The sequence below is a fragment of the Athalia rosae genome, chromosome 1 (genome assembly GCF_917208135.1).
Source record: "Athalia rosae chromosome 1, iyAthRosa1.1, whole genome shotgun sequence".
Classification (NCBI taxonomy): domain Eukaryota; kingdom Metazoa; phylum Arthropoda; class Insecta; order Hymenoptera; family Athaliidae; genus Athalia; species Athalia rosae.
This window is the reverse complement of record NC_064026.1, coordinates 28,973,814-29,085,643: the sequence shown is the minus strand read 5'-3', so window position 1 is coordinate 29,085,643 and position 111,830 is coordinate 28,973,814. Positions and strand designations below refer to the sequence as shown.

Below are 111,830 nucleotides of genomic sequence, written 5' to 3'. Positions count from 1 at the left end.
CGGTTCGATCCTAGAAATGTCACGGAGCGTTTTCTCTGATAGCGATGAGTAATAATCTCGTCGTATCCAGGTGTATATCCAATAGAGACGAATAGATATATATCAACATAGATTATCTCCGCACCGATGTACGTAGCGTGTAATATACGCACAAAAGTAGAAATAAAATTTATACGCACACATAACACAGCACGAACGATGTGACAAAACGATACCATGTAAGGTAGCTCGATCGGCACATATATGTATATATATGTGTATCGCTATGATATTCATACACATATGTATCCACACCATACGCATAACATTATATATACATCGAGATGTGGAAGTTGCAACAAGACTTTCGTGACTCACTGTATATAGGTTCTCGTTCACTTCTCGCTTTACGTTTTTCTTATTTTGCTTCCTTTTTTTTTTTTCTTCTCCATTCGTCCTTTCTTTTTTCTTACGCGAGGCGGGTATACCTACATTTACATACAGATACGCAGATACACCATACTTTGTACGCATTCCCGTTTCTCATGTATGAACGCGCGTATCAGAAATCCACATTACGCCAAAGATATAGCAAAAAGGCGTAAATCGTACGGTGCCTGGCGAAGTTGGATCCCAGCACCGTCAGCCCCCCCCTTCCCTCCCCTCCGGGTGTCCGAGTCCTTTTTATGGACACGTCCTGCGGCCAACGGTGGCGCGGAAAATTCTCGGACGCCGCCGGGAATGCGATGTTTTCATTACGCGAGAGGAGAAGATGAGAGAAAAATCACGGGGAATCCCGCTTTTTGACTTTATTAGGAGATTGATCAGCCGAGAATTTTCTTGATTAGCTGACTACGTCGCATCAATGATGACGCGCCCGACCACCTTTTCAGCGATATTTTATCCCGGCGATAAATTAGTCATTGGGAATTCGTGGGTCGAGCGTCGGTTCTTCGATTCTTGAAATTCTGCGGCGGAAGGTAACGCGAGCCCCTTTTCAGCGATAGGACGATCGAGAAGGAATGAAAATCGAGAGAAGGATAAGCGAGAAAAAGCTGAGGCGACGGGAGATGGAACGATTGTGCGTACGTCATCTATACCACCGCGCCGGACGGTCATCAAACTCTCGGCGATCCCTATGGTCATTACGTGTACGCAGATATATAACGGAAGTTATATTTTAACCATCTTCGCAGCCGGTGTAATGGCATGTGCGTGCGGCGCCGTAGTTTAACATCGAAAGATAAGATTTCATTTAACATGATCCAGACGTCGTTCGGACAACTCTCGCTCGGGTTCCCTTATTCTCCCTACTATATCTATTATTTCTTTCGTCGCGTATTAGAAAACGTGTACGCGAGCCGTGTACCGAAGAAGGTATTCAGATTTCGATCGACTAATTGCGGTACACACCTAGCTAGGTGTGTGTCCGTTCGTACCGAGAGATATAATACCTACATTTCGTAGAAAATACGGCCGATACGAAAGCTGATTATGGCAACGTTGAAAAGCGATGCTTCGAGTAAATTTGAATAAATCGCCTGTACTCGCATCCGCGTGTTGCAACACTCGTATATATACACATAGTATATATACGATATTCCTTCGGTACGTATATTGTACCCGCGGTTAACGGAACTTAACGATGTTGAAAAAAGTGCGCATAATGTACAGCACGTAACGCGATTCTTATTATTCTTCTTTCGGCACATCGAGAGCTATGTCCATTATGTCGTATTTTTTTTTTTTTTCAAACCGTAACCGATCGCGAGCTAAACCAGTGCTAAACGTCTTCTTAATGTGTATTATATATACCTCGCTCGAGAGAGGTGTACATTATTATTGATATTCCGCGTTATGTACATTTCCTAGTCAAGTATTTCCCACGGGATGAGGTATACGTATATACCAAGAGCTGTATGTGTAACAACTTTGTACAAGTACGTACGTTCATAAAATCGTAATCTCTATGTACGTAGGTACGTCCCGCGTGCATCGATCGATCTCGACTCGCAGCCGCGGAGTCTGCATGCGCCATTTTATTATTTTATTATTTTATTTTTTTCTTTTTATTTCGGCATCTCGTAGAATATTACGCGCGGTATACGGTCATTATAACGAACTGTGTATATATTACGGGGGAACTCGGTTTGTGGGCAGCGATCGCGTATACCTCGAGGACAATGAATGGGGCTATTAAATAAATAGGACATAGTCCGCGATCGTTCGTATATAAATTTAGTAATTTATTGCATCGTCGATACGATTTCAAACGATGTATTATAGACGGTGGTACAGAGGCGGTAATTTAGCGATGAATCGATTCAAGGACGCGAACGATACATTATCAACGACGATCCGTACGGTGATTGTGGAATATTTATTTTACCGGTCTCTCCGGATATGGGAGTAAAAATTTCTGGTTTCGATTAATCGTCGTCGTTGAAACGAAGTTAGTTTATTTTAGCGCTTATCAGCGTTTACGGGGATTATTTGCAGTTCTGCGGTAATTAGCAGGTACCTCTATACACACTCGGCGATGATGTGCCGAACCGTTAAAATTGATTGATTCGCATTAAGCGTCCAGATCGAGAGGATGTCGGAGCGGATTAGCCGTGTGTTTTTTTTTCAATCAATTCAGTCGATTTTCGCGTTTTTCGAGCCTTTGAACAGAGCTACGTTAGACGCTTCGCGTTCTGTGCTTTTTGCGCGAGAGTCGGAGCTGATTATGCGGACGACGAGAGTACGTTGTACGTGTATACTTATATATATATATTTTCTCGCGGTCATGGACCCCTGAATCTTCACCTCTCCACTCAATCTCATCCGTTGAACTCGCCCGGTTAACTAAACCGTTCCAATTCCATTCCTCGGGCTATTTATCGTCCTCCTCTTAATCTTGGCAATTCGGCATAATTGTTCGTAATACTCGAGCAGACGAAACTCTCTCTTTCTTCGCGTTGGTATATGTATAGGAGGTGGGTACGTACGTACGTACGTACTTATACGTACACGTGATGTGCACTTCTCGTTCCTCCGTATCTCTTTGGATTCATTCATTCGACTAACAAACTATTTCGAGTAGGTGGCCTCTTATTAGCGGGATACCCAGACGCCGACAAATTCCCGGTACAATAGGACTCTCGTCTTTATCGCGGTCATCGCGACGTCGTCGTCGTCATCGTCATTATCTCCACCGCGTTATTTGTCGAGCTACTATTTATTTCAACAACCTTCTAACCCCGACTCGGCGAACCTTCTGCTCCTGTTCCTTATTTCTCTATTATTTTCCATCGCCGTAATTACTTCGTCTTCGCATGTAATTATTGTCGTCGCAAATGTCGAAGTTGTCGATCGTTCACTTATCCGAACGAATTGTTGTTTACTACGAGAACTAGAATAACAAAAACATGTTTTCCTTAGTTTACGCATCTCGTTAATGTATATATATTATCGAGAATTCTCGGGAAACGCCCTCGTTTTCCTTCGATCGAACGCGGGAACAACGCGTATCGAACGATCGGCGATTTTCGTTTTATTCCGGCGTTTTAAATTTCGCGTGACGTTTGGGTTTTATTCGACGACGACGACGAGAGGAAAAAAAAAAAACAATTTTCCCTCTTTCCTTTTTATCGCTTGCAATAATTTACTCCCGATAACGAGATCTTTCCACGCGTCCGACGTGTGCGTTTCAATCTCACGTGTACTGTACCTTTCTCTCCCGACTACATATACACCGCGCAAATCGAACATGGCGGTAGATTTTCGTTCACGAAAACCTGTTTCGTTCCAACGAACGTATGTGTATAATATTATCCCCGAGGCTCGCCAGATTCCGGCACACCCAAAATCGCGATTATTATTAAAACCGATACGGAGAATAATTAATTATCGCCTCAACGAACGCCGATGCGAGAAAATGGAAGAAAAAAAAACGCGACAAAAAAAAAACCCGGATATATTCCCAGGCTTTTAATTGTTCTCCGATATCTCGGCTCGTGTATACGTGCGCGATCCGTTTCTTTCCTAGTCTCTTTCACAGTCGGATCCGCAGATTCTAGCAAAAGTGTAACGCGGAGTCTGTGCGGCATGGCTCAACACAACGTGCGCGTTATCCCAATCGCGCGGGTCGATCTTATCGGATCTTATCCGTATCCCGATAGCGTGTACAGGTTCCGCGGTTTCTTTTTCCTACGATCAAAGATCAATGTGCGACTCTTGTTCGCGTCTCGAGCGGTGTGCTGCTTTTATTATTTTCTTTTTTATTTTCCATTTTTCTACTTTCATCCCAACGGACATGTCCGTGTCCCTCGAGTTTTATTCCGTGATGCAGTTTACCCAGTCGAACGCGTCGGGCGTCTAATCGCCCTAGCGATAATAAAAGCGAAGTTCGGTATTATTGTATATTTGTTTGTAGAAAATACGACCAGCGGGTCAGTTTTATCTTTCCGTGAGCGCGGTTCTCCGAATGATCTCGTATTTGCCGGGCGGTACACGCGGTTGGCTCGTGTCGTAAAAGCGTGACTAACAATAAGACGGTGTGCGTCACGTAATGACACCGCGATCGTAACGATTCCCCCCCGAGTCTCTTTGTCGGAAAATAGGGGGCGACCGTTCGCTCGCTACACCAACCGACCGACCAACCAACGCGTCGTATAATTCGAATCTTGTGCGCGGGAGCGTGACGATCGCATCGGTACGGGCGAAATTAACCTGCGATAAATCGTCGTAGCGGTATAGGACGCGCGGCGAATCACCGCACCGTATGCAGCCGCGACACCTTTTTTATATATTCTCTCCGCGCGCGCGTTTCTATTTCATCCGATATTCGTTCGAGGTGTCCGGTTACGGTGGGAAACTGCATCGCTCCTATACTCCGTACGTTCGACCTCTCTTTTTCACCGATTTTGCTCATACGGTTTTTTTTTTCTCGTCGCTCCTTCTTATTTTCAACATGCGGAACGCGCATCCTCGGCTCGTATTCCTACGCACTTTTCTATATCCACCCATTCACATTACGCGCCTATAATTCGACCGGTTCGCGTGTTATTATCATCTCGTCAACCTGAAAAATTTGCGGATTTTAAAAGGTACGTAAATGAGGAGGAAAAAAAAAAGGAAGAAAAAAATTCACCGAGCCGACTGGCGATGCCTTTTATACGATCTGCTCGATGAATTTATTGCCTCTCCTCAACTGAACTTCCAACTCTTACAATTTACTCAACATTTGCACGGAGATGCATGTGTGTGCTCGCAGTATTTATACATATAATTCACGAAGTCATGCAGGCGTACCGTGCACAAGAAGACCCTCCGTCCAGGCGTGACCTCTTGTCCCGATGCACAGGTTCCTCGTAATTAGCGAGCTCTTGCTGCAGCATCAGCTGCTTCCAGCGCGTCGTATATATATATGTATGTATATATACTACTTTATAACGTACTCGCCGCGAGGAAATGAGACCTTGGTCCAAATACCGCAGCATCCGAGTGGAGAACTCCGCAGCTTTCTTCTCCCTCGTTGTGATCTTTTCTCTTATCGTCGAGTGATAATACCTCACGTACAGCGTATACCGATACTCGTGTACCGATACTCGCAAAGATTCGCAGGCTGCGGGTGAAACCGTTTTCGCGCCGTACTTATACCGATGAAATTTCGTACGTTTCGATAGGAACGCGGGGAAAGTTGGCGGCCGCGAACTGTACTCGGGCAGCGAAGATTTACGGCGGCGGATTCCGAAGGTGTGAAACGAATGAATCGTCGGAGCTAGAGAAGATATCGAATGAGAAGAAACGGTCGAAGCGGAAGTCGGAACGTTGCTCGTAGACGGGATAGAACAATTACACCGCATGCTGCATCGGCGAGATTTATTCGTCCAATCAATGCTACATGACTTTCGTCACGGACACGACGGATATACGTATAAAGGAGTCGGCGGCGTGTGCAGAGCCCCGTGTCCCCGCTCCTTCGATATTCGTGCGCCCCTTGGAATATCCTCGACTGAATCCCGATCGCAATTTGCACAGCACCGTCGGTGATTCTTAAATCCCCCGCGCGGCACGATCGAACCTCTCGCTGTAACGTACCTCCGTATTTTATTGTTAGACGAGAATTATAATAGTCTACAACATGATTCGATGCCGTTCGTAAATTTACTCTATGTATACATACTTCCTATTATATATATATAGACACATAAAAGCTGGCTAAGGTAATTAAGACGGGTATATAACGGTAACGGAAACGTGCAGACGTTGAGATTAGAAATATCCGTTAACTGATATAGTTCAGGATATTAGAGAAAAGAAAAAAAACAAAAAAAAAAAAAAAACGACTCCGGAATATTTATGGAAACGAATCAAAACGTGTCGTGTAATTGAAATCTTTTCTTCCTTTTAAAATATAGCGATTCGGTTACGGGCGTTTCAAAGAAATTTATACGCTCGCCTTGTCGAGGAACATCGAAAAAATGCAGCGGCTCTGAGCGTTTTTGTGTTACACCCTTTTCGACGGTGAGGTAAGTCGGTGGTCGCATATTATTGCGGAAACGGAGATAGACCGGAATCATGGTTCGGCGTGCATAGGTGATTGTGTGACGTCAGACGTGTCGCCACTCCCACCTTGGCTCGATTCTTTTACTTGGCGTGTATGGTAACTTGCGCTCTGCGAGAATCAACCGATACAATAACGTTGTAACAGTAGGTCGATCGCTGCACCGCGTACCGCTGCTACCCTGACGCCCCCCCCTCCCCCTTTTTTTTTTATTCTACTCTTCGCAGAGTCAAAGTTCGGACTACGAATACGTGATGAAAATTTCTCGCGGATAACTTATTCGGGAATTTCAGAAACTTACGGACGTTTTAATATCGTTCCATTTTTACCTTATCGCGACGAACGCGAAATTAAGAAAACCATATGAACCCGAATATTAACGTCGGTATTCGGTGGACCGCCCGATTAACGAATTCCGGTTAATTAAAATCATAATTGGAGGGAGAAAATTTAATTGAGTCAACAAAAAATTATTTTCGCGGTCGCTTAAGCTCCGTTATTCGTTTAGAATTATATCGTTGCACAAGTTATACATTAGGGTGGGTTGAAAAAAAATTTAGCCAGCAACGTAGCGCTTTGTTGTGAGTCGTCACCTTCGGGGCTGAGCAGAGGTGACGCCCCACAACAAACCGCGCGCCCGTGGCTACCTGACTCCAGCAGAGCTCGGGCTCCCTCGTAGACCGAGAAATTCTAATATTTCGACCCATGCGTGGATTGGGACGAATCAAAGTGGGTCTGCGACTAAACCAATCGATGTGTCTTGTAATTTTTCTGCTCCCAACAGCGAATAATTGATGATTACTCGATCGATTCTTGAGCAAAAAATAAATCATTGTTTTAATTGGGTTTAATATGCTTTTCTTACGTATTTTGATCTCAGGAATCCGAATCTGGAAGAAAAAATGATCTATCTTTGAAATTGACCGAGTTATCGCCAATTTTCAGCTTTTTGGGGTCAAAAATAAAAAATTTATTTTACAGTCTATATTAATGTAATTTGAGCTCAGGAATCCGAATCCGAAAGAAAAATTGATCTATCTGCGAAAATGACCGAGTTATTCCCATTTTTTTGCGATTTTTGGCATAAATTTGAGGATATCTCGAAGGGAAAAAATCGTAGCTCAATTTGGACAACGGATTCGTGTTTCTGAGGTCAAAATACATAAGAAAAGTGCCATACGATTGATTTTAAAAAATAAAAATTTTTGGTCAAATTTTGAGATTTTTCCAAGGGGTACCCCTTACGATTTTTTCAAATTTTGGCCAAAAATTTTTATTTTTTAAAATCGATCGTATGGCACTTTTCTTATGTATTTTGACCTCAGAAACACGAATCCGTTGTCCAAATTGAGCTACGATTTTTTCCCTTCGAGATATCCCCATTTTTATGGTAAAAAATGCGAAAAAATGGGGATAACTCGGTCATTTTTGCAGATAGATCAATTTTTCTTTCGGATTCGGATTCCTGAGCTCAAATTACATTAATATAGACTGTAAAATAAATTTTTTATTTTTGACCCCAAAAAGCTGAAAATTGGCGATAACTCGGTCAATTTCAAAGATAGATCATTTTTTCTTCCAGATTCGGATTCCTGAGATCAAAATACATAAGAAAATCATATTAAACCCAATTAAAAACATGATTTATTTTTTGCTCAAAAATCGAATTTTTTTTTGGTTCTTCAAGAGTAATCTCACGTATAATCAGCTCAGGAATCTAAATCTGAAAGCCCAAATCATCTACTCATGCAATCTATCGAGTAATCGTTAGGTGGAAGAAATTTTTTGGCTGACAAGTACCCCACTTAATTAATTATTTATTCACAAAACGAGTGGGCTACCTCAAAATATGAGTAATAAATTTTCTCCAGATTTGAAAATTTTCTTTTCTTATAAGGTACAAATTCTGCCCCTATGCTAAGAGAGTAATAAAAAAATTTTCTTTTAACCCACCCTATTATACATGTATACCGCAATAACATTTCTGTTTACTAACGAGCCGTAAGTCAGCCAACGTTATTTCATGCACACGTTGTTATACACGCGTATATTGAGTGGTCAGTCACGCTATACTTGTTAAAAGAAGTAAGAAAAAAAAAAAACGAAGAAAAAATTAAGTAAAAATTAAATAAAATAATCTCCGACAAGTTACACACCTCGCGAAGGAGTTTTGCATTCATGAATTGATGTAGCCTTTGCCGTTGTACCGTTTTTTTTTAAATATAACTACCGCTAACAATTAATGCAATGTAATTACCATTATTTTATTATATCTACAAAGCGTATGCGCGACCGCAGGTGTAATTAAAATCTCTGGCCGACTCCGGCTGTTAATGAATGGCCTGTCGTGTCTATGGGACGGAAGACCGATTTCAAATTTCCGCCAATTCGAAACGGAAGATTTTTTTTTCTTTCGTTTGTCGTTTTTTATGCCCGTCGAGTTTGGAAATCCATTATGATCTCATACACACACGTGCGGAATTCTTACCGTATTCGGCACAATCACTGTTGCGGGAAATAGTTTTTTTTAATTTTCTTAACGTTCTTCCGGTCTTTTGATAAACTGGGTCACGATATGCGGAAACGACGATTCGAGTATACGTTGCTGCATTGTCTTTTTTACTTAATTTTTTTTTTTTTTTTTTCCCGTGTTTTGTGAATAATCTAATCATTTTACGCCGAGTCAATCGATTGCTCACGTATATATAAATCCGACCGACGATTATATTGTTTCATTCCGACGATGACTCGAATTTCATGCATTTCATAGACGAAATTCCGTGGGAATTGAATTGTTCATTAGTAGAAAGTGACCGTTATGACAGTCGATCGAATTTTCAATGGATACAAATTTTGTATACGTATAATATACCTACTTCCCTCCCAGAAATATACGTTTTTTTTCCCCCCGCAGATTCGGATCGGCACCATTTTATTATAAAAATCGAAACCTCGTCGGCGGTGAGATCGTGCGATATTTTGAATCGAGGTTAACAATTTCTTGATCGTTTTTCTTTTTTCTCCCCCCCCCCTTCTGCGGTTCTTTCTTCGTTCGTTTTTTACCGGTAATTATAAAAGTCGGAATCGAAGTTCAGCCAACGATATACCAGCTGCCTCCGTTTAGGAGAACAATGATCCGATCGTTAGCGTACATATAAACTCTATATAGGAGAACAATAAGCGCTCGTATACGCCATACCCGTGCAACGCACCAACGTCTACTTTGCGACTAAACTTCGGCTACATATGTATTTATTTATTATAACGAGACTCGAGAAATATTGCGAAAGAGCGAAGCTGCTCCATGCTCCTAATTAGGCTCTGTAACGCATCAGGGCTCTGAGATGGATATACGGATGTTCATTGCGCTCCGCTGCACCCCGGAAGACCACCGGAAACTTCTGCCGACCGAGAGACCAGCGGCGCCTCGGTCGGTAAGAGATTTTCCATTACCGAGCCGCTGAAATTCCAAACAGGCGTTGTTCGTTGGAAAAGAGAAACAACAACAACATGCGCGATGATGAAAATTGTTGCGCTATTAACGTGTAACGTTATAACCCTGTTGGGGAATCGTTTAGCGCCGTTATATTCGTTAGTCGAAAAAGTAAACGCGTTGCACTCCGATGCGCACAGCTATCTATACGGGAGACGCCCGTGGTACACGGATTCATCGATAATTCGGTTCTTCCCCGAATGCCACTTCGCCACTGTCACTGTCGGATGATCGAGAATCTCCAGAGGTGAAATAAAAACAGGTGCGCCGGATATAGCGGGAACCGGGCTATACCGTATTGTCTTAATTTTTACATCGCGGTTACCAGCGGCGCGCGGTACTGTACACGTTATTGGTTCAACGATCGATTTGGAAAGCATGAGCGAAAAAAAAAAAAGGGCACCAAAAATAGACGAAACGCGCGGGCGACGCTCGATCGACGTGCGAACAAAGAAGTTCTGCAACGATGAATCGATCGCGGAATCGCCTCTTTGTTCTCCGGTCGGAATTGCACGAGATCGCCAAAAAATTTCACCCCATTCGCTCAACTCGTTGTCATCACCACCCGCGGGCGCGCAGCGGATAGGAGAGAGAGAGAGAAGAAGATCGGTCGTAAAATTTCATAACCGCCTTGTTCGGTTTTGTTATTCAATGTCATCGCGTCATTGGGTGTGGCGACGACGGTCCCCGAGGGACCCCTCCGCTTCCATCTTGATTCGTGAACTGCGTCGAGGAATATCGGACGTTGTCTCGACGATCGAATTCGGAGAAGATTTGACGCTGACGACACCGGAAGTAACTTAAAAATCGTACTCGACGGATCGAGACGTATAATTACCGGAAGTCTGTAACCGATCGCCAGCGAGTATTCCGCAACTCGGTTCAACCGCACCGATCGCCGGATTCGTCCGGCTCTACGTACAGCATCATGCGTCACTGAATTCCCCAGCGAAGTAAGAAGGCACTTCTCGTCCGTTGGATGGTCTGCGAGCATCGGCAAATGGACCGTAATGGGACGATTTCGAGTGATTCGATCGGCGAAACCGTTTTAACGGCTATAGCAGGCGGTCGTCGTAACGATGTTCCGATGAACCCTGACTCGGCATTACTAGCGCGATTTTAATATCTCAGCCGGAAACTTTTAATAACTACGCGATGATCGGTAATACGTGCGGCCGATCTTCGCGTCTCCACGTATACCCCCGCTACCGTCATCCGATGTGACACGGATGAATTACCTCGATATTGTTGTAGTTTTCTTCGTCATTTTTCTCATTTCGCGCCCGATGATTCCTCCGATCGCGTTTCGCAACGGTGCAATTCACATCCGAACGAACACCACAGAAGTTCTTTTGCCTAGGCGCGGACGAGGTGAACCGAGATGAAGAAGCGAATCGCGTCGGTCGTCTTCGATCGGCGATTGAAGGAACGTTAATTAATAACGATGGCCGAGAATCGAGGCGACCGCCGATCCGTGTATAGGTATTATTACAAGCTGAAATATTCTCTTCGATCCGAATCTCGACGCGGAGTCAAAACTCATTGTCAAAGATCAGAAGTTGCGCGACGCGTCGCTCGACCCCGTACGATCCGAAGATGATCATTCAGCTGTCACGCTCTCGGCGGCGCGACGATTTCGCCGCATGACCGCGTGTCACGAGGAACAGGGGAAAACTCTACGTCCGCTACGTGTAGTTTTTGTTCCGAGTTGAAGGGACGCGCGTGTCCGTCGCTCGCCGTTTGTAGATTTAATCATTTACCCGTTCCAGGAAGACACCGCGAGCGTGTAGCGTAGTTCGTGTATTTTCGGTTTTCGATGCAGCCGGACGAAATCGTGAAAGATAATTCGAAAGCACACGCGCCGCACCGATCCCGATCGTTATTCGCTTGGTTAATTTTGTTTGTTCGTACTGCTGATCCCGAGCGCGCAACGACCCCGATCGCCGATCTTCCGATCCGTCGATCCGAACGCTCGCTCTCTACCGCCGACTATTGTTCTACCCGGTCTCAATAACGCGTCCCAACTAATGTAAGAACCTTTGATGATCGTTATTGCGTTTTACGATCACCGTAACACCGAACGGTCTAGCTTTCAATTTTCAGCTCACGGTGTGCAGCCCGTTTGCAAAGAACGGAAAAAGATCGAACTCTCCACCTCGTCGAACCGGAGATATCGGTACCGAATTTCTCCGTCGCAAACGTCATCGTCTTCATCTTCGATCGAAAACGATCGAACGATCCGTCCATTTTTGACTGCCAGCGAAAAACACAGCGATAAGAGCGATCGATTTCCTCTTCCGATCCCACGAGGGGAGAAAATCAAATAAATACCTAAATCATTGCGGTGTATATCGGTCTCTCTACCGTTGTGCGCGGCGGTAGGGAAGATTCTTCCTCCGCAGACGTCCGCCTCTAAGCGAAGATTAATGATATCATTGTCGTTATATCGCACGCGGATGTAGAGGAAGCTTCTCGTCCCGATGTATCGTAGTCTAAGGTGCACGGGTGGTAGGTAGGTACGTACGTACAACCGTGTGCAGGTGAGTTGCCCGCAGCTCAAAACTTCCGAACGTGTAGGAAAAAGGAACACGGTCGGTGTGCGGAGGTAGGTATAGGTGGGCTATCGTTTCATCGCAGGTGTCGCGGTGGCGCAGGTACTCGAGCCGGTATAGATTCCTTAAAGCGTATTACATAGGTGAATTTATATTTGAATAGCTCGGTAGCCGTACTCCATTCTTACCTAGAGTTCCAACAGACGTGTATAATGGGGTACGGGAGAGAGATTCTTTGGTGTTCAGTGACCGAAACTCTCGCATGTTGCAGCAGCAGCAGCAGCAGCAACAGCAGCGGTATAATAGTATAACAAGGAACATCCAACGGCGGCAACAAAACTTAGTTTGGTTTAGAAATCAACGCGTTATAACGGCCGACGCCGAGTTGAAGTACGTTACATACATATAGTATACGTACGTACGTATACCTATGAGAAAAACGGCAACTGCAGCAATTACCTACTCCTCCCGTTAAGTCGTATCTTTTCCTTTTTTTTTTTTTCGCATTATAATTCTATACGTGATTTCAGACCGGACCGTTCCAGCTCTCCTCTATCACGAACGTGGATGGATACCTTTATTTGTCCATACTTTGTTTTTTTTTTCTCCCTTTTTTTTTTTTTTTTCTTTATCCCCGCAGCGCATTTTTTCCTCCGCCTTTTATATCCTCTCCCTTTTCGTGTACGCGTTCGAAAAGTTCGCCGGTGCCACAGCGGCGGAATCTTCGTCGTAATTTTCTGTGCTGTGAGGATAGAAAAACGGACAGGTTAACACGGAACCTGCGGAACGTTCTATTCGGAAGGAGAGAAAATAAAGGAGGAGGGAGTAGTAGTCTGTATCGGCTCCGGAGATGTGCGGATGAAAAATATTTTTCTTTCAATAAGGTCCGCGTGTATAACGCGCAAGAAAGTGATAGACGACCACTCCCCGCGACGCGCAAACAACTCGACTTTCTATCTTCAAAACCCGACACTGAACACCGCCGATTAACGTATTTTTTTTTTTTTTTTTTATCTTTTTACTTTTATCTTTTCCGATATGGGACCGTAAAAGATGCGAGGAATGAAAAAAAAAAGAGAGAAAGAAAAAACATGAAAATTATCGCCCGTCTTCGCGGTCGGTCTACGTGACCCGTGACGTTAGACATCGAGGTAGATGTATAGGAAATTGCATTTGAATGGTTCTTTGCACTCATTCACCTTGTTTTTTTATTTTTATTTTTTTCTTTTTTCTTTCTACTATGTTTTCCGTATTATAATGTTGTTGGTATTAGCCGGTGCAGATAACAGTTAATAAAAAGCATCGATGCACGTCTTATTTTGTTATTAACATTTCCGACCGTCAGTCATGCGTGCCTTCTTGTGTTTTTGTAACTCCCGTATCCCTGCGTTATTATATTATATACTAGATACACGCTAATTGCGAGTTCAGAATTCCTACCGATCACCAACTTTTTTCTTTTTTTTTTTTTTTTTTTTTTTTTTTTCTTGCACCTATTTAAAAGCACCGCAGTCGAAGGTGGCCTGGCGTATCACAAACGTTTACCTGAAACTGGTGCATGTACGTACCCGAGTTCGGAGATGGGGAACATAACGAAATTTTGTAGATTTCGTTGGGAATCTAGTCTTTACAGTTTCGGTCTAGTTTTTAATTTTAATTGTTGCCACGTGTGTGAACCGGCGTATACGCGTTTGTTACTCTGTAACTAATTCAGCGGCATTAAAATTCACGACTATACAATTCCCGTGTACGTATCACGTTTCTTTCGAAGCGCTAAAATAATACAAACTAAACATACTTTTAATGTCTCTTTTAGCAACGAGAGCACGAAACCAGTCATCGAGGTCGTCGTATAACCACCGCTGTACTTTCTTCGTTCAAACGGATTAAACTTCGGGATAACGATACGCCTGTATGTTAACTAATTTTCACAAACCGACGTGATTTCACTCGCTTTTCTCGCCGGAAACGATCGATCGATCGCTCGAGTAAAATTGGAGCACTCTGTACTCCAGTTTTCGTTCAAATTTCTGTAATTTCAATAATTCAAAAAACTTTTTTTGCGAAAGCCGAGTCTTTTGGCGTTTAATTTTTTCTATTCCTTTTGTTATTTTCTCCTTTTTTTTATTTTTTTTTTCTATCACGTTAGAGCTCGTTACGGTTCTCGATTTTCCGTAAACGTATGTACACGTATTATAAGATGGAAGTATAAAATCGGTAGGCGTGTAATTAAGCCACACGCTATCGTTCCCAAATTACAGTAATACGTATACTGTAATGTGTATGTATACACGATGCTATAATATACCTATATGCTTCGAATGTAAACCACTTCTGACATCTGAATATAATACATATATACCATACGCTGTGTAATGAGTTTTCGTGTTTTCTAAAATTATTTTCATCGCCTTGTACACGGGGAGTGGGTATCAAAAAAATAAACGTGCGCTTAAACTCTTCATTTTTAATTCATATAATTCGCGGACGATATGGCTACGTTTCTTTTTTTCTCCCTTTTTACTTTTATCTGTACACACGTGCATAATACAGCAGGTACGTATACGTCTATTATCTCGGTACAAGATTTGATTAATACGGGATCGGTGGCGTATGGGGTCGTTTAATATTCATCAGGTTGAATTCTTTCATTAAAATTCCGCTTATCTAGATGATTTAATTTTATTCTTTTATACGTACCATAGAATAATTCCGCAATATATATTAACATTGTTTTCTCCCACTTGATGGATGTTGGTCGGTATTAAAAAATAAAAGAAATAAAAAAAAAGAAAACTCGAGCGAAAATTATATCGAAATGATAATTTCCTCCCTTCCCTAGCGTTTCAACGTTGGCCTTGATCGGGTGGTGAACGATCAGTCGTCTCCGTTAAGCGTATATAACTGTATACAGGAGCTGAATATACCGTACTGCGGGTCCAGAATGAGGCATTGATATCGACCGTAGCACCCCCGAGAGCCGCCGCGCATGCTGCGGAATCTTTATCTAGGGCACGTCATTATTCTCGTCGAGATATATCCCTGTAGTTTCTGACCTTCGAAACTCCGTTACGTGTACAATACCTTTTTAAGTACTCTCGACCCCGTGCCGTCCATGTAACCTGGATTGTTCTCGTGTATCGGAGCGAAAGCTCGCCGGGAATTAAGGGTGGACCCGAACAATCGCGTTCGGTGTAAGAGAAAATTCGTCCGCACGCGGTACGAAGCGGAGGAGGATTTTTGATGATTTTCGACAATTTTTCGGCGTACATCGAGCTCGATTATTCGCCTTTTGATCAGCTTACAAGCCGCAGCGACGCGTTCTCCCGACACACCGTTCGATTATTGCGACGTTATAGGTCACTCGCATCCTTATTGCCCTACCGGCCGGACGTTGTTGCATCAACAACTCCCATTGTTTTACATTTCACCCCAGTGTTTACTTCAAGGCTATCGTTCATCCGTTTCTTCCTGCTGCCGCGGTTTAAACGAGCGACAAATTGTCGTCTACGCGCTTCCAAACCTATACCTCGTGCACATAATACATACAATCCCGTCGTCTGCCGAGCTAACACGTATTTAAACGCGCGCCCACACCTCCTCAGCTTTACCGACGATAAATTGGCGATAATTGTTTCTCATTTTTCTTCTTTTTTTTTTTCGGTTTTTTATTTTACAAACATTTTTCCATCCGCTTCGACTCAAAAGCCATATACGGGTAAGAAGCTAAGCGAATCGGATTCGGCACAGTACGGTAGGGAAAACGGGATGAAGAAAAAAATTGAATTGTATCCGACGTAAATCGATGCTTCTGTAGCTATATCTTCCGAAGAGAGAAGAGTAACGAAAGGGAGGTCGTGCAAGGGATGCATTCTTCCCTGGTACCGTATCGAACGGCGAACTGGTGTATACGTGCCTTTTGTAACCGGAGAACGTTAACTTCCATCTAATCAGACGTTCTAACGGTATGCTATCACGGAACAAATGGTTCGGCATATTTATGTAACGATTACACAGACTATACGACATCCGTTAATCGTTGTATCTGTAACAATAAAACGAACGATTTTTCAAATATCTACACAATTCTTTTATCCTACATACTCTATCCGCAATTTCGCGAATTTTCACCGTCTGGAGTTATAATGCTTTGTAAATTTCGTTCTTATATATACCTCTGTACCAGACGATGTGAAATTTGAGAAAAAGTAGGGTAAATAAATAAGAACGAAAGAATGGCAGGAAGTCACGATTTAGCGTATTTATAACGTGCATAAAAAATTTCTTACCAATTTCTTTTTTTTTTCTTATTTTCTTTCATATGGTTCAGATATACGCGGTATAACGGAAGTCCGGATCGCCGAATAATTGTGCGAGGAAAAAGGATTTGCCTCGAGTTTTTTTTTGTTTTTTTTTTTTCTTCTTCTATACAACGCGAGGGTTACGACTATCGTGATTCGAAGGTGAAAATTTTGTTGTACAAATATAACAATCGCCGACGAATGATTCGATTGGCCTTAAGAAACAACGTAAGGTATATAGGTGGTATGCGGAGTTGTTGTATTACACGCGTATCGCAAAATCGCCGGATCGGCGGCTAACGATTCCAGAAGGTGTAAATGAAAATATAACGTCGTAAATCAGTAGCGTAGAAGTAATTTGGGTGACGACGTTGTGGAGCGAGAGTTGTACGTACAACGAGTAAAGTGCGCGCGCGAACGAATAACGAGGGTGATGCGGTTTTGCCGAGACGTGAGTTAAACGCAGTTCGGGACCGAGGAAAGAGGAAGTTTTATAGGTTTGTTGCGTTTAACTTACGCCCGGAATCAGCTGGAACTCGGCAACCGATGTCCTGCGCGCGTGCGACCGACCTCCGCTTCTCTGCTCTCCGGGCGTTTAAACGCTCCTGCAATCGCTCTCCTACGTGTCGCGGCAAACTATTCGTAGCACTTTGTTCCGCTGTCGGGAAATGAAAGGGGGGTAGGCAAAAAAGAAAGAAAAAAAAAATTAGAAAATTTACAGCCGCTGCACCGGTACGAAGTCCAGACTTCGTTTGTAAATAATTGTAATGGGAAGCTGCGCGGACTCGCGCTCCAAAAGTTCAGCCGCACTGCACCCTCTGAGGACGTATGCCAAAAACCTCGTCTCTTCCTGCCGAAATGAAGGAGAAATCCTTTGGAAAAAAAAATTGTCTCGTCAGATGTTACTCGTCCTAAAGAAAATCGAGTTTCTGAATTTTTGAAGGAAAGTCGGAAGGTCTGAAATAAAAAAGAACAAAAAATTACATGAAATTTTCGAAATCACGTAACACGCGTGCATGTACTACATACTTGGCACAGCATATGGCGGTCTGGACGTCTGTTTTGGTTCATAGGAAGGTATATATAGATATATATATGTATATATGGGGAGATACATAACAGAGCGGGAGCACGTGCCCCTGATGATGGGATGCTATGGTAAAAGTAAAGTTGGGCTTAACTGTCGTAGCTGCATTACCTAGAGGCAATAGCGCAGCGGTTGCTCGACGGTCGTGACTCATACCGAGCTTATGTTCACCATAAAGTGATAACAATTGGGGTTTTCGGTTGGCCATATTGGCAAAAACTATTGTCTCGCGTGTGAATGAGAAAAAAAAATTCGCGAAACTGACCCGAGCCCCGAATAATCGCCGCGCGTGGCGCGTGAACTTTCGAATGAAACGGAATTTTTGTTTTTTTCTTTTTTGTCTTTCTCATTTTCGTTCTTTCGAACCGGCGCGGACAATAAATCTCTTTTGTCATATTTAAAGCCGATTGTTTAACGCGGATCGAATCGTTAGCAAGTAAATTTCTGAGAGCGACTGTACCGGAAGGCTATGAGCAGAATTAGTCCGAGTCAGTCGCTCTTTCCTTTTATTCTTACAAAAATTTTTTTTCGCTTTTTTCCTTCGTCTTTCGGTAACAGGACGGTTCACGGTACCGTCCTAACAGCGCACTCCGCTATTCGTGTCCGCGCTTCTGTTTCCGCTGCAAAACGCTCGATTTTATATCAGGAAGAGCTGAAGTATTACGAGTTGTTCGCCAAGTCGATAATATGTCGAAGGTACAGATCAGATCGCCGGTGCCAACCGAACTTGATGGATTTGAAAAAAATATTTTCTTCCTTTTCAAATATCAACCGACAATTATTCATCGTCAAACAAATTATCAGGAAGTCGGTACGATGACGCGCCAAACTTTAACGTCAGGGGTAGGTTATACGTGTTATGACGGATCAAAAAAATATACGTGGTCAGTTTTATGTATTACATACTCGTGTATAATCTGTTATAAATGCGTGCGCGCGTGCAGCCGTCGACCGCAAAAGTCACGTCAGTCGAGAATAAAGAGAGAAAAAGAAAAAGAAAAAAAACACGTCTAGATTAATGAATCACTTGTACAATTATTGCGCGGTTATGGATGTGCACATAGAGGTATACGTGCACGTGATCACTTTTTGCATATCCTTGGGACGCGCGATTCGAATTTGAAAAAGAAAAAAAAAAAACAAAAACAAATTGGGTCGGATCGGGCGTCGGGAGATGCCGTTCGCGTTCAATAATCCGTTAATTAACGTACTCTACAAACGTCAGATCCGCGAGAGACGCGCGAAACGTTATCTATTTCACCGGACGTTCCTCGAATTCGGATTATTTTTTCTTCCTGTTTTGACTCTGGTATATGCGTATACCAGGATTCATTTGCGCGAACGTTACGCGATAAATTCTCGCGGTGATAAATTTCTAAATTTTACCGCGATATCCCCCCCCACTCGTGTATGGTCTACTTATCAAGGATGTGCTAAAAAAATATCATCGTCGTCGCGTACGCTCGCGAACTTTTATTATACATACCCTCCCGTTCTAATGAGCGGCTTCTATTATTCAATTATTCTTTGCTTTCCGGGTTCCGGATCGAACGTACGTACGTACGTACGTCGAGGATGGTAAAAAAAGGGGCCATCTTATATTCGCCGATTAATTTATCCGTCGGTAATTATAGAAGCACAATATACCTCCTAACGCGCATCGGATGTCAACCAGATTTTCGGAGGCTGCAGTGTCGATCGAAAATATTTGAGAACTGAGTAAAACGCGAATTTCTTGCAGAGAGGAAACTTCTGTAAATCTCAGAGAAGCGAATGCCGGAGGGAGAAGTAGAAGTCAGCTTTTGAAAGCACATCGTTACCAGCTTGCCTAATATTAACCCGGTATTTCGGTTTGGCTCCCCGTCGTCTACCGTTGCTTCGTTTTGTCGCAGTTCTCGGAGTTCAGTTCTTCAGATTTTAGTCTCGTAGAAATTCTGAGGCAGATTATTGATTTTCGTCTTTTTGTTGCCCGTCAGGAGTCTGGAAAAATAGATCGGTATACATACACGCGTTTCCGATGACCAGAGAAAACTCTGCGAGGAGTTTTAAAGGCGCGCGAGCGAAAGATTTCATCGAAATGAAAAAAGAAAGGGGGATGCGAAACAAACGAGGGATCTTGTTGTCTCGATAACTTCGTATACACGAAAACGGTTATAATTCGCGTTGAAAATCTTTTGGAAACCGTGAAAGTCAAGATCGGCTGATTGCGTAAATCGTGTACACACTTGGCAATTTTCTCTGCATAAATATAAACGTTTTTTTTTACATCCTCCGATCAGTTTTCTAATAAAATTGTGATCCGGTTTTAAAAATCATCCGATACTCCGGACTAGAAGACCGTCGAAAGATCTCCGAAGAAATATCGCCGAAATTATGAGTGACGTTGCTTTCGTGTACCAGCTACATTGAAATTGAACTGAACGAAAATTTTTGCCGATTCAAATCTCAGGTCAGCGCGTGATTTTTTTTTTCTTCTACTTTTATAACTCAGATCTATAACTATTCGCCGTACATATGTATTTCTATACGTACAATCTCACGAAATCTTACTTATTTTCTCCCATTTTTTTTCTTTTTTTTTCTGATCGACGACATTTTTCTTAAACAGCTTTTCCTCGCGGGGTATTTTACCGTATACACTTAACCCTGTTGAAAAAAAAAAATTGCGGATCGTTGACGCGTCCGAATCTGTCGAAATTACACGCGTCATGAGTTTCCTTCAATTGTGAGGATTCCCGATTTGCTGACGATTTAGCTGAGCCAATTTGGGGTACAATTATGGGCTGATTCCGCGGCTACATAGGTATACGCGCGTACACGTCGTTTATTTTTGGTTTCGCGACTGCCGAGGAATTAACGAAATTTCTTTTAAATGAGGAATATAAGGACCGATCATTCCGTTCATCCGTTCTAACGACCGCCTCGCCTTTTTGCGACGAATTTATTTTTACGCCCACCTTCAATTATTACAATACCAGCCCCTCCTCGTTCCCCGTGACTTTACTTCCCCGATACATTGAAGATTTTTTCACAAGTGCCCTCGACGACGAGATCGTCGATTCTCGGGGACGAAGGCTGAAGAGAATCGAAGGGGGTTTTTTTTTTTTTTTCTTCATCTCCTTTTTTTTCCATTCGATTTTAGTCACGCTTCGATCTTGATCTAATTCGTTGGATTATCGTTGAAACGGTGTGGCGGCTTCGCCGTTAAGATCGGAACTAATTAATGCGTCGAGGGACATGGAGATGACCCACCACGGTCAGCTAAACTCTCCGCGTCGTTTACCTCCGCGTATTGATTGAGGTGAACGGACGACGACGACGGTGTACAACGTCGTCGTAGTCGTCCTAGTCGTCGTCTGCTTCGGCGTCACGGGGGTGGAAGCACGCCGAAGCGAGACCCGCTCCAAGTGAGAGAAACGAGGATAACTCCGAGAGAATGAGAGAGGGAGGGAAAAGCGAGATGGTATATACCCAGTTTTATACCCGGTGGTTTCCAGTCTGCTGCCAGCTCTAGACAAGAATTGTACAGAGTTTTATCCGTGCGCTCTTTAAACCACACACAGCTTAAACCAAAGTCAATTTATAACCCGAAGAACCTCTGTCTAAACTCCGCGTATATAACTCGAAATTATTATAAAACTGACGCGTATGATAAAACTTCGATCGACGAATTCCGATAGACGACGTCGAAAAATCGTCAAATTTTAACGTTACCTACATTTTTATTTTATTTTTATTTCACATTTTTCTTTTCATTTTCATTTATTTATTTCTATTTTATTCCGCACTTCGTAATTTTTCTTATTATCATCCCTGTATCGTATGCTATACACCAGTGCTTCGATCAAGTGAATCTTTTCACCGGTTCAGAAGAAAATTTTTAAAACCAAAAAGAATCAACAAAAAAAAAGTTCCACTATCCTTGCCACCGGTGAAGGAAGTTTTTCACCCGCTGGTACGGTCGATATTGAATCTAAAGAGAAAAAAAAAAACCACCTCAGTTCAACGATTTTTTGAAAAATCATGGCAACTTACGCTGCGTACAGACACATTGAACTGGACAACGTTGGTTACGGAAAAAAGAGGTAAAATAAAAGTAAAAAAAAAAAAAAAAAATTCGAAAAGAAAATTGAAAAAAAATTAATGAACGAGCAGCGATCGAATACCTCGTGAAATCGAGTCACAGCTTTGCACATGGGAAAGATATAAGTATAAAATCACGGTCGTCGACGTCACGCGAGGCACGAGACTCTTCTTTGAGTTTTGTACGAATTTCCATGAATGAAAAAATCGTCAGTTTGACGCGAGTCGGGGATTTTTCAGTCCCTCGATAGTTCGGAGGTTCGTATCGCTGGTCGCAGAGGTCAAGTCCCCCGCAACTTTCGGAGGTGAAATCGATGCAGATCGTATCGACTCGCGCCGAGTTCGTTACACTTTTACATCGCGTATATATACATATACGTACCTACGTATAACTGTAACGTTAAAACCGAAATTACATCGTATATAAACGTATACGTACATCGAGTAATTCTCTTGACCAAACAAACGGCCACGCGAGAAACTTTATTACCCCACTGTAGAAATAACGATTATATTTTACGGCTCCGCCGACTTCGGTACAAAATAAAACGTATCGTACATTATACAATACCAGTCCGATAATTTTGGTTAAACTCCTCGCGGGTTTCGTTCGATTTCACGCGCAATATAATTTATCTCGAAACATCCTCGTGCAGTTATACGTAAATTTTATCGACGGGGAAACGCGATGTGGCGAGGAGGATAAATTTTCCCACCGACTTCCGTTCGCGGTCCGCTTGTACGCTCCGACACGTGGTCAGATTTTATTCGATTTTTTTTTTTTCGTCGTTCGAATGACAGCGCGGATACCGGCTCCCGATAATATAATCCTTCACCGCGCGGATCGTCGGAGTCGGTTTTTCTCCGACCTCGAGCTGGTGCGGTGCAGATTTCGGACGATCCACAAACTCCGGAACGATAAATATACAGTGAGGATAGGCAGCCCGCGTCGAAGAAGTTTTAAACATAAGCCGACGGCTCGTTGCGGAAAGCGGAAACACTTCGGGGGCGAACGTTCTCGTAACATCAACTTCCGGTTCTTCTTCGCGGCACGAGCCAAAACGCGAGCACCCACCTCACTCCGCTTCGTTAATATCTCGAACATCTTCGCGTGCGCCTCCGGGTCGCTTCTCTCCGTTTTCCTGCCCGGTATCGGGTGTACATCAAAGTTTACCACCCACGGAGGTTCCGATCCTCCTCGCGACTCACTCGCGAATTCGCTGACGAAGTTTTACCTGCACGGCAGCGTGCGGTTCTCTTCGTCAGATTTATTATTTTCGTCCATTCGTTCGTTGAGAATTATTTTTCAAAGATGTAGAAATAAGTTTTTTTTTTTTCAAATAGTCCGAAAAAACGGTTCCATCGACTTTGAGAAAGCGTGACGACAGCCCTCGTTCTCCAGGTTGCAATTCATGAAATTCTCGACACGCCGTTCAATTATTTCGTTTGCACGAATCGCGGGAATACGGGGAAACTGACTTTAATTAATCGCGAGGTATCGGAATCGGTGTTATAAAAATTCTTGACGTACACAGAGATAAGTAGGTTGTACGCCATGCGTGTCTAACAATCAATTAGGTATCCGCAACGACGACGAGCGGTTTTTCGTTTTTCGTTCTCTCTCTTTTGATTTTTTTATTTTTTTTTCATTACCTCCCCCGTTAATCGCTTCGACCTTTCGCTCCGCGCCCATCCCTTAAATGAAATTGTACGCCGGTTCCGTCTCGGTGAACGCGCGCGCGTATATTATAGGTACATCTGAAAAGAATACACACCGCACACGATCTATGCAGGTAGATTCCTGTATACCCATAATTTCACTTTACCTATCCCACACAACATTTGTACTCGAAGACATATCAACAATGCGAGCTTTGTGCATCTGCACTGCAGAAATTACTATCGCGAATTATGATGCCAGTCGGATATGAAAAGCGAGCTTTGTCCCGACTCTCTAACTCGTTGTCTTCTTTTCCGCGACGCATAATATAGTACTCTGTGCACACTATGTAGGTACCACCGCATCTCGCACACTTGTATAACCTGCTTCCTGTACATACATATATCTACCCGTACTCGAAGTTATATATTTATTTGTACATATACCACGCATCCCGTAACATGAAACGTCATCGTCTATATAATCCGTTAAAATGCACCGCGTTCTACATGCGTAAATGCGTTTCGCAAACGCATCGCCCGGACGCTGCGGTAACGATCGCGTACAGGGCGTCTCTCGAGTCGAGGACCGATCCGTGAATTCGATTTTTTTTCTTCCTCGTCCGCGCGTCCCGCTCTGGTTCGAGTATAACGTGAATATAAATATATACACAAGTACGCATGTGTACGCGCCGGCTGCACGTAGATCGATATTTAATATTTATAGGTACTCGAGCCTCTGCAACCGACGCATACACACTTTTATAATCGGCGTGTTTCGAGCGTGTGCGCGTAGAAGGTCCCACCTTTATTTTCTCCTCTTTTCTTTTTTTTTTTTATCGCCGGTCCCACTCGAGCGGTCAAGTGCAATCCGATCGGAGCTACGCCGAGGCAGGGCCTATGAAAGTAAGCGACTAACGAACGAAAGAAGACACGTTGCCCCTTTTACTCCGGACAGATAGACTTTCGATATACCGTTACATTCGCGAAGCTCGTTTCACACTTGCATTATATATATATATATATATATATATATATATTTATATAAAGTAACGTAGATATATATACTGCGTGTGCGAAGTGCACAGAGAGATGGATACGAAGTTTTTGTGAATGCGTGCGATGTAGGTACGGACTATGATTAGTAATTATATTTATAGAAAATAACCGAGTAATTATCTGTATTTATATGCGCACGGAGGAGCGCTCGCTCGCCTATGCAATAATTTTCTATTATAGAAATTTGTGTTCCGAGGGTGATCATCTGTAACTTGCCGGCAATTTTTCACTTTCCAAGATCACGTGTGATTATATCGTAATTTTATACGATTACAAACCGCGCGGTAGATCCAAGTTTTTCAAACATCCTATTCAACGTTATATATTAATTCTCTCTCTCTCTTTCTGTTTCTTTTTTTTTTTTTTTTTGTTTCGTTTTTTATCTTCCATAAACTCATCGTCGCAAACGGAGTCACTTGAAGCCCGTGTCTACTTCCGGCTAGAAATTTAATTAGAGTCCACGTACGTCACATTATGTTATACGTACATGTATAATATGTATAAGTATACCCTCTGCGCAACATGTCCACATTGTTCCCTTTAAATTATCGCGTCGACTCGCGTTTATGGTATATCAACGCGACGATGATATACATCTGATCTCATGTTCAGATAATTCGATTCAAAAAAAAAAAAACGTATCGAAGATCGACGCCCGCGAAACAGTCTAGACAGGTACGGTCGAACTTCTTCCGTTTACAAGAAGAAAAAAAAAAAGGGGGGGAAAAGAAGAAGAAAAAGAAAAAAAGGGCGACAGGATCGCGTTACAACGCGATCGCGAGTCGAGGGTGCAGTCCGCGAGGGTGTAACATGGTTACGAGTACGACTAGCGTTTCGCATAGTTTTACACGGTGTGTACGTGACGCGTAGACGTCGAGTGTTTGTAGATCCGCCTTTGCGTCGCGTCGCGTCGCGTCGGATGGAATTATATACGACGACGACGACGACGACGACGCGTACGGTGCGAAAGTATAAGCGGGGGTTAGTCACCCTTGGCGCGTGCCGTAAACGTCGGCGGGGCTTCCCCGGGCCATCGGGGCTTCCGGAAAATGACCTCTCCCCGTTTTACCCACCGCCCCACGCGATGCACACGATATACGTACGTACACGCGCGTACGCACACACATCCCGTTCACCGACGGGACGCGGAAGCCCTATTCGACGCCCGTCACGAACTTTTTATATCTTTCGTGCGGATACACACCCCCTGCGAATCCCTTTCTTAATACGTCTTACATGAGATTCGACGTATCGTGCAGCGCCGTTAAAAAAACGTGGATATATTATTATGATACTTATATGAATGTGTTTTTATAGCGCGTATGCACTACGGAGATATTTACCTACCCCGTGCACGACGCGAGTAAATATATGTTCGTGCTTTTTTAACCCCCCCCTCCGCCCCCCCCCCAACCAAATTAGAGGAAATGTGTTTACACTGGGTACGTATAGGCGTACGCGTGATGAATTATTTTACGCGCGCTCTCATGTACACGCATTGTGTTCTTTGAGAGCGCAAGTTGAAAGTTAAACGTAACCCCGCGACGAAGCTTTAAACTTATAAGGATAACGATAATTATTTCACGAGGATGCAGCAGTTGTTCTCGGTTTCATTTTTTACATCGGTAGGTATATATATGAAACGCGTAAGTACATATAATCTTCAAGGTGAAACAACGGTAGTAATCGCGCACATACGTTATATCCGTACGTACGTACGTACGTGATGTAAAAGCTTCTGCAGTTGATCGTCGTGCACTCTATGGGAACGTGTGAAATTCACCGAGTTTTAATTGTCTGGGTTATTTTCTCTCGTTTTCCGTTCAGCTATTTTATCATTTTTCGTCGATTCGCATTCGGTCGTGGCGTCGGGGGGCATATTTTCGTTGACCGGAACGATGAACGGTGATTCGTGTATATCGTTAATTAGTCGATTTCTGGTTCATTTATCCCCGTTCGATTGATTCGTTTTAATATCGATCATCGGTTTTATACGGCTAATATAAAAAACCGTTGGAGCGTCGAATGATCTACGGTCGTCTATTATAAGATCTGGGATCGGTTGTAACGCGGACAAAACGTTCGACGTATAAGGCGGGGCGATTAAGATACCATCCTCTCTCTGACTCGATTACGCTACACGCCAACTTAACGCGAACGTCTGTAGGGACATGACCACAGCTACGGATCGATTTACTTACTCTCTGTACGTCCGCGACTCTCCGCGTATCAATGGATATCCCATTGCGAAACGCTACTTCTGTTTCGCCTGTGTACAATTCCCCTAGCAATTCGAGGGTTTATCGCGGGCGCTCAGCGATAATGTGAAAAAAAATTCCGCGCTCTACGCGCGCAGCTAGTGGCATCCGTACCTCGGTCCTGCCATCCGCGCCTCATATACTCGAGGATGAGAGATGATCTGAAAAAGTTGACGGATCGCGACGGCGTAAAATCCCGTATGGTTTTAGCCGGGAGAGTCTCATCGGAGCCGATAGACGTGCGCTTTATGGCGCGCCATGGAGTGGCGCACTGCAACTCGCGGTTGTCTTCGAATTCAAAGCGCATCTCATGCGTAAAGAAGTGCAGCTAGGTGATCTCGTTAATTGCCTTCGTATATCTCGGGACTTCCGCGTGTCTAGAAAGGGGCATTAATCGATCAAGATTATTCGATTACGATCGCTGGATGGGTATACGTACACAGCGTATTCCTGGTAGAAATCCCTGCGTTTCCGGATGGAATCAGAAATATGTTTTTTCCATTTTTCATATTTCGTTTTCCGTTGCTTTTTTTTTTCTTTTTTTTTCCCCCGCGGTACGTGCACGATGCCTGTCAGCCGCGTTTCGGTTCTGAGATTTGTTGAGCCGCTTTCTTGCGGCGAGAGATACGCGCAGAGATAGACATACGATCAGCCGGGAGAAAAAAAGATGAAGAATTATAGATCACGAAAAATAATGAATGTGAATAAAATAAGTCGTTCCGTGCAACGAGCATCGCGACCGACCATCGAGCTCATTCCGATATTATAATATGACGCGCTCGCTGCATCCGGGCAATTTATTCTTAATTCATCTTCGCATTTCTCCACCTGCGGCTCGCTACGCGCGGGAATAACCTGCAGAATTTTTAGCGGACGAAAGAGAAAATGATCGATCGTTCATCGTCCGCTAGTACAGGTATACCTCTGTGCGGATTCTCCGCTTGGGGAAAAAAAAAAAAAAAAAACAAATAAATTACATTCTATCGCGGAAGCTAATTTTAGGTTTATAAAATCGTTAAGGTAAGCGTGACACGTTGAATCTATAAATCCTTTCATAATGTGAGTCGCGAGGTAATGTAGTCGAAAGGTCGGGGACGCAGGTGATTTTCTTTTTTTGAAATACATCCATCGGTCGCGTCTCGTGCAAGCGGGTAATTGGAATAGCAGAGACGTCCGTCCGATCGCGTCGTCTGTCGTTAGGCCCTACGATCCGATCATCTGATTTTCTTCCTTCTCGCTTCGTGCCTGGTTGAGATGTCGCTGGGATTCCCCGCCGCGGTATGAAAATAATGTGAATGCCGATGCGCCCGCTTTATTGCGTTTGTTCAGCTGGTATAGATATCTCTATACACGGCACCGTTTTCTCCCCGCTTGTATAGAGCCGCGACGTTTTCGTTGTAAATGTATAACAGATCGTGCATACACGTGATACGTAGAGCTGCAGACGTTTCTTTCTGCCCTTTTGCCCTCGAAAAATTTTCATTTTTATTATACCTAAAACGCGACGACGACGACGACGACGACGACTACGAAAGCGACAATCGATCAAACTTTAGATTGTAAAATAAAATGTATAAGTTATACCCAAGATGATTTGCATGTCGCGGTTTTACCATATAGTTTTCTATGTCTCGGGTTCCAGGCGCGCTGTGATCTATTTCAGTTTTTAACTCATGAATAATAATCGTTCGAATAACTTTGCGCGCTAGGGTTAGCCTAAGGTATATACGAGGGTGGTTTATTTATAATAATATACCGCGTTTTCAAGTAGCGCAGAATAAAAAAAGAAAAAAAAATACTCTTAAACTACCTCGGCACGTACGAGCTAATTTTAGAAGACTGCAAGATCAGCTTTTTTTATATTACACGAGTTTAAATTAATTGAATTTATTTATGTGATTCGAATTAGGTATAGTTGTCGATTAATTGCTCTTCCGTTCAACCTTGAATTGACTCAGTTGACCGTAATGGCATGAAAAAAAGCTCGAAAGATGGAAAGAAAAAGATTGAAGAACAATCGTGAAGTTAATTGATTAATTTCTCTTAGTTTTTTAATTGGATTAAAAAGAATTTGGATCGCGACGATCGCAACATCGGCCGTGTACCAGGCGTTTTATTAGGCGTGCGTCGTTTATAATTGAACGCGCAACGCGGAAACTTGAGAAACAAAAACTGTAGACAATCGGCTCGAGTGAATCCGGTCTTGGTTCGATGCGAGCTTAAGTATTTACAGAACATTACCTGACACACCCATCCTGTGTGAGCAGGATACTCATGGCGTCCCACGAAAGACTAATTATATTGTTATCCGAGTGGCTATCATCAAAGTACCGGTTCTTCTCATCGCAGAACGGTATATGTTATTTCCTTTGTTTAATTTTGCAATCTATAATCAATCGATTTCCATACTTTGAACTCCCTCGGCGCAGCAACGTATTCATTTTATCCATACTTAGTTTGAACTGCAACTTCTGACCGTATACCAATTACGTATTTATCCATTCAATTTACCTTGACTTCTTGAACGTAAACCCATTGCGATTATCGTATGCCTTTATAGTTCTTTATCCTACTTCCGGAATGTAATTTTTCACCATAAACAGAACTGCTTGAAATTACCCTGAATCGAACGTACGTAATGTCGTTCAATTACCGAGAGTATTAGAAATATACAACCCACGCACCGATGTAGGACTCGATCAAGTTTCCGGCTTCCCGGAATCAACGTCATACTTCCAAAATTGGTCGGTCAAACGATATGAAAGAAAATTTGACTCCTGGTCCGAAATTTGTAAATTCGAGTTTGATGTATTTCGAGCTCAAGAATCCAAATATGCGACATCAATTACTCGCGACGAGGGTGTCGGTCGTAGAGTCCGGATTTCATGCTCGCGTACGTACGTTGTCTACACCGAGTTCAAAGCGCACGTGCAACTATCGTAATGGACTCGGCACCCTCCCCGCAATTTACATACACTCTCATAATGGTCGTTGAAACGGTGGTCAAACTGTGGAAAATCTTTGAACGCTACTCCGTTAACAATGGAATAAATAAGCGTATCGACCGAGCGATGTGAGTGGAAAGCGCGTTGCTCGACTAACGAAATGCAATTTTTTTGTGTCCAGGGTGTTGAAACCCCCAGGTGGTGGAAGCAGCGACATTTTCGGAGGAGCTCCCGAAGAGACGAGCCCTCGCCGTATCAAGAACCACAATCATTCTCAGCTGGGGTCAACGATGTTCGGAGAGAACACCAGCAACGGTTCAGATACACCTCGCGCCAAGCCTGGTAATGACTCACACAAGCGTCTCTTTGGTCCCCCCGATGCCCCACCTACCCCAAACTCGAAAAACCACATGCGCAGCAATATTTCTCTCAGCTGTGAGAATTCTGTTACCAAGTCTCCGAGCCAGTCCAGCACATCGACTAATGGCAGTTCAAATGGCAATATCTATGGTAATGGCAACGTCGCGTACAACAGTGAAACAGGTAGGCCAATGGATTGGGTACTACCTTGAAATATGTGTAACCAGGCTCAGGTTCAAGGGGGTTTGAATTCGTAGACAAAGTGTAGCTCGAATTTCCAACTCGACGCTGCTCATAGGAGACCAATGTACTAACAATAAGCCCGTCCGGCGATTTTCATTGCTTTCGTTATTTCCAATCTGTAATCGAACGGTAATTTCATTGAAACGTTTGGAAATTTTTGAGGTAGAACGTTTTCATTTATTTGTTTATTCGAATTGATAATTTAGGTATTTTGTAATTGTGTTTGCAATGTCGAGAATATGTTGGATATCATAGATTTGGGAAATATTGTAGTTTGGTATCTGAATTGTAACCCGATTTCCGATGTTACCGCATTCGCTATCCTGAGTACGATAAAGACGCTACTTCTCTCGAAACTATCTGGTTTAAACTGTGACCAATCAATATGCGCTCACAGAAAATATGTCTACGTGTAAAACGTTCACCAATTTTTTTTTTTCTTTTTTTTTTTTTAAGAAAATAAATATATATCTAATAATTAATAACTTATTGAAAGCTCAACTGTCCACAAGCAGCTTTTAGGAGAAACAAACGATTTCGTAAGTCTGTAGTCAAACATTCAGCTAGTTGACACATTACACTATCGACACTCTCCCCATAGAGTATTTTTCAATGTTGAAAAGAAATGTGTCAGTTTTTACTAACGTTTTTCAAATAACGAGACGAATTTGGTTCAACTGATTTGTTAATTTCATGCAACTAGCCCTCGAGATAAATTTCCTTTTTTCTTACCCTTATTGCAATACAGACTGATATTTCTTAACTTTCAACACCGACAGTAGTCACTTTAGTTTAGATGAAATGTGAAACCCCGTTATGACTTTAGGAAAATTAGGAGCCCACATATTTTGAGTTAGTAATTCCATTGTTAACATAATATATTTCATCCTATTTTGCATCATCACTATTTTGCTTCACGTGACTTTTTTTTTTCAAGTATATTCCATCTTCTATGCTTATCCCACAAATCATGATTAAAACTTTTGAATTAACGATCAGATGAAAAAGTTCAGAAAATTTCCCCATCATCAAAGTAATTGGCAGAGATCACTGATAAACGTCAGAAATCCAAAGATTGTTTTAAATTGCTAAATCTCAAATTCAGAATGCATAAAAACCATATGATTCCTTTAGCATTTTTTCAAAAGCTTGTTCTCATTATATTTTCCTTTATGAACGGACCAATCTATTTCACTATCAGCCAATGAAAGTCATTCTCGACGAAGCTTACAGAGCATCACGATGTTTCTCCGATCGCAAGTTTCAAAATTGGTCCATTCATAAAATTTGCGTACATACAAACAGAGGGTTGGGTATCAGGTTTTGGCGTGGTGTAGCGTGGTGCATGGGTGAATTTGTGTTTGGCTTTGTTGGGTATGTGGCGGGTCTTCGGTGGTTCCTGCAGGAGGATTATCCTGCATGCCACGCAACCCGGTTACCGGAGACGGAGTTGACGTGATGCCCCTGAGGCGCAGCGCACGTAAGAGTAGAGGTAACTTTATGATAATTTTATTCTTCTTCTTAAATTTCTGTAATGCCACGCATCTGATCAGTGTCCTCATTAGTGTCACCTGTCTCTCGCTGATAGCAGTTCATTGATTCGTTTAATAGTCCTTTGAATTACTGCGCGTTATAAGACCTGTGCAGATATGCCAGAAATCGATAGAACGGTAACTATGTGAAAACGGAATTAAAACATATACATATGTAACGAATCAATGGGCGATACCACATCTAGTGATGTTGTATGTAGATACTGCCTTTCTCGTAAGTGAAAAGTATATGATGTGTGACATTTATTTTTGTTCAATATGATTACTATTATAGAGATTGAAGTACAGCAATAAATGTTGAGTACTTCATCGTTGAATATAAGAAATTTGAATGCTGCGCAATTTACTATCTCGAATATTCGGAGGTATAATGTGCACCAAGAAATTTTATCGATAGAATCGTTACAACTGTAACGCGTCGCTTGTTGAATTAACTTCCGACCTTGTTTTATTATTTTTCCATCCAAGGTACTTATGTTATTCAAATTATTTATCGTCAACCTTTAAAGTTCAGCATTTTATCTTTTTAGAGTGGTAAGTAGCATTGTGGTCTAGTATTTAACGTAGTTCCTTCCCATCCTTACCTCAAATTGATAACGAGCATGAAATATGTATGTATGTATGTATGTTGTATTTGTTCATAAATGACTTAGAAGTAGCTAGTCATAGTTCAGTAACATTTGTTGAAATATTGTGACTGTTCAAAAATAATTTCACCAAATATTTACGGTTGTTAACAGAGAACAGATAATACAAATCTCAACTGCCTATGTATTTCAACATTCTTGTTTGTGTTTCCTATGATTGCTTTACAATCTAACTTCTATCATTATCGGGTGAATTATTCCGTTGCGAATGCTCGTAACTGTTATTACCTAAAAAAAAATTCTTTTATTTGTAATGCATCGAACTTTGCATGCCATGGGCTCAATCTACATCATAGATTATTGTCATGACTGCTATTATACGTATTGACTCGTATTGATTCCAAAGAGCATGACAATGAGTAAAAAATTTCAACGTTCTTCTACAGACGTTCACCATTATACGTTGTTTTTTTTTCTAACTTCTTTTGAATTCAGAAAATTGACTTGTGCCGAGAATAAGATATTTTTATAGATCAGTTTGGTCCGTTTATATCAATGTAGTAGATCACCTTATCTTCCAACTCGAGCTCTTAAAGCAAAAAGGACAATTCAGAAGTATCGGTTACAAAACAGAAATAAACTGACCGAGTAGCAATTGCGTCCAATTGATTCATGGAACACGTTACGTGCTTCAATTATCATGAATAAAATTTGGAATATCAAAGTCACAAAGTTGTGTATGGTACGGATGTGAATGTTCAATGGTGGTTGGATGTCTTTCTGGCGAAATATCTTTTACCGAGATAGTCGAAATCGTTTCTGCAGATGGTAATCCTGTAACTGGCACAGGATACACAGGGGATGCGGAGAACAACAGCGCCCCGATTCAGAATGGAAATGGAAATGTTGCAGCGAAAGTAAATGGATCTGCATCACCACCAGCCCCAGCAGCACAGCCGCGCGGTCGTGTACCACCGGGAGGCTATTCTTCGGGCCTCTGGTAAAGAGATCAACTGATTTACTTCCTCAGTGCTCGATACTGTCGTTACTTCACCTCACCGACTGACTTTTATTATTAAAACATTATTAATTCGAGGATATTGTTCATGTAACCGTTTAAAAATCTGAACAATGGAAGTAATAATAAACAGTAAATTTGATTTGTATTCAATCAGGTGTATTGCATTTAATGAACTATCATAGCTTTCTTCTATGATTAAACCAAATTTATAGAAAAATTGTGAATGGTTCGTAACAACGGTTCAATCAATACTTAGCGAACGATCATTGATTTCAGCGAACCCAAATTGTATATTAGATAGTTCTTTCTCGAAAATAAAAGTACACTATATATATAAAAAAAAAAAAAATTAAAAGTGCTTTCTTAATTCTGTGCCTTTTCACTTTCGCTAAATTGCAGAATTAATAACTTCAAATGCGATTAGGATTAAAATAAAAAGAAACAAAATGAAACAAAAAAAAAAAAAAAAAAACCAATTGATCGCATGATCGATATTTATGTAATAATCCTATGTATTCGATCATAAATTAACTAATAAGTACTAATACAACAACTGTTCTCAAGAAACTAATTATTTGAATATTAGTTGAATAGTTTTTGCTGTGGCACTATTTTACGCTATGTATTGTTTATATTTATTTCAGATTGTAAGAGATTGTATAACTGATTCTCTCTTACTCATAAGATTTATTTGTTTTATGCAAGTGAAAATTACATGGTTGTAATCTACCGCATTCCCCTCAACATACATACCTTTTTGTACTCTGGCCGCAATAAACATTTTGTAAACAAGAAAATTTTATTTGTTGCTACTTCATCACTGACTCTGAGCAGGGTATAGATTATCACATGGAAGATGGATGTAGGCACGCTAAGAAAACTAGACCTTTTCAGAAAAATTTATTACAAACGTAATCATAGAACAAAATATATAATATCGAAGCATTTGAAATATTTGCGAATTTGAAATACATAATAAACTTAACGCATTTTACAATTTGTGAATGGCGCCTCCTATCTATACTTCATTGGAGAAAATTAGTATTATAGTTTAATTCGTATCAAATTTAACATGGTGTACAAATTTTTTGGCTTGCTGAAAAACTGTGACAGGTATTAGTTTTCATTTATCAACTATTTTGTACTATTACAGATGGAATTATCATTTGGATTTTTTTTTTTCAATATAACATTTTCGCCAACAAACATACACTGGTACACTTCCCATCAGATGATAATGTAAACACGAAATGTTCAAATAATCCAGAATTGGCAAAAAAATAATATGAAATAACAATACATGAAAATCAACGTGAATTCCGGATGCAAAATAATTAAACCGGTCGTCGCGACAAACGATCCCCCAACATACGTGAATATCTTAAAATATAGAAGGTAATAAAAAATAATACTGAAAACTTCATACGCATAGGGAGCAAAAGTTTGACAGTGTATTAAACAAAAGCATGCGACGTTTACTTCACATGAAGTAACTTTAAAGAGGAGATCAGATCGTTTGATTCACTTTTGTTACCTTTGCAAAGAGCGGTAAAGCAATATCTCTGGTTTACTTCGCTCTCCAACTTGCTAGCGATCTCGTGAGCTTTCAGGGTGATATTAGATGGAATTCCAGCTAAGCGGGCTGCGTTGAACCCATAAGACTTTGGGCAAGCACCTTTGCTGAGTTTGTACAAAAATGTGACAGTTTCTTGAGACACTTCCTCTTCCTCTTCGGTTTCTACCATACACGCCTGTTCCAACGATTACAATTTAATTCATGTTATATACAGATACATAACTATATGTACGTATAGATATAAAAATGTATTCGCTTACCATGTGACTGAGGCTAACGTTTTCATCAGATTTATAGTCTTCTACCAGGGAGTGATAATGCGTCGAGAATAAGGTGCGTGATTTTAAATCCTTCAGAGCTCCAACTACCGCTGCAGCAATAGCTGTTCCATCATAAGTTGAAGTACCTCGACCTGTCGTACATAGATATTACAAATTCGATGGTGTCAAGAATTATGTTTCGACTACCATTACGGCGGAGAGGAAAAAGAGAATTCATTTACCCAGTTCATCAACGAGCACCAATGAATTCGGCGTGGCGTGTTGTAGTATAGTAGCAGTTTCACTGAGTTCGACTAAGAATGTACTTTGACCTCCTAATATGTCGTCATTGGCACCCAGCCGAGTGAAAATCCGATCCACTAACGTTAACCGGCATGAACTTGCAGGAATGTGACAACCCTGAATGGGGAGATCAACAAAGAATTTCTATAAGTTCCAAACTTTATGGTTTTGTATTCAACTTACAATTTGCGCCATGATCGTGAGCAGCCCAACTTGTCGCATAAGTGTTGACTTTCCTCCCATATTGGGTCCAGTTAGAATAACAAGAGAGGCAGATCCTTCGGTTCCGAGCATGGTGTCGTTGGGAATAAAGTCGTCAGATGTAACGCAGGGGTGTCTACCGTCTCTTATCTCAATAAAAGCCTTGAAAGATTTATAGAACTGCTCTCAATTTCGGAATCATTGATATTCTCGTGTTATTCAACAGGAATTGATAAATAAAGTATACGTACAGGTTTTTCATTCGTTGCATCTTCTATTATAGGAACAGACATCTCTCCGCTCTGAGAATATTCAGCAAATGATGTAAGAACATCGAGTGTAGCCAGCTGGTAGACAGCACTGCACCACATATCATATTTCTCACTGAATTTCGCGAATATCCTCCGACTGATATCCTTGAGGACTTTGTCTTTGTTGTTTTCGACAGCAATCTGTCGAGCTAAAAACTCCTAGAAGTAACAAATCGTATGCAACAAGTTCAGCAAATCAATGGAACATTCGGTTCTGGAAATTCGCATTATGGTGTATACATACTTTAGTTTCTGGGGTGAAGTAACGTTTGAAGCCTTTGCGTTGCGACTGAAGTTCATATTCAGTGGTCACTTTTCTTAATTGAGATTCAGGAACCTCAATTTGATAACGTTTCTTATCACTGCCAAAATAGTTCACTTTTACTCCGAAATGTTTTCTCTGTGATTCTAGATACTCGTTCAGATCTTCTTTCAAGGAAGCTAACTCGTCCAGTACAGCGTCATATTCAGAGTCAACTCCACGTTTTGGTATAATGCACCCTTCCTTTTTGGCTTCTTCTTGATCAAATGCCGTCTGAAATTATAGACATTAACTCTCGTAGATGTTTGATAACTAAGAACTTGAACGGGATTCTTTGACAGCGTATGTTTATGCTAACCTTGAAGTGGTTGAGCATTTCCTCGAGTGCAGGAAAATCACCTTCCGGTGCGTGCTTAGTACATCGATTCAACAAACTACTTTTAGCACCTACAAAACGAAAATTATATTATAATATTTTGAATGAACTGTAATCACATTCTCATGAAATTTTGAAAATGTAATAGAAGAGTCATACCAGCAAAGGAATCGACAATATTCAAAGCTTCTTCGAACCCTTGGAGTACGTTTGTAAAGTCCAGGATCTTGCGCTTCGAATAAGTTTTACTCTCATACATGATGGCTCTTGAATCTGGATGATTTTGTCCTTTCACAAAATTTCCCTGGGCATGTATTCTAATGAATGAAATTGCGTTAGATGATGCCATCTCTCATTAGCAATTCAGTGTTCTGCAAATGTTCCATCGATTTCACGTTACATTATGTTATACTCACTTGCTTAGCAATCTTTCCAGATCTGGAAGGGACCCCAAAATTCGACGAACATTTTGCATAGCTTCCATCTGCTCCATTAGGTCAGAAATAGCCTCTTGGCGTTGAATAATCTCAAATTTACGACACGACGGTCTACAGATCCATTCCCGTAATAACCTACACAGAATTTATTGATAAAAAAGAACAGCTTGAAATATATTTCATACCCCAATTTTATCCCGGCTCAAATCTTACCTTTTACCAAATGGTGTACAGCAGTGATCTAACGTTCTAATGAGTGAACCAGCTCCATCGAGAACTCTTAGATTGTTGATAGTAATAGCATCTAGTACCTGAACAACATGGGAAATGACAAGGTAAATACTATCAAATCTTTCATATCGAAACATTTTCATTGTAACAAATCATATGCTGAACACATTACCATGTTGTTGGCAAGTTTTCCTGATTTACGATGATCTTGGTCATCCGGAGGAGTCCATGTCTCAAAACGACACTGCGCAAGTAGTTGCTGATCTATGAAGGATGCTTTCAGGTGGTATACGCAGCCACCCAGAGCGGACACAGCTAATTCTGCCCCATCTGCCGCTGTTAAACCCAGGCTATCACCTATTCGTTTGAAAATATGTGAGATAATCGTTTTCCCAATAGTGAATTATTGAATAAGGATCTTCCTTCTTTGACATACCTGGGCTCAGGTACGGCTTCAAACCCTCTGGCCATGAGAAATCCGAATTCGTCTCTGATTTGAAATAGTCTCCTTCATGTAGATTCTAAAAAATGTGTTATATAGAGATACAAGTTAAGTGCCTATACGATTAGAAGATCGAAATACTTTTGCTCATCGACTAACTTTCAGAGTAGTAGATGCGGACCAAAATTGTGTTTCCTTTTGCAGTGATTCTTTCAATGCAGTGGCTAAGGCAGTGTTCAAAATTTTATTCGTTCGCTCTGACAGACCACCTCGTTCATATATAATCTGAAAAATATATTTACCGTAATAATTGTTGCAAAAATCAATGCACGAATATGATAATATACATATATATTTATTTGAGTCAATGACGATTATTAACTTGCCTGACATGGAGGGTAATGTGAGACGAGAGTTAGTAGTCTGGAACTATGGCGATCATCTTGGAACTGACCGAGATGAAAATCTCCGATAGAAGTATCGATGAAACAGACACCATAGATTGATATAATCGAAGATGGATCAGACTTCTCTACTATTGATAGAAGGTAACTCGAAGTGGCTGAATTTGGATCAACATCCTGCGCTGTAAACACTCTGGTACCCTTGCTACTAATTTGGCAGATTTCTCTCTTTACCACTTTGTCAAATTTGGTGACATGAGACACTATGAGAGAAGCATATGTGTAAGAAATCGAGATGATGATAAGAGAATAATTTGCCTATTCTTGATATCCAAAATCATACTCACTCTTACTAACTCGCGCAGACATCATTTCTGGATTTTCAGTCTGTTCAATTCTTGCTACTTTGTATCCTTTTTCGATCAAGCTTGATGCGAAACGGCCATACGCTATTTCCGGAAATCCTGAGTGAGCGAACTCGCCCTGCAAAATTGATTCTGAGGATTCAGACTTGAAGTTGGACATTAGATTGTCCCTGATCACATATTTTCAATTTACTTACACGCATATAAGATAAACCAATCTCATTAACACCAGTTACCGCATCCATATGATATAATTCATAAAATTTTCCAACTTTGAAAAATAACACGCAATCGAAATTCTTGCATTTCATTTCCCACCACTGTTTCATTGCCTATCAAGGGATGATAAAATGTTCTAATTCTGTAGGGAGAGTATTATTATAAAATTCTGTTAGAACAAAGAAGTATATTTACCGGAGTTTGATTTATTTTGAATTCATGTGGCACAAAAAGTGTCTTTGGATCATAATTTGGATCTGTTGGAGGTCTTTTGTGTATATCCTTTATTTTATTTGGCTGAAGAAAATCGTATTTCAGATGACTCCATTCTGTATTATTCGCACCACCACTAGATTGGCTGGATGGATTGGTTTTTGTTTCGGATTTCTCCTAGAGAATAACATAACTTTTTAAATGATGATTCCATACTTTCCAATATCATATCTTATCATTGTTGTGCTTACCAAGGTTTTTCCACGACCATTTGTTTTGGAGGCAGGCTTCTTTGACCTGGCATTCGATTTTTTCTGAAATAGATATGAACTTAATAAAGATTGGTCAGTTTTTAGAATGGGGAAGAATTGCATAGTATTGGTATAGTGCCTTTGGAGTTTCTTCATCGCTGTCAACCGCAGAAGATAGATCTTCTGACTCACTGTCAACTTCAGATAAAGAAGCCTCTGATGAACTTTCTTCATCTTCATCTACATCATCAATTAAAAAATCAGTAAGTAGTCACGCAATTTACACAAATGTGTAATCAATCGTGGTATTGGAAAATTCTTAGTACCAGGCTTGAATTCGTCCCCAGACTCGTCACTGTTGTCTGACGGTATTACCAATCTCCTTTTCTTAGGACGGGTAGACTCATCTTCCTCAGTTTTTGATGATCTCTTTCTGCTTGTGGGGGTTACAGACTTTCTTGCCTGTTTACGCGTTGGAGTTTTTTGGTTTTCATCATTCGCGTTTTCTTTGTCTCTCTTCTGCCCTACTAGAAATATATTCGATGTTCCAACAGGCAAATACGACCGAATATAATATCTAGTTTGAGTGGTTTACGAAATAAGGTAAGAAGCAATCACAAAATCAAGACAATAAATCGAGGAAAAAATGTATATAATTTATTTCAATCATCATCGATACACGTGGATCAATCGTAAATTTGTCTGCAAAAATGACATGGGACTCAGATCATTTATTTTCCGATGTCATCAATATTGCATAACAAATAAAACTGCATAGAACATAGAATGAAATAATGACAATGGAGAGCATACCCTTTCGTCTTGGTCTATCCTTCACTTTGGGAGAATCTGCTTTAGGACTAGAAACTTTGTTCGCAGCCTGCTTGTCGGCTTTAGGTGACTTAAAGTAATTGAAAAGCGTATTCACTTTAGACATTTTTTTTCCAGTTAATGGTCACGACACACATTAATTTTATTCACCTTACGAATAACAGTGAATTAGTGAACACAAAATAATATACGCGGAACTGCGCGAATCCCAGCTTTGCATCAACTCTGTCTGAAGTGGTTATGCTCGATCACAGCTCGGTCTTCTGTCCGCGCAATTTGCAGCCATCGTTCATTGAATCCCTCAGAAAACGGCGCGAAAATGCCGTTCGAGTAAGGCGCACGCATCTGATTCCCGAATCATCCCGAATGAAAGGCGCGAATTCTAATTTTATATCATCCTTTCAATCGTTCAATATTTGGCGCGCACTGAAAGTGATTGCAGTTGAATGATTCAGAAGAATCTATAAAAATGTTTATTACGTTATGCATAGAATCATCTACGAAAAGGCATATTGATCACACTTCGATTAAAGTTGGCGAAATTATTAGATTTACTTATTAAAAATCGACAAGTTTCATTCATCACAATACATAGTTTCTTGTCGGTAGTGATTGTTTATTCCTGGTAGAAGTTCGTGCAGAAAAGCTCTTTATCATTCCATTAAATATATCTTGATCATACAATACAATATTTTTGCATACATTCCTAAAAATGATCTTTGGTCCTACTCGTGTTAATTGTTGATTAATTTATTATTAGCTATATGATTTGTTCCGAGCGAACATATAAGTCATATCCATCGTCAGAATATGGGTACGAATGTCTAACGAAATTTATCGTTGAACAGAGATTCTCTCCGCGAAATGGTTGTATTCTAAATCTTGATTAAAGGTCACAGAAAACGTTTCTTTTAAATCTACGAAGGAAAATAAATCGCATAGCTCCGGGTTTTTTTAATCCTATCAAGCTCGTTTTCTAGTCTCTAAGTATCGCCGTCAATCTACGATTCGGTTGTTTCCGAGCTTGCAGTTCCTTCAAGTGCAGATACTGCTCCGTCATTTTCTTAAAATAGTGATCCTTTATTCTCTCGTAGCGATCCGAATTTTCGTTACTATTCCGCAGCAGCTTGATGAGGGATCTCCTCCTCCGGCTCCATCTCAATCGTGGATGTTGACCCAGTACGCATTTCGGCAATTCTTTCGGACTCCAATTACCCCCTATGCACGTAGCACCGGGTGCACCTTCGCTCAACACGTACCCCCGGTCACAGTCGTACATAATCTGTTTATTGTTTACGATTTTTTTAACGTACGGCCTAAAGTCATAGACTCCCATATTCCCTACGAGCAAAACTTTCCCGTTAGTTATGTAGCCAGGAAATGGGCAGAACACTTCGCGACAGTAAGGAATTTCGCCCGTCCAATTACCAAAACTGCATTCAACGTAGTGCGAGTCGCCTTTGAGAATGAGTTCGAAGCCATCTTTGCATTTGAAGACCGCTCTCATCCCATGTTCCGTCTTCGGAGCGATGACCATCCCATTTCTCGGCGCTCTCGGCATTTGCTTGCACCGGGCCGGTTTGCATCGTGGTATTATTGTCCACGTGCCGTTATTGCATACCACCGGTGTTTTGTTGGCGGGAAACTCGTAATTCGGTTGGCACACGACGATCAATTTTTCACCATGTTCCACGACCGATACGTTGTTGATCCTGTCCTTGGAGCGGTTCGCGACCGCTACGTAACCCTTTTGTATCACGGGGACGATGCAACGCGCTAAACAACGCGGTACAGGATAACGCCAACGTCCGTCAATCTGGCATACCGAGGAGGTATTTCCCTCCAATTTCATGTCGGCGTTGCAGCGAAAGATTATGCTTGCGCCTAGCCCCGTGCCTGTGAAATATAACAGAGAAAAAATATTTTGTCTACGTTCCTTCGTGCAGAACTCTTGATCGTTTGTCCCTTCGGAGCTGATTCGCTAAAAACTATGCGATATCCTTTCTCGATCCTTGTTCGAACAATTTCGCGTTCGAGTGACAATCGACCAATAGTTCCGCGTCAATGAATCACGGTATCCGTGCGTGTCTACCTGATTCAATATTTTCGATCCACCCGTTGTACAAAATACCCGGATGTCCGCAGTTTATTTCCTTGCAGAGCGGAGGCTGTCCGGACCATTTTTTATCAGCTAGACATCGTCTATTCGTGTCCCCAACTACCGCATACCCGTAACTACACTCGTATGAGACAATTGCATTGAACGCGCAAGATGTGTAAATTGCTTTGCCATGCCTCGGGCTCTCTGGAGGTGGACATTGCACGGAGCTGACCTGAAAGAAGTAAAACGTTTCTCGTCGGAGCTTCGGATAATCTCGGATATCGTTCTCTACCTGAACGCATTGCGGCGACTCTTTGGGTGTCCACGTTCCCTCGGCGGAGCAAACCTTCTCCCTTCGACCGACCAACTCAAAATCTTGAGCACAGTGATACGACACCCGACAGTCGTAGGTGTAGCATTCACCTTGATTGAAAAAAAGCAGAGGACTTCCGTGAGCATGACAAACTGTTTGATATGATGTCAAATTGTATTCGAACGATCATCGATCTGCCGCAAAAAGCGCTAGTCTAGTCTACCATGTGAAAACTACCAGCGTGCCACCCGTTCGGGATGTTCGTCGGCGGTCCGCAGTCCATCGGTTTGCAGGAGATATCGGGACCGAACCATGCGGCGGGGGTTTTATTCTTGGTGAGGCACTTGGCGGTGAGAAATCCATCGGTAGCGTGACCGTGATGGCAGAAATATTGCACGGTGCTGTCGAGATCGAAGGTCGTTTGTTCGGGGAGTGCGTTGTTCCGCGCGTTCTTCACTTTCGGTGGTTCCCCGCAGAAAGTGTTGGTATCCTTCTTGCAAGCCGGCGTCGAGCCCGTCCACTGGCCGTCAGCTCTGCAGGATCTGGTGGAAAGACCGACGGCGAAGTAACCGGGATCGCAAACGTACTTGACCGTATCCCCGAAAAATCTTTCATTGATCGTCATGGTGGCGTAGGGGATTTCGGGAAGCTCCGGGCATTCACGATCCGGTTTTATGCAGGACATTCCGCAGGCTCCGTCGCAACGGCACTTTTTCTTTTTGCTCTTGCAGTCCTCGTCGGTGGAGCATTTTCTCAAACATTTCTGGCTCAGTCGTTCAGCCTGCTCCTCGTCACGGGGACACATGGAGGACGGCGAATTTCTGGGATTTTTGTATCTTCGTCCGTCGTCGTCGAGATCCGGTTTTTGGTTTCCCTCGTTGCTGTCGTCCCCTTCTTCGTCATCCTCGTCGTCCCAGTCATCGTCATCGTCGTTGGAACTTTGCTGATTGTATTTCGTCGATTTCGAGATGAATATGTTGCAGCAGAGGACCAGGAACAGCAGATAAATACCACGTAGTCTCATAATCGGAGAACCTCTCGCCTTGCGCGCGACTTTAACTCTGAGTCAGAGGATGACCGTCGCTCACTATCAGATGGTAATCACATTCCTTTCGTACTCGGTCGGCGTATCTTCATTGAATCGAGCTGCTTCAGAGGGAAGCGAAGCCAACTCCTCACGTGAGTTTGACGACTGAGCGAAACACCCGCAGGGTCTTTGTGAGTTCATTATGTCGAGTACTTTGTCATTTCAACACAGAGTAGTCTGATACCTACCACTGCGGACTGTAAATAGTCTCTTGCTCCCCTTTCACGTCTACTGTACGTACGAACGGCGACGATCTTCAATGATCACATCTTATGCGAGGAATGTACCAGATGTATCTAATACCTACCTATGTACTACCTACTACATACAACACGTACGTACAGATGTTATCACCACCGGCGCATTTGCCCTGCGCATTGAGGTTGCTCGATACATTCCGGATTCCCGCAGCATCCCACCGGGTGGCAGATGAACGTTCAACGGCTACGATGACAAAAAATTCCTTTTTTTTTTTTCTTACCAAATGCAATTTCAGTTTCACCGAAACCGGATCTCGTCATTTTCATCCTCCTGATCGTGTTCGAAGGGCTTGGAGCATGGCTAATGAATTATCTGATCATTGTTGCTCAGGACCATGTAATGTAATCGAAAGTAATACGTATACATGTACTTTGTAATGACTTGTCGCAGACTACGTATTATTAGCAACGCAGAAATTGCGATCGTGTTGTCCATCAATTGAATTCGTCTGATTGGACGTCACAATTACTCACATCCGTGAGAGGGACAATAACTTTTGTGAAATAAAACGAGTGTACGCGTTGCGCTATTTACATGGATGGCCACTGTGTGATTACGAAGGTACAAATAAACATCCGAAATTCTGCAGAGAGGGCTCCCACAGACGCCCTGGCGGCTCCGGTCTGTTTCGAAAAATAGATGTTTCGTTCGAGAAAAAGATAGAAAATAGTTTCATGTTATCGAGGATGGTATAAGGCAGCTTGACATCATATTTCACGTACTTCGTTCTGTTTTCTTACGACAGCTCCTTTATTTTTGAATTTCTCTTAGCTTGATTCTTTTGAGCCCTGATCGCGGTTTGCCTCAATTGGAGATGTCTGTCCAAACGTTTGTAAGTCTTCTGCATTTCTGCCAGTTCATCTTGCATTTTTACAAACTCGATTACACCCGGTACCTTGAAATCAATTGAACGTGTTCTAAGTTCACCTCCAAACAAAATTGAGACTTGATGAGAAAATTTCATTGGTCCTCAAGGAAAGTTCGATAGATTATTTGAACATTGACTCACCGTGTACTCGTCCATGAGATGCGTTATCTTACGAAGTTGAACAGCAGCCTTCTCCGAATCGATAATTGTGGCTTGTTCTTCGGCAGCAAACTTCTCTATCTGTGTTTGTTTGTGAACAATTTCTTTTTCGATCGATTTCAGCGTTGCCACTTGTTCAGCCAGCTTTTGCTTGCAATTTGACAATTTGAGGCTGCAACGACCTGAAAATTAGCGTTTAATATTTTTGAGTATAATCGGACCAGGGGGGCTCAAAAATTCTGCTCAAATATACAAACCTGTAATTTTCTTCATTTGTAGCAGGTGGTGATTCTTCTTTTCGATTTTTTGCTGATATTTGTGATTCTCGATTGCAAGTTGTTCGAAATCAATGGGATGCAATATTTCTCCCAACTCCTCTTTTTGGGCCAGCTGGTGTTTAACTTTACCGATTTGCGATTTCAACGAGGCGCTTTTCAGTCGCAATTTTTCTATGATACCGTCCGCCGCCTTCAACCATTCCTCCATGAACCTGAAATCACGATTTTAAATACGCCCGAAAATCAACCGGCGAAATACGTTGGGATTCCGAAACTTTTCTGGATTTACGATTCTCACCGAACAAATTTTTCCGCCGGTATCCTTCCGGTGAGAGGATCCACCCCGTTTTTTACTACGTTTTCCTCCAGTTCAACTTTTGCCTCGTTCGTCTCTCGAATTCGAAGCTCAACTTCCTCCATTTGCGCTCTGAGATTTGCCCGCGTTTTCGCACCCATAGTTTCGACTTCGCTCAGCGATTTTCGCATCTCTTCAATTTCGTTACGAGCCATCTCGATGCGGTGCGAGATCGAAATTCTGATTAAAAAAAGAATCGTCGAGGAAAACTGTCCGGGAAAATTTTTCAGATTAAGACACGCACCGGAATCCTTTGGGTATTAATTGGTTCGTGATGGTCCGACGACTTCCGGTAAATGTTAAAGTGCTACTTCCGCTGAGTGAGGTTCCTCGTTCAAGTCGTTCGCTGTTCAAACTCAAAGCTGACGTTATCGGTATCATTTGGGAGGCGACTCTTTGCGCGTGTTTTGCAGAATCCAAAACTTGCGCCATTGCTGAAATAAAATTATCCCCGATGTATCCCATTCAACAGGTACGCGAGGTGAGGTGGTATTCCAAATTTTGCACCTTGAACGCTCTGAGGGTCGTGACGAAGCAGGTATCTCTCGAAAATTTCATTTTCCAACTGGAGATAGCGATTATTTTGGAGCGTTTGTTCCAACACGTCTCTGAGTTCATCGTCGGTGAGATCTGTATAGATAAATAGTTCGTGAACTACGGGACAAAAAGAGGAGTTCTCGCTAGGTACGTTTCGCGAGTGTACTAAATTTCGCAGGGTTATCATCCCCTGTTCCAAGAGGCGGTGAAACCGAGGAGAAAAACGAAGAGTGGCGGAGGGATGTGAGGAGGGCGAGGAAATAACGATTTAAGAAGCGGAGGCTGCCTCTCCTTAGTTTCTACTGCCCCAAGATCTTGGCGCGGACCTCCTTCTTTGCCGCTTCTCCGTCGCTGCTCCTTCCACCACCTGTCACCCCTTTTCTAACTTGCGATATTACTTTCTCTCGAACCCTCGCGAGTTTCGGAGGAAACCTCAGCCGTTACTTCTGCTACCCTGTTTCCCGCGTTTCTTTCCTACTTCTCGTCTATTTTCTCTGTTTTTCCAACTCGAATATCCACGTATCGCACAACAGCGGCAACTCACCCTCCAAATGTTGGACTTCTTCGTTAAACGTCACCCGGGAACCGACGCTGAGGATGCTGCTTCTTCTCAACGACATCGTCGATCACTTTTTCCAATAAAGGATTAATTTTATCATTCGCAAATCCATAACTGCCGGAAACAGGTTCGAATATAACCGCAGAATTTAACCCCTACGTGACACAGACGGAACCTGTGAAGAAATTTTGTGGCCCACTCTCGCCATCCCCCTGCTATCGATCGCATTGTTTTGTCGATATGTTCGTGCGATTCTGAAGGATTACGTTCGCATTTCGAAGGACATCTCTTTGCGACGATGAGGGGTTGTAGGTGACGAAGAATAAAAATTCATAATTTTCACAAGTTAATTCGAAGATCGACTTCGAGTCACAATTTAATGGTGCAAATCAACTGTCACAGGTGTAAAAATATTTTTCAAGATAAATAACGGCGATAACGTTAAAATAATCGATTCGAACGAGGAGCTTTTTCTTTTCATTTCGCCCCTCTCTTTTTCGTCTCCACATGCGCTATCAGTTCTTGTTCAGTTACTTCGACTCCGTTCAAGAACAGAGTGTGACTCATTCCGGTGGATCTGTGTCCCGAACTGGAGGACCTTATGACCGCCGGGGAACCGCCGATCGAGAACAACATTTCAGCTCCGCCATCCACGAATTCATTCTGCATGAGATGTGAGAGAAAAAAATTAGTTACAAGAACGTAACTTTTTCAAGTTCTAAAGTTTATCTTCAGTCACCTCAACGTCGACTTGCTCCCCATTGATCCACACGTTCTGTTTGGTTTTGTCTGTAAATAAGACGGAGAACACGATCGATAAATTAATTCGCTGTGAAATCATTGAGAAACTCGATTATTCGTTCACCCAAAACAACCCGGTAATGTTTGTCGCCAACTTGCGCGGCCCAAGTTTGCAGAATCTTTGACTGGGACTGAATGAAGTTCGCGTAGGTCTTATCGTTGACCAACAGCGTGTACGAGTACCTGAGTCCTGAAAAGCGTTGAAACTTATTTTTTTATCGTAAACTGTCCAAGCGACAGTTGAATCGCAGGATAATTGATTCAATATTATATCACCGGGGAGGGGATCGACGCAGATAATAAACTTCGTGTTGCCCAGCATGACTACCTCGTCCCCAACGAGGCGAAACATCCAATCCCTGTGAATTACGGTCCTCCCGTCAATTCTGACAACGCGACGTCCCGTCGCCGTTCCATGTTCGAATTCTACCACGTGGATTCCATCGCTGAGAGGAACGCTCCAGGTCGCCGTTGGTCTCGCCTCGGACATCTCTGTACTTTATATTATTTCTTTGCTGTTGTTTTGTTGGCGCGCCAGGTTTTGTTTCGATTATTTGATTCACCGTTGCCGAATGTGGAGATTGAGAAAGTTTGAATCGTTGGTCGTTTTTTTTCTGAACCGGTTGATTCGTTTTGGAGTAAATGGTCTTCATTCACAATTTGTTAAGTTAATAAGTTTACAATGGGGTCGAAAACTCTACTTCCCTTTAACCGAGAACACGTGTACAAAGATTCCGAGTCGGGTTCACTGTGTACCGCGTTCCGCGTTTATTGATTTCTCACACCGGGGGTACTTTCTCTGATCAATAAACGGCATGTGTACTAAATAACGTCGCAAGTTGTAGAAAATCATTTATTTAGGCGTACCATGTATACTGGAATTGATTTAAAAAACATCTGGTGAACGTGGTGAATCGAATGATGTTTTATAATAGAAAAAAAATTCGGAAAGTAAGGTCAGCGCAAAGGTATTTAAAATAAAAATACGAATATACAGACAGTTTTATTCAAGATACATCGACGATCAAAAAAGCGTGGGAAACTTGCTGCGAGCCATCTTCTTGTATACCTATTCGGGATTTACGGGCAACAATTTACCAACGCAAGGTCCGAATCCAATCCGATAGTTGTCACCCACACAGAAACCTGAACAATACAAGCACAAGTTGTTTCGTGATTTTAATCGTATCTCACGTTCAACACACGTTTTTTATTTTTCATACCTCTGATGGATATCTCATCACCATCCTGCAAGAATTTCCTCGTCGTTCCGTCTTTCAGAGCAACCGGTTTCGTCCCTTTCCAGCAGAGCTCGAGCATCGAGCCGTAAGAATCGACCGCCTGCAAAGATGAACGTGAAAAATATAGGAGATCGCACAGGAGTCGCTGTGAGAAAAGTGAAATATTCGGTTTCGACCTCGCCACTAATCGTCCCCGAAGCCATGAGGTCTCCGGGGTTTACATTGCATCCGGTAGAAGTGTGCTGAGCGAGTTGCTGCTGAGGTGTCCAGTACATGAATTTGTAGTTACTCCTCGTGAGAGTGGTGGTGACGCCTCCCGGAGCTGCGAGAGTTGGAAAGCGAATTTTTTCCGTTACGAATCGAGGGTTGATCCGGGTATTACTGTAAATTTACCTTTGATATCGACCTCCAACTTAATGTCGAAATTACAGGAGCCTTCGTGACGCAGGTAACGGAAGGGGACAGGGTCTTGCGGCATATTGGGGACTTTGAAAGGTTCGAGAGCTTCCATCGTTACAACCCAGGGAGAAATCGTGGTGCCAAGATTTTTCGCCGTAAATGGACCCAGAGGCACGTATTCCCACTTCTGTATGTCCCTGGCTGTGAAAAGGGAAGGAGAATTTGAAAAGTTGGTTTTTAATCTCGTCGTTATTTTTTTTTTCTGCGGCAAACCTACCGCTCCAATCGTTCATTGTCACCATTCCGAAAATGCGATCATAAGCCTCCGAAGCTGGAATCGTGTCGCCCAACTTGGTCGGAGGACCACCAACGAAAAAAGCAACTTCTAGTTCGAAATCCATCAGATTCGAAGGACCGTAAGCGGGGGCTGCCCCTTCAACCGGAAGTGTCTGACCCCGCGGTCTTCTGATCGGTGTTCCGGAAACAACTACGGAACTTGCTCTACCGTGATATCCAACCGGAAGATATTTCCTGCGATAAGAATTAGGGAACCGATATAGGAGATCTATTTGGAGGACGTTAGAACTCCAGCTCACCAATTAGGCATCAAAGCATTTTCTTTTCCTCTGAACATGACGCCGACGTTAGTCGCGTGGTGAATCGATGAATAAAAGTCTGTGTAGTCTCCTATTTTTGCAGGAAGGTGCATCGTTGCATCCGATTGTTGCACGAACACTCTGCGATTGCAATTAAAACAAGAAATGATAATTCGTATTCGGGTGGAATCGTAATCGGCAATCATTCGTTTATTACTTGGAGCGTATTTCTGGTTCTTGTAAAGTGGGATTTTCGACTGAAAGTAAATCCTGCAATCTGGCCCTTGCGTCGACCCAAGCTGGTCTGCCGAGCGCCATAAATTCATTGAGCGAATCCTGACGGAATGCATCGGACAGATTTTTTCCAGTAAATAAATGCGCGATGGCAAAAAGGTCCAATATTTCCGATCCGATTGCAACACCTATTCTCCGCTGAGGCTGTAACCAAATATCCACGCAGACCTTAATATGATTTCACTCGATCCGTTACAGAAAATTATCGGTAAACTATATCGGACTACTGTTGCTGATAAAGCAGTCGCTGACTTTTTCACAGTCGGTAAAGGCGATAGCATTCTTACTATCAACCCTTAATGATCCTAGATTTTCACGTCAATCACAGAGGGCAGTAATGGACCGTTGTCGAGTTCAAAGGTCAATTTGAATTTTGAATGTTATCAGCGTCAAGGTTGTTAAGCGTCTTATCTCAAATTCTTGGTACAAAAGTTACGGTCGTACTTTAGCGGAGTTGAGTCTCGTTGTTCTATCACAACGTGGCGCCAGTCGCTCAGCAACAGCGTTATTAATACATCGGTGAACGCCAATTTATCAGAGCGTATCAAACGATCAATTACCGCCAAGTTTTTCTTTATTACTCACATTGTTAGAGGTTGAAAATACTCCGTAAGGTAGATTCTCCAACGGGAAATCACTGCTCGGAGAGTATTCCACAAACGACTTCATTTTATTTATACCGATTTCTGTAATGTGCCCGATCTAAGCTTCCTCGCGGATACGGGTCTACCGTATAACTGGGCGAACTTTCGAAGACTCGTCTCAACGGAACTCGTCGAGGCCAACCGGCCGGTTGATAATAAATTATAATGTTGTTTACCATTTCAGGTTGGTCGAGCCCTCGTCGTCGATGACATTCTGTAACCAGGTAAACGACTGAGGCGTTGACTGATGATCGGTTTCTCGCCGAATCCACTGAGAATTGGCTGATACTTTTTTTTTTTTTTAAATATCAGAGAATTGTTGGCGGCTGTTGATTCGAATAAATTAAGTAGCATCAGACGGGCATCTGAGGCTGAGGAATTTTTTGGATTAACATTTGTTTATTAGACATACAGATATACAGCATTGGTATTGTTAACTATATGATACAAACGATAAAATACAACGAAAGCAAGTCACTGTCGCCAATCTCTGACCTTATGAAATTCGTTTCAAATCAAAGGTGATAATGATCGAAATAATGGAATCCGATCGTTGCTTAGCTATTTAATTATAATTGTTATCATCGCTACACAATTATTATAATATTACTCATTATTGGAAGACATGAGACTTTGTTGTTTTCATTTTGATAATTTTTTTCCTTTCCTCCATATTCACCTCTTAAAATTTAAATGCCCACTGTACAATGGTGTACATACAGTAGGCGCTAACGATACGCAACGTTACAAATTATAATCGTAACGTACGCGTGAACAATTATCACGCATAAATAATTTTCCATTCAGATTCGTGACGGCAAAATATATTATAACATCTGTAACGATAAAGCGTCATATAGAATTAACACCGTATAATATTAACGAATATTGCACAGCATATGAATTTAACAAACTATCAAATAGTTCACCCATAATATATTATGATTCGCATCTAGCATCAATTTCTTCTTCGATTCCCACACAAAAATTATCGAATACAACTGGTGCAATTTCTACTCCTATACATGATTGCGTGCGAGTGCATTTTTTTTTTTTTTCAATTTTTTTTTTTTCATAGTGCGTGACAGAGATGTGCATTCGAATGGAGATGACGTGCAGCTGGGAGGAACTGGATGTGAATATGAAAGAGTGAAAATCAATCGCTACTGTACAGAAAGTGCGAGGCAGGATATCTAAAGATCTGTTCGTGATATATTTACAGTGAGTAAAAGTGCTGAAAGAAATATGCGGAAATTTTGAGCCTACGAAGATAGTGAGGGGGATGAAGCAAATTGAATGAAAAATTCAGTGCTTTTTACAAGGTGGAATAAAATGTTTTGTGCGTTAGATGGTTGGTGCTTAAATTATACGCGCGGTCTAGAATGAAGAAGAAATTGGTACCAGGGACGATTCCTTGAAACTTTCAATTCGTAAACTTATTCGATTTTGATTGAGGTTTTCAATTCTTTCAATTACCTATAATCACTTTCGACGCGAATCAGGGTATACATAATACGATACTTATTCAACGAAAATCAAGTCCGTCATGGGATATTATTCCTACTTTCTATTTTTAACTTGCCTTGCAGCATTACTGGACTGATACTTCACGTTACCTATATACTATTAACAAATTGTTACGTAATGCAAGTACATAGGTATATTAATTGCATATTCGACTATTCAATTTCGACTCGGGATTCATCTCATTCCCTTTGCAACCTTATTGCCTCTCTACACATATTCTCTTCAATGAAAATGGAATTTCAACGACTATATAAATTGTCAACGAAAAAATATTACGAACAAAAAGAAACGAAAGAAAATTTTACAATTACATAAATACATTTATTATACATTTTTCTATATGTATACTCATATTTATTTTATACTGGCATTATAAGATATATTTATATATAATTTCATTTGTTTATCGACATTTTTCCGTTTCTTTTTACTTTTTCTTTTTAGCTAGACTTTATTCATTAAGTTACGCAATGTTATTATTGATAATGTTTGTCTAACGTGAAACCTAAATTATAAAATTTACTAAAAATTCAAAAAGATCGCTGATAAAATTGAACGAATATTGTATATCACCGAATAACCTAGAAACTGAGGAAATCCGAATAGAAAAGAAATAGGAAAAAATTGAAGGAAAACATTTGGCCCAACTGGTGCTAAAGATTGTTTTCTATAGACCTATGAAGATGAAGTTTTATGCTAATACATTACATGGTATATACCAACTTGAAATAAAAACCTGTACTTTCATGGGTTTGTCTTTGTATTTTAATTTAATTCTCAACGCTAGATATATATTTTTTTCTCTTTTTTCACTTCTTTTTACTATTCATCTCTCTCTTAATATACTTTTCATCTCGGTGCGTTAAAATAGCAACGAATATATGGATAGTCATCTATAGTAGTTTGGTATGATCAATACACTCGCAAAATAATTTATAAATTTTCTCCAATATCCAACAAAATTAAACAATCTAAGCTCTAACGTAATGGAACAGGAAATATATATAGCTTCGATAAACTTCTACGATTTCGGTAAGAAACTCATTCCGTAATGAAATGTTGACGGGATTTTTGATTCGTGTTAACTCCGTCGAAAACATTTCACCATTTCCAGCGGCAATTGAGATTCAAATTCTACTTTTCAAGTGAAAATTGAAGAATGGTTTCGTCCCCCCACCCTCCCGGAATTTAATTATGACGGCCGATATGGTACGTATTTTACTTAGTCTAAATTCATTCTCATTTCACGTGCCAATCAACGATTGACGACTTCGTTCTCTTAATTTAGAAAAATTCAATACACGTATATAATATTAACTTTATCACACACCGTTTATATAATTTCTTATATAATATCGTTTGTATTTCTTTTATTATTATTCAGAAGGACTTTGAATATTCTTCTAGTTATTGATACAGGATAAATAAAAGATATTACAATCTTTCAATTGAACAACGTTTTTTTCCTCCCCCTATGAAGTGTGACAAAACCGGAGCAGTTTTTCCTTTATTTCCCGTACGCGAACGAATCCGATTAGGTAATTACCCGTTTGATTGACCTGAATACATCTACAGATTATAACACTTACATTCAAATAGATATCTGAGCCTAACCAACAGTAACGCCAAGGCTGATAATCTAGGATTCATAAATTCGAACAATTATTATACCCATACAGTCTGTGAGTTACCGGACAAAAAACAAAAAAAAAAAAAAGCGGGTCACCGTTGAAAATTGAATCATAAAAATTCGATCGAAGGTTCAGTTTCAGCCGCGATGAATCCGAAATGAAATTTCAGTCACTTATGAATCCGAGAAAATGAGCGAACTCAATCGTTCTTTCATATGTCTTACGTAATATTCATGGTTGTGAATTGGTTATAGGGCTTTGTACAATTTTGGCAGAGTGTCCTAACAGAAGATAGCGCGTTTTTTTTTTTTTTACCAACCTTTTTCGTTTAGTCTTAGTTTGTTATTTCGTTGAAACGTCGTACCTCTGTCGTATGTCCCGTTAATTTATTGACTTAAAGGTCGTGACCCAGCCGGTCCATTTCGGTGAGCAAAAAGTCCACGTCGGCTTCCGTAACCGCTGCGCTGGAAATGATATTCCGGAAGAAGTTTGGCCGTCGATCGTCCGGCTGGTAACCGACCATCAGAGTGCCGGATTGCATCATTCTGCCCTTGAGGATCGGGCAAATCTGGAAACAAAAATAGACGAGGGGAAAAATGGTCAAGTCGTCGAATCGTTCGTTACGTTGGATCGGAGGAGCGTGAGCGATCTCACCTCGCCAAGGATCTTTTCCCTTTCCGCGTTGTGCGGCATGTTGCGAACGCGAGTCGGAAGATACCAGAAGCATACGTTGACGAGTTCCGGTTCCAAAATCAAATAATATTTGTCGGACATTTGCTTGATCCGTCTGACCATGTACTCGGTGAGTTCCATGAGCCGATCCATGTGCTTTTCGAAGCCGTCGGTTCCCTGAAATTTCGAGTTGCGTCATCCGAACGTCCTGAGGTCGAAGACTCACCACCCCTGTAATCATCTTGTCATACCTTAGCGCGCCACTGCAACCACAACTTGAAAATATCGTTGTGACGACCGCACTGGATCACCTTGTCCCCGGTGTCGTATTGGACGTCGTACAATTTGTCGGTCATGAAAAGATACTCGGCAGACATTTGATTGCAGCTGATCAGGAGACCCTGCAATTGCACAAGGTCATCGACGATGCCGCGCATTCGTTTTGTCTCCTATTTTTACAACGTTTCGCTACCGAAAATCGCATCGCAGGATTTCGTACAAAATGGTCAGTCCCGAGCGGAAAGCAACAATGGAATTAATCTCTCCGTCGGAAAAGCGATGGAAAAAAAAGAAGCGCTCCGCGCCCTATTCCACCGCGAACGGGCGCGTGGTAAACGCGGGCGCAGCCGGTGCACGGAATTTTAATATGCGCGAGGGAAAGTTTTTCCAACTCTGCAATAACTGTAGGCAAAGGGAAGGGATAGGGAGATTTCCCCGGTCTCGTTCAAGGGCGGAGGGCAACATATGTTATCTGTTGGTTTAATTAAATTCCTACGGTGTGCCGTAAGACTCCTCGGCGTCCTCCTAACGGGGAACACACCCCTTTGGAATGCCGCCGTCTATAACTGCACAAAGTGTTTTGGCTTACGTCACGTCAACGTGTACAACGATGCGATTTTCCTTCGCGAAACGACTGGCAAATTTCAACGCGACTCGATACTTTTATCTCGATTTTTCCTATACGCATATACTCACGTCTTCTTTGAAGTGGATTGTCGAACATTGCAACAATGCTCCCATTAGCTTATGCGGATTCCACGTTACAGAATCGGCTCTGTAACAGAACGTGAAAATTTTCAGAATTCCGAAAAACGTTTCAACGTAACGAGAAAACGGTAACGGATATGGATAGTCCGTTGATCCGCAGACCGCGCACATCAGAAATTTGCTTGTTGTGAATCAAGGACAAATTCGGACCAGTTGTTTGCGGGAACACAGGGTTTAACGGGATAAAAGGGTTGCACGGTGCACCAGGAGGTCTTATCGTTCGGCTATGGGAAGCGCGCCCTTTCCTGCAGATACTGCGGAGGAATAAAACCGGGGGAAGCGTCCTGAAGCTGTATTAATAGCCCTTCGCTTGAATTGATGGACCCCTCCGGTAATGCCGGGTGAAGATATACCCCATACTTTATCCGCGATACGTTCCCCGAGGACTCGGCTCAGGATCAAAGTTTGACGTCCAGATGAAGCCTCTCTCTGTATTTTTTCTTTCTCTCATTTTTTTTTTTTTTTTTCGCCTCCTATAAACGTCTTAACCCCCGCGAAAAACTCGACGGGATCAGGGAATCTGAGGATTGACGATGAATTCTAAAATTGTGAAATTTTCCTTGTCGATTTCCCTCTTTTTTGGCGAATCCGCAGCCGATGGGACGGTAATTAAAACCTCTCCCGATATCTGGTGACCCTTTCTTTTGTTTAACAGGAAGACGTCGTCGACAACGATCGTCGTTGAAATCGAATAAAACGGTGGCCCGTCTCATTACGCGTTCGCCGGGATTTTTCCCTCTCTCCTCATCGCCGCGAAACTGAATCGAATCCGAGTGAATGGAAATGGGTAATTAGCATCCCTCGGGTGAAGTTAGATCGCATGTAATATATCGTCCGCGGTAGTTGAATAGCCGTGGGGTTGCCCGCGTTCCTTGTTCTTTCTAAGGCATGCGCCATTCCCAGCTGTGAAACACATTAATCACCCACGGGCTTTGTAGTATAGCTGCACCGCCGCGTCGGGACTCTCCCGGAAAACCATCGACGCCAAATTGAACCACGTATATAGAAAATATGCCAACGGGCGTACACACCTAGGCGAATCGTGCGCTCCGCGATTTGGCTCGCGAGTAATTAAAAAATCGCGTAATTTTTCGTTTTTACCAATTTATGAGGGGAAAAAAAATAATTTCGAACGAACCACGCGTCGTCCCCGTTGAGATAATCGCGTTTCGAGTAGCAGCGACTTATCATCCGACAGGATCTGACTTGGTGCTTCGTGTCACGAGCACGGCGACACGAATCCAGAGAAGCTGTAGGATACAACGTGGCGCAACAATAATACACACGTGTTATGATGGATGATATTGATATAGCATGGCAACTGACACGCATCCCCATTCCACCCTCCACCCCCCCCTCCCCGGTATTTCACTCACACATACCCAACCGGTACAACGTGCGCCCGTTTGCACAAAGGGATGCTGTACATGAGGGCAGAGTGAGAGAGAAAAAGAGAGAGAGTGAAAACGAGTACAGCGCAAAGAGGCGGTTTATGCACCGAATGGCACCGAGGGCGCTTCAGATTTTGAGTACGCTTGGAGAAGCTCACGTCGGCGGCAGAACGGCGAGTTCACCCCGACCACCACCCCCGGAGCCATTAGTCACTTCGCATCTCCTTTTATACTTTGATATTACGACGGGATTACGTCAGGTATACCCATTGTCCGGGATGTAAACGACCGTGATTATAATTTTATTACCGCCACCGTACCTAGGACCGATCGCCTCGCGCGCTCAAATTTTTCATTTTTCGTTTTTTTTTTCCGTACATTCTCCGCGCACGTCGCCAGAGCGACGAGAATTTTCCGATCGACGATTCAAAGTTTTCCGCTGTACATTTTTTTTTTTATTTTTTTTTTTCGTACGTCTAGTAGTTTCGACGCGCGGCTCGCGTACGGAGCGAGTAAAATCAAAAAAATACGGATGATTATTATTCTTCAGAGAAGTATTGTGTAAGAAGCGAGTTCTTTGTAGGAGATTGGTGGGTATTGTTGCGCACCGTACGGGGGTATACGGTATGTACCGGAGGGCACGAAGTGACAGTGAAATGTCAATAAGAGGAAACTCCTGTACCCGTAAATGCACTCCCGGGAACTCAGCCAGCTGTTGTCCGCCCGTATACAGCGTATACGTCTGTGTTTCGTTCTCTGTTCGTTCCCGTGTTCCGTTTGCCATTTTAATCAAGACTTTTAGGAAGTTCCCGCGCGCCGCGTACAGTCGAGGAATACGACGGTGCGCGAATTGTTGTACATTTTTTTTTTTTTTTCTTTCGTACATTCGCGAAAAAAATACTGCGGGAATCCGAATCCGAGACAGCGCTGACGGGACAGAAAAAAAAGAAAAAAAGAAAGAAGAAGAAAACAAGTCCCCGGTGCGCGACCGGGATTTTGTCACCGACAGTTTATAGATTTAGGGGTGAAATTCGGGACTCTATAACAACCCCGTATTCCCCGGGGAGTTTTTAGCCAGTTTCGAGTCCGGGGACTGTCTTCGGCCGCGATTTCGTCGCTCTTTACGGGGTGGCGCAGATGTACCGGGATGCAAATCGTGGATTAATCTCGCCCGTCCGGAAGCCCTTTCTAGCCACCCTAGTTCCCACTCTGACCCCAACGGCGCCATCCGCGCGACCGAGCAGCATGATAAAGGACGCAGGGATGCGAGTACCGGCATGTGCCGACGGCAGGAGTCACCCCCACCCCTCAACCCCCCGCCCTTCCCCGGTCCCCAGTTCGTCACAGATTACAACACTCTTTTCGTCCGGGATTATCTCCAGACCGGCTGTACTCCATCCACCACCCCCCCCACCCCTCCCAAAAACTCACCCCATCGTACACCGTCTTTTGTACAACATTCAGAGAAAGAAGAGTTGACTGATAATCATTTCTTTCATCAACCCCCGCGCGTATTATAACGTGAGAGAGAAAATGCGGGACTCTTCTTTTCACCTCCTTCTACCGAGACTGGATTCTCAGAGAAAAATGTACGTATGTGATATTCTCGCCGGTCTGCAGATCGCATTATTTTCCATCCGAGGTCCTCGAGGATTTTCTCGCGGTGACTTTGGCTACCGCGTGCAACGCACCCGCGCCGGGAAGTGGGTTGGTGAAGAAAAAATCTTGGTTTAATCGCGGTTTACGGGGGTAATCCATTATCGAAAAAATATGCTCTCATACGGAGCACCCTCGATCGGCATTCTCATGTAAAGTAATTTTCACGTCCCCGTCCCACTGGCCCCCCTCACCCCCTTCCCTCCTCCAGCGTAGTCGAAATGGGTATCGATTTTAGCACGTTGCAGCGTGTACAGCCGGTACACTCATCCCGTTGGGAAAAGTGTGCCCCGCGAGGACTCCATCAAAGTAAGCCCCCAATAAACTATAAAACCTGGATTAGGCTTTGGCACACTCTTGGCCGCCCCACGGCGATTGGCTTTCCCGAAGAGTTTTCTTATCCTCCAAGTAAATACGCGTATAAGCATTAAAAGAAGAGGAGGGCACCTACAGCCGGAGTCAGGTCTCGATGTGCCACACACCGCCGCGGATGCCACAGCGGCCGAGAAGCTTCTCGAATAAATTACATTAGCATAAATAGATGTTTACCCAACGTGGTTATTTTCTTTTTGTTTTTTTTTTTTTTTTTTTTTTTTCACCCCGGATAATTTCTCTAATCTTTAGTCAACGGCGTGCGGTACGCCCGTGGATCGTCCATGAGACTGTGGAGAATTACTCCAGGGTATATAATTTTGTTTGGATAAATTTGGGTTTTAACGTTGATCGATATAAAGTAAATGTCACTTGCCTCTCGATTCCCGTCATTCTGGGGTGTCTGTATCTCCTGGATAAAAGTAGTCCACCGCCCCAAGCCGCCTGAAATCCGTAAGCGAGAAACGTGCGATTCACACAAAAGGTGTACAAGCAAAACAGAACTATACGTGATATAATCCACGAAGGGCATCGGAATGACACCTTTTCGGGAACGTGCATCGTGTCGGCGTTTCGCCGACACCGACGTGTTCGCTCCCACATTTCTTATTAACGTTGAAGAGCTTACGCGTTTGGCGTTTCTATCCGAAAATAATCGAGGGGTTTGATCGACGAGGGAGTTTCTACCGTATTTGAATAATCTGAACTCCACCCGATACCGACGTTAGGAAAACTCATCGTCGCAATTTACTCCGTTTCTTTCGTTTCCCTTCTACTTTCACATCGCGAAACGAACGAGAATTTTCTACTCACGTCGATATGGAGCCAAAGCTTGTACTTCTGACAGATGTCCGCTATTTCTTGGATCGGGTCGAACGCCCCGATAACGGTGGTCCCCGCGGTGGCATTGACGAAGAAAGGGATGTGGCCTCTCGCCTTCCGTTCCAGGATGAGTTCTTCCAATTTGGCGGGGATCATTCGACCGCGAGCGTCGCTCGGTACCATGACGCAGTTGTCCGTCCCCAATCCGCAAACGGAAGCGCACGATTTCACGGAGTAGTGACACTGTGTGTGTGGAAAAAAAAAATCGCAATAAAAACGACAATCTTTCACATGAGAATTCCACCCCTCGTTCGGACGTTAATAACATCTAAACAATAGAGATTCGACGATCGTTCACCTGATCCGAGGTGAACATGACCAGCTGTCCGCCGACCGCGGCGAGTCCCCGTTCCTTGTACATGGGGAACATCTTGTGCCTCGCGGCCAAAAACGCGTAGAGATTGCTGATGGAACCGCCGGGTGCCAGGATCGAATCGCCGCAATTCCATCCTATGAGTTCCCGCATCTTTTGCAGAACTATGTGCTCCATCAGTATGAATACCGGGGCTATTTCGTACGTGAACATGTTAGTGTTCGCCGTCGCCGTTAGCCACTCACCGGCCATCGACACCAGATCGAGTCCGCACGATAGCTGATTGAAGAAGTGCGGATGTCCTGAAAAATGAAGGGTCGGCGGGAGGGGGGGAGGAACACGGGGGCTCGATTAGAACGTTCGACCTCACGACTTCTCGCGCTCTCGCGCTATAATTAATTACTTCAGTTTCGTTAATCACGGCAGGGCTCGTTCGTTTATGACGAAGGGTTGCGCGGAGTGCCGTGACAGCGGGGAATAATATTCGGCGTGGCTGCTTACGGCGGGCAGCAGGGCCTTCAGGCTATTAAAGATTAGTGTTATTCGGGCGCGTCGAGTAGGTGGTACCTACGCGGAGTACGTTGAGTACGTTGTCACTCGCTTGGCTGAGCATTGCGCCGGGGATGAAGTTAATGCTGCCGGGGTGTAGTGCGCGCTACGTCTGAACTGCGGTGCGGTGCGGAGGGGACTTTCGTAAAACAGGAGGGAAATTGCTGGATTAGGATCCCGCGAAGCGCAAGGTAGGTTCACGATCCGTTTTCAGATATCGCGGCAAACGGAGTGAAAGACGAAAAAGTTTGCGTCCCTTTTTCCCTTCCTTTCGGGGAAATACGACGACGACGACGCCGGCATCTGACGTCCGAGCCGTCTACGTCGGGACGATTAAAATATGAACGTGGAAAACGGAGGATCGCAAACCTCGGGTTATACAGTCGCCTCTAGACTCCGCGGCATCTTGCGTCAGGGCAAAAGGAAGAAAGAAAGAAAGAAAGAAAGAAGAATCTTCCCGACGCCAGCAGTGAGAGATCTCGCATCCTCGGCCAAGGGGGAACTCGGAGGCTACCCTTCGCTCAGACTCCACCGTCACGTGTCAATCAAGACGTAATTCCGATAGATTAAAACAATCCGACGTCACTCACTCGACGGTGCAAGAGTTCGCTTTGCTAACGGGGACGGAGGAGGGATTACAAGGGATCTGGCGAGCGCGGGAACCGTACGTCTGCTTTCTCGACCAGAATTCTTTCGAAATCATTTCGCTTCGTTCGTCGTCGCAACTAATCGTCGTCGGCTGATCTTCGTCTAAGTTATCCCGGAGTTTTCAGATCGAATACCAATTTTCAAAATCTTTCTCGATTAAATCGCACCAGTGAAAAATGTCTCGAATTTTCGTCAAATTATTTCCATCGGAGTTACGAAATTCCACGACAATCGGATCGGCTAATTGTTAATAATAAAATTCGAATTCCCGAGCGCGCGGTGCGAAGTTTTCACCCTCGGGGGTTACCCGCGCGCACCGCGTCCCCTCTCTGGATCTCCGTCGATAAAAAACGAACCCCTATTTACCGTTTCGCTCGGTGGTCTGCGCCCCCCATGGGGATAAAATCATGTAGAAAGGGCTCTTAATTACACCAATCCTATTGAATTTGGTTACCGACCAGGAGTGTCGCGTGCTACGTTTCGACCGTGTTTATATTTATATACACAATAGTTTCAAATTTCCCAATCGGTTTCACACCTCGTGGTTTATCGTCTCTCTCCTATTCCCCGATCCCTCGAAGAGTAAGCTACGATCAATCGACGGGGAGCGAGAGGTTTTCGCTCCTCAACGCGAAATCCAACTTACATTTTTTAGGATGAAAGGCCAATAAAAGTGCGAACTCATCTCCTCGGCGGTGAACCGAGAGCGAGAGTGAAAAATGAAGAAAAAAAGGGGGCCGGGGTCGGAGGCTCCCGGAAATAATCGTCCCGCGCGTCGCATGGTTGAAATTCTTCGACTCCAAGTTGCACCCCCCCAAAGTATTTCCTTGGCGTTGCAGCCAGCGGTCCGATACAAATAGCCCTGGATATCGAGTCGGTCGGGCGGTCGGTATTTGAGCCGTTTGTTGCAGTGTTATTTGCAATTATCTCGGTTGACGGGTCGAGGCACGCGTCCGGCCGCTGGGACGCGGAGGACCGACGCTTCCGAGGGGTTTTCGTTTTCGGGCCAAAGGGAGAGAAGGAGGAAGAGAGGGAGGGAGGGAGGGAGGGAGGGAGCGCGACCAGAAAGCGAGGGTTGATGGGCCAAAGCACCCGCATTTTGCGCGTCACACGCGTCGCTGCACCACTAGATTGTTTGCAGAGGCTCTCAAACGGCCGACTCTTCGTCTTCCGCGGTGCGTAATTTCGCCCGTTATACATGCACATGCTTCGGGTAAAGGTGGACGTCGACTCTACCTGCGCTCGACGACGGACGTAGTCAGATTTCGAAAATTTTCACGATCGCGCGAGGAAGACGATGTAATTGAAACCGGAGAGGTGAGAAAACTCCGAAAGACGTATGAGGGCAATTTCAATTTGCGCGGCTCTCGTACGCGACGCCGCCGCGGCAAGAATAACTGTTTACTGCATATTGAAATCGATCCGCGAAGTAGGCGCAGTGTTTTTCGAGTCAGATGATTGATTACCGAGGATCAACGTTAAGTCGGGGTTACACACTTCTCTTCATACAAATCCTAAGCCCCCAATTTATCACCGCGCCGTTACCGTACGGTACGCCGTATATAAAATACGTCCGAGAAACGACGGAGAACCGAGCCACCGTCGTTCCCCGTTTACGAACAGGTCCCTCCGCCGAACTCGGCGAACAACCCCCCCCAATCCGAACCGGCCAAATTAGACAGAAAATTCTTCCACTCCGCCTCGGTAAATAATCGTCGGGATATAAGATTAACGATATAGATGTATTTAATCACGTCGATTACGATCAAAGAGATCGAAGCGAGAGCGGACGCGACCCCGATAATGTCGCATGCCAAAAAAAACCATCCGAGTATCGTAGACGTGATTCTCCTCGCAACGTTGTTTTTTTTCTTTGCTTCTATTTTTTTTTCGCTCATCGCCGGGGGTTTGTAATCTCTGGCCGTCGAAGATATCGTCGGCATCCCCCGACGACTATATCCATAATATCCGTCGACCTTTACTCATTTTTTCGGCACTCGCGGCACGGACAAAAAAAAAAAAAAAAACCGAATTGATGCGACGTTGAAAAATCAATAATCGACGCGGCAGAATGTGGCGCGCGATGGTTTTCGCATATCATAAGGATAGTAGACGAGGGAAAGAGAGAGGGGCGATCGAAAATAGACGTTGCAACGGGGTGCGTAATCTAATAAAAAGTTTTCGTGGGCACGTATCGGTCGCGCATCTCGTTGAATGGGCCTCTCGTCTACGGAAAGAGGGAGCGACTACGGGGACGAGTATAGCTCATCTCCGTTCGTTCGTTTTGACTACTCGGTTTTCTCTTCCGATATCTACGCTCGCTTTTCCAACGCTTTTCTTCGGCGAGGGTTCGAGGCGGGGAGAATAACCGAGCGGGGGGGAAAAGGGAGATACCGCGATTACTGCGTACCACTATTGTGTATTAGCATCTATTGAGCTCTGTAATTGAATCCTATCCCAGATCTATAGCGCCGGAATTGCGGCGAGATTCGTGGCGCGCCACGCCAAAGATATTAATTCAAACGTGTGGCGTGTGAATCGAAAACCGAATCGGAATATATCGTCCCTTAGAATGATGAACTGTTATCTTACCGTCGCGCACGAAGCACGGTATCCGTGAAAAGTACGCAAGGCGAAGAGAAACTGAGATTGGAGAAAAAAGAAAGAAAAAAAAAAAGTGAAACATCGGGAAAGAAATTGCGGAAACCGAACTGTCCCTCGTTATTATAAGTGTGAGGTACAAGTACACACCTAACTGTTGATTTTATTTTAATTTGCAAGTTCTCTGCGGCGAAGATAAGCGGCGTATTTTCATATTCAATTTAGCATATGCAGCGGAGGAGATAAGGACCGTTGAGCCCTAGTCGCACCCTCAAAATATACAGGCATGATAAATGTAATAAATGGCAGGAGTAGATAGCGTCGTAAAAAGTGAGCAACCTCCCCGGATATCGAACTATCTGGAAATTACATCTACGCGCGGTACGCCGTGAAAGAGATTCGACCGGAGATCTGCGGGTGTATCGTATAACGGCGGCCATTTCGTTTTGGGAAGCTCACGGGTCGCGGAGTTGGCGTTTTGTTGGAGATCTGATTGGCGACGATCGGTACTCACCTGTCTTCACTTGGTACTTCAGCGTCGTCGAACAGTCGAGAAGAAGTTGCTGTAACGTAACTCCGCTGTCCGGAATTTCGAGATCGAGAAGACGCCGCATGTCCGCGGGGTGATGAAATTCAAGAACTTTCGCATTCCGATCGTTCGTCGATTTAACGAAATCGAGGAGGATGTCGACGACCTTCATCAGGAATTCCTTAGTCGCTGGGAACCCCTCGACATTTTGAGGCAAAATGTCTGCAAGCACAAGACACGTGACGATCGGTTATATATGGGAAATTGGGAAATCGTTACTTGGAGCGATTCAAATTTACCAAAAAAAATAATCAACCATCGTCACTACGGGAACTATACGTTCGACCACCACACTGTGCATACGCATGCTATCATATTTATCCGTAACGTAATAATAATTAATAAAGGTACAATGCTTTAATTGTCAATCAAGTGAAATCGTTTCTACCACAAATATTAATAAAATGTTCGATCAAACACACATAATTACAAGGATCAGTACGGGTGACGTGGGTTACCTATTTTTTCATTTTCTCATTTTTTTTTTTTTTGAAATTTGTGTGATTCGTGGTAAGTTAGAATGATTTCACCTCATCAAACAATTGAAAGTATAGACCTATTTTACACACTCTCACTTGTTTGGTGGGATGACACCATCTCTCCCTTCTTCCTTCTCCAAGATCTTCAAGAATTCGTCGTACCTGTGGTCTCAATCATCATCCAAATCGAAGTATCCTATATATAATCCTTGTTCCTCTCCAATGGGTATAATCAACAATCATCAATTCTACACGACATGCACCTGCGGAATTCAGAGCTCGCTCGAGGTATTGAGAAAAAAAAAAGATTTCCACCTCAAAAATCTCGAATGTCTGTTTTTCTATATCCCATAATATTTTCCCAACCGGTCTTTCACTTCTCCGCACGGCCGATCCGCTGAGACAGGGACGTGATTTTTTTTTCAACGGAATATTCAGTGATTTTTCATCGGTGAATAGAACTTAAAAATCAATTCTATCATGCGTACGATTCACGTCATGCGGTGTATAATCTGTCGACGATATTATTTTACCTCGACGAGACTATTTAACGGAGGTTCAACACCGCCGTACTGAAATTCACCTTAGAAAACCGCGAGCAAACTGCAGTCGTCATTTTTCAAATTATAAGGCTTACACGCGCGAAGTGAACCGGAATAGGTTGTTAGCTGCTGCGGGAACACCGGGGGGAAGGGGTCGGTGTATCAATTCGCCCCGGGATAAGTCCCACTAGATGAACCTGTCCTCGTTGTTCTGGAAAACGATAAACCTCCCGGGGAGCGAATGGATTTCCCCTGTTACCCACTGTAATCCTACCAGTCCTGGATTTCCTCGATGTTTTAGCTACCCTACACGTACTCCATGCGCGCCAGATCTTCATGCACCGCTTTTTTCTCCCCTCTCCAAACGCCTCGTACTCGAAACTAGGTTTTTATTGTGAAATAGTTTCGAGTGTAATACGAAAACTTATAAGATCAACCGCGGGACGTATATCCTTACGTATCTTCCGGCTGCTCTCTTATCAATTGCCGAGCACAGAAAAATTCAGACTTGGTGGTATTTCGAGCGGCAGCCGAGCTACGGAGGAACGAGAGAATATCGGGCTTGCGATGTCGGAGTTAGATTGATGGACGGGATTAACCAGGCCCCGCTTTATTGGGGTCGAGCGAGCCCTCGCGAGTATACGGGACTGGACCGTTTCCATCGTCTGACCGGCGGATAAACGCGATCAAGTGCGCCCAACTTTCCCTCCTTGGCTAAGAACGGGTGTTCTCGAAATTCCGCTCCTTTGGTTTTCCGCGGTGAATCGAAAAATCGAAACGCGCGACGTTTTCGATCGGTTCGATTCCGACGCAGGGAAGATCGCGGTAAGGAATGGTAAGGAGAGTGAAAAAAACTGGAATAGAAAAATGCCGGTTGGGGGGAACGCGTGACGCGCGCGCCAGAAAATCGTGCAATAATAATCGGTGTGCACGGCCTAGGGATATACGGCCCTCCGTTTGTAATCCAGCGTTGGCTAGGACGGTAGCAGATGGTCGCCCCACGCCGTACTGTTTTAATTAAAAACTCCTTCCGAGGGATGTTAACGGCGAATTAGTCTCGCAAATTTACGTCTAGCATTATGAAGGTAATTTATAATAATTGCTCGGAGCGATTCAACAACTCGAAAAATAATCCCGTAAGAATTATTCCGCCCTCGTCGAACTCGGTCTATCGCGGCGTGAGCGATGCAATTTATTCGAACAATAAATTACGTCGGAAACAGTATTCGGGTCTGACGAGTTCTGGGAAGAAAAATGAAAAAACTCACACGTGGTAAAGTGGACGGAAAAGAAACGACGCCCGGATCGCGGTTAGAAAATTTTAAACCGCGAACTTCCGATAATGAGGGCTGCGGGGCGCGAGGCGACGTGGGGACGTCGCACCCCCGGCGTCGACTTTTGACGACCGATACGTCCGACGACGCGTGCTTACGCGAAAACAGAGAGAGCGGGGGACCCCTTTCGCGCGGAGTAGTTCTTCTATCTGATCCCCTGCGGCCTGTAATCTATCCATTCCCACACTGCCGACGTCCCCAGATCCCCTTTCGAGTCAATCCTCGATTATTATGCACCCTTCCGTTCCGTCCTCAAGCAAACCCGTTGTGTCCACAAATCAGAACAATATTGTAAGAATTAGGATGCGGCGGCGGCCGCGCCGCCCGGATTTCTATTCAATTTTCAGCGAATCGTTTCACGCCGTCGAATCGAACCGCGAAAAAATTATCTGTGCCCTTGGTTTCGTTCGGTTTTGTATTTTTTTACTCCGCGCGTAAACGAAATATCCGGTCGCGTTTCACTCGTATACACATCGCGGTGTGCGAACCGTAATAAATTATACGCGTGTACGTGCAGTTGAGCAATTACACCTGACGCTCGAGATAATTACGAGCTCAGGGCCGCCCCGACGTTTCGGAATGGCTATCGCGACTCGTTTGTTTTATTAATTTTTCTTTATTTATTCCGGCAATTTCGCGTACGAATTATTCCTGACGAAGATGCGAACAGAAGAGCGATTTTCTTTCTCTCATTTTCGTTTGTACGCTCCGCGATTACAATCCGGATTGTTCCGGACGCTTTTTCGGTCGTCCTCGACAGGGAACCAATCGGCGGGTTCGCCTTTGACACGAATTTCGTGCGTGCAACGCGTACGACAAATTCAAGGAAAAATATTTATCGTGCGTACACTTGGGTATTGCTATCTGAATTATTTCACGGGGATTACGACAGTCTACGTGTATTCGAAGCTGAAGAACAAAGTATATAACGTACGTACAACACCATTCACGTGCACTCAAATAAAACGTTTACTGATATATGTGTATATATAGAAATATTTTGAATATGTGACAATGAATTATCGACGATTTGATCTCACCTGAGTATTTCAAATTACAGTGCTCTTTGGAGAGCGCGTAGGTATTTTCGGAACTCATTAGACGGGTGGGAGAGTGTGTCCTTGCAAAATTCTGTAAAAGAAATAAAATTCTTACATCAGCACCCGTTGGCTTGGTAATGGAATAATAATTCTAGGTCGCTGCTTAGTGATATATGGCGAATGAGATATAGGTATGCGTGTATATAGATGAAATATAGGGTCTTAAAGCACGTCTGAGCATTGTGTCCCAATAATCGTAGACTTCTTTTATCTCTCTCGTTGCATTGGCAAAAAACATTCAACATTTTTTAACAACTGAGCAGACGTATCGTTCGGAAGACAAGTACACTCAACTTTACCATCCCGTGTTGATCGATCGATTATTCGGTGAATTTGAAAAACGCACGTGACCGATTGAATATCATATTGCAAATTTGATTATTATCGATTTTTTCACCTGTTAGGGGTAAAGGTGAGGTAGATGCCCGTACGAATATCGTGTTAACTTTTATTTAATTTTTTTAAGTCAAATGTGCTTCGTGATGTCTTACATATAAATATTCCTTAATCGCGGTGATTTTAGTCCCGATCATTTGCACATTGTCCATGTCTCCGTAGTGGCACTCGCCTCGGGGTCCCTACAACAGTAAAATAAAAACAAAAATTTTGATCGATTATTAATCACGATTCATTCCAGAGTTGAGCAGAGCACTGTTAAATTCAGCACAGAGATTGAGAGAAGAATTTTTCTTTATCTTTATTATTTATTTTATTTTCTTTATCTATAAAAAAAAAAAAATGCCGTTTCATACAGATCCAGCCGACTAGCCGAAGACATGGAATATTTTTTTACACATCGCGATGCTGCACGTAGCTAATTAGAATCTTTCTTTTGTACGGTTTGACGAAATAATCGCGGTTTTAGAATTTCAAAACTAGTGACAGTGAAATCAATTTTTGCCTTTCTATTTTCCCCCTTTTTTTTTGAATTCTCGAAGAAACGGAACGTGCAGGATATGCTGCAGAAAAAAATGAGCAAATGAATTATGTTGAAAAATGCATGATGCATCGTGGAGTGAAAAATATGTTACATATATTGCGGCTGTTGGATGGATGATACTTATTAATACTTTTTGGTTCATAAAAAAACCAAAAGATAGAAAATTACATGTAGGTATAACGTATAACTGTGACACGAAACACAGGTGGACGTAAAATCGAAAGTAGCAGCTTAACTTCCATGAAAATTTTATGAGAGACAGCTTAAACAGTCCGATGTTCAACAGGTTCAAATCAATCCAGAATCTAATCAAGATCAAATGCCGCTGAATTGGCAAACAAATTAGCGAATGAAAGTCGTCCGTTTGACGTTCTATAAATTTTGCTTCCTGATAATATAATTATTCGAAATATACAATTTGGAGCTGATACTTTTTTTCATTTACATCCGAAACAGTCACGTACGGTAGCGTGAGCGTAAATATAATTATGAACTTAGAGATAGCGAGCTGCGTGTATAAGAATTGTTCTCACATAATATAGCAGGTTGTTCGACTCGCAGTAGTAAGACGCAGTTACTAGTCAGACGTTTCGAGTCGATGGTCGTCGAGGGACTGCGGCTCGTCGCATATTCCGACAAATTCTGCGGGCGAAATTTTCTCCACGGAATTATTGTTAGATAATCGAAATGGAGGGATTGTGGAACCGTTTCTTATCGAGAATTTCGGCAGGGCGTTCCAGACTGCGGCCTATTTTCGCGCAAAGTGAGTAACCTACGTGACTTTTTTTTATCTGCTCTCGACATTCCCAATGAGTTGGCTCGTGATTCTCGTCGTTATCCTCTCCGCCGGACACGATTTTTGGTCTAGCTCGAAATTCTTCGCACATCAAAAGTAGTTGGGCAGCTTTTATTTGCCAAGCTGCGACGTTATTTGGGCTTTTATCACTTCAACGATATTCGGCGACACGAGTCATCGGATTACCCTGATTTACATTCCTGGCTTTCGTACCAGAAAATATTTGCCAATCTGTTTTTGGCACGAGTCGTCTCAGTTGATTCTTCGCGGAATTATTTGTCCCGGAAAAAGGTGATGGGAAAGTAACGCGGTCAGTATTTCGAAAACGTGAAATTTCCAAAAATCTCCTCGTAAAAGAAGCGTTCGAAAAATACCTCGAGTTCAATTCAGAGCAAATTTCACCCGAGGAATCACTTGCGCTTCGGAATTCGAGCATTTTTTCCCAGGGTACAATTTTCCGAAGTCATCGACTGACTCTACAATCGAACAAACGGCCTCGCCAAGGTCGTCCGCACCGCTGAACAAGGATTTCGAAATTATAATCCCGCGCGTCCAATTGAAACGTTGCTTTCGTACGTAAGCAGTTTACGGTACAATTATAAATTTTAACTCGACAAAAGGCCAGAGGGGGTGAAAATTCCGTCGAAGCTGCATAAATCGAGGAAGAATTCGCCGAAAGAACGACTCGTTAGTATCGTTTGATGGAAAATAACGTCACCCACCTAATTTCCGTGATTAATTCCTCCCGCGTTGGCGTCAGCAGAACGGGGACCTTCCTACGTTTGCGGGTCGTCCTGTCGAGCGACGGGCTTCAGGGTGGTTTTAGAGGGACTGTGGCGGGCACCCGGTTCTCTCGCAACGACAGCCAAGGTTGGTCGACGTCAAGGCGCGTCGAGTTGCGCCGCCTGGGCGCTGGCTGACCCAGATTCCTGCGGGCGACGTCGCCTGGGTTAGAGGCGTGCGTGGGCGGACCACCCCTCCGCCAATGGGATCGTTCCCCGAACAACCCCTGCAATATAAGGAAGACCCCGCGGGACTGCCTTCGCTCGCTGCACGTTAGCTACGTCTCCGTGTACATATCCAGCTCTGTACATGGGCACGTAGGTAGACTCGGATGTACGAAAATCGACTGGGTTCCCCCCCCCCCCCCCCCACCCCGCCGCCACCCCCCTGCCCCGCGAGACTCTGTTTTTCCCTGAAAACCGGCTACCGCTATATAATTTCGTCGTGGCCACAAAAATCGACCTTAATCTCATCCCCGGGAACGGAACAGTCGGGACTACTTACGGGGGTGACTTAGAGGTAAAAACCCCGAGGATCTCACGGTGCACGGGTACCAGAGATTTGGACCGTTCACCGGTTGCTTCGATCGTACCTCCGCATTGTGCTTTTACTTCATCTACGACAATAACCGATTACCGAGGGACTTTGTGCTACGTAGAGTGGATGTAGAGGTATTATACCTGGGATCTGGAATATTCCATTACACGGTATTCGTATCCCCCTCTTCTCCCGGCTTTTCGATTTTCGAATTGTTCGAGGCTCGCCCGATCGCGGGGTACAGGCTGCGCTCGCGAATCGTTAGCTCCGTCGTCGCTGTTGGAAACTATCCGCTGCGACCCTCCTATTAATTACCGAGGTTGTTAGCGGCGTTAGCGGAATACGAGAGTTTCGATGGTATCTTCGAATATTATACATTTTGACCCGAACGTTCGAGCGTTTTGCACACCCAACTAAATTGCCGCGGATTGCCAGTTTAGGTGTAATCTGGTGTTGAGGGACGCCCCGCGCACCTAGCTACCCTCCTCGACCCTCTCGAAGACAAAATGGCGCCCTCGGAAATGGATTATCCAAGAGCGGTCGCGTGACCCGTTCGAGCTTTTTACTTACGTACCTTGGGAAATCCGTGCGCGTTTAAAGGTGAACAAATAAAATGGGATGTAAAATATCGATACATGTAATTGACAATTCGGTACACGAACTCTGCCGGTCTCGTACGATACAAATCCGGTCGTTATATTTACCTGGAGTACAGAAACATAGTCCGGGGATGGGAAAGAAGACGTAAAAATAGGGTAGGTATAAAAATTCGTCGGCGCGCAATACGAATGAGTATAAAGGTCACGGGGCATGTGCCACGTGCAATGGACGAACGCAAGGGTCGGTTTTCCGTGTAATGTACACGTCGAGTTCAACGTCGGAGATATTCGATATAAAGGTTGTAGAGAAACAACAAAATGGGTGGCAGCCAATCCAAGAGAAGCACAAAATGGCCGGTAGTGAATTTAATCAATACCTCTCGTCCTCCGGCAGCGACGCGGAGGACTCCGAAGCGTCAGGGGAGGGTTAATATGCGCTTCCAAACTTCCAGCGCTCCGGATACAACGGTACGGTTATACTCTTCCTACTCGGTACTCGTATCGCGTATATTCTTCAATTACCGAGCAGCTGAACATCGTCACTTTCATCCAGTTTTCACCACCTTTGTCGCCCGTTACGAGAAAAAAGAAAAGAAGAAAATATCGCTCGCCAAGAGCACAAAACGAAAATGTTTTTAATTTTTTTTATTTGTTTAAATTTTGCTATAAGAGAACCAAAATCCAAAATTTCGCCAAAAGAGAGTTTCTCCGAGGGGTAGGAGAACGAAAAAATTATTCGAAATGGTCGAATGGTAATAACGCTCGTGCGGTTGGTCATATTGTTGAAAATTTTGAAACGTTGCAGGGATGTAGAGCGAATACACATGCAACGTGGATGGCAATAACGCGCAGGACCGTTGCCTCGAGTTCTCTGACGTAAAAGCCGAATGTTTGCGTGGGTGTGTGTGTGTGTAGTGATTTAATGCCTCCATCGCGTAGTATATATTCCTATGTACATACCGCTATCTCTACAAATAGGTATATTTCCTCCCCGGCGAGCATCTCCTCTCATCCTCACCGCCGTGAGCACGGGGTGTTTTTATTTCGGAACACGAATAAAAAATCTTTCGAAAACTGCTCGGGGTCCGCCGCTACGCGGTATTGAGAAATGTGGTCGATGAAAGTTATTGTACGTAATCTCGGCCACGATGTGTGTGTTCGGACTTTTTTTTCTTCTTTAATGTTTGCTGCCGTGGGCGGAACAAATACCGATTCTCACCCTCTTGATTCTCCCTTGAGCGGACGTATAATACTCTCGGAACAAAACTTTAAATTGAGGTCGTCTCGGAGGGGTGGATCCGAGGCGCCTAAAGCGGAAATCTTTCGAGACTTTCTTCGGTGGATTGTACACGTGTGGGTGTACTGCAGCCTTGTTCTCATTTTGTTTTCTTCTTATCCTTTCTTCTTGCCTCTGAACTCTGTAGAGAAAGTAGGTGGTTCTGTGTATAATTGCGAACAATTACATGCTGCAGTCTTTTTTCATCCGCCTTGAACAAATTTTGGAAGACCCATAATTATATCATTGAGCTTTTTGATGCTCGGAATATCATCATCAGCATTCTCCGACCCGCACCTAGGATGGGACAATATTTTTCGGCGGCCATCTTGTCCCGGTGGAGAAAATTATAATATGAACTAATCCTGAAACGAGTTACGTGTGCGATTACTCCGAGTACATCTAATCAACGTACGACAAATAAGACTAGTAAATTGAAGCTTTAACGACATGAGCGACCATCGCGCTTTACACTTACGTTATTTGGTATACCAACATGTGACGGAATCGCTGCCGGTGGACGTAATATGCGGGTGCAGCAGTCCATCACGCGTGGGGCGTGTCGCGTATACCGTCGGGCAAAAAGTTTAATATATTACATAAGAACTTTCGCTCAACGCGCAAGAACAACGACGTTCTAATGCTATAATATACGCTCCTCCAACTCTGTTCTAAATTTTTTTTTTCCACCACCATCAGCCGCCCTATTTCGATCCCGAACGTAGACCCGATTCTTCGGCGACGTAAACTTCGTCGGGTATCGGAGATGTGGGGGTAGAATTTTTTCGTTTCGTTTCTTTTCTTTGCTCGTTTTTTTTTTTTGCGTTGAAGACAAACCGAGAATTTCCAGAGAGTTCTTTCCTGTGACGAAACATCGACGAATCGAACCTGGTGAAAGTATATAATTGAAAAAAAAAAAGTATTTCCGACCGTCAGCAAAGTGTCAGTCCTCCTTTCTCGGATTTCAATATCCGATTGTTTTCGCACCCTGCTAAAAATAGGGGTGCGAAGAATCGAAGATAGAAAAGAATAAAAATAAGACAAGAATCGGATACTGCAGAACCCCGTTCAAAATCCACATTTTACTCTCCCTCACCTGCACCCCTCATCTTCTGGACCGAAACGACGAAAAAAGAAAAGGGAAACACAAATGTAAATGAAAATGTTACACATTCGGAAAATCTTCGAGTTTGATTATTTTTCCGAAGCGCGGGATAAGCTGTTCGCGGACAGATTTAAACATTCCGTCATCAGTTTCAACTGGAAAAACTTTTCCGAAGTGGTTCACCCTGCGGCGTTTTCCGCACCCCGAATAAGAAGAAGAAGAAGTACTTGTGGCGCGGTCTCTTATCGCTTCGCCTACTTTTACCTTTCGCGGTATATACAGCCCACCGGTAATGGCTGCTTTTCGCTTATGAGGGAAGAAAATTTCTCGAGTATAAGATACCGAAACGAATGTACGTGACGTTGGTGTGTGTCGAGTGCAGTATACCTATTCTACGATCGTTCCGAAAACGATATCTTATCTCGCTGCACCGCGACGTGAAGTTCGTACAGCCGCGGTGCACGGTATTTAATTTCAACGATCGCAGTGGTTTACGGTAGTAAATATCGATAGCTATCTTGATAACGCGATCGTAAGCGAGATCGTTTTCGTAATTCAGATTGCAGGCGAGCACGGGCGATCTGCATCAGTTCGTCGATCAATTCGTAATTGTTCATCGAAATCATTTCCTCGGTTCTTCCGAAGGTGAGTTGACGATTCATTAAATACCGAAAGTCGGAGTAAAGGAAAGAAAGAAATACAAGGGAACAGCTCCGCATGTCAATGAGACGCTGTTCTGGTTTCGCGTTCGAAGAGATTTCAGGAATGTTTTTTACCGCCGCAACTTCAATTTCTCTTGTTTTCTTCGGCGTATTTTCTTTCGTTTCATTTATTTCTTGTTTTTCATTATTTGGTTTCCCGTTCTAGCGTTATTGGAAAAATGTCCCACGTATTTATGGCAATGGCTTCCGTCCCTTATACTGTTACCACTATCTGCAGCGTTCTATTGCCTTGTCACTGGCAGAAAATATCCGATACACCTGCGCCGAGTATAATGCGGAGCTTTTTTCCTTCACTTTTTCCTCCTCCGTCGTCCCGAACTTAGAAACCTGGAAGCAGCTAACCGAAAGAAACGAAATGTCACTCCAATAATTGCTTCTTTTTTCTATTATAATTTTTTTTCAAGAAGAGAAAATATCAACCGCGAATGAAATGAAAACTGTGCAACTTGATTGTTCCAAATTAACGCACGGATTCAATTAATCCGAATTCTTCGTTTCTGTGAGCAATCTGAAATATTTCCCACATTTTCTAATCGTCGGTATCTCCGGTGTGATAACTAATTGTGAAACTCTCCATTTTTTCGAGATTACAGAAATCTCGATCGATATTTTCGTCGTTGGACGTGATATTTTTGAGAATTTCTCTTAAAAAAAAAAATCGATCACGGCGCTGTTTTGAGTTTCTAGATTTTCGAAAAATTCATAACTCAAAAACGGTTCGATTCTGAAGTTTGAAAAAAAATCGAAAAAAGTGTTTCGAACCAAAAGTTATCGTGAAAAAAAATCGAGAGGGTCACTGTTTTCGGTCGATCGAAATCACGTCGAATTCCCCTGATGGGTGTACATCATTTTGACGAACTTCATCGATTCTTACCGTGTCCATAAAAAAGATAAGAGCCGTGAGAGTGAAACGGAGTTGTGTAATATCCTGCACTGCATGCAATGAAAATTTTCACAGTCTAGTAAAATCTTGAGCCAGATCGATAACCGGCGGTAAAAAGAAGAATGTAGTCTACGTCTTGAGATTAAAAGCTTTTTTTTTGTTCGTTTCTTACCGTCGTCATTTATTGCCTCAGATCCGAAGATCGATCGTTTCTTTATCGGGAAATGATCGTTGACCGCGTCAAAAAAAAAAGGGGAACTTTTTCAATTACTTCTTTTTCGTTTCAACAACGTTACATTACCCAATCAAAAACCAATGATCATAAAGTTTTTCGAAACGAGCTTGTTTTTCACCCACGCGCGGTGACCTGCACCGGCAATTTTCCTCTTTCATGGCACGTCAGCAAAAAGTAAATTAGCGGAGTGAAATTCGTTTTTTTTTTATTCCACAACATTATACGGGTACAATAACTGTTATAGTTCTACCGCGTTAACAACGGGATTTCCATTTTGCTGAAACATTTTTCACACCGTTACTGGTTTTGTTGTAGCTGATAATTAATAACCGGGCAATTTGGGTCAATCGAGTCGTTATACATCGCGGGTTGAATTCCAAAAGTATATACGATATAAACCTGCAGCGGTAGAGTAGCAACGGCAATGTAATCGGTAAAACGGGAGCAATTTTTTTTCGTCCCGCTCGATAAAACATAAGATGGCGGATGTTGTTCTCTTGTATGTCGATATCATACATGTTACCGATTTTTACCTGAATCGGAAAGTAGTGGAAAAGAAGACGGAACAGAAAAAAAACAAAGAAATCTTTCGGGCTACACGAGAATGACGAAAATTCAAATTAGCCAGAACTGTTGAATGGAATTTTGAGCAGCTCGGTAAAAGAGGGCCGTGGTTGATAATAATTCAAGGTATGAAAGATACAGTTTTTGACGTTGGGGGTAAAAGTAAAAAAAAAAAAAAAGGAAAAAGGAAAAAAGCGACGAGCTTTCGTCCCCTATCGGGTGGCTGACATACCGATGGTCTTCCTCCCTTCTCTTTCGTTATATTTGCGTGTAACGAGAGCGGCTCCAGAACTCCGCGAAAAGGGCGGCGCGCCCGGTATTGATTTACCATCATTTTCAGATGACGCGAGGCAAGTGGGTGTTGCTGCGAGGGTTGCTCGGCCCGATGGGGATGTTCTGTCTGACTTTCTGGGTGGACGCAGCCTCCCTTTCGGGGTTGAATCCGGCGAATGAGAGGGAGAGTTTCGGCGTCTGCGCCATCCTATGTCGTCTCAACCCCGTCATTCAGCCCTGCGAGGTCTTCTGCACCAGCCGTCGGCAATCTTCGATTCAGTCGAACATTATAGTCACGGGTGAGAAGGACCTCCTCGTCAAGGACGTCGGCGTCGGCTCGGCCGATGGGGCGCGTCGCAAATACGCGTGCCCTTCTTCGACCTGCTCGCCATCGACATGCGAATGCCGCGTCGGAGCTAAAACCTACCCGGAATCGTTGCCCCGAGGCGAAGTGCGTTCCCACGAATTACCGGTGAGCCCGAAAAAGCTCTGCGACGCGATCAACGAGGACAACGGACGCCTGGGGCTGATTTTCGGGTGTCGAAATGCCCGTCGCTTCGCCTCCCCCTGCGGAAGCGCCGAGTGGACCGAGGAACCCGAAGAATTATCCGAAGAAGCGGAGGAGACCTCGAGATCCCCCGAAACGGAAATACCGCGGGACGAAGATTCGCTCGCTTCCGACTCGACCGCACGTGGCCCTTACCTCGCCGATATCAGTGACGCGATAATCGAGGAACGCGACCTAGTCGACGCGGATTTCGATTTCCTCGGACCCGGGGACGACGAGCGGTTCGCGCAAAAATTCGTGCAAGTCCAGGGCATGGAAGGTTCCAACGGTCACGACACCGAATTCGACTGGGAGAAATTCTGCGAGATCGAATGCGGCAGAGGAAATGGCGGGGCGGCGTGCAGATGCGACATTATTCCTTGAGGTTTTATCGTAATTATATATATATATATATAAATTTATAGATAATATGTAGGTATATTACATAGAATTATTACCGATACTGTAACATATAAACATGAATTTACATATCTTCTGGCGTAAAATCACATGGCTGGTTGAGATAATTGCCCGCTAATTTCATCAATGATTAATCGGCTTGTTTTCTGTTAATTATATTTATTTGAAAATAATATTTAATCCGTAACGCACGCGTGATTAGGTATGCTATAAATACACATGTTAGAGAACGAATTTTTTTCCACGCTTTTTTCAATTACTCTTTTCTTCGTTTTCGACTAATTGTTATACATCTATATTCTATAATGGAGTCAATGAGAAAAATGACAAATTTCTTGATTATTAAAAATAAACTAGGAGACTACATGCTATATTATATCTATAATAGATAATCAGTTGATAATTATTAGACACGTGGGTCGGTTGTGGGATTAAAAAAATTAAAACAATAAACCTATAATTATACCGCGGCAAAGTGTCTAGCATCTGCCGATAATTAACAAAAAAAAAAAAAAAAACAGCATTACGTAGTATATCTTAGGAATGTAAGGGTTTCTACACTATAAAAGCTCAGTTCACACGAAACGGAAAATAAATACGTAATCTATCATATTCAGGTAATAGCCGGTAATTCATCTTTTTTCTACAGCGTCACAAAAAAATATAGTAGATATAAGCATTAACGCGCAGGTACATGTATAGCTAATATTATTGCGTACCTGTACGTAATACCTGTAATTGTTGCGAGAATATAGGTTTTCGTTTTCTAAAAATTACAAACCTACGTAGATATCAAATTTTTTACCCACACCGTGCGATTAGCACGTATACATATAGTAGTAATAATAAGAATATGATTATCATTACGGTAACGATGTACGATAATTATTAATTAATAACGATCATTTTAATTCTAGATCGTACGAACGCGGCTTAAGTGTGCAATATGTGTATTATGCAATAAAATGTAATCGACTGCAAAACGAAAGATTTTTGCAGGATCGTTAATTGTGTAAATAAATAGCTTTGTCGACGTATATTCTATACATTATATCAAAATTTTCCGTAGCTTTTATATAAATTTTTTGAAATTCAAACAAAATCAATGTCTTCCATTATTGATACGAGATAATTTTTTACATAGGTATATATAATTGTGTATGATTAGGGATATATTAATCGTCGATTATTTTTGAGCATTGAATACTTGAAAACTTTCTTTCGTCCGATAATGTCACTTGAAAGTTTTTATCCTTTGAGATTTTTCACAATTCTTATACCACGCATATACAGAAATATTATATTCTACACGAAATGTACACGAGCAATTTTTACACCGATGTACGTACGTTGTTGTAGTTAAAAAAAGAAATATTTCAGATTCGTTTAATTTTTCTGAAAACCATTTGAAAGAAATAAATACAAAAATACTAGCTAACAGCTGTTGGGATTAAATAAATTATGTTTGAACATAGAATTAATTGAACAACAAATGCTCGTGAACGGTGAAAAATGAGAAAAAAATTTATACGTCTTTATTGAATAGTATAACTTAAAATTATAACGAATAAATGATAAATGCTTGAAAAAGACTAATCATTAGGCTATAGGATATTATAAAAAAGAAGATTAAAAAAAAAAGTTGTGACGCGACAATAATAAGTAGATGCTAGGAAAGCCTATGTGAATTTCATATAATGGTATACGTATCTTGAGTACATATAGGAATATATGCTGTAATTTTCACAATCGATATAGGTAACAACTAATAACTCGTAAACATATCTTATAGGTATATGTGTACCACGTATACGCACATTATACTGCGCTTATATTATACGCAGAATTTATCGTACGTATAAAAATAATAAATACCTACATGTATATCTATGTATTATATGTAATGTGTACAGTCACGGATGTATACACCATGCACTTATCCTTCGTATGTATAAAAATATTAATCCTTTAATTCTGCACCTGTACAGACAATAAATACCGTATATTGTACATAATCCGTGTCATATGTATCCGCAAAAATTTCAGATGATTCATTTCCATTCAATCGATTTGATCGAGGCAAAATATTAGGAAAAAGTAACGAACAAGTCAATTATCCGATTTATTAGTTACTCTATTTTTTTTTTCAACTGCAGAGAATTTCATTGCTCGTCCTCCTATACGGAAAAGTTGATGACCAATCGAAACTCAAAACGCGAGATGAAACGAGATGAGCGTCGTGAGCGACAAATCAAGGATATCTCGATAGGAAAAATTCGTAGCTCAATTTGGACAACGGATTCGTGTTCCTGAGGTCAAAATACGTGAGAAAAGTGTCTTTACATCAATTAAAAAAAAAAATTTTGGCCAAATATTGAAAATTTTCCAAGTGGTACCCCTTGGAATTTTGTCGATTTTGGGCCGAAAAAAAAATTTTTTTTTTATATGCTATTCTCATGTATTTTGATCCCAGGAATCCGAATCTGAAAGTCAAATTGGTCTATCTCTAAAATTGATCGAGTTATCTCCAATTCTCAGCTTTTTGGAGCAGAAAAATTGAGATATCTCGATAAGAAAAAATCGTAGCTCAATTTGGACAACGGATTCGTGTTCCTGAGGTCAAATTACGTAAGAAAAGTGTCATTCAATCCATTTTAAAAAATAAAAATTTTTGGCCAAAATTTGAGATTTTTCCAAGGGGTACCCCTTACGATTTTTTCAAATTTTGACCAAAAATTTTTATTTCTAAAAATTGATCGTATGGCACTTTTCTTATGTATTTTGACCTCAGGAACACGAATCCGTTGTCCAAATTGAGCTACGATTTTTTCCCTTTGAGATATCCTCAAATTTATGGCAAAAAATGTGAAAAAATGGGAATAACTCGGTCATTTTTGAAGATGGATCAATTTTTCTTTCGGATTCGGATTCCTGAGCTCAAATTACAATAATAGAGACTAAAAAATCAACTTTTTATTTTTGACCCCAAAAAGTCGAAAATTGGCGATAACTCGCTCAATTTTAGAGTTAGATAAATTTTTCTTCCAGATTCGGATTCCTGAGATCAAAATACGTAAGAAAAGTGTAATACAATCAATTTTTAAACTACTTTACTTTTTGCCCAAAAATTGATTTTTTTTTTGGATTTCAAGAGTAATCTCACGAATAATCAGCTCCGAAATCCAAATCTGGAAGCCGAAATCATCTACTCGTGCAATCGATCGAGTAATCACCAATTATTCGCTGTTGGGAGCAGAAAAATTGCAAGACATATCGATTGGTTTTAGTCGTAGACCCACTTTGATTCGTCGCAATCCATGCGTGGGTCGAAATATTTGAATTTCTCGGTCTACGAAAGAGCCCGAGCTTTGCTGGAGTCAGGTAGCCAGCAGGGTAGCGCTTTGTTGTGAGACGTCACCTCGGGGGCTGAGCAGAGGTGACGCCCCACAACAAACCGCGCGCCCGTGGCTACCTGACTCCAGCAAAGCTCGGGCTCTTTCGTAGACCGAAATATTCGAATATTTCGACCCTTGCATGGATTGCGCTGAATCAAAGTGGGTCTACGACTAAAACCAATCCATATGTCTTATAATTTTTCTGCTCCCAACAGCAAATAATTGGTGATTACTCGATCGATTGCACGAGTGGATGATTTTGGCTTTCAGATTTTGATTCCTGAGCTGATTATACGTGAGATTACTCTTGAAGAACCAACAAAAAAATTCGATTTTTGAGCAAAAAACAAATCATTTCTTTAACCGGGTTTAATATGCTTTCCTTACGAATTTTGATCTCAGGAATCCGAATCCGAAAGAAGAATTGATCTATCTGCGAAATATATCGAGTTATGGCCAATTTTTTCGAGAACGCCCTCGATATCCTGTATCTACAGATGTTCGATTCAGTTCGAATTCGTTATCTAGGTTATCGTCAACCGCTTCCTGTTAACCTGCCGCCCGCAAGCTCGACAATAGCTGATAACAACAGCGACAACAGGGGTTCCGACTACCCGAGGGTAGGATCTAGTAGATTTCTGTACTGCGGAAAAGGAAAACACCCTTTTATCATACTCTACGGGCAAGAAATCGACCATGGAACTTATATCAACCGTTGACAAAGTTCACCCTCTTACCGTCAGAATCATAACGATTTTTGTTGGGGTCTCTTTTTTATTCTCGCCCCAACTTGTTCCGAATGCTATATTCTGTACGATTTCAACGATTTGAAAAAAAAAAAAAAAAATTGTTCATGAAAGAAGACAAAAATTTCAGTCATAAAATAATTGCAGCAATATTCTTCGATGATTCATAATAGTTTCAATTATGCCATCACTAATTATCGAAACGTTCGTTACAAATACTAATCAACTCAATTCTTATCATCGCAGATGCTAAACTCGACGTATATTATAATAGACATTTGTCATCTCTGTTTCTATTCATCTGCAATCATTTTTTTTTTTCTGACTTCTGTCTGCCCCGCAGCAGACGCTACGTATAATACAGACATTATAACCAATCTCCAAAGGATACAGAATCAATCATGCGGGGGTCTAAAGAAAATTCCATTTGCTTCCAGCAAAGTTGATTTTGCGAAACTATTTCCCACGTGGCATAGACACACGTGCGGTAGGTACGTACGGCGGTAATTAGATTTCAACTCCCATAATGACGTATGATGTCGGGTAAAATTTCTCGGGGTACGCGGGTCCGCAACGTTAGAATATAAGGGATGATATCGTCGATAGATCGTCAGTTCACCAGCTTCTTTCACTCCTGCACCAACTGCATCTTCGCGGATCAACCCGTAAAGGTAAATATTTAAAATTTCTTCGACTCGTGCCGCCTCAGAATATTCGCGAGAATCATTCAAGAACGCGTACGAAGGATTTCCCTACGTGGAGTACAAGAGCCGATAAAAGTTTATCCGGAGGCGTATACGAACTGTGTGGGCTTGACTACTTTTACGTGAAATATATTTTCCTGAAATGAACCATTTGCAGAAAACAAATATTAGAATATCGCTGAATATCTGTTTCTAATGGAAGCGTTTATTTGCACACCACCCTTAGGGGGTATAAAAGCCGACGGTTTAGCTCCAAAGGCATCAGTACATCGAATTCCTTCGAACAAACAACTTCTCCTTTCTTTAACAAAGTATCAAGTCAGGTAAACAATCGGATAAAAAGAAAGACGTAAATATTCTCAACATCTCCGTATCTTCGTTGCAGGTTAAAAATTAACCCACCAACAATCGTCAAAATGGTTTCCGTCCGAGCTTTCATCGTCCTCCTCATCGCCGCCGTTATCTTCAGCGTTGACGCATACCGCAAGCCACCCTTCAACGGAAGCATCTTTGGAAAACGCTCCGGCACCGCGATCGGTAAGATTTCAATTTGCACAGATCTCGTCGCACTGAGTCCTGTGATAAGATCTCGCATATAAATTTTTAAAACGCGGTCTTTCCGCAATTTTCTTTTTTTTTTTTTACTCGTTCCCTTCGACCTCTGCCGAATCCCCTCGCTAATTTTCACTACTTGTCCCTCCAGATTACGAAAATACCGGCCGCGCACTTAACGCCATGTGCGAAATTGCCAGCGAAGCTTGCGGCTCGTGGTTCCCTCAGCAAGAGTCCAACTGAAGATAACAATAACGTGTAAAAAAAACAACGCAACCCTACGTACATCCCCGCTGCAAGAAGAGAACACCCCAGCTTATCGACGCTACCAGAATTATCGATTCGAATCAATTTTCCTTCCATTATTCTTTTTTTTTTTTTTGGTTCTCTTTTCGAGTGCCAGATATTAAGCATGCACGTTTTCCGAGCTTCAGGGGGTACATAAGTTTCTAATATTATAAATCAATAACTACATCTATTATAAGTAGCATACTCATTTTATATGATGATTGTGTGCAAGTACCGTAATTGTGAAACAGAATATTGCCGCAGCTTCGGATTTGTATTACTCAATTAACGATTACGATATCTTGTACAACTATGAATTGTAATAAACGAACAATGTAATCCGAACGTCGTTGTACTAATGCTCCTTTCGTTTGCCCATGAATGAATTTTACCATTACATCTAATCGCCAGAGTCTGCAAGAAATGTTCATTTCAATTATACCGCGAGATAAACCGAACTCGAAAACTACGACAAAACGGTGAATACCAATGTCGTCAACTGGTCTCTTCCGCGGATCCTGCAACAGCTTTTATACGATCTTCGTCGAATCATTCGAACGAATAAAAAAGGACGGCCTAAACTTTGGTATTGCAAACACGTACGATACGACATCTGCCCGGATAAGGGCTTTGACAAGAGAATAGTTTTTAGTTTTTTTTTTTTCTTTTTTTTTTCAACGAATTGGTTGAGTAAAAACGGATAAATAATTGTCCGGGACTACACGAAGCGTCGTGTTCGATTGTCCTAGATAATTCCATCGGGTATTTCCGAGAATTCTGATCGGTTTCACATCCTCCATCTGTTAGGAGGGAACAAAACAACGCTTCAACAAAAATGAACACTAGGCTTTCAATGAGAAACACATTTTGATATCCGTATTTATAACATCTGCAGAAATATTCTTCATTCAGCCTCGGCAGATGTTCTTACTTGTATACATCCAATTTCCAGAAGCCTCTACAGCCTTCGATAGCTCAGTTGGTAGAGCGGTGGACTGTAGTTGGCAATGATGAAATAGATATCCATAGGTCGCTGGTTCAAATCCGGCTCGAAGGAGTATAATTTTTTTTCCATATTTTTTCCCAATCCACAATCTGATCTAACGATAAAATAGATCTAATCGACATCTACGATAATCACTGCAAAATTCAATTCAATCCCGATGTAATAAGACAGGTAAAAATCGGAGTGTCTTTTATCCCTATAGTATATGAAGTAACAATCTCGGAAATCTGGAAAATTTATCTCTGTAACATCGTTTTGTAACTCATCATTTGATTTTCTGAAACAAAAAAACCTTTCACTCCGTAAATTATATCGAAAAATGAGGTTTCAATCGCAATCCCACGCGGAGGTCATCGAGGAAGAATATAAATAAAAATCGCTCTATGCAAATAGGTGTTGAAAAAGGTGCAGAGGTAGAAGAGCGTGAAGAAAAGTGCAACGCTTTTCACCGTATGAGAATAAAAAAGAGATCATTGAGATATTTCATTCCCTTATAACATACGACTGAAATTTCCGACGATACCTGTAGTAATACGCGTGAATCGCAGGTGAGGGTTCTGGACAATAGATTTACGTTGTGTTGATTCGGAGGTGAAATTAGTTTTCGGAATGGTCGCGATGAAACACGGACGTGAACCACCTCCGTTAATTTACGAGGCATGAGGGACACGAGTGAAATATTTATCCCCGATTGAAAACCCGTATAAATATGCCGGTGCGGATTACGGTCGAGTCAGTATCAATTATCGTTGGGCAATCAACGGCGAAGTTAACGGCGAGTCGCGGAAGATAAAACTGCAAAATTTCGTAAGTATTATCTACACCAACGAGTTTTACTATAAGGAGACGATATTCGCGATTCTTTGAAATGTTGAAAATTTTCAAATTGTCCCAGCGATTTATCTCGATGCAAACGTGGGCGTCGAACGTGGGGAGCGTGCAGTGGCGATATATTAGAATAAAATTTATTTTCTATAACAAAATAAACAGCACTTGTCGGGCACTATAACGCGTCGGGTACATCGTACCGACCAGCTGCACTCTCTTCTGCGTTCACTCTGGAAGGTGCTCAAGAAGGGTAATCCGCGATGTACCCAGCCGTAAAACGCTCCCCGGTTTATTCTATTTCAGTTTTCGCAAGTCTCTCGCAAGGCACGCATCAAATATGCGCAACCTTCTGAAAAAGAAATTTTAGTCAACCGCATACACTTCGCTGCACGCAGTCGATTAACGGTACGCGAAATCGCAAAATTCATCGTCACCGATCGATCGTTATCACCCGAATATCGAATTAGAAAAATTCGTATTACGTTTCATCAATTTCAAAAATTCACAAGTACTTATACGTCATTTTCGTGGAGTGCGTCAATATGCTGTACATTCACCTTATATACCTCGCGCAGTGTTTGCTTACTATATCCAAAAATTACGTGGCAAAAATCGCGGATATTCCAAAATCACTCGCTCCGGAATTTCCGCAATTGAATATTTTGGTGAATCGTTTCTTACTTTCCTAATTCCAGATCCCGATTCTTGGACATCACGATGACGCCACGCTCCGTAAACAATTTTCTGGCCACAGGTGAGTCCCCGCCGGTGAAAAATCTAAACGACGATTTTTTCTCTCCGACAAAATTCGCGGCCACGCGATCGATGTTCTGAAAAACCGTTTATTCCCGCAGTCGTTCTGATAGCGGCGGTGGTTCTGATGTTCGCCGGTGAAAATAGCGTCGTCGAGGCGGACGAGTTTCCCGCATTTTTCCTGAAGGCTGCAAAATCCGTGCCGAGAATAGGCAGACGGAGTGGAACCTTCGAGGACTATTTTCTCAAGGCTTCCAAAAGCATCCCCCGAATCGGCAGGAGAGGAGGCTACGCGCCGGTAGGTTCAAACCTTCGATTCCGTCGCGACCTCGCGCTGCGGAAATCGTGAAATTTCGCGAAACGTTTCTACCGCGATTGTAGTTCCGGAAGAGGAGTGAAAATCGGTGATAATTTTTCATATTCTGCCGCAGAGTTCCGTGAAAAGCGCGGAGAATAACTGGTCCTGGTACCCGAAGCATCCGACGGACTTGTCGAAAATCGGTAGCGAGGATTTCTCGTCATCGGAAAATTACGAGAGAGCGATGCAGCAACAATCTCCCGAATTATGGGAAATCATATCGGCCGGCGCTACGCCGGATTCTCCGTCGGCGGCGGGGTGGGTTTCGCACTTTTCGAGCGATTCTTTCGGATTTTTAGACCGGACAATTTCGCCCGATTCTTTATTCAGCACGAATTTCGTTTCAGGTTCAACGACGACCTTTGGCAGCGGGAAAAAAGGACTGGAAGCGAACGGGCGGAGGTGTAGACAAGTGGATGTGAACGACACGAATTAGATATAGATATAATTACAAGAGAATGGACGACGAAAAAGAAAACGACACGATTATGTAACTATCGATTTTAATTTACGTTTAAAATAATGGCAGTATAGTATAAGCATACAGAATAACAGCACGAGCCCGCGAACTATATAGAGACAGATGATGCTAGTCACTGAATATGTTTCTTCTCTGTATATCTGTGGATCAGGTGATGGAAAAAATTACACTCAATTCTTCAAAATTAAAAATTCCTCGCACATTTATTTCCGATAATTGGTATACACGAAAACGCAAAAAAAATAAGATAGTTTTTCGCCGTCTTACGGAAGGAATAAAATTTAATTCGATCATCGCCGCATCTGCAGCGTCCGAAGAACGGGGCGTGGTACGGCGTTGCGAAGAGAAATATGGAAAAAAAAATGAGAAAAGGGAGGTTCGACATATGTGCGACGTGTATCGCCTTAACGGCCGCTTAAGCCGTTTAATCCGCCACAGTGTAGTGTGTAGTGCGTAGAAATTATAACGAGCGGGTAAAAGCTGCGTTATTAAATTGAATTTTTTCGATCATGAACAATAGCGCGCGCGTACGCCTCGAAGACGCGTTGCGCGTACATACGAGGCAATACCTACGTACGTACATGGAACGCGGTACGCGAAGCAATATGGTGGAAGAGGATCGCCGACGGCGTGTATCGCATTAAACTCTAAAGAGTATCATCGTATCCAACTGTAAACTGCGAATTGCAGTTGGTTATTAATTAGCGGTACGCGTGCGCGGCGTCATTAAGTCCGACACGGCGTTAAAGTTTTACCTGCACGCGGTGCATGCGGGTAAAATGGTGGCTACGGGTGCGAGGTGCGCTACGGGGATGTATGTAACATACGAATTATAAATATACATAAGTCCATAGGTAGGTATACGTGTAGGGTATATATAATGGCGTTGCGCTTCCGCGGCACAACTACTATACCTTATTCACGTTGCACGCGTATCAGAAGCAATTGAATCGCGCCACGCCTCGGAATAACGTCGAGAGAAGATGGAAGAAATTGTTTTCTTTTTTTTTTTTTTTTTTCTTTTTAAAAAAAAAGAGGAGAGCATAAAAAATAGACTCCGAAGTTCGCGATTATGTTCGACGAGCGAACCGTACACCGCAAGGAAACAAAGACAGAAGTTTGTATAATTAAACTTCGTACGGTACAGGTACAACATAACGCATGTATACGTTATAGTACAGTGTAACATAGTAATCGATATGTACGATACGGTCGAGGGTGCGGGTGGTGAAATTATCTTCCTTATTCTTATTATCGTCGCTCATGTATACCGCGTAGGCGTTGCAAACTTTCGACGTGGTATGTAAACGTCTGGAATTAATATTTAATGTCTGAATATATAACTCGTGTTATAAGGTGGATCGTAAAAACCGCGCGACTCGCCGCGCCGACGATAACTCCGTACAATGCAGGCCATCTCGTATTCTTATTATTATTTATAAACACACCAACGTGAACATTTCCGTAATAACCCGCACAGGTGCTCCTATGTGGTACTCGCTACTTTATGTTATTACTAATTGTACGTATCGGAACCGTTAAATACTTCAACGGAGTTATTACGCAAGTCTGTATAAGGTGATGCACCCCGTGGAACGCCTGTAATACGGACAATGCATCTCATCTATTGTTCCTTCATCTTTCGGTTGCTCTTTTTCTCTTTCCCCTTTTTTCTTCTCCCGTCCCTCTCCGATCGATGCGTAATTTTGTTATTTCTGCTGTCGATTGGCCGCCGCCGCCGCTGCAATTCGCGCGGACGTATGTTGTATTCATGGGACATCCGCGCGCGGCTAACGCGGCGGTAAGCCAAAGAGTTTAGAAAAGTGCAGCAAAAAACTATACTCAAGTTGCGCGCTCTCCCCGCGACGAACTAGAGCAAATTGCACTTCGTATTATCCAAAATTGCCCCTATGATCCGAACGCACCGAGGGCTGATGCATCCCTTCTTCCTCATTCCTTCTTTTTTCTTTCTATTCTCTGAAATAAAAAAGATACCTACCTCGCACCGCCGGGAAGTTACATTTTCGACGTTCGATCAGACTTTAATTTTCGGAACTATAAAAATGACGGCGTTTCTGTTTTATTTTTTTGAAACTCCTTTCGGATCGTCGGATAAAAAAATTAAGCAAGTGCGATAGACCGACGCAGTTTTAACGGTGTTTATTGTGATGGCGGAGAAAGAAGGTGGATGGGTATACCTACCTCGTGGCATCGGCCATTTCAAAGTGCAGCGATACGAGCATCGCGACGAGGGGGTTTCGCCCGAGCCATATGCACAATATGCACCACGCGGCAAGGTTGAGGGCGTGGGAGGCCTACGCGACTTGATACGTGCGCCGAAGGGGAGGTATTCCTACAGGTAAACTCGGTGTCGGCAGGAAGTGCATGCCCCTCAGGGGTGGGTATAATGGGGCATATTTATTGATAACACGTATAGTGCAATGGACGGCAATGAGGTTTGAAAACTCTCGTGTATATCTCGCCTCGCAATAACGCGTTTTGTAGTTGAGGTCGAACCGCAATGGCGGGTGCCCGCTGCCGAAGAGGACCTTAAAAAATTCGGCGACGTCTGCGAGGATGAGGACGTGAAAGGATTGAGTGGAAATTTCGAGTCTCCGACTTTTGGACGTATCCACCGGAGCCTCGGGGAGAAAAAAGGAGTTCCCGTATCGCTTCTTTTCTGTTTTGACCAAGTACGTCAAAAATTGATTTAGCGTCTCTCCGATGATGCGAGGTCCTCCAAGTTCAACGCCCTGAGGGTGGAGTTCCTTCAACGCTTTAAGGAATATGTGCGATGCAAGAAATCTGCGGTTATTCAATACGAAATTGGTCGATGTCTACTTTTTGGTAAAAAAAATTGTGAGCCTAATCTGTACGCGTTATTTTGCGAACGATCATTGCCAGTTTGATATCCTTGAAGAAATGAAGTGCCTGGTCGATGGCAACCCAACCTTCGTTCCGGTGGTCGAGTTGCAAAATTACAAGATTACGGGGTACCCTTTCGTCGTAATTTTTGACAAGGATTGTCTTTTTCTGAATTTCATATTTTTGAGGAATTCATCGCTTTAGTTTTTTTTCAAAACTCTACCAGCATTCCGTCGATCGATTTATCGTCAACATTTTGTTTTTATCATCATTTTATTCTCTCGCTCACTGCCCGAATTCTACAGAAGTCGAAATACACCTGAAATCCAAATGAAACCCGAGTCACCAAATTCGGCCAAACTTTATGCCGAGACTGACGAATAGACATTGTTAATCCCGCTTGTTATTTGCCGTCGATAAATGGATAATCTTCTCCGAGGGTACCGACTTATTGTGACCGACGCCTCCACCGTGTTGGGCGTTCTCGCTGTAGATGGTGCTCGCGGATCTCACGATTCCTTTGGGAAATCCAACGTTTCTCTGTCAGCTGTCGCCACCGATTCGAATTTATCGAGGGTCTTCTTTATCCGTCCTCCGATCTTAATCGCTCGGCGTAATTAAATATTCACAAGCTGATTATCAAACTCTAATTTTTGCATAATTGATGATCGATTCTTTTTTTTTTCCTCAACCATCCGTGAAAAAGGGTCAGCAATCCCGCGGACGTTCCGACGATAGAATTCCCCTTCCGTTCGTAATAAAAGGAACAGAACGGCAGAAAAAGATTTGTACAAATTCATCGGACACGCGGCGGAGCGCAAAAAAATATCCGAACAAGTCCTGTTAACGTTCGTCTATAAATCAACACTAATAAATCAAGCGCGGTGGCTCCTACCGAGCATCGGTGCCGCGTTTTAACTGCTAGCGAGCACTAATTAGCGCTCGCCGATCGCCCACCTAAAACCGGCTCCGAACTTCTTACGAATCTCATCGCAAGGACCCATTGGAATCCGGGGAGCGCGCGTCCAGCCGCTGCCGACGATTCTCGTTACACTTAAATACGAGTTCGAATAACGAATAATACACCGTGAAAATATCTCACCCCCGAGAGTACAATATAATCGACGCGTGGCTACGCTCGCGGTCGGTATCGCGTATACGCGACTCGTTTTACGCTCGTATAGCTGGTGGCAACGTTATCGAGGTACACGTTCGCGCCGGACAATGCCATTTAAATACGGGTACCTCGTTAATTAATGGCCTCTACAACGTGCTAATTAGCGCGAAGCGTGGCGAGGATCGGGCGTTGGTCCGCAAAGGGAACCGCGCCGCTGCAGTTCGACGATCGTAATCTGCACGAGCGACGATGTTATTTAGACGCGCCGCGCGAACAGGGAATTCGAAAATGGAATATGGAAAATGGAAAATGGATCTTCGAATTTGCGAGCGCGTCTCGAGATTTTTTTTCGCGGTGGTTCCGGCGCGTTCTCTTCCGGGAAGTTTAGCGGAAAACTACGATATACATATACCGCAGTCCATCGATTTTTCCCCAGTTATAACCGCGGCGAGACCGAAACGATCAGAGGCAACAAGTATAATAACGATCAACAGCTAACAACCGTACATAATAATGTAATGCGGTTATCATAGTCAATTGCGTAAATATTTGAGTCAATTTGTGGCATGCGATACTCATTTCACAGTGTAGTTCGCGCGGATATTCCGTATACCTACACCTAAACGACCCCGTGCCATTCAATTGTTCTTTAAACAATTTATAAGACGCACGCGTTACCCTCCACGCCATGTTTGTTTCGCGGTTCCAACGTCCACTTACCTCCGAGGCTCGCCGACACCTCAAATGTATTTTACACCTTTCTTCGTTTTCATCCTCATTCTCGATATTACATAGCGTTCAGTTTTTACGGGGATTTGACATTTTCCGAGGCGCGACGATCGCCGGTATAGCGCGTGTATGTATGTATATATAGCGCATGCAATATCTAACGCCATGACAGGATAAAGAGGCCTGGCTGTGGTTTGAATTAATCGACGCATAGCGGCAAACAACCAGTTTCCAACGACGCGTTGGTAGCCCTAAAAACTCGTCGGTTAGACTCGTCGTCTTTACTCAACGGCGTCGCTTGGCTTCGCTTTGACTTCAGCTTTTCTTGCCCCTTTCTCCGCCTCCGGATCGCGTGCGTCCGCCATTTTTTCAATCGTATATTTATATACATATTGGTACGCGCCGACGACGAGTATTATAACTCTGAGTTCGGAATTTTATACTCAACTATAACCGCGTTCGCGAATACCTAAAAAAAACTACATTTCATCCGGCTCGCAATATACCCGCGCTCGGGCAGATAAGGCGCTTCGAGCTGAATAACTCGCGCTTTTGTTCAAATTTCCCTTCGGGGAAGAAAATGACAAAAAAAACTTCGAGAATTCGAGTTTCCGCTCGTGCGGAATATTCCCTCATTTTTCCCGCTTCCTTGGATAATCATTTACTTTTGATTTCGATTATTGTTTTTGCCAAATTTTCTCCACGAAGCCACCGAAATTCTGCGTTTCTGCGTACACGTATATGTACACGCCTCGCAAAGAAACGAGGTAAAGTTATACACCGTGCATTCGTGTATACGTCGTATATCAGCTGACCCGTTATATTATCGCGGTTATAAATTCTCTCGAACAAAATAGTTGAGCGTGACAGAGAGCGACGATGTTTGTACGTATACCTCGGTATACAACGTGCAGCTGAATTGTTCGTGGCTGGTGGTTAACCGATGTTACCTGGACTGCGACCGTTGCTCGCGGTACAGGTTTGATTCCCGCGTCTCTTTAGCTTACCCAACGTCGCGTGCCCCCCCCTACCCGCCCCCCTGCCCCCGTATACGGAACGTATAAAGTCAAATTGCAGCCAAGTTTCCCAACTGCAATTCGCGAAGACGATCCGTACGAGTTTCGCGTTTATATGTATTAGGTATATACACCTGGTACCCAGATTCCTTTAACGTATAGGTACGTCAATGAGCGCGCGCTATACTCGTTTCTCGACGTTCGCACGTCGCACATTCGTATATTATACCCTTCGCCGAAAAAGAAGAAAAGAAAAAAAATCTCTCTCTCTCTCTCGTTATTTTTCATCGCGTGCGAAATGAGGAAAGAAAAAAAAAAAGTATAAAAAAGTCGTCGTCTTTTTTTTTAATATTTTTTTTTCTTTATATTTCGAGGACATCGTCGGACGCGGGTAACGCCGTTTTTGGGATATCATTAAAAACGAGCTGTTTGCGCGGTAGTTTAACTATTGCGAACGTGTTCGTGTGTCGCCTCCGGTATTTCTCGGTATTATTGTGTATTATCTGCGGATTTCTCGTCGTTGCACGGCGTCCCACCCACCGTTGTTCCGTTCTTATGTAAAAGTTGCGAGCCGAGTGCCGCCTACTCGTCCCGAAGTTAGGAACCAGGTAAAACCAAAGGCGGAGGGTGCGGAGCCCGAAACGAAATGTTTAAAATGTAGACCGTAGATGTACGAGGCGCGAGGCGCGCGCGCGAATATAACGCTTTCTTCGGAACGCGGAGGAGTTTCTTTTACAGCGCGATAATTAGGAGAGAAAAACGACGCGTCGTACCCCGCGGTTCGAACCAGAAAATGAGCCACCGGTATTTCGAGTGATCCCCGCTTTGTATTCCGCACGGAATTCCGCCAGCGTTTCCGGAGTATTTTTTGCCACCGCGATCGGGGGGAGACGCGGTTATTCGAACAGCGAGATCGGGACGAATTGATCTGGGCGGAAAGATCGAAGAGTTGAAGAATTTTCGGAAATATCGTTCGGGCGAATTCGTCTTTTCGACTATTCTGATTTAATTTTGCAACGATTTCAGAGAGACGATGACTTTTATTTCGAGGTTTTCTGGTTGTAACCTCGCAGGATTCGGTCGACGGAAAGAAAGAGCCCATTTATATAAACGCGCGTATAGTCTTGGACGGCTCTTTTCGAAAAAGTTCCATTCACGTTTCTCAAAGCTTCCAAGGTCCGGAGCATCGGCATCGGCATCGGCATCGGCATCGGCAGCAGCAGAAGAAGCAGCAGCAGCAGCAGCGTGAGCAGCGCAGCGGTCTATTAATTGCCACTAGTTGATAATGACAGTAGACAGTAGCTGCTGGTGCCACATCGCCTTTTATTTAATGGCCGTAGACTCGAGGTAGAAGAAATAATCAAAGAGAACGCTGTGGAACGGTAGCAGATCCGTCCTCCCTCGACTGGATGCTGAGCCAAAGATAAAGGGAGAAAAGAAGTTTCCTTCCCTTTTTTTCTTCCTTTTTCCATTGTTGTTTTTTTCTATTTTTTTTTTTTTTCTCTCTTTTTTTTTTTCTGGTCGGTGGGAGTTGCGGCAGTCGGCGGCAGAATCGGAGGATCCCGGGCCGCGCCTCGTCGTCATTACTCGGCATGACGGCGCGCTTACACGCTCCTCATCTTCGTACTACCGTCCGCATCATCCAGCTCATCCTCCGCGTCTTGTTCCCGCTTCTCGTATACGCACCTCCGCTCGCCGACCTCGCGTCATCTACTACCCGCAAGAGTCGTGGCGGACTCGAATTTTTCCCTATTCCGATTATTATTTACTCCGTCTCTCGATTCTCGCGTCTTATCCGCCGTTGTTGTTGTATACGTACATCTTTGTAAATTACCGCAACTATACGGGTTGCCGTACTCCTCCGCACGCGAGGATATCACCGCACACCCGAGTGCTTGAAAATCGGTCTCTAGGAACTAATGGGGTAACGTTGTTCCTGGCGTACACACCGTGGTTTCTTGTAATACATATCGCGCGCTCGTTACGTAGAGACGGATTCGTTCGCGTAACCTACATCGCGAGAACGTACAATGTATGCAGCGTGCAGCGTGTGCATTTTAATATATTATTTTTATTTTTTTTTTTTCTCAAATCGGGAGCTCCGCTTTCCGATGCAACGTGCTTAAGTCGCCGGTAAGATCGGAGCGTATATTATACGCGCGTACAACGTATCGTCGACGAAGATCACGATGAAGCGACAAGCAAGCGACGCTCTACCTACAGCGGAGCATGGCAAATCGCACGTTGCTGCCGTTCCGAACCTCTTTTTTTCGTTTTGCTGTTTTTTTTGCTGTTTTTTTTTTTTTTCTTCTTTTTCTCAACTCTACGCAACGGCTCCTTCAATCTCGAGTCGAGATAAGCGAGTGGATTTTACATCGCGGGAGTCTGCGAGTATTTGGCGTCTTCGCGTATCGGAAACTCGAGGTGTTAAAAATTGGACAGACGTTACGTTGGAAGAAATTAGATCACGTGTAGCTGTACATCGCGTCGTAAAATCTTGGCTCTGAATTTTTCTGCACGAAAAAATAAGATTCGCAAAGAAGAACGGATGAATGAAAAAAAAGTTTTTTATCTTCGCGCCCGCAGCGCGTCACCTCCGCCGGAGCGGTCGAATTCCGAGAAAATCGTTAGACGGAATACCAGAGGCGACATAGAATTGCTAAAAAAGAGTAACACTCGTTACGCTGGTCCCGGAGCCCTAATGAGTGTGCCGTGCCTCGGTTTATCTCAATACGGTGAAGCCGTAGGTATACCCGATGGCAGAGGACGGCGTCCTAGCTGCAGGGAAGGCGTCTTCGTCGTCTACCTCGGTTTCTCTCACGGCTACCGGAGTTACCCCGCGACACGCATATACATATGCGCGCCGATAGGAGAACTCGGTTCTAAAACGGGGGGGGAGGGGGGGGAGGGAGGGAAGGGAAGGGGGCGACGAGGGGGGTGATTATTCCCGTCGAGAGAGTCTATAGGGAGCGAAGAGGCGTAAGAAGGAAAGCTAAGAACTATAGGGTTACATCAACTCGGCACCGAGGGAGGAAGGAGAGTAGAAAAGAGAGAAGAAGAGAGAGAGAGAGAGAGAGAAGGAGAGACTCCTGGAGCCAGTGCAGCCGGGACGGGAAACGCCTCCGTGACTTGACTCGCTTATTCCGATCACACGCCGACCGCTCGGCGAGCCATCGTCGAGCTGTACAGGTTTCATATTTCTATGGATCCTCCAAGGCTATCGGGAGACCTTCGGGTTAACAGGCAAATACGCGCGAACGAGATCAAAATTCGTATGAAATTTATCCATGCGAATTCCACCGCGTATTCGCGGAGATTCGAACGATCCACGATGACGACAAAAGGGAGGATTTTTTCCTCACATCTTAAAAATTCAAACAGATTCGAGGGACTCGCTGACGTTATTAAATCAGAATCGACTCGTCGTTGTTGATATTAGCCGCTCTTTAAGTTGGCTATTTTTAACGTTCGACCGTTGAACTTGTTCACCGCGATAATATATTCTAATTCGTGGTGTGCGCGGTAGGCAGGTACCGGGCTATTCAAACACCTTGAAACAAGCACATCAAATTAACTTCATTGCCGTGCACAAGTAAGCCGTATATATCGTTTTAGGGCTCCATCTAGCCACTCCCAAAATGAATGAAGTTTTACAAGATATATGTATACGTACGTATACCTGGTTTCACCCCGTATACCGACCGTGTATGTATACACGCGTCTATTTCCATCTCGGAGCGGCGAAAAATTATCGCCCATTATTTAATACGGGCGTCCTTAATCTCTAGTATATTATCCGAACGCGGTATACACCAACCCCCTGTCCGGTAAAATCTAGCGCACAGTCTCGACTCTACGCTACCGTACCATTGTAGGGACAAGAATATGGGGTCAGGCCGCCCCTAATTCATTTCGTTTCGGATATGGCCGCGAACGAGCGAACGAAGGATCGCAGGAACAAACGAACGGACGGACGGACGGACGGGTGCAGGTGACTGGTCAATAAACAACCCCCCACAGTGTCTACATGAGATCCGTCGAGCAGGCGTTAAATGAAATTAGTCCGGCGTTTAGTTAAGTTAGTCAGGCCGTTTAGCTCATCCTACCGTGGGTTATAAATTATTCGAGAATGACTTGCTCGTCCGAGAGAAAGAGCGAGAGAGAGAGAGAGAGAGAAGTCGGGAGTGCGACGGATAAAAACGACGAGGAGGAGAAAAAAAAACACATTCGGAGGAGCTGCATTCGTCGCTACCGCGTACGGCGCCTCGTTTCGACGATTCTCACTTTATCATGTACGGACATTCCCGACAACGGATCGAACTGTACTTCCAAAATTTCCGAACCTTCGAAAAAGCTTTCGTACCGGGCGATAATCTGGTCTGCAGCAACGCCGGCGAACCGAAGGACGTGTACGAAGGGCGAAGGAGGTGTAGGTATACAAGGGATCTAGGAGAGGCATAAAAGGCGGTGAAAGGCGCGAAGCGTTGGCGCCTGGCGCTCAGGTCCGGAGGAAGGGGTTCCACAAAATCTAACCGAAGAGGGAAGGGCGCGGGCGGAGGGGACCCTTCGGCCTGGGAGCCAAATTGTTGCGCACCGTGAAAACGCGAGGCGAAACGGACTCCCCCCCTCTCTCTCTCTCTGCACCGATTCCTCGTAAATTCACCGAGCGTGGAATTCCTCGTGATTATTTGAAATTCTAACGACAGTTGAGACGCACTCGCGTCTCCCCCCGCGGAAATCGTATCAAGGTGTATATCGAGTCGTTCGACAGCCGTTTACGTTTCGCCTCGTTGATCCGACGTGGAAATCACCAGCTACCTACTCTACTCGACCGGCAACGAAACATCCCCGTGCGGAACTCTCGGTACCTATACAACGCACCGTGGAAGTCGTTCTTTGTCCGATACGTACTGTTTAGGTATAACGCACGAAAACCCGGGCCTCGTATAGGTATACCTTTCGGCTTGTTTCACAAACGAGGGTCAGTCCTCGAGAGAGATATACAAAGGTGTGCCGCGCTTCTATACGGTGCAGGAGACGGTAGAACCTGAGCCCGTGTACGCGTCGGGGTTCGGGGGGCCTCTAGCTCGAGTCGAACCACTTCGTTCCGTTATAGCCACGCCGCTGACCACTCGGTGGGTCCCTTTCGACCGGGGGAGTTTTTTGTACGAAATATTTACACATTTTTATTGGGTGCTAAACCCATTGAGCCCATTCAAAAGCCGATCCCAAAACTGCCGCCGTCGTAGCCGCTGCCGCCGCCGCCGCCGCTGACGATGAGTCCTATCTTTGGATCGGTGTTATGCTTCTTATGGGGTATATAATGGTTTGACTTGTAAAGTCTCTCTCTATTGGTTTATTGTATGGGCGTGATCTTTTATTTGTTTGCTTTCGAAAAACTTTACACGCTTCGTTAGACACGGCGAAGCCTTTGAAAAAAAGAAAAAAAAAAAACAACAAATTTCCTCGGACGGACACGCGACACACCGTAAGAGTATCGATCGGTTACTTCCACGTTATTCATGAGCGATGCGCGACTCTAAATCGGACTTCCTGCATCGGACGAGATCGACGGCGAGGTTTTTTTTTTTTTTCTGTTTCTTTTCGTCGTTTCGTCGCGTCTCTCCGTCCGAGATTACGGCATTACCGCGAAGAGGACCGCGACTCCAGGGGCTGCGGGACCGAGAGCGCAGTCGTACCTCAATAACACGGTGCGGTCCGTTGATGGGCAGCGCGGCGGGGCGAGCGGGGGGCGAGCGGGGGGGAGGGGGGGGGATGACGCGGAGGTCCGCGATTCTCCCGGAGGCTGGCGCGAGGTGATCCTCGAGGGTCGCGTGACGTCCGCAGGGACGCCGTTCGTAAGGACCGTGGTCAATCTGGACTAAGAACATATATTCCATGCGTCTCCGTGTTTCCAACGGCGGAACACGCGAGCCTCCGGGGGCATTCCATTCCTTTCCGTTCCTCCTAAAACTACTTCTTCGAGCCCCGCTCGACGTTCCTCCGTCGATTTTCTTGCCGCGCGACGATACGCCGCGCCTCGGCTGCGCGTCGCTCGTGAAAAGTTCGAGCCTCAAAAGACGACGACGCGGATATCATCGGGACGGATCCGCTCAGCTCCGCTCCGCGTACAGCCGCAGCCTCTCGGTCCCGCACCGCGTCCGCACGGCGAGATCGTGGCGCCGGACGCGGCACCCACAAAGCGCTCCGCCACACGCCCACCTGTCTCCGCTCCGCCCTGCCACTCCGTCGACCGGCGACCTCCGGCGTCCCCGCGCGCCCCCGTGATCCTCTTTCTCGAGGGTGATCCTTCGACGCCCAAAGAACTATCCTAGCGGCAAGCGTATTCCTATGCCGAGTTGACTCTATGCGCGCACGAAACGCTCGATTCCTCCGCGACCAGGGACCCTCGTAATATACGAGGCGTTCGATTACTTTCGGACTCGCCAATTTCGTATTGTATCCTTCACCTGTCCGTGTGGGATACACCTGTACCAGGGATACGGGGATACGCTTTCCGGTTACCTGCCGCCAGTGTTTCCTACTATTCGTTAATTAATAGCCCTTTTTGGTCTAGCCCGTTCGAGACGTCGGCGCGGCGCGGCGTCGTTAAAAACTTGTGCAACACGTCGCTGAAATATGTATACGTAGATACGCGGCATTAATTTAGCCATTCCTCTTCCCTTGGTTTGTCGGGTTGTAACGTTGAGGTGAATACACTCCCGCGGTCGAGCGATACGTATTTTCTTAACCCCGGTTCCGCTACCGCCACCCAGAATCTGCGAAACGATTTTTTGTCTTTCGGGTCAGTTTTTTTTTTTTTTTTCTTTCTTTTGCTCCGTTTTCCCGTTTCGAGGAAGGAGTTCGTTTTCTTCGAAACGTCCGTAGCGTGCGTCGTTCACATTTGCCCCGGGAGCTCACCGATCTCTCGTCGATGCACACGACTCGAGAGAGAGAGAATGTTAAAAGCTCGGCGAAGCTTCGGCTATTAAAAAGCAGGATACTGTTCGGAGTTGTTGGTCGACCGTATCTCTATTTTGCCCCGTAAGTAGATCGTCTCTCTTCTCGGTGCGGATCGTTAAAGTTCTACACACGTGTATATAGGGCAAAACAAAAATTTATCCGCGATCCGCGACGTACGCTGGCACAACACGTCCGCACTGTGTACAACACATGCTCCGGAGATTCCCCCAGCAGATGTGCGCTCTCGGTAAGTAATATTAATTGACTTTTAAGCGTTCGGTTACCTACCTACCTACCTACCTGCAGCGGTATACGTGTATTAAACGCAGCGTCACCCGACACTAAAAACTTGTGGTACAAAATTTTTGCACGATCATCCGGCAGCATCGTCCGACGCATAGCGTCTCATCGTCGCCCTTACATCTCACTTTGTGTTTGTGCCAGCTATAGCTGCTCCGCAACGTTTAGCCTCGTGATTAATGAACCCCGGGGCCATCGTCCATCGGACGGCGCAGGTTCCTTATACGAGCTGAGAAAAATTCGTCCAAGTTTCCACCGGTTCTCGTTGAAATTTTGAAAAAAGGGAACGAATTGTTTTTTTTTTTTTCTATTTACAAGTTGACGAAGTGGGTAGCGATATACGAGCCAAAGTTGAGAAGATCGACTCCGTACGTCGTATCTTGGACGAATGTTCGGAACTAGGCCATTTTTTTTTTTTTTTTTTCATCGGATTGCGAAGTGGCAATGACGTTAATTGCTCTTATTTGTTAAAATAGTTGCACAGTCACGAATAAATACGATAAGTACCCTACATTGTACTTTTATATCTACATATATATATAAATTTTTACGAGGCTTAAGTTTTAACTTTTAAGTATGTTTCACAAGAACGAAAGGAAGTGTATATATATATATATATATATATATATATACATGTAATACACACGGCGCAACTACTCCGGTACACAGCGGATAGGTATATCGTGTCTATAATCGACGTATGTACACAGCTGAGTTTGTAACGTGAATACATCTGTGATATTTTTTTTTTTAACCGTGATTGTAGCGTCGAATCGTAGCTGGTGGTACGACGCGGTCGATGGTTAAATACGCTTTTCTTAGACCGCTGAAACAATCATGTGATTATATATTTCGCAACGGAATTATAGTACTAGCTAGAATATACCGAAGGTGTACCTACGTTGCGTAATGGTAAAAATCCCTCTCGAGAGAGCCCCACGACTCTTTGCTCATTGTGGGGTAATGACGATATTTTTTTATATACATCTCCGCTGCTGATTTTAAAAAAAAGAAAAGAAAAAAAAACAAAAAAAAAAAACAAAGAGTTTTACACCATTCTCTACAGTTCGATTTTATTGGCACCGCGAGTTGCGCTCTACTCCGAAAGGAAAAAAAAAAAACACGAAGGACTCGAAGAAAGGAGACGAACGAACGAACAAAGGGAAACTCATGATTTCAGAGGATGATTTTTCGTGGAAAAGTGTCACACGGCGAATTGCACTCGAAGAGATAGATGTGCGGACGCAGCGCGTGCGGAGTGATTTTGATGCAATAATTGACGATTCCCTCGCAAGGTGTGTATAGGGTGCGATATTAAGCAGGCGATAATAAATGAACATTTCCTGACCTAACGACGGTGAAAATTTTTCGCCGTTTGTACAAAACCACCGCGCAAGGAAGGTACCAAAAACACACATATACCTGGTCGCTTATATCCATATACTACAGCAGAACCTGCCGTAAGATCACAAGATCACGAGATCACAAGATCACAGAACCACGGAGCCGCTTCCTGACCGCGACCTTCCACCCGACCTTCCTAATCATCCCCACTAATTTGCTCTCCGTCTCTTTTTCACCCGCGCTAATACACCGCTCTTTTCTTTCGCCTCCTTCTCTCTCGCTTCTTCTTCTTCTTGTTCCACCGCGATCGATTGTCCTCGTCACTCTACTTCTCCTCGTATCCTCTCTCCCTCTCTATCGCGTTCGTCCGTTCGCCTCGAAACCCCTCGATACCACGGTGTTACAGTCGCTACTTATGTGTCCCTCGTAATCCGGGACACGTTTCTTCGATATCGTAAATTCGTGAATAACTGATTCTCCGTTACGCACTAAAATTATCACGCCTTCGCGCGCCTCCGCATCTTTTTTGGGAGAGGGAAAAAAAAAAAAAAAAATTGTCGAGCGACGAGAAAATATTGAAAAGAATTTAGGAAGGGATTTTTGTTTCGCTTTTATCACCGAGGCTTTGGAGAGAGAGAGAACAAAAAAAATAAGAGTTCCAAATTTTACCACCCTCGCGTTTTACGGACGCATATCGCCGCCATTTTGGTATTCCGTCCAATTAATTATAAATTCAAAGTCGGACTTTGATTATTTGTTTTTTTTTTTTTGGTTCGACGGGCATCTGCGAGGCATAGGAGATGCGGTTTCTGGTTAACAATGTCAGTGAAACAAGGGGTTTTATTGCGCCGAGTGTATATGTATAAGCGAGGAGCGAAGAAGTAAGACGGAGTATCCCTCTGCGCGGGTAGTATATAATGGTAGCCCCGAGGCCGCGTCGAGCGAACCGGCGCGCGGGTCTTTTCGGTGCCTAAGATAAACGCTCGCCGAAACTAGAATTGACCAACTCTAAGAATTCCCTCTGGCCCAAAGACGACTAGACCAGACGAAAACGGCCAATTATATACCCGTTCCGGGGAAAAGAAATCGTATACTGCAGTTGTGTTTTACGCTACGCGCGTCGCAGCCTCCACCATCGGGAGGAAAAGCGGCGGCTGCTCCACTCGTGTATACAGGTATAAGTTACAACGGACATTAAACCTCCGAAAGCAAAACGACCCCCTCGTCTCGTCGACCGCTCGCCTACTTCTACATTAATCCTCCGATAATACAATTACGAATAGAAAAGTAAGCGTCGTTCTCGTAAGCGAACGTAGATCGGAGGCGTATATTTTACTTCCCTTCGTCCACGTTCGTACGAACTGTACGTCGAGAGGTTGGTCGGACGTTAGAAAAAAAAAACTAGTTGCGGGCCGCATCACCCCTCTTCTGCGGTATACTGTAAGTGCGGTAATTTTAATCGTTTCGTTGAATAGTAATATGAGCATACCCAGGGAAACAAACAGATTTCTATAAAGACCGTGAATATATAGTCCAACTTACGGAGAATATTATGATATATATGTATATATACCTGTTATACATACATATTCACGAACGGATATACACGTCATATTCCGCGGGACATACGCCGGCATGATATACTTACGTGCTGAGTTATGGGGGGAAAAAATATAATTAACTTCGCAAAGCTAAACCTTACATATATGTATACGTATGTATACGTACGTACGTTATGTACTCCGGCTACCGCCGCACTCCGCACTCGAATCTTCTTGGCTAGGATGCATGATGCGGCTACAATACGTACGACTGGCGGCGCGCGGATGGCAATTAATTAATTATATGTATATACCGCAAGGTATGAATTCGTTAATTAGAGTATATATAATTCTTATTTTATTCTCGGTGTACAAAGCGCATTATGAAATCTAGATGATAATACCTGGTCGTAATAATTTCTGTTGGTAGAAGAGAAATTACACACCGCTGCACTTGATGTCATTATCGTTTTCTCGACGGCATGGCACGCCGTTGCCGCATTGTTGCATAGCTAATCGCTCATGCCAACGCTCGGTTTCCTTTGCGGTCTCTCGCGTGAATCTCTCGTTTTCGCATTATAAATTCAAACGGACCAAAATAATGAGGGGAAAAGGAGAGAAGATAAAACGGAAAATACCGCGTCCAAACAAACCGGAATATATCGTCTCGGATTTACAAAATTCCCTTCGACCGAATCAAACCCCCCCCCCAAAAAAAAAAAAATCCATCACACTTCTCGAAAGGATCAGCTGAATGAAATAACCCCTTCGTGGCTCCCGTACTCGCAAAATTTGCGCACGTGCATTAATTACGCCGAACGGCCGGCCGGCCGGTCCGAAGAAATTTTCGTTCCTCAGTCGACGGAGAGGGGCGATGATTTTTTCGTCCGTTTCCGAAAGGACGTCAAGGTCTTGCGGAGCGCGAGTCGGACGCGTCTGACGAGGACTCGTACGAATGTCGAGTGGTGTAGAGGGCAGGCGTCAGCCGGTGCCGAGCTATCGCGTGACCACGCCATGTTTCATCGTTCGACGTTCCGTGCAACGGGGTCCATGTTCCACACGCAGCGCCACGCACCGCCGTCTTCTTTCCCCCCGGGGGTTTTTTCGATGGAAATACGGAACGGGGGGGAATCGAGGGGAGGGCCGGAGTCCGAAGCCTCGACCCTGCCACCCTCTCGTCCCTCCGTCGTACTCGCGCACCGGCGATAACCGCCCTACGTGTCGCCGGGTCGCGACATCGGCATCGAATTGGCCCAATTCGCCCTCTGTGTGAACGACGTTCGACGTACGCGGCGATATCCGGAGAAAAATGTCCATCGAATCCGGGGTCTCCGTTGTCCACGTTGCGGCTTCGTTACAGATTGAGAATGTCACCAGCATCGCGTAGCTATAATTGCGCAAGATTTTTACAGAGACGACGCGGCGTTCGACGTAACGGGACTTTCGAAGGATCCCGATGGGGAAAAAGCGCGGGCGCACCTTTTTCGCGTACATCAATTACACGCATTTTCTGTATCGCGGATTTCAACAATTGTCATCGCGTACCTGAGCGTGTGAGCCGCCGTTTTGGCCGTTTTTCGGTCAATTCGCATTCGCAGACTGGGATGATCTTCGGATCGAGCCGCGCGAGTGTGCAGGACGGTATCATGGGAGAAAGGAAATTTTACGACTTTCGCGGTTAAACACTTTTATGGAATCTCCGTACGCGAGCCGGTAATAAATTGTATACGAAAACGAACGCTATGCGGACACACGTCGGTGTGAGATTTTATATACCTGTACGATTCTCTGAAACTCGAAACTCGAAACTCGAACCTCGCCCGGGGCGATGGCGGGCGCCATCCGACTCGGTTTCTTCGGTGATCCAGAAAATAATTACGACAATTAGCCAACCTGTATCCACCCCCGAGGCGGACTCGACGATGTCCTCCTGCTTCGGCACGGGTCAAAAAACAAAAACAAAGAAAAAAAAAAAGAAAACGGTAACGAAAAGAAAAAAAAATAATCGAAAGAAACGAGTCCGTAGATATTCAACCGGGTAAAAACTATCGCGAGGGTGTTGCGGGGAGTCCTACGTCAGGGAGATGTCAATCTTTGACTTTTCCAGCGCGCCCGAGGGTGACCGCGCAGCAGTTTCCCCCCGGATGATAATTATACAGGCAGCATATCCTCGGAGTATTTTTCCTACGCTCGAGATCGAAAATTGTATAACGGACTCCACCCCGTACAACGAGTTGTTTGGTGGTCCTTTTGAATGGCCGTCCCGCAAGTAGTGCGATTCCCTGGAAACAAAAGAGCCCCGGTGCCGACTCGCCGTCGTCAGATGTGACGTCAGTTCAGGGCGGAAGGATGCCACCTGAGGGGTGTGGCTTTGATCTTCGGCTCGAACTACTCCGGGATTCTTGCCTCCTAAAAGAGGGAACCTTAGGGGCCACCTCGACGTGACCGGCTCACCGCCGGATGTACCCTCGTGTAATATACGTCCTCCCGCGCGACTCACCCCCCCTCCCCCCTCCCCCCTCCGCCTTCACCTTCGAACACTCTTTTTCGGCATTCGTCGTAATTAGAGGTTGCGGAGTCCACTGAATTCGGGGCACCGCTCTTGGTACTCCAGTTTCGTACTGTAACATCGCACGGGGTGGAAGGTGCCCTCTCGGTCAAGCCGAATACGGAGGTCAACTTGTGTCTCGCCACTTGTCTCGGATTACGGCTAATTGTCCGGGCGCATTTTCGACTCACACCCCCCCCCCGCGTGTTGCCACTACCGCGGTACTCGTACCGCACCGCCGCGGCGCGGCGTCAAAAATTGAGGGGGGTGGTACTCGAAAACATGGACATTCGCATGACATTTTGAGGTGGACGTAGCCCTGCAGAGCGCGAGTGGAGTGTCTTCGGGATCTTTGTAATTGCGACCGAAAGCCAAAGGACTTTTCTGCCCCGCAGGTTCTTTCATTTTTGTTCCGTTCACTTATTATTATTCTCGTTCTTTTTCGGGAGAAGCCGATCTTCCGTGCGTTGCGGGATATAATTCGGCCTTCTGTGTTTAACGTACGCGTATAGAGTAAAAAAATTAAATTAGGGGAGTCCCCCCCCCTCCCCAGGCCATGCAGTGGTCCGGAGTCGGCTCATATTGCTCCATCGAATTGATCTCCTTCCCTGCGGAGTGAAAGAAAATTGAAATAAAATAAGAAGAAAAAGAAAGAGAAGAAGAATGGAGAATGGAGAATAGGAAGGGGCGAGGAAAGCATGTTGCGGTGTGCGACCCGGAATATGGTAGCCGCGCATAACTCCGTAAAAAAATCCCCCTCAGCCCCGTTCTCGTACACGAGATGATGGAAATGAAAACTCGAGTTTGATCTATGCGCGGGCTCCTAATAAGTGAGAATTTTCGAACGCGTGGTCACGCCGATAATCGATTAGCCACGACCAATAACGCCGTTCCTGCAGGCTCCGAGGAATTGAGAAGGCTCTTTTCATATATCGTTCGCGGTTCGATTCCTTCATCTTCTCACACAAAGCCTACCTGCCACGCGGAGCTGATCCGATGGTATACACGCTGTATACCGACGCGTCGCAACGGATGTGCATTTCACCAACGACCGCGAATGAAATTTTTCCGTATCCCACGCGCGCTTTTGGTTCGACGATCTGAAATTTCGTTCGCCGCCACTTTTCCCTCCGTTCTCGAGTTCGAGATACGAATATGTCCGAGGCCGTTTCGTTCGCGACGTGGAACGCCTTTTGGATCGAAAGGGTATCGTTGGGAAGTTTCTTTCTTTGATCGGCAGCCGGGGGACCAGTCGACGAGATTCTTATTCACGCGACCCGTACGACGATCCTACAGCCTCACAAAATTCTACATGAATTTTACGACGTCTGTCAACGCGCTCTTAGCCGCCCCGAAATTAACGAGAGGAGGAAAAATCGGTATCCGCAATCGAGGAGGAAGTTTGAAGGAACGATTTTTCCCCGACTTACAAGTATTCCTCAGCGCGGTCTGCAGGCCACCGCTGGGGTTCAACAGTTGGTACAGAGAGTGGCGAAAGCAATTGCTGATACCGAGGGCAGGTTTAACGTTGAAAAAGAAAAAAAGGTGAAACCGCATCGATCCGTGTCGACGAAGTAGAACCACCGAGAGAACCACACGCGGTTATTTAGTATTTGTACATTACGGACTTACACACATATAACCCGTACCGCAGCTTTTATCGCTAACTCCGTTAAAGAAACGGTATATTCAGCTCTACGTACCCGCGTACCCGTAGAGCTGTATACATCGCGCGATTCTACGGGTAGAGTGTGCAGGCGTGAAATAAGAGTAAGGATATACATATACATATGTATACAGGCGAACGTATAGCTACGATATAAACGCGGATAGACGGAAACTTTGAGAGCGAGCGGTGTATAAGATCGACGGAAAAGACACTTATTTACGTGTACGCTGTATACGTATCTTTTTTTTTTCTGAGAGAGTTAAATTTCCGTGACCAAATAAGTGTTTCCAGTTATAATAATGCATAGGCTGTACACAGTTTAGATACGTTATATTTTACGTGACCGCAAATTGCGCCAACGGAATATCTCGAATTAGTCTATCGGGTGTCAAAACGTCCGACTCGATTTCGAATTTCGAATCGTCCCGGGGACGCGGCTTCGAGTCTTCGTTATATGTACCTCTGACCGAAAGATCAACCGGCGATCCTCGATGCGCCAAATTTGGAAATCGGGCTTCGGGGTACCGCGCCGCCGCTTACGTGACACGTGGAAGCACGTGCGACCATCGTCCGAAACCGAGGCGTTAAATTGACGCGGCTAAATTTCCGCGCGAAACCTCGCGCCGCGGTAAAATACATGATCCGCCCTACGTACACGTAAGGAATGTAAACGCGAGATTTTTCTACGCCGTTGCGCGTATATAGGTGTATATATTCAAGTCGTGAAATTAGTTCTCGGCAATGACAAGCTAGCTCCGGGCCTCGCTGACTTTACCGAGCCGGTCGTAACGTCCGTTCTTTATTACGGCTCTAAAAGTCCGCGCGCGTATACCACCTACGTATTCGCATACGTATACATACATATACATATCGGGTATATAAACTCGCGTATACGTAGAGACGGCTATACATGATATATTCAGACGCATATACGTATACATAAATGCATAACATTCGTACATGGGACGTACCTGAGTACGTCGTTCTAACGTATACTGACGACTGGGCGTGGCCGACGTACAATGTTTTCAGTTGTGCGAAATTGCAGCTGATTCCATTCGAACAGGTTCGAATGATGATGACGACGATTTTGCGTCACGTGCGTTTCGACGTGACGAAATTCGTCGTTATCGTGTGCCGATTTCGAGGCTTTTTCGACGATAGAACAGCTTTTATATGGTTTCTACGTTCTTTCGTACGGACGCCGTATTCATCGGGATACGGCCACGGCTGACGGTTGGGACGTATACAATATCGCGTTAAACCGCAGCGGGATCTGGTACGCGGCGAGATATATGGCGGGCGGATAAGGAGCGTGATTCCCGATCTTTTCGCCGCTCGATATCTGTAATTTGAGTTGTTTCTTCGCTGCGGAGCGCGGCATCGGCAGCCTGTGTTTATTGGCAGCTGCGGCTCCGAACGTGCGTAAAATATAGCCCGAATTCCGATCCGTGCATTCGTACATACGTGGATGTATTCCTTGCGTGTACCTATATCCGTTGCCCTTCGAAAATCCTACGTCGTCCTCCACGTTCCGTTGTACTTCCGAAAAAAAAAAACAGAAAATCAAGGAGATACGGGAAACGATAATAATTCAATCTAAAGATCCAAGAGGCGTTAAAATATTCCATCGATGGGGTACAGGTACGAGTATATAATTGTCGGAATTTGTCGGATATTACGGTGGCCCGAACCCGCGTTCGCTCGCGATTCGCGCAGGCTAAACCACTTTATGCACTTTCGCGGGCGTACCTATACACATACATTATTTATGGTGATTTAATTAAAGGAAGTTTTAATCTATTTTTAAGTGCAGCCTATCCCCGTTTTAGCTTAATTAATCGAAATTACTACCTGCGGAATCAATCTGATCAAACTTTGATAACGGATAATTTTGTTACACGTACCCCCCCGCGCCTACGCGTTACACACGCCGCCTGACGCACGTGCGCGTACGTCGGGCAGATATACGCGCGTCGCTCGCGGAAATTTTTTTCGAAAATATAATCGCGATGATTTCATCCGTTCGAGTCGCGGAGCCCCGAGGACGACCTCAGCTCGCGGGGCCCGACGCGCTCCGTCCAGAGACGAACGCGTCGCGCGCGACGTCAATTTTTACCCTACGCCTATTGTATATAGATATATGTATATATAGGTAGGGCTCTCGTTTCACATGACAATAAAATTGTGCCCATTGCCTTGTAGAGGAGGATTGTAACGAGCCCCGTTTTCACATCGGTGATTATATTCCGACGAGTTTATACGAGACACCCCACCCCCCCGCCCCCGGTCGTTTCGCGCGCGCGGGGTCTTACTCTCCTATGTATACCGTCGATGTTCGCTCTAATGAATACATATAGTTGTCGAGGCGCGATGCGCCGTAATATATCCACCATGGGTGTTGTGTACGGAGTTACGTACGTTACGGTGTATGTATAATGCGCGGCGTGTACCCATGGTGTGTACGCGGTGTTGGTGTACCCAACTCTCAGCTGGTATGGCACGAGATTACGGGCTTAATGGAAGGTCTAATTGACAAGTGGCGCTTAAGGTAAACACGTGTCATCGAGGTAATTCGCTGCCGCCCGTACACACCGGGCCTCTGAGTGGTTGTCGCTCCGCGTTGGTGGTAGTCGCACTGCGGTATGCTGATTATATAATTGATTTAATGATGCCACTCCGCGAGGTGCGGACCCCGGCGTTAAATGATACATCGCTTCGCTTTTCTTGCCATCCCTCAGCCGGTCGCTGCGCTCCGCGCGCTTTTAATATTCATCGACGCGGAAGGAGCCCGCGGACGATTACCGCGCGTCAAAAATCGAAATCGAACGCTATCGCGGTTACCTTCCTTCTTCGCGAACGTCGAGTACCGTTTTCGCGCGGCGAAGTCCCGAAAAATCCCGAAGCGGAGCGAACGAGTGGAGGTCAAAATTTTGAAATAGGACGATGGCGATGAAACTAACGATTCGAATTTCTGGGTACATGACCCGTTACGGCCTACGTATCCGACGTTCGATGTAATTGACCATTTCGTGCGGTATACCTAGGTAGTTTAGCGTTTTCACTCGCTGCAGAACGAAATTTTAGGTTCCCTCGATAATTTTCAACAATAACTCACACCTACTTAGGATTAAGAGCCGCAATTTTGTCCACACTTGTTACTATCAAATATGGCGCTAGGCTTCGGGCCAGTCTACATCGGTCCTGAGTTTTGGATCGCGCGCGGTCAAATTATAGTCCTTGATTCAACCGGAGCTCTAAGTATTGTTTCGTACGTGTAAGGGGGCCGCGATACGGACGCGGAGTCGGCGTACGACGTAACGGGGTTACCGTTTTTTATTTTTCGAAAAATAAAACCCTTCCAACCCTCCGAACGCGTTACGCTATTTTGCGAAAAAAGTATTTTTCCAACGCGCGTCGGACGTTACGCAATAACTTTCGGATAATCTTATATTCTTGCCGTTCGAGTGCCGGATGTGGGAGCCGCGAACGCGGTAGGTGAAACGAAATTACACGGCATTCCGTGGAATTGTTTTGCCATCGGGAGTTACAAGTTTGTTGTCGGGATAATTTTACATTCTGAGAAACAGGTGTAGATGATGGATATTGAATGATTACCTAATAATCGTTCGCGTATACCACAGTATAGACAAGAAAATTGTTCCGGAGGTCTCTAACTCCGCGATATTCCCATATATCACATAAACCTACAGTCGTACATGTAACTGAATAACATCGTGTATGCGTATATATCTGAGAAAATTAATATTCAATCGAGGAACGTAAGTTACGTAACGACCCTTGCCTGCCTTATACTTTGACCACCTTACCACGTGGACAATCGATAACGTTCCCGACTTTTCCTCAAAATCCTTTTTGTCCCACCGACGTCCTTTTTCAAGAACCACAAGTTTCGAAATTCAATCCCGCTGAAAATGAATTTGTAGTTGTGAGTGTCCGACACGAAGTGCGTGTGAGATCGTATTCGGCCTTAAAGTACAAGAAGAAAATCAGGCGGTGACAAAGTCGTGCCCCTCCCCCGACCCCTCCCCCGCAGGCTAATCAGGGTACAGATATATCGGTGATTCGACCGATCGAAAAATGATGGAAAAAAAAAGAATGGATGAGTTGCCTGTACGACGCAAGGTCACGTATAAAATACCCGAGCATTTTACGGGGTCTGCGGATCGGAACTTTGAATATTCAGTGAAAAGATCAATTATCCGATCGAATTAACACAAGTTCAAGTTCACCGGAGTGTGAGCCCTATTTGCGAGGAATTAAGCTGCACGTGGTGGTCAACGTGTGAACGAGTGGACATGTCGTCATTAAAGTTCTCTCCGTTTATAAATCGTCGTAGGTGTGCCAAGTTACGTTCGACGAAAACCGGGTGAAAGTTGATTCGTAGTTGAAAACGAGGAGCGAAGTTGAGTCCGATAAAACGGTTATTGATCCGCAAAAGGGCATCCCGACTTACTGTCGTACCACTTCTTCGTCGTACGAGGTGGAAATCGCGTCACCGTTTGAAACAAAAATTCGATTCCTCTCTCTCTCCCTCGTTCGGACTCGGAGGTGCTTTCGAGAGGGATGATTTCCAGTCGTTGTTCGAAACAGCCAATCAAGATTCGACGTGTAAATCGGTGCAGCTTCCTCGTCCCACCGTTATCGATACCGTCCCCACGAGGTCATGGGGACAACATTGGCGAGTG

General features: G+C 43.8%; 10 protein-coding genes, 1 long non-coding RNA gene and 1 other non-coding gene across 23 annotated transcripts; 6 read left to right on the top strand and 6 right to left on the bottom strand.

The window, feature by feature from the left end:
* Positions 1-8,445: 8,445 nt before the first annotated feature.
* Positions 8,446-15,365, top strand: LOC125499718. The gene is made up of 2 exons (XR_007276698.1): positions 8,446-14,321; positions 14,391-15,365. It is a non-coding gene; the product is annotated as an uncharacterized LOC125499718 (long non-coding RNA).
* A 6,079-nt stretch (positions 15,366-21,444) lies between these two features.
* LOC105683810 (microtubule-associated protein Jupiter) lies at positions 21,445-34,527 on the top strand. The gene is made up of 5 exons (XM_012396711.4): positions 21,445-22,047; positions 30,148-30,509; positions 31,085-31,108; positions 31,975-32,061; positions 33,535-34,527. Exons 1-5 carry the CDS (start codon positions 21,986-21,988, stop codon positions 33,711-33,713), a joined length of 714 nt encoding a protein of 237 aa, XP_012252134.1. The 5' UTR covers positions 21,445-21,985; the 3' UTR covers positions 33,714-34,527.
* Positions 34,528-34,617: 90 nt separating this feature from the next.
* LOC105683795 (DNA mismatch repair protein Msh6) lies at positions 34,618-40,532 on the bottom strand. Of its 2 annotated transcripts, none has more exons than XM_012396691.3 (21): positions 40,395-40,532; positions 39,908-40,108; positions 39,721-39,821; positions 39,582-39,644; positions 39,313-39,507; positions 39,096-39,230; positions 38,881-39,016; positions 38,516-38,796; positions 38,289-38,414; positions 38,124-38,208; positions 37,860-38,044; positions 37,670-37,767; positions 37,436-37,591; positions 37,179-37,336; positions 37,002-37,090; positions 36,626-36,916; positions 36,322-36,540; positions 36,053-36,232; positions 35,809-35,986; positions 35,567-35,718; positions 34,618-35,481 (listed from the first exon to the last, which is right to left on the bottom strand). In XM_012396691.3, exons 1-21 carry the CDS (start codon positions 40,516-40,518, stop codon positions 35,206-35,208), a joined length of 3,429 nt encoding a protein of 1,142 aa, XP_012252114.2. In that variant the 5' UTR covers positions 40,519-40,532; the 3' UTR covers positions 34,618-35,205. The 2 variants fall into 2 exon arrangements, with proteins under 2 accessions (XP_012252114.2, XP_012252115.2); XM_012396692.3 differs by having other exon boundaries at positions 39,908-40,105; positions 40,395-40,528.
* Positions 40,510-44,219, bottom strand: LOC105683796 (protein lev-9-like). Of its 2 annotated transcripts, XM_012396694.3 has the most exons (5): positions 44,102-44,219; positions 43,064-44,018; positions 42,806-42,936; positions 42,505-42,745; positions 40,510-42,308 (listed from the first exon to the last, which is right to left on the bottom strand). In XM_012396694.3, exons 2-5 carry the CDS (start codon positions 43,848-43,850, stop codon positions 41,389-41,391), a joined length of 2,079 nt encoding a protein of 692 aa, XP_012252117.2. In that variant the 5' UTR covers positions 43,851-44,018; positions 44,102-44,219; the 3' UTR covers positions 40,510-41,388. The 2 variants fall into 2 exon arrangements, with proteins under 2 accessions (XP_012252117.2, XP_048504812.1); XM_048648855.1 differs by having other exon boundaries at positions 40,510-42,296; positions 43,064-44,166.
* A 123-nt stretch (positions 44,220-44,342) lies between these two features.
* LOC105683662 (coiled-coil domain-containing protein 113-like) lies at positions 44,343-47,136 on the bottom strand. 3 transcript variants are annotated; one of them, XM_048648865.1, is made up of 7 exons: positions 46,342-47,136; positions 46,079-46,268; positions 45,778-46,014; positions 45,459-45,691; positions 45,184-45,383; positions 44,897-45,069; positions 44,343-44,797 (listed from the first exon to the last, which is right to left on the bottom strand). In XM_048648865.1, exons 1-6 carry the CDS (start codon positions 46,556-46,558, stop codon positions 44,911-44,913), a joined length of 1,236 nt encoding a protein of 411 aa, XP_048504822.1. In that variant the 5' UTR covers positions 46,559-47,136; the 3' UTR covers positions 44,343-44,797; positions 44,897-44,910. The 3 variants fall into 3 exon arrangements, with proteins under 3 accessions (XP_048504822.1, XP_012251840.1, XP_048504821.1); XM_012396417.3 differs by having other exon boundaries at positions 44,343-45,069; positions 46,342-46,464; positions 46,916-47,136; XM_048648864.1 differs by having other exon boundaries at positions 44,343-45,069.
* A 130-nt stretch (positions 47,137-47,266) lies between these two features.
* Positions 47,267-48,568, bottom strand: LOC105683678 (fas apoptotic inhibitory molecule 1). The gene is made up of 4 exons (XM_012396443.3): positions 48,008-48,568; positions 47,796-47,921; positions 47,670-47,719; positions 47,267-47,593 (listed from the first exon to the last, which is right to left on the bottom strand). Exons 1-4 carry the CDS (start codon positions 48,219-48,221, stop codon positions 47,408-47,410), a joined length of 576 nt encoding a protein of 191 aa, XP_012251866.1. The 5' UTR covers positions 48,222-48,568; the 3' UTR covers positions 47,267-47,407.
* Positions 48,569-48,715: 147 nt separating this feature from the next.
* On the bottom strand, positions 48,716-51,013 carry LOC105683677 (fumarylacetoacetase). Its single transcript, XM_012396442.3, has 8 exons — positions 50,847-51,013; positions 50,185-50,405; positions 49,968-50,108; positions 49,649-49,902; positions 49,366-49,572; positions 49,149-49,294; positions 48,955-49,072; positions 48,716-48,877 (listed from the first exon to the last, which is right to left on the bottom strand). The coding sequence occupies exons 1-8, from the start codon at positions 50,928-50,930 to the stop codon at positions 48,801-48,803; spliced, it is 1,248 nt and encodes a 415-aa protein (XP_012251865.2). The 5' UTR covers positions 50,931-51,013; the 3' UTR covers positions 48,716-48,800.
* Positions 51,014-51,284: 271 nt separating this feature from the next.
* LOC105683801 (glutamate decarboxylase) lies at positions 51,285-70,983 on the bottom strand. Of its 5 annotated transcripts, XR_007276684.1 has the most exons (12): positions 70,697-70,983; positions 68,730-68,816; positions 68,179-68,269; positions 64,709-64,945; positions 60,382-60,698; positions 60,015-60,266; positions 59,578-59,645; positions 55,711-55,789; positions 54,987-55,136; positions 54,718-54,912; positions 51,775-54,631; positions 51,285-51,741 (listed from the first exon to the last, which is right to left on the bottom strand). XR_007276684.1 is itself a non-coding variant. In XM_012396699.3 (11 exons), the coding sequence occupies exons 2-11, from the start codon at positions 68,784-68,786 to the stop codon at positions 54,458-54,460; spliced, it is 1,620 nt and encodes a 539-aa protein (XP_012252122.1). In that variant the 5' UTR covers positions 68,787-68,816; positions 70,697-70,983; the 3' UTR covers positions 51,285-54,457. The 5 variants fall into 5 exon arrangements, 4 of the variants coding, with proteins under 4 accessions (XP_012252122.1, XP_020706707.1, XP_012252123.1 ...); XM_012396699.3 differs by having other exon boundaries at positions 51,285-54,631; XM_020851048.2 differs by lacking the exon at positions 70,697-70,983 and adding an exon at positions 69,712-69,838 and having other exon boundaries at positions 51,285-54,631.
* LOC105683693 (SIFamide-related peptide) lies at positions 69,814-83,948 on the top strand. Of its 3 annotated transcripts, none has more exons than XM_048648871.1 (3): positions 69,814-69,941; positions 83,149-83,300; positions 83,467-83,948. In XM_048648871.1, the coding sequence occupies exons 2-3, from the start codon at positions 83,180-83,182 to the stop codon at positions 83,556-83,558; spliced, it is 213 nt and encodes a 70-aa protein (XP_048504828.1). In that variant the 5' UTR covers positions 69,814-69,941; positions 83,149-83,179; the 3' UTR covers positions 83,559-83,948. The 3 variants fall into 3 exon arrangements, with proteins under 3 accessions (XP_048504828.1, XP_012251885.1, XP_012251884.2); XM_012396462.2 differs by lacking the exon at positions 69,814-69,941 and adding an exon at positions 82,641-82,730; XM_012396461.2 differs by lacking the exon at positions 69,814-69,941 and adding an exon at positions 82,935-83,086.
* LOC105683803 lies at positions 74,754-79,928 on the top strand. 2 transcript variants are annotated; one of them, XM_020851049.2, is made up of 2 exons: positions 74,754-74,919; positions 77,019-79,928. In XM_020851049.2, exon 2 carries the CDS (start codon positions 77,019-77,021, stop codon positions 77,880-77,882), a length of 864 nt encoding a protein of 287 aa, XP_020706708.2. In that variant the 5' UTR covers positions 74,754-74,919; the 3' UTR covers positions 77,883-79,928. The 2 variants fall into 2 exon arrangements, with proteins under 2 accessions (XP_020706708.2, XP_048504825.1); XM_048648868.1 differs by lacking the exon at positions 74,754-74,919 and adding an exon at positions 75,732-76,804.
* Positions 83,949-84,567: 619 nt separating the features above from the next.
* On the top strand, positions 84,568-84,660 carry Trnay-gua. Its single transcript has 2 exons — positions 84,568-84,604; positions 84,625-84,660. It is a non-coding gene; the product is annotated as a tRNA-Tyr (tRNA).
* A 664-nt stretch (positions 84,661-85,324) lies between these two features.
* LOC105683663 lies at positions 85,325-87,021 on the top strand. Its single transcript, XM_012396418.2, has 5 exons — positions 85,325-85,416; positions 86,133-86,191; positions 86,292-86,488; positions 86,622-86,806; positions 86,896-87,021. Exons 2-5 carry the CDS (start codon positions 86,155-86,157, stop codon positions 86,954-86,956), a joined length of 480 nt encoding a protein of 159 aa, XP_012251841.2. The 5' UTR covers positions 85,325-85,416; positions 86,133-86,154; the 3' UTR covers positions 86,957-87,021.
* The last annotated feature ends 24,809 nt before the right edge of the window (positions 87,022-111,830 follow it).

What these genes read in the sequence shown, in the direction of transcription:
- LOC105683677 (XM_012396442.3), bottom strand. Translation starts at nt 50,930, where the DNA reads ATGAAGTCGTTTGTGGAATACTCTCCGAGCAGTGATTTCCCGTTGGAG. An exon ending in AATGCTTTGATGCCTAATTG is followed by an intron (nt 49,903 to 49,967) that starts GTGAGCTGGAGT and finishes TTCTTATCGCAG; the next exon opens with GAAATATCTTCCGGTTGGAT. An exon ending in TGATGAGATATCCATCAGAG is followed by an intron (nt 48,878 to 48,954) that starts GTATGAAAAATA and finishes TGTATTGTTCAG; the next exon opens with GTTTCTGTGTGGGTGACAAC.
- LOC105683810 (XM_012396711.4), top strand. Translation starts at nt 21,986, where the DNA reads ATGGCAACTTACGCTGCGTACAGACACATTGAACTGGACAACGTTGGT. An exon ending in GTTGGTTACGGAAAAAAGAG is followed by an intron (nt 22,048 to 30,147) that starts GTAAAATAAAAG and finishes TTTTGTGTCCAG; the next exon opens with GGTGTTGAAACCCCCAGGTG. An exon ending in CGCGTACAACAGTGAAACAG is followed by an intron (nt 30,510 to 31,084) that starts GTAGGCCAATGG and finishes GTCCACAAGCAG; the next exon opens with CTTTTAGGAGAAACAAACGA.
- LOC105683693 (XM_012396461.2), top strand. Translation starts at nt 82,959, where the DNA reads ATGGAAGCGTTTATTTGCACACCACCCTTAGGGGGTATAAAAGCCGAC. An exon ending in TTAACAAAGTATCAAGTCAG is followed by an intron (nt 83,087 to 83,148) that starts GTAAACAATCGG and finishes TCTTCGTTGCAG; the next exon opens with GTTAAAAATTAACCCACCAA. An exon ending in ACGCTCCGGCACCGCGATCG is followed by an intron (nt 83,301 to 83,466) that starts GTAAGATTTCAA and finishes TTGTCCCTCCAG; the next exon opens with ATTACGAAAATACCGGCCGC.
- LOC105683795 (XM_012396691.3), bottom strand. Translation starts at nt 40,518, where the DNA reads ATGTCTAAAGTGAATACGCTTTTCAATTACTTTAAGTCACCTAAAGCC. An exon ending in GGATAGACCAAGACGAAAGG is followed by an intron (nt 40,109 to 40,394) that starts GTATGCTCTCCA and finishes ATATATTTCTAG; the next exon opens with TAGGGCAGAAGAGAGACAAA. An exon ending in GTCTGCGCGAGTTAGTAAGA is followed by an intron (nt 38,797 to 38,880) that starts GTGAGTATGATT and finishes CTTCTCTCATAG; the next exon opens with TGTCTCATGTCACCAAATTT.
- LOC105683803 (XM_020851049.2), top strand. Translation starts at nt 77,019, where the DNA reads ATGACGCGAGGCAAGTGGGTGTTGCTGCGAGGGTTGCTCGGCCCGATG.
- LOC105683662 (XM_048648864.1), bottom strand. Translation starts at nt 46,558, where the DNA reads ATGATAACCCTGCGAAATTTAGTACACTCGCGAAACGTACCTAGCGAG. An exon ending in CGACCCTCAGAGCGTTCAAG is followed by an intron (nt 46,269 to 46,341) that starts GTGCAAAATTTG and finishes ATTTTATTTCAG; the next exon opens with CAATGGCGCAAGTTTTGGAT. An exon ending in ACAAATGAAGAAAATTACAG is followed by an intron (nt 45,384 to 45,458) that starts GTTTGTATATTT and finishes GCTAATTTTCAG; the next exon opens with GTCGTTGCAGCCTCAAATTG.
- LOC105683678 (XM_012396443.3), bottom strand. Translation starts at nt 48,221, where the DNA reads ATGTCCGAGGCGAGACCAACGGCGACCTGGAGCGTTCCTCTCAGCGAT. An exon ending in CTGCGTCGATCCCCTCCCCG is followed by an intron (nt 47,922 to 48,007) that starts GTGATATAATAT and finishes AACGCTTTTCAG; the next exon opens with GACTCAGGTACTCGTACACG. An exon ending in GGGAGCAAGTCGACGTTGAG is followed by an intron (nt 47,594 to 47,669) that starts GTGACTGAAGAT and finishes CATCTCATGCAG; the next exon opens with AATGAATTCGTGGATGGCGG.
- LOC105683663 (XM_012396418.2), top strand. Translation starts at nt 86,155, where the DNA reads ATGACGCCACGCTCCGTAAACAATTTTCTGGCCACAG. An exon ending in GGAGAGGAGGCTACGCGCCG is followed by an intron (nt 86,489 to 86,621) that starts GTAGGTTCAAAC and finishes ATTCTGCCGCAG; the next exon opens with AGTTCCGTGAAAAGCGCGGA. An exon ending in GATTCTCCGTCGGCGGCGGG is followed by an intron (nt 86,807 to 86,895) that starts GTGGGTTTCGCA and finishes ATTTCGTTTCAG; the next exon opens with GTTCAACGACGACCTTTGGC.
- LOC105683796 (XM_012396694.3), bottom strand. Translation starts at nt 43,850, where the DNA reads ATGAGACTACGTGGTATTTATCTGCTGTTCCTGGTCCTCTGCTGCAAC. An exon ending in AGTCGCCGCAATGCGTTCAG is followed by an intron (nt 42,746 to 42,805) that starts GTAGAGAACGAT and finishes TACTTCTTTCAG; the next exon opens with GTCAGCTCCGTGCAATGTCC. An exon ending in GATCGAAAATATTGAATCAG is followed by an intron (nt 42,309 to 42,504) that starts GTAGACACGCAC and finishes TATATTTCACAG; the next exon opens with GCACGGGGCTAGGCGCAAGC.
- LOC105683801 (XM_012396699.3), bottom strand. Translation starts at nt 68,786, where the DNA reads ATGGACAATGTGCAAATGATCGGGACTAAAATCACCGCGATTAAGGAA. An exon ending in CGATTAAGGAATATTTATAT is followed by an intron (nt 68,270 to 68,729) that starts GTAAGACATCAC and finishes TTTCTTTTACAG; the next exon opens with AATTTTGCAAGGACACACTC. An exon ending in GAAGTACCAAGTGAAGACAG is followed by an intron (nt 60,699 to 64,708) that starts GTGAGTACCGAT and finishes TTCATTTTTCAG; the next exon opens with GACATCCGCACTTCTTCAAT.